This window comes from Pinus tabuliformis, chromosome 6 (genome assembly GCF_031772625.1).
Source record: "Pinus tabuliformis cultivar Carrire ecotype Pingquan chromosome 6, CPIR1, whole genome shotgun sequence".
NCBI lineage: Eukaryota > Viridiplantae > Streptophyta > Pinopsida > Pinales > Pinaceae > Pinus > Pinus tabuliformis.
This window is the reverse complement of record NC_142292.1, coordinates 2,004,021,940-2,004,166,118: the sequence shown is the minus strand read 5'-3', so window position 1 is coordinate 2,004,166,118 and position 144,179 is coordinate 2,004,021,940.

Here is a 144,179-nt window from a genome sequence, read left to right as displayed (position 1 = left end):
CTGCTATTTCTTTGTATTTGATGGTGAATATGATTGGTTCATGGATAATGGCCGTTGAAACATGACTTTGAAAACCTCCTTTTGCAAACAAGGAAACTTGTTGTAGGGTTTGAACACTATTTTGTCACCAAGGTTTTTTCCTTTCCCCATTTCTCTTTGTTCCTCATTTCCAAATCTTGCTCATCAATACTACACTACAATCCTTAAACTCTTAATCCCTTATCCCTATAAAAACTCCTTAACCCTATTCAATATCCCAAACCCTAAAACCCTATTCCCATATATACATTTCCCCTCCTCTCCCTAATTACATTTTATTTCAAAATTCCCTAATTCCCTGATATTTTCCCCTTCCTAATATTCCCTTGTTAAATTTGTTTTCCCCTTGGTAACAACATTGTTTAGATTGGAAGAGTAGTTCACATTCAGTTGTATACAGCAGTTTCACATATCAGCATTCATCCAAGGCAGTCGTGCAACAACAGTTATGTCATCCGGTCATTCATCTGATTATGAAGTGGAAACCCAAAGTGACTCACACTTGGAAGGACATGCACTCATGAGGCTTCATAGAGGTGGCAGACATATCATTACGTGTCTCGGAATTTGGTGTACAAAGCGAGAATCGGGAGTTTGAAAGCAAAGGTAAAGAGAGCTTCAAGGAGGCAAAAAGTGGATGAAGGACTCTAGATATTGGATGAGGCATCCTTGGCTCATCATTTCCCTTGATGAAGAACCTACAGCCCAAATTTCAAGAGATTTGGGGCATTTTTGGTCATTTTGAAATTTTTGCACTTAAAAAACAGTTTTTTTCCCTATATGCGCCGCGGACCTTGCGCGACCCATAGGATTGGGAGCTCCAAATCACAAATGGCTTGTAGTTTTAGATTTTTCATGAAAAATCATGAATTTTGGTACTTGGACAAGAAGTTTGGGAAAGTTTTTGGTCCCCAAAAGGTCAAACAACATGCAAAAAATGACCTCACTGCCCCTATTTTGACACACAAGAAGCAGTCTTGGGAGAACGCACTTTTGGAGGGGAAAATGGACACCAAATTGGAAAATTCCACTTGGGTTGGAAAGTAGATAGGTAGGGCTTTCCAACAAGCTAACCTGAGCTCAATTTTTACTTCCGAAAGTGCCTCAAAATCAGCAGTAAAGTAGCATGGCGCATATAGAGGTTTTGCCCAATTTTTCATTTTCCAGCTCAGAAATTCGGCCAGTTTGACTAGTTTTGCTTTGGGATGTAATTTTTGACTTCTCTTGATGTAATTGAGTGAACATGATGTAATTTTGGCACTTAGTTACTTGTTCTAGAATATTCATTCACCAAAGAGTGAAAATTTAATGAATGAATCAATTTCCTACCTTATAGAGGCAAGTTGTTTTGACTGCCTAGATTGTAGTGCTTTGTTTAGAATTGGTTGAAACAACTCCTAGAATGATGAGCTCGACCCCTAGAGGCAAGGGAATAGGTAGGCTTGCCTATATTATGTAATTTCTAAGTCATTTTCATGGTTGGACTCTTGGGAAAAGCTTGACACTCTATTGTACATTCACTTCTGCATTTTTGGCAAAGGAAAGACTAGGGTTTTGCAGCACTGTTTGGGATCCTTGTGGCTTTATGTGTTGATGGTGTGCTTATTTTACTAATTTCAAGTTGTTAATGTGTATAATTTTCCTTATTTCATTTTCTGCAATTGAACAAATGAAGTGTTAAGGTAGAATCCATAGATTGTTATGCTCTGCCTTTAAGTTTGTTTGATTTTCCATGTTTTCATCTGTTTAAGGAGAATCCTTGAAAGCTTATTTATCTCCTTAGCTTCTCATTAGTCAAATCTAGCCATTCATTATCTTTAAAAGCATCAAGACAATCGCCTACCTTGCCCCAAGTAGACCTCTGCAAAAACTGTGTCTCATCCCCGCACCAAAAACTGCCTTTTCCTTTGATTCAACAAAAACCCAAAAAATCAACCTCAAACTCCTTGTACTTCATACCTAGCCTAAGATCAATTGCAAATTTAGTCATCTCAAGTCTCATCGATTACGTTTTGCCGAGATTGACCAGGAGAGAGCCCTCTCCTGTCCTCATAGGGCTAGCTACGAGGCTAAGCGTGGTTTGACGTGGACCTAGAACATTGTCTTTTCAGCTTGAGACAAATCTAGGATCTAACAGGTTTGATTCGAGTTTTTGGGGGTTTTGTGTTGGAAACAGGGAAAGGAAAATTGGGCTCGGGGATGAGGCATAGTTTCTGCAGAGTTCTGATTGGGGCAAGGAAGGCAATCATTTTGATCCTTTAAATTGAGTGAATGAAAAGATCAGACTGGTGAGGAGCTAAGCAGAGAAAGAGAGTTTCAATAATTCTCCTTAAACAGATGAAAACATGGAAATTTAAACAAATTCAAAGGCAGAGAATAACAGTTAATGGATTCCACCTTAATCACTCATTTGTTCAAATTCAGAAGAAAAGAGAGGAAAATGATACACATAACACTAATAAGCTTACAATTACTCAGAGAAGCACACCATCAAAACATAAAGCCACATGGATCCCAAACAGTGCTGCAAAACCCTGGTCTTTCCTTAGCCAAAAATGCAGAGATAGAATGTACAATGATATGCCAAAGCAATCCCAAGTGTCCAACCCTGAGAATGACTTAGAAATTACATAATATAGACAAGCCAAACCTATTCCCTTGTCTCTACGGGTCGAGCTCATCATTCTAGGAGTTGTTTGAAACAATTCTAAACAAGGAACTGAAAACTAGGTAGTCAAACAACTTACCCCTATATGATAGGAAACTGATTCATTCACTCACATTTCACCTTTTGGTGAATGAATCTTCTAGAAAAAGTAAAAATGTGCCAATATCACATCATGGTTGTCAAATTACATCATGAAAAGTCAAGAATAGCTTCAAGAAGCAAAACTGGTCAAAACTGGGCGAATTGCTGAGCTGAACAGTGAAAAACAAGCCAAAATTCAAGGTGAAATGTGAGTGAATGAATCAGTTTCGTGGCATATAGGGGTAAGTTGTTTGACTACCTAGTTTTCAGTTCCTTGTTTAGAATTGGTTCAAACAACTCCTAGAATGATGAGCTTGACCCCTAGAGGCAAGGGAATAGGTTTGGCTTGTCTATATTATGTAATTTCTAAGTCATTCTCAGGGTTGGACACTTGGGATTGCTTTGGCATATCATTGTACATTCTATCTCTGCATTTTTGGCTAAGGAAAGACCAGGGTTTTGTAGCATTGTTTGGGATCCATGTGGCTTTATGTTTTGATGGTGTGATTCTCTGAGTAATTGTAAGTTCATTAGTGTTATTTGTATCATTTTCATCTAATTTCTTTTGAATTTGAACAAATGAGTGATTAAGGTGGAATCCATTAACTGTTATGCTTTGCCTTTGACTTTGTTTAAATTTCCATGTTTTCATCTGTTTAAGGAGAATTCTTGAGACTCTCTTGCTCTCCTTAGCTCCTCACCATTCCGATCTATTCATTCACTTACTGTAAAGCATCAAAATGATTTCCTTCCTTGCCCCAATCAGAACTCTGCAGAAATTGTGCCTCATCCACGAGCCAATTTTCCTTTCCCTGTTTCCAACACAAAACCCCCCAAAACTCAAATCAAACCATTGTACTTAATACCTAGCCTAAGATTAGCTTTTATTACAGCCATCTCGAGCCCCATCGATTATCTTTTGTCGAGATCAACCCGGAGAGAGCCCTCTCCTGTCCTTGTAGGGCTAGCTATGAGGCTGAGCATGGTTTCATGTGGACCTACAACCTTGTCTTTTCAACCTGAGGCAAATCTAGGCTCTAACATAGTGGCGACCATACTGGGGGAGAAAATGGTTTGCTTGTTGATGTCATTTGTTTTATAGCTATAGACATAGCCTGAAGTTATGCCAGGTAGCCTTCAAAACACTTTTTCTTTGCATTAGTGGAACTAGATAAACGTTGCTTCAGTCAATCTCCGGTCTAGCTTGTAAACGTGACATCTAACTTGTTAATTGCCCCAGTACATGTATCAAGTTTAGATCTGATTGTTGATGGTGGACAACGATCAGGCACTGGAAAGGCTAAAATCATTCACCTGGCGATTCCAAATCATTTTCGAGATTGGATCTAAAGACTCCACTGGAGGATGATCCTGACCAGCAGAAACATGAAAGGACAATGTGGACAGATCAGGTATTCAAGTTGGAATTTCATCCAAGACATTTTGTTCTTTGTTGTAAATTATTTCTTCTCTTTTCCTGAGAATGTTAACAAGGCTTTGCAAAGTATACTGTATTTGAGAAGAGATCCTCGGCCTGCAGTTGATTCTTTCCCTTTGAAGATTGTGAATACCAAAGATTTGCATGCCTTTGAGCTTGATCAAGACCCTTCCTATGAATCTTGTGATGACCCTCTTTAGAGTGATGAACCTAACGAAAATAAAACTGATCCTGTAGCTCTTGTATATACTCCTACACCTTTTATAGTCCCAGATAGGTATAAACCTCTTGTTTTACCTTCTGTTCTCCATGCTTTCCCCAAAAATTATGATCTATACTTGCCAAGGTTTGACGGTGAATGTAATAATGTCAATGATGAGCAACATGTGTAGAATGTTGAGTCTTTTCTAGACCTTTTTGAGGTTGATGACGAAGATGTTAGTATTAGGCTTTTTGCTCTTTCTTTGCAAGGCAAAGTCAAGAGTTGGTTCAAAACCCTGCCTGATGCGAGCATCTCAGATTTCCGGCAGTTCGTCAAAGTTTTTCTCGACAGGTGGATGATCGGACAAAACCTTTTCCTTATTATAGAAGAGTATAACCAACTGAAAAGATTGCCAGGGGAGACAGTACAACAGTTTTCAGCCAGATTTAATCAAGTTTATTATTCAATGCCAGTTGATATAAGACCTCCTCCCAGATCTACTCTCTTGCACTATCCGGGTGCCTTTGATCCGGAAATGGAGTTTCAACTGAGAGAAAGGAATCTTGCAAAACTTGAGGAGATGCAGAATAGTGAAGTAGACGTAGAGGCTCACTTGTTGATCCGAAGGGCAAGGTTGAAAGAAGAAGAGATGAAAAACATAGATTTGGACCAATCGACATCTCTAGAGGTAAAGCTTGACATTTTGGTAAGTGCAGTAGAAGAGATGATGCAAAAGATCACCACGAGGAATGATTATGATGTTCAAGCCCATGGCTTGCTGATTGAAGAAGAACAAGTTGCTGATCCAAAACATTTTCATTGTTATCCCAGTTGTCATAGATCTGATAATTATTGTCTTATAGATCATCTTGGAGAAGAGAGATCTGTTGGTATGACATGCATGCTTGATGATGTGTTGTATACTGATGATTTGCCTCAGTTTGATCAGTACGATGATGATTATGTTCTCCAAACAAAAGCTAATCTTGCAGAGAAATTAGCAGCTAGTTTGTGGGAAGAGGAAGTTCATTTTTAGTAGCTCGAGTACAGTGATCAACCGATGCATATCAGCTATGACAATGACGAGGAAAGTTCAGCAAATTTTGAAGTAAGTGAAGGATCTTTGCCTTTTTGTTTTGATTCATTTCAGTTCATCAGAGACAACTTCCATGCAATCCGAAATCAATTGTCGATAAGTTTTGATTCGGACCATCTTGAGAGCAATGAAAACCTTGTTCAAGACATTTCATATTCAGATTTGCAGTCCCCGAATGCCATTGATTGTCAAGTTGCAGATGAGGACATGGAAGCTGGCACATATGATCAAATAATACAGGATGACTCCCTACCTTTCTGTTTTGAATCATTTCAATTTTTGAAGGGTAAAATGCACAGTAAATCTTCGAATGGGCAACCTGTAGAAAATCAACAATCTCTCAGTTTTCATGTTGAAGATGAAGGTCAGATTACAGATGAAGGTGTGGCAGCCGAAATACATGATCTAATGATGCAAGAGGATTTTGTACCCTTTTGTTTCGAAGCATTTCAGTTTATAAGGCAGAATCTTCGTAATATCTCTAAAGAAAAAGATGAACAGCCAGTAGGATGTCATACAGTTTTAATGGATACATCGCAGCAGTCTTTTCAAGTTTTTGATGATCCTATTGCTCGTGTGTTGGATGATGTTTGCTATAAAAGTTCTTCCCCATTGGCTAATCATGTGCCAGAAAATAATGTTGATAATAATCTGATTCAAAAGTCGACTTCATTGTCTTGTTTAACAGATTTTTCATTACAAAGCTCACACCAAGGTTTGTAGTCATATGAGGAGATGGATAAAGGAGACTTTTGTTCTGTTTGGAATCAGCAACAGAGCTTGGTTATTCACGAAATTCAGGATCCTTTTGGCAGCTTGCTACAATCACCAAAGAAAGACAACACAGATGTGAGGAAAATTTTAAAATTTAGCTATGATGGTTACTTGGACCAGAGCAGTAATGTGTTAATGGAAATCAATAGCTATTCTTATGAAGATCCTTTTGCAGTATTCTTGAAGTCATCCAGCCAATTCATATTCTGCAAGTTTATCACCAGTCAACTTGATTCCAAGTTTCCATGGGAGTTGCCTTTCGATTCTTCCCTTTTCGTGTGCATCAGAACGCATTTCGGAAGCAATCCAATATCAGCCATGAATCTCACATGGTTGCATTGCCTATTTCATTTCACTTGATCTGGTAGTGAAATAGAACAGTTAGAGTAGGTTGTATTGAATAAGCTCCATATTGAGCACTATTTTCAAGATTGTCGGTTGTGTTTAAGTATCGAGTCAGTTTTTAGTTGAGTGAGAGTCAGTTTGTGTTTTCAATTCGTCAGTTTTCAGTCATGCCTTTCAGCTTGAGTTTTTGACTCCATTGCCCAATGGACGAAGGCATTAGTCTACTCTCCCAAAGATCTGTCGTTCTTGGCACCTTCAAGGAGATACCATCCCCATTAGAGCCAATGTTAGTGTCAGTCTTTCCAGCTTTCCTGCAGTGATCAAACATGCTCTTACAAAGTGATTTTAAGTGTCAAGGTCAAATTTTGTCATTTCAGTGAGTCTTCAAGCAAAATTTGGTCACTAGGCATTAGGTCTAGGGTTTGCTTTTACTCCTGTCAAAGTTGTCCAAATGTCAGTCCTTGTCACCATTCAGTTGAGTGTACCATCATTCAGAGGGTTTTCATCATCATATAAAGTTCCACTGGGTCATTTTACAGCTTACTCATGCTTCAGTTGCGCCTAGGTAAGGTTCATTTCCCTCTCGTAGAGTTTTGAAGGCAATTTCTCTTGAATGGTCATATCATCAGCAAAACTTGTATCCGGATGTTCATACACCTTCCCTTATCCTTAATGTACCTTATTAAACACTTTCCATCACTGAGATCCCCGGAATTCCTCATTTTTTCACAAACCCTAGTTTCTTGCTACAACTGGGAAATTTTCTAGGTTAGGCATGTGTTTCGCCCTTTTGGACCCCTTCCCCTTACTCAATTTCTGGGATTCCACTTTCCCCTACTCCTTAACATCCCTCCCTACTTACCAAAATTTTCTCAAGAATTTAGAAGCCCCTTATCCCCTTCATTTCGCTTTATTTCGACAAATCCCTTATTCCACACATCGGGATAGGTTTTTCTCAAATGATTTTTTTGAGCAAGAAAAGATCAATTTGGGAAAAATGAGAGAGTTTTTTTTCCACAGCAGGCCAAGGAAGAAAAACCTCCTTCACTTTTTACACAGGTGTCATGGTTTTGGAGAAATGTCAAAAATACAGTTGCCTCGGGAGAATTGATGCACCTCTGAAGTGACCTTGGGAAACTCAAGTTTTATCCTTACTTGGTTGGCCAAATGACTTTATGGATGAGTCAAATGATAACTAGACACAAATATATTTCTAATGAGCTATCATGAGGTCAATTTCTAGTTGAGGAACGCATTCAAAAATTGACTGTAACAGAACTCTGCCTTTAGGCAGCCTCATTTGGCACATTTTTACCAGTCTTGGGAGATTTGATTTTTGACAGGGAAAATGAACTCCAAATTGAAACATTATAGTTGGGTTGGAAAAAAGACTAAAATAAATTTCCAATGAGCTATCCTATGCCCACTTTGGACACCGGGAAGACCTTCAATAGTCTCCTGCAAAAATCACTACGCACAGGCTCTATGTGCCGCGCCTCAAGCCCAATGCGCCATGCCTTCATTGTGCGCTGCGCCACCTGGCGCGCGCTTTTGCTAGGGAGCTCCAAATTGCAAAAAATTTTCATTTTTGGATTTTTCATGAAAAATCATGACTTCTGGTGCATGGCCAAGAATTTTGGGCAAGTTTTGAGTCCCCAGGAGGTCAAAAACACTCAAAAAATGACCTCACTGCTCCTATTTTGATACACAGGAAGCAGTCTTGGGAGATTGAAGTTTTTGTCAAACACACATGGATAGGAAAACAATAGGAAAGATAAAATCAGTGAGTGCATTTTTTATGAACAAAAGATGTACATTTATAGTACAATACGTGACTCTTGGGATTCAAATCCCAAGGTCTCTTGGACTGCTTTGTCCATTCAACTTCCACGCTAACCCTTTAGGATTAGGTGTCCAACATTCCCCCCCTTAATCCGAAGGGTTATGTATGAGTCCAAGAAAAGAGCTGTAATACAAAATGTGAAAAAAATACATGGCAGCACTAGGCTGAATTTGCTCTATGAAATGTTGGTATAAAAGGGCGGTGGTTTAAGGATGACCACCAACACTGGAACGCTTAGTGCAGTTCCCGGAACTCTTCCAAGACTGGCAAGAAACTGAAGTTTTCTGCTAGAGGAAGTGATCCTATTGTTTTAAAGAGGGAAACCTTCAACCATAAAAGGGAGGTCTCACCCCGCATAAAAGGCAAAACTTCAACCTGAAAAGGGAAGTCTCAACCTGTGATGGTTTAAGGATAACCAACAACTCTGGAATGCTTAATGCAATTCCTGAACTCTTCCAAAGCTGGCAAGAAGCTGGAGTCTTTTGCTAGACGAAGTGTTCTCAATCTGTGTTCACGGGCATCTTTGTCTCTGGCTGCAACTCTGAAACTAGTGTGGCAGGTTGTGGCTCAGGCTCGCTTGATGTGACTTTGAAGCTTGTAGATGACCATCATTTTCCCCCCTGTCAGGTACAAGGTGAGAAGATGGAGAAAACTCAACTGCAAGACTGTTCAATACTCTGGAACAAGTTCTGACATGTGTTTGGAATATCTTCTTGGCTGTTGATGCCCATTTCCAAGAAGCGATCCATCCAAGATGAATCTTTGTTCTTACAGGACGTTTGTTTCTGAAGCATCTGTGTGAAGGATGGCTAGTTTTATGACAGTGCTCACATGGATGAAGATCAAAACAGTGATCTTTCAGATGGCCAACTCGATCACAGTGTTGGCATTTTACAATCTGTTGTTTTTGTTGTTGTTGTTGTTGCTGTAGAAGAGGGGCAGAGTCTGGAACAGCTGAAGCTGAACTGTCATGAGAAGCAGGTGAACTGTCATGAATGAATCCAGCACTCTGAAACTGAATGGGCTTGGCATAGTTTGGAATATGAAAGGACAAGTCCTTGTCATATCCAAGACCAGTTCTGTGCTTGTTGTGAACAAGTTGTTCCCAAGGTCTGATGATGGGCTTGGGAAGTGCAGATTGAGTTTCTGCATCTGCATGTACAGCTGCTGCTTTATTGGGCATTGGATCTGAAACATTATTGACTTGCTGTTGATAGGTGGTTGTTTCAATGTTATGAACAAAAACAGGTTCAGAATGATGTCTTCTTTTATGTAGCTCTTCTTGCTGTAGCTGTGATTCAAGCTGCAAAAATTCGATCTTTTCTTGTACATTTTGCAAACAACTATGAATATCGGTGAGAAAATCCTTGCTGATTTTGACTGTATTATTCATACTAGAGAGTATTAGATTGTCCACTAACTCTAATATTGCACCGATTGGAGCCATTTCTAACCTCAAAAGATAGTAAAACAATGAGGAAAAGATGGACACCAAATAAACTTATGGCAACAACTTCAAATCAGCTTGCAATAGATTCAACATACAGAGAATGGTGATATCCAGAAAACAGACTCCTCATTCAAAAAATGAATTTTCTTCAATTCACCTGAGAACAAAGCATGCTCCACTCTTCAGCAGGATCCAACTACATTCACAAAACGCATCATCACTAGTTCCTTCCTCTCAAGTATTTTGTTACAAGGTACAGCTGTTCAAGGACAGGCAGTCTAGCTGAATGTTTTAATAATTATAAGATTCCCAACTGTACAATTACCACCATAAATTTGAACTGAATTCTGTTCTTACTTTCAAGTTCTGACAAAAATCACTCTTAAGAAATATCTATGCCCACACTACTCCCAGTGCTCACAAATTAAATCCTGTGTACAAGAATACTCTCCAGCAAGTGTATGAAAGCCTCCTCATTGGCACGTGAAATTCACAAAATCTATAAGAGTCTCATAAAATTCTACAAATGTCAGCATAACACGAAAATCAACATCCCCGGGGAGAACTTGTTGCAGAACATGTGGTGTGAGCCACGTAATGTTTTGACCTTCGACTTCTGCCTGATAGTAGATGCCCTTAACAGATACAAATGTCTTACGCAAAGAATGTGTTCTGGAAATGTAGGCCTGCCACTCCAGATTTAATCTTCGACAGCTGTGGACGCGCTCAGCAGGAATGTCATGTGTCTTGTCTTCAATAAGTTTACCGGTTTTGTATTTGAATAGTCATGTCGTCACTTACTACAGAATGGCTTGACAGTTATCGGCCTTCAATAAAAATTCAACGCACATTCAATATTAAAACTGCGCACTGTATATAACCATTTTAAAACAGCGCACTGTATATAACCATTTTAAAACAGCGCACAGTGCATAATATATATCATGCTACCAATATATATATCACGGTATATATATATCACTTCAAAACATCGCACAGCGCATAAACTCCACAAAACAACTGATAAACATGCATTCGTCCGCATACAATACCATACCATACGATCTACTCCCAATATGCAAAAGAGATGAAGCCACGTGTCTATCTATGTCGGAAGCATTGGTGTGTCAAGGCCTTTTATTCTCCAGGTTTTTATGTACTCTCAGACATTAATGCTTGATATATCAAATCCTACATAAAATCTCTGAACAGTCCCATAAATATCATAATGCTGACTTATGAAAAAAAATCGAACTTCATTTTCCGCTGCAATAATATCACTTTGACTTCAAACCATAATCGGAAACCGTTATTGCTGTTCTAATAATACCAGTCTTATTTATAAAAGGCTTAAACTTGAAAGGTTTAGTGCTTGTTTATAAAGAATAATGTCGGAGAGTAGAACGTGAAGGATGAGGGCAACGACAGCAAAACAGGTGAAGGAATCGAACTGTTACCAGAAGGCCAACCAGCTGGCATCGGTATTTCCGGCCTTTTCCACCAGATACACTATTCTGCTGCGAATGCCTCCGCTGTCACAAGTGCCACCATTACCATATCCATTATGTTAAAAAACACTCTGTTACCTGGGTAAGCATTCGGTCTCAGATAGAAACATGCAATTTTATTTATAAATCGAATTACAATCTAATGATTTATAAAGCAATGGTAAGTGGTAACGCCATTTTGAAGGCGATAGTGTGGACGTTGCTCGAGCTCCGCCGACGTGACTGCAATCAGAATGCAAACTAGAAAGATACCAGCCAATGCAATGGCGGTATTGCGCCTCCGGTACTTGGGTCTACTGAACCATCCTTCCTGCGTGGAGGCACCAGCGAAGCACGCTGCCTGACACCTTGCTCTCAATATACATATAAATCCAGTGCAGTGTATAATATACCAGACGCAGATTTTAATAAATATGGAATGGTTAACGCATAAAAATGAACACAATGGTTAACGTATAAAACTTATATGCATTCAAGATCTCTGTAACGCGCACACATACCCAAACACTAGTATGGATTTCGCACTTGATCAACCTCGGCCAACTGGTTATGATCAAGCCAGCAACGATGGTGGGGCTCTCTCTTGGTGAGAAAAACTTTATACAGGGCGCACAATCTGGACTCCACCACAGCGTCTTCTCTCGCCAAGCGTTGCAGCAAACTTCTTTGTTATCTCTCGGCTGAGCAAAACACGTTCAGATGCATCTAACCCGAAAATAGTGTCAAAACGCTTCAACGGATGTATAGTGCGCAGTCTTCATGACACCTCTGTCGCAGCAGAAAACGGATGCGCAGAGATTCAATGAGGTGCAGAGAATCAGGCAGAGGACAGAGCGCTAGGAGGTGCAGAGGTGTGTCAGGCAGCGTTACCGTTTCAGCTCTGACATCATTTTGTATGCAGCTTCAGAAGAGCAGGGCGCAGGTACAGCGCAGGGATGGCAGAATTAATGGAGCGTTACAGAAGACTAGGCCAGCTCTAGTCAGCACTATTCAAGGCAACTCAGACCAGTTTCTCTATTCAAGGCAACTCAGACCAGTTGCTCAGGGAAAACAGGCCACTCATCATGGCTCTGATACCATGTCAAACACACATGGATAGGAAAACAATAGGAAAGATAAAATCAGTGAGTGCATTTTTTATTAACAAAAGATGTACATTTATAGTACAATACGTGACTCTTGGGATTCAGATCCCAAGGTCTCTTGGACTGCTTTGTCCACTCAACTTCCACGCTAACCCTTTAGGATTAGGTGTCCAACAGTTTTGGAGGGGAAAATGACATCCAAATTCAAAACTTCCACCTGGTTTGGAAAGTAGACAGGTAGGGATTTCCAAAAAGCACACTTGGGATCAATTTCAACTTTAGGAAGTGCCTCAAACTCAGCCTCAAAGTGGCGCGATGCATATAGATTTTGGCACGGCGCATAGAGAATTTTGGCTTGTTTTTCACTGTTCAGCTCATCAATTCACCCAGTTTTGACCCGTTTTGCTTCTTGAAGTTATTCTTGAATATTCATGATGTAATTTGACAACCATTATGTAATATTGGCACATTTTTACTTGTTCTAGAAGATTCATTCACCAAAAGCTGAATTGTGAGTGAATGAATCAGTTTCCTAGCATATAGGGGTAAGTTGTTTGACCACCTAGTTTTCAGTTCCTTGTTTAGAATTGGTTCAAAAAAATCCTAGAATGATGAACTCGACCCCTAGAGGCAAGGGAATAGGTTTGGATTGTCTATATTATGTAATTTCTAAGTCATTCTCAGGGTTGGACACTTGGAATTGCTTTGGCATATCATTGTACATTCTATCTCTGCATTTTTGGCTAAGGAAAGACTAGGGTTTTGCAACACTGTTTGGGATCCATGTGGATTTATGTTTTGATGGTGTGCTTCTCTGAGTAATTGTAAGTTAATTAGTGTTATGTGTATCATTTTCCTCTCATTTCTTCTGAATTTGAACAAATGAGTGATTAAGGTGGAATCCGTTAACTGTTATGCTCCGCCTTTGAATTTGTTTAAATTTCCATGTTTTCATCTGTTTAAGGAGAATTATTGAGACGTTATTGCTCTCCTCGGCTCCTCACCAGTCTGATCTATTCATTCACTTAATTTAAAGCATCAAAAAGATTTCCTTCCTTGCCCTAATCAGAACTCTGCAGAAATTGTGCCTCATCCTCGAGCCCAATTTTCCTTTCCCTATTTCCAACACAAAACCCCCAAAAACTCAAATCAAACCCTTGTACTTAATACCTAGCCTAATATTAGATTTTATTACAGTCATCTCGAGCCCCATCGATTATCTTTTTCCAAGATCGACCCGTAGAGAGCCCTCTCCTGTCCTCATAGGGCTAGTTATGAGGCTGAGCGTGGTTTGATGTGGACCTAGAACCTTGTCTTTTCAGCTTGAGGCAAATCTAGGCTCTAACATCGTGTACCACAATACTAGGGTCAATATTGGGCATTTCCTCATATGACCAAGCGAACACGTTGCGAAATTCTCTAAAAATATCAATATAAAGTTGAATCTCCTCTGGAGCATAGGTAACTTCAATGTGGATATTCTCAACAACCCCTAGTTTGACAAAGATGTCGATGGGCATAGTTTGTGTAATATTCCCCATATTGCCTTCAGAGAAAACTTCATGAATCTAAATAGGTGTCTGAAGTGGCTGAGAGGGGATACAGGAAGCAAACTTCTCTAGACAGGTAGTCATGGCCCCATGGCTTGGGAGAAACGAGGAGCGATGGTGATGATCAAACCAAGGAGGCTCCTCAAAAGACATAGTCTCTAAAATCGCTTCATCGGAAGGAAATATCTCCTTTAACGAATCCGAAGAAACAATATCTCCGAGCCAAGGGGATTGTACATACGTGTCGAGAGGCCTGCTCGATGGAGCAGGATCAGAGGATGAAGCCGATGCAGAAACAATTTCTACATAGTTGAGCTCGACAGGACTCAATGGCATGACATCACCCCAGGAGTCTACCTGATCGACAGGAGGGACTACCCAAGGATCAAAATGGATAGAAATCATGTTAACGGGAGCAACGTTGGGAGGTGGGAATGAAAAGACACCCATAAGGGTAGGATCTTTGAAAATTCTAGTGCCCACACTTTTATAGGGAACAGAGGTATGTTCCACAAATGGAACGTTGTCATCTGAAGAAGAAAAAGTGAAGAAGGACAGTTGATCAACCGTGACGATTTTCCCTTGATGGGGAAAACGAAGGACATGGAATAGAGATGAGGCCATAGCACACATGGCATATGTCCAACTTCGACCTAATAGAAGGTTGTAAGTCAAATTTGTGTCAACAACTTCGACTTCAAACTCAATTATCTTCCCCTCCAGAGTGATGGGCAAGCACGGGAGGATACCGAATGGATGGGAATCTCTTCCATCGAAGGCTTCCAAAGTATTAGGAGATTGACTCAACGTTGAGGAACCGATGGCCTTCCAACAAGTAACATACATGATGCAAGTCGAGGCACCCTCATCAATAACAGTACGATGAATGTTTTTTGAATTAATGATGACTTGAATGAGGAAAGCAATCTGATGAGGCAATCGCAGTACATGATTGTCAAGATCGAAGGTAATTAAATCTGAATCAGTCGGGTCAATGCCACCAATGGTGGATAACAGAGACTTCCTTTGGGAGGGACAACTCTGGAGGACTTCCAAAGTAGACATAGCCAAAGGGGCTTGGGCTAAGTCTTCAATAATGCTATAGTGTTGTGCAGCACGAGCATTGGGGTTATAAGAAGATTTCAGGAGCAAGCCCTTGGTAGGAAGTCGAATGACTGACTCAGTACTAAGTTGTTCAATGTGGAGAGTGCCAGTACTGGACGAAGGAACTTTGAAGGGACTTCAGGTTGCTTTCCAGTGGGTGGAGGATATTCTTTCGATCGAGTACTAAAATGGATGGGAATAGTCCCAGCAATGAAAACTTGAGAGACAAAAGTGGAAGAGGACTGAGGTTGATCGACCACCATTTGGGTTTGTTGAAAGGGAAAAGGCTCTTTAAGCACAACAGGAGTTCCAAAAGTCCCCTTAAGCAAACGACTAACCTCAGACCATCTAGGATAGTCTTTAGTGTAGTGATTCTCGTCACAAATGAGACAAGGGTACTTTGGTTTGCACTTAATAGCATCATCGACTGGATGCTTAGGAGGGTCCTGCTTCGGTGGATCACCTTTATCTTTTCCTTTCCCTTTTTTATTACCTTTCGAAGCTTTATTTGTCGCAGTGGACTGGATGGCATTGACTTCAGAATTTTTAATAGCATTAGACGGGGCCTGAGAATCATTTTCATTTGCAGTAGTAGAATTTTTCTTTGCAGGGGTCACAAAATACTTTCGGGAGAATGATGTAATGAAACCAATGACACCATTGACGGATGGCGTGGACGCAGCCTTAGTAGTTCTGGGTCGCGGAGCATCAGGCAAGTAATCATACAGTGTACTGGACTGAGAATAAACCAAATTGAGACACTGAGCATGCACGATAGCTTGCTCTTCAATAATACATGCCCCCATGGAAATATCTCGGGCTATCGGACCGACAAACGAGGTTTTAAACCAGTCAGTTAGAAGTTGATCAGGGATCCAGAACTTAATCAAACAAAGCTACCTTCTCCATTCACGAATATGATCAGAGATGTGTGTCGCTATGTTATGTTTCAAAGATGTAAGGAGGTGTGTACCCATTTCATAATGAATCGGTAACTGAAACTGAGTAATAAATGCCATTGCAAGCGAATTAAAGTCCTGGAAAGTTCCACAAGCAAGCTCAATATACCATTTTGCAGCGGAACCAATGACAATTCATTGGAAAAGAAAAAGGCGGATAGAATCATCAAGCCATGAGTTAGATGAACACTAGAGGTGATAAGTCATGACATGCCCTTGAGGGTCCTCTCCAGATTTACCGTCAAATTTAGGACAATCACCGGTAATTTTGGTCAGAACTGGTGGCCAATACGAATTATGAATGATTGGATCGTTTGTGAGTTTGGACACATCAGGCAGTTCCATGGTTGCTAGGAAAGGCAATTGTGGATTAAAGGACATCATAGGCTTCTGATAAGAGCTAGCATTAGGGTTCCATCCAACCCCTTTTTGCCCCCATGGATTTTGGCTAGAAGGATTTTTCCCATAAGGGTTTTGTCCGTAAGGGTTCTATCCATAGGGATTATAAGTATAACCAGACGGTTGACCCGGGTTTTGACTACTAGCAACCCATTGGTTACCAACTTGACCAATAGGAACAACATAAGGCTATTGAAAATTTTGATAGGGATTGACCTGTGGTTGTTGATAATTTTGATACAGAGTAGCCTGAGGTTGCCCTTGGGGTTGCTGAAGTTCTTGGAGACTGTATTGCGGTTGGGCTCCAAACTGTGCCTAAGGACTAAGTTGCATTTGATAAATAGGTTAGGCTTGAAATCCAACATGAGTTTGGAGACTAGGTTGGGACTGGAGTCTAGCCTGAGTCTGGAAACCAGGTGGGGCTTGAGAAACAATGAGTGCTTGAGCTCCCGGTTGACTAGGAGATGGATTGATTTGACCGGACTACTGTCCTTATTGAAACTGGGGTTGACCCATCTGGCTAGAAGGCTGGCCTTGTTGGTATTGAGGTTGACCTATTTTCCCAGAAGGTTGAACTTGCTGGGTAGCAGATTGACCTTTACTGAAATTGAAGCTAGCCCATTTGACTAGAGGGTTGAGCTGGTTGAACGGTAGGTTGGCCTTGCTGAATCTGAGGTTGACCTACTTGCCCAGAGGGAGGACCTGGCTAGACAGTAGGTTGGCCTTGCTAGAGTTGAGCCTAACCTACTCGTCTAGAGGGTGGACCTTGTTGAGCGACGGTTCGGCTTGGCTAGAATTGAGGCTGACCCGGTTGACCAGAAGGTTGCCCTAAGAAAACAAAAGAGAAACCTGTAAGGGCTAAAGGTTTTCCCTGTAAGGGTTGTCCTTATAGGCCTACAAGTTTCCCTTGATATGGTTGCCCTTGATACGGCTATCCTTGATACAGCTACCATTGATAGGGCTGCCCTTGATATGGTGGCCCTTGGAAATCAGAAGGCTACCCTTGGACACCATGGTAAGTAATATGAGACTAGGCAATGGATAATGGAATGGAAACTTCAACCATGGGTTGAAGAGGGAGGGACCTAGTATGATAAATATGAGCTCCTCGAGGATCATAATAATGCAATGGATTATGTGGATTTGGGTTTTGAAGATCAAACATGTATATCTCATATGACCACCCAGTCAGAATGAAACTAGAAGAGATCAGAAGATTACCTGTAGGATTTACGACTCTGGATGCCAAGGCTGAAGGACCACCACTAGTGGGTTCAATTGAAAGCCCAGAAACGGTGGTAACCATCGAAGATGCAATAACGACGCTAACAACAGGAGTTGTAAAGGCCACATAGACAGTAGGAATTTGATGAGCCTCATAAATTGGTAATTATATGTGCTCATTTTACCTCCTAACCTAGTCAAACCAACCATTCTCTTAGCTTATTACATGATTTTCTGATTATATTTATGCTTATAGAGTGAGTTGAGTTAGTATTGTGCCATGTGGTCTAATGTGTATTGATGCATATTATTGAAGATTTTCGAAGTCAAAGTCAAGGATCTAATGGAAAAATGGCAGAAATAACTCAAAGTGGACATAGGAGATGACTTATAGGAGTGAATCCCCCTCATTTATTACTCCTCACTTTGAATTCCCCTTCATTCAACTCGGAGTATAAGCAGTCAAATCATCCACTAGGAGGCAACCGAGCAAGTGGAGGATGACTGATGATTATCTCGAGTTTTGGAAGCCAAGCCTCCCTGATTTTAAGGAATCTATTGGTAGCTTCATTGGTATAAGTAGAGAGGCCTAGGGCCTCACTAGGGTCAGATTTTTGTTGGATTTTTTCTTATGTAAACTCTGCTCAAACTTCGAGCTTATTTTTGTGACAGTTTCATGCAATATTGCTATTGTTTTGAAAATAAAGATGGAATCCTTTTTGAAAAGGCTAGCAACAGTGCCTTGGCCTCTCTTCCTCCCTTTGGGACCATGATTTGATGCAAAGACCCTCTTGCTGCCCCAAAAACACAGATTTTACTCCTTCATAGGACTTCTAGTGTTTGCAGCTTTTTAGTAGGTTAATAATCCAACTTTTCTTTGCTTTAGATCTTCTTCATCATGCTTACTTCCTGATTTTCAATAGTATTCTTTCATGCTTTACTTTCCTACATTATTTCTCAGCATTTCCTTTCATAGATCATAGTTTAGACACTTTCTATGCAAAACTCTATTTTTCCTCAATACATGCATTTCACTAGTTGCTTGATTTCGTGGGTTGGTTGTTAGTTTCTATGCAGCAGATCTCTTCCAGCAGTAGTCCATCATATCGAAAATCACACCCTCCATCTAATCCATGCCCTATTGGTCTCCCAAACCTCACCTCAATTCTGCCTTAGTTTCCTGCATTTTCCTAGGACTTCTTCCTCTCTCCTCGAGAAAATCCAATCATCTTTCTCTCTTCTTGTGGTTCATGGTAGACCATAGGCACCCTAACACCTCATTCCAACCTTCATCCATATTTTTCACCCACTCTCACACCCTCAAAACAGTGAAAAATTCTCTTGGCCTCCTCCGTTAGGCCTCCTGTAGAACGTTGTTTGTACTCCTGTAGATTTTCTTGTAGGATTTCTTTTGAAGGCCAAGTGTGGGAAAAGCCTCTAGAAGGCCACCTGAGACCTCCTAGAACCTATCCACACCATCCTACATCCTCTCAAGTACCAAAACTACCCTCCAATGCCACCTATTCTCTGCCACACTCACACATAATAAATTACATGCATGTCGATTTCACATAAAAAAATACATAAAAATCCAAAAATATGTTCTTTGCTTATTTACTTCCAAACATAACATAGTTAGATGTTGTTTACTATCTTGAGTAGGTAATGGCATTCCTTTCATTGTTTTCATACTGCTTTGTGAAAAAGTAGAATTAGTTGGTTAATTAGGGTTTACTATGTTTGCTTTACATTTCAATCTTTCTCTTTTCTGCAATTAGAATAGCATCTGTAGAGTAATCTTTCTTTCCTTCCATCACATATAGAGCTTCTTCTAGAATCCGTAGAAGTTGGCTTGAGATCCTAGTGATCTCACGTTGGCTAACCAAGTGACAACCTACAGTGAGAACTAGTACTTGTGTATACAACACTGATGCTTCCAAGTTTATTACGAACTACCGGGTTGATAAGAGTAAAGTAGGAAGCCTAGGAGTTCTAGCATTATTGCTGCAATACTGGTGCTCACCACTTTTTGGTGTCATTTTTAGGGAAGTGTCCGAGTATTCTGTGATTACTGCTTTCTTCTATTTCCTATTGCAACATTATGCTAATAGTTCATTTCAGAAAACATAGACTAGTCATTTGTTTTCCTTTCAAGTTCTGCATTTCCTTGCTTTCCTTTTCAATTCTGCAAATTTCCATTTCAGCGAGTTCATTTCAGTTAGTTGCAATTTGTTTTTTTTCAATCAATTTCAGTTTTGCAAGTACTATCAGTGTGGGGAAAAAAGAAATAAAAACCAACCAAAAAGATTTCCTTTCATGCCTCGTAGGAATAGAGATAACTCAGGAAAAATTTTTCCCAACACCCCCACTGCTTCACACAGCCATCCTTCTCTCTTCTTCAGTGGTTGTGATGAAGACAAACCCTTAGATGAATAGCTATAAATATTTGAAGAACCTATAGGGGAAGAAGAAGAAGAAGAAGAAAGCATTCCTCTGGAGACAATGGCCGAAAACAGAAATGCTAGGCGGAATGGAGAGAGAATAGAGGGTACCTTTCCCATTCGGGTGACCAATGGGAACACCAAAATGAAGAATATAGGCCCTCCCACCCTACCACATTTCCATGGTCTGACTACAGAAGATCCTGACACCTTCTTGTTCGAGTTTGTTGTCATCTATCGAACTTATGACTATGTAGAAGATGAGAAAAAAGTTGAAACTGTTCCCTTCTACTCTCAAGTATGCAGCACTACGCTGGTTCACAGGACTACTTGGCAATAGCATCATAACTTGGGCTCAGATGCAGTAGGCCTTTAACAACAAGTATCGAGACTATTGTAGGTCAAAATATGCTAAAGAATAAATCTTCCGAATGACCATAGGAAGTGATGAGTCCCTGGAAGACTATGAAGAGAGGTTCTAGCTCAGTTACAAAAGGGACGGGTGTACACTTGACCCTGAGTCTCTAAAGTTGGTCCTGCTTAGGAGAATCCGGGAAGATCTTCTAGACACCCTCCATCTGCTGGCTAGGGGAAACATCTACCAACTACCCTATGAGGACATAAAGACTGTTTTTAGAAATCATTCTAGGGCAGCCAGAAAGAAAGGTAGTGGGAGTCACCCCATAGCTAGTACCTCTTCCTCCAACTCATCCCTTAAAGGATAAATTGGAAACATGCTACAAGGCTTCAAGAGTGAGATGTTGTAGACACTTTCCATGCAAATGGACACCTTACATATCAAAAGAAAATAAGAGGAAGCAAAGAGGGATTTGGCTATTTTTTGCCCTAGATGCACCAAGAGGCATCCTAGGAATGAATGCCCATCGAACTCTATAGAGGTTTTTCCAGTCTATGAAGAAAATCATTCTACAGATAAGTGCCCTTCCTTGCTTGAACTTAAAGATGTATATCAAGGGGCTGAGGGAATCACTGAACAACTCTACTACATAAACCAAAGAAGGCCGCCTCGACTTAGAACATACCAGCAGGGGACGTAAGGGACATCTTAGGCATACTAAAACCCCAACCAAGTGCCCTCCTGTTATAGACATTTTTGTGCCTTGTAGCATTGAGCATGAAATTTCCATAATCCAAGGGATCCAAAGTCCCTAAATGAGTTGTTCCTACCCCTAAAGGAACAAGGTCAACCAAAGACAGCTTCTCCCAGAAGTTCTCCACCAAAAACCACTCAGAAACAGTCAATTCAGGATCAATTCAGAGGCTCCACTAGTTGTCTGCGCTGAAATGCAGATATTACACTGGCTAGGTTCACTGAAACGTAGGTAGAAGCACTACCAGGGTGCGCTGAGCGGGAAATGACAAATGGCAAGTTCATTCAACGAGGTGGAAAGACCATGGAAGCTTCCAGAATCTTCCTCAATGACACTTGCCTCAATGAATTCGACTAGTGATGAGTAAGAGGTTCTCAACCTCCAAGTGGAAACAAGAACTGACAGAGAGAAGCCACAAGTCAAAACATGAGCTGACTCATCCTCTCTGCTCACATCTATATATGGATCTCTCACCCAGAGGTTCAGGAGGCTGGAATTTTGTACTTTGCAGAGAATTGTTGTTGGTTTGAGATTGACATTAGCACATTGGGTGATTTATGCTTTGTTGGAGGAGAGGAAGGGATTCCATCGCTGGGAGGTAGATGCTGGATCAGAACTCACTTGGTTGTATCTATTCTCAGACTTTATTATCTTATCAATAAACTATTTGAGTTTCTCCTACATGTTGTATACCAATGATGTTTTGTTATGCTTACATGTTTAGCTTAATCTGATCTTGAGCTTTTTATGAATGTATATCTGTATCTTTGTGTAGTTTCTCTCTCTTGTGATCTTGCAGGAATTCGGTGAAGCTGGGCCGGTGAAGGAGCAAGAAGCTGGGAGCTACCGAAGAGAGGAGTGATTGGGATCGACAAACTAGCGGAAGATACATGTTAGTTAGATCCTTCTTCCTTACTTGCATTTCATAAAGAAGAATACTCGAATAAGTTTACCTGTTTGTTGCTAAGGCACTATCACCTCTTAGAGTGGGATAGGGGCATTCCGTATTGGATACTTTTCCCAACAACAAATTGGCGACTCCGCTGGGGATCGTATCTTGTTGGTTTATTTGTGTTTCTGGTGTTGTTCTTCTCATAAACTCAGGAGTGCCGAATCGAAATGCACTTGCCATTTTCAAGTGCAAAGTATAGATCTGCCTCTCTAGTCCAGTCACTGGACATGTTTTTATGATCTAAACAAATTGATCCACAAGTGCTCTAACAGCCCTTTGTGATAGATCTTAGTCCTCCTATAAATCATCCTCCTAATTGTACCTAATTGATAGCTTTGATTTGGCCAAAAACTGTTGATTTAACTGCAAACCGTAACCCAGAACCCAGAAACAACTCTCGTTTCTGCTTCAACGCAGACTCTGTGAAGAGGTTCTGCATTTCAATGCAGGTCCCGTGAAGGCTACCTGCGCTCAATGTCAAAACCTCTGTGTTGGGAGTGCGCTGATCAATCTTTGCCTTGTGCAGCTGTGGTTCCCTGATTCCTTTTGCTCAGTTTTGTCTCTGTTTTTTGCAGCCTGTTATCAGTCAGTGTACCTATCTGAAACTCCTTTTCTTTGCCTCAATTCCGCCTCAGTTGTATAAAGAAACTGTATTTGTTCTTTGTGTATTTGTTACATCATTTGCAGTTTCCCATTACAAAAGTAAACTAGTCATACTGTCGCCCTTAGATCTAGACCTGTCATAAGTGTCGTTTTGATCTTAGGAGTGAGTTTGTTTGCTGTTCACAGTTGATTTAGTTTTTACTTTTGTCGTTTGGTTTGAATTTATGCATTTCTAGTGTCGAAACAAGTAAATCATAAGGTGTTTATGTTTTCACTTGAAATCGAATTCAAATTTATACAACAGCTTTCTTTTTAGGCATCAATATTAAGGAATCGAAAACAAATACATGCATTTTTGCATTTGCATTTTGATAGTTTGCATGCTTTGATTTAGGGAAAAGTGCATTACAGTGTGCTCTATGCTCTTTGAGAAAAGTTGTATCTTCCTTTTCCCCTTGTAGCTAGGATTTTCATTGTTGAAAAGATATGAAAGCTTGCTTATCATCTTTAGACTGCATTTAGGAATTGTATCATACATCTCGTGGTGATCCAAAAAGGCAAACTTCTAAGAAAGATCAACCTAAAATAAATTGAAGGAACTCAACAACGCTTTGTAACTTAACGCACAACATAGAGGTCTAGGCTAGAGACGTGTTCCGCCGTCGTAAAACCTGGTGACTGTCGATCTCGCTGATGGTTGGGTGATTCCTCCTGAGGGACGATAGCGCCAGTACGGATTGTGCTCCCACGTACCATCGAGTATATATTGGGAGACCCCTATAGGCATAAAACCTTTATCCTTAGGAAGCCATGTCGACCGTCCTACTGATCGCAATGCACTGAACACAACATTCGGGAAGATTGACCGCCTGTACCTTAAAAAGTATTCTGCGGTTTTGAGAAAAGTTTGGCACACCCTCTACCTAGAACTCCAGAGCAGTTCCTTTTGGCCTTTTTCAGACTCTATAACGGAAAAAGTCCATCCGAGCATTTGTCACTTCGGGCTCGTTAAAACATCGAAGGAGACTAGAGTCATCTTTAGCTTTTTCTCGACTCTTTAAAACTGAAAAAGCAAGTTGTGTCTAAAGCGTCGTTAAAATTTATTTTAAACGGAACAATCACCCCGTTTTCCTGCATTGATCTTTAGGTTGAGAAAATGGAGCCCACCAACCAAGGAATTCCCCTTGGTGGAAATCCTAGTACCTTCTCCTCTTGGGGAGATGTTGGTGCGCCCCATATGGCCACATTGTCGCTTCCAGGACTGACAATTGGCTTGCTGGTTTGGCTCTTCTCAACCAATGTCGTTCAGAACACCACTATTCCTGAACAGTCGAATCAACAGTTAGACCAGTCCAGAGTTGCCCACCAGCCTTCTACATCCTCTAATTGTTCCTCTCCTCCTTCCTCTTCGCTTGACGGAGGTGGTAAAACAAAAAAACAAGTTCCTAAGGAGAAGAAGGAAAAGAAGAAGAAAGAGAAGAAGAAGAAGGAGCCAAAAGTGACTGGCGGCAAACAAGTGTCGTCTAACAAAAATCCACACACAGCACTGACTAGGCCTAAATCGCCATGTGTCATATGCAAGGGAGACCACTTCCACAGAGATTGTCCCTGCATCCCTCGGATACTAAGAGACTGGTCTCCCCGTTTGCACAATCCGGTAGCATCAACCTCTGATAGCCATGTTGAATGCATACTGTCAACTAGCGAGAGTGAAGTCCTTGGACAAAAAGGGAGAGCTAGATCTCCTTGTAGACTGTGCGAAGGCAACCACGCCATCCACTGTTGTCCCTTCTTAGACGAAGCAAAAATAGTTTTGGATGATCGTCCGGTTTCACCGTTACGACTTCCTCCTGGATATAAAAAACTCTTGCCAAGTCCTTTGTTAGTTGAAAATCTAGCTGGCCCGCTCAAGTGGTCAGCTGAAGCGCCGGTCATTAAAGATGAACCAGCTGAATCCATACCCGACGAAAGTCAAAAGGTCGAGGCGGCAGTTGATCCGGTCTTACCTTCAGAGGATTTATCTTTGAATGATACAGTCACTGAAGAGGATAAGGATGACACCATCCAAATTCTCTTCATCAACACAGACTCCGACAAGCACGGGGGCACTCCCCCCATTCCTATATTGCAGGAAGGAAGTTCGTTAGAGCGATACCCGGTCGTTTACTCGGTCCCACCACCAAGCAACCTAGTTGTTTCCTTCGACTGGAACCAACTAGGCAGACCCCGTTTGCCAGCAAGCATACCATTCAGAATTATCGTCCAAATATACAGAATGGTCATGGCTGGCACCATCATTGATGAAGGGGCATCTGTGAGTATCCTTTCCTCCACTGCTTGGAAAGCGCTTGGTTCGCCGGCACTTTTGCCTGAAATGAGAAATCCGACAGGCTTTGATAAAGGAACCAGTCGACCTTTAGGGATCCTCCCCAATGTGCCCATAACATTGAAAGGGAAGACCGTTCAAATGAACGTGATGGTCATTCAAGGACCCTTGGATTATAACCTACTCCTTGGACGAGACTATATATATTGCATGGGAGCCATCGTCTCCTCACTCTTTAGAGTAATGTGTTTTCCGCACGAAGGAAGAGTGGTCAAGCTCGTGGACCAGCTTTCATTTTCCGGATCACGCATCGCAAATAGTCATATACCATCCCTAAATGGTCTCTTCACGCTAGAAATTTCTCAACCCACGGTCCGTCCTCCCGATGAGCGCGAGTAATTTGGAAGGATATGACTGGAACCCAGGGGGCATGCGTCCTGGTCTGCTTCGGCAGGAAAACTTTGGGTATAAGGTAGGTTTCCGCGGGAGAATATGACTAGTCCGTACCCCGTCCGTGGTTGGAAGTGGGGTTGTTCTGGAATAAGATTCTTTTGTTAAAGTTATGTGTTTGGCGCTCGTTGTCACTCACCTTTGTCTATCTCGGTAGATATCGCCGAAGAAGTGTTTTGTTTGAAAGATTAACAGGACAATCTTTGGGTAACCTGAAAGAGGTAGGTCTCTCTCGGTAAAACAATTGTTTTAGCGGAAGTGAAGTAGAGGTAACCTTGAAACTCTGTCTTATACCTAGGGGCATGCAAACCTTTCGGAGTGCAAGCAAAGAGTGGTTATTTATCTGTTTTTTGGGTTAATCGTTTCTTAACTTGCATAAAGAAAGGATGCGGGGCATAGCTTTGGTAAGGCGCAAGCTCCATAAAAAATGGAATCTTACATGGGACATTCTTATCATATGACTGGATTTATCGAGCAGTTTTAGCACACAGTTCATGCTCGTTAAAAAATAAACATAAAATTGAGCAGTGTTTTTCCGCGTTTAAGCTCGTTAAAAAATGAACTATCTTCCGGTAAATAACCACTGTGAATGTAACATTATCAGCCATTAAAGCCTTGGTCGTGTTTGCACCGTCACCTCCACTTTTCCATTGGCCGATCGTTCACCTCCATATGATTGTTTACCCATTTTGAGGAACAGCTGCGAAGAGTGATTTCACTAGCCATCCTTGTGACACTGCCATGCTTGGAAAATTCCAACCCTTACCTGGAATAAGCTGCTAACCCGTTTTATCACTCGTTCCTCAAAAGACGAGTCTTCTTTAAGCTCTTTTCATCTGACTCGTAAAATATGAAAAGATTGCCGAGTTTTGGCCTTCCAGCTCGTTAAAGCGACCGGAAGTGTTATCCCTCCTCTAGATTTTAATCTTTTTGGACCTAAGGGATTATTGCACAAAAAGATCGAGCGCTTGTTTTGTTCGGCTCGTTAAAACTATCGAAAACTCATCCCTTCTGTATTGTTTTATACTTTTTCGGACTTAAGGGATTAGATGACGAAAAAGGACTTTCGGAGTTGACTTTACGTACCTTTTCAGACTCTCTAAAAATGAAAAGGACCGAGTTATCTTTGTCGTTAGACTCGTTAAAAACATTAAATATCGACAAACTTGTCTTTAGACGAGAACGAGTTTCACTATCGCTAGGCTCGTTAAAACATAGCGATGGGTTTGCCCGAAGGGAAAATTATAGAACAAGCATATGTTATCCTCCTCAAGCTTGACAAAAATAAAGAGGTACTGGTCAGCAATGACTGGGGAAAAATTGGGAGAAACTCAAAGAACTTTATTGGTAGCAAGTCGCTCTTGAACATGACACTTCCACTCCGTGCCTGAGTCGGGTTGGGTTGTTTCATTCACCGGTCACATCACCATGGTCTCGCCAATACCATCCATCTTTGGGGTAAATGCTACCAATCCATCACATAAGTGTCGCCGATATGTTCAAGAGAAGTCATCCAGAGAAGTCAACTGTGTCCCATCCACTACCGTACATTATCCTTCATCCTTTCATGACCGCCACCCTGAACCATATATCATCAGATCGTTTTCACCTCCATCAAAATAATTTGCTCCGTTCCATGTCACTGATATGGGATACTTTAAGGCCCTCCTTTAACGGATCGCTTCTTGTCGACATCAGCTCATTATCCAAGAAGTTGATCTAGGAACAAACCCTTCAGTACTTTGAAGCTTTCATGCCTCAATGGAAAGTTTCTCACTTCCGGCGACAGGTATACATCAATGACCTTCGACCGAAAGATTTTTCGTGGTGTTCGACGCCAAGTCCTTTATTCACACCACGTGAATTGTACTGCAGTACCTTGAGGGTCATTATCATTATTGGTGATTCCTCTCGCGCTTGTTAACGGTTTACCTCATTGACCGGTAATCAAGCGATGTCTTTCCATGTTCGACTTCAGAACATTTCTCACATGGATCGACTTGTACTTAGAGTGAAGATCAGACGAGATTGAAGACCTCGGATCTAGTTTCATCCATTCGGGCTGCGATATATATTCAAGAAAAATAAAGACATTGACATGTACAGCATTACAGCAGTAATCATCCTACCAAAAGGATGATGATTTCATCAAAATCATCAGTCTACCATCAGACGATTGTCTGTTCTATGTACAGAAAAATGAATTTATAAAGCTGAGCATGGGAATGCCCGCCTCAACTAGATCATGAAAGCAGTATGAAGAATAATGTATTGTATTGTATCTTATTACAGGTCTCCTCCCAGCATTGGAAGAACTTCGGATCCTCTTAATAAAGCATTTCACCCGATAAACGACCTCATACTTTAGGGGGCAACTGTTATAGACATTTATGTGCCTTGCAGCATTGAGCATCAAATGTCCATAATCCAAGGGATCCAAAGTCCCTAAATGAGTTGTTCCTACCCCTAAAGGAACAAGGTCAACCAAAGACAGCTTCTCCCAGAAGTTCTCCACCAAAAACCACTCAAAAATAGTCAATTCAGGATCAATTCAGAGGCTCCACTAGCTGTCTGCGCTGAAATGCAGAGATTACACTGGCTAGGTGCACTGCAACGCAGGTAGAAGCACTACCAGGGTGCGCTGAGCGGGAAATGACAAATGGCAAGTTCATTCAACGAGGTGGAAAGACCATGGAAGCTTCCAGAATCTTCCTCAATGACACTTGCCTCAATGAATTCGACTAGTGATGAGTAAGAGGTTCTCAACCTCCAAGTGGAAGCAACAACTGACAGAGAGAAGACACAAGTCAAAACATGAGCTGACTCATCCTCTCTGCTCACATCTATATATGGATCTCTCACCCATAGGTTCAGGAGGTTGGAATTTTGTACTCTGTAGAGAATTGTTGTTGGTTTGAGATTGACATTAGCACATTGGGTGATTTATGCTTTGTTGGAGGAGAGGAAGGGATTCCATCGCTGGGAGGTAGATGCTGGATCAGAACTCACTTGGTTGTATCTCCTCTCAGACTTTATTATCTTATCAATAAACTATTTGAGTTTCTCCTACATGTTGTATACCAATGATGTTTTGTTATGCTTACATGTTTAGCTTAATCTGATCTTGAGCTTTTTATGAATGTATATCTGTATCTTTGTGTAGTTTCTCTCTCTTGTGATCTTGCAGGAATTCGGTGAAGCTGGGCCGGTGAAGGAGCAAGAAGCTAGGAGCTACCGAAGAGAGGATTGATTGGGATCGACAAACTAGCGGAAGATACAGGTTAGTTAGACCCTTCTTCCTTACTTGCATTTCATAAAGAAGAATACTCGAATAAGTTTACCTGTTTGTTGCTAAGGCACTATCACCTCTTAGAGTGGGATAGGGGCATTCCATATTGGATAATTTTCCCAACAACACCTCCATACCTTCTTGGGGTCCCCCTGCTCATCCTTCCTAGTCCAGACCACCTCCTTGGTCCTTCACATCTCAATATCATGCCCAACCAGCCACCCATTCTTTTCAATCCTATGCCCAGTCGCAACCTCAGTGGAATGCATCTCATCAGGGGTGGAGGCCCCAATACAACTCTCTTCCCACTCTATGCCTCCACCACCTGCCCAACCATAACCGTTACCTTCTGCTCCACCAAGGCAACCCCAAATTCCTGCCCAGCCAAATCCGAACCTGAACAATAAACAGGCTCAGCAAGTGTATAGTGGGGAACCATCATGCCCAACTTATGTTGTGGAGATTCAAGAAATCAACTTGCGAACTGGCAAGGTTCTCCAACATAGCCAGCCTCCACCTAGGGAGGTTGAGGAAGATAAAGAGGAAAGCGGACCTAAAGCAAATCCACCCTTTCCTGAGAGACTATCCATAACAGTCCAGCCTACCCCAGAAGAGACTGAACTCTTGGGAGAATTGAAACATTTATGTGTAAAGATACCACTTCTCCAAGCCATAAAAGATGTACCTATCTACAATAGGTTGATCAAAGAGAAGTGCTTTATGCATCCAGGAAGGCGCAAGAGAGATTCCCCAACCATCAATGTCATAGGACAACTGTCTGACCTGATGTTGGGGCAGGTAATCTGTCCAAAATATTTGGACCCTGGAAGCCTAGTAGTTGATGTCCACATCAATGGCACAATGATCCCGCATACCTTGATTGATATGGGAGCTGCCATTAATGTGATGACAAAGGACACAATGCTCAAACTCAACCTCCAAGGCTCCTTGAGGAAGACCACGACAGTGCTACAACTAGCAGACCACTCCATAGTGACCTATAAGGGGATTGTGGAAGATGTGATGGTATCCATTGATTCTTGGGAGTACCTTGCTGATTTCTTAGTTCTCCAGCCAAAGGAAGAGTTCACTGTGTATCCTCTCATTCTGGGGAGACCCTATTTGGCTACAATCGATGCCTACATTAGTTGTCGAGCTAGGAACATGACCATAAAGAATGGGCACATGTCCAAGTAGTTAATCCTATACCCTCCTGCCCAACCCTTGCTAGAACATGATGTACCTATCTGGTTGGAAGAGGAAGATGAGGATGAAGTTTATTCCACACCACTTTGTACATTAGAAATTGCCATGGGGGGAAAACCACAAGATGAGGATGATATGATCGAAAATTTGATTCAGAATCCACCTCCCCGTGTATCACCATTAGAATACATAGTAAGAGAAACCCAAAACAACCCCTCAACTGATCTCTGTGTGGCCAATCCTACTCCTCCCTGTGTCAAAAATATAGAGTTCGGCCCAGAAAGAACATTGAAAATCAATCCATCCCTATCTACCTCCTAGGAGAAGGAGCTATGCAGCCTGCTGAGAAAACATCTAGATGCCTTCGCCTGGAGTTATAAGGAAATGAAGGGAGTGCACCCTTCAGTATGTACTCATCATATCTACATCAAGGAAGATTGCAAGCCAGTCAAGCTGCCTCAAAGGACGATGAATCCATCACTTAAAGATATTGTTAAGGAAGAACTATAGAAATTGCTTGATGCAGGATTCATCTATCCCATATCTAATAGTGAATGGGTCTCTCCTTTGGTGCTAGTGCCAAAGAAAAATATTAAGTGGAGAATCTATGTTGACTATCGGGAATTGAACAAAGCCACTAAAAAGGACCATTTTCCTTTACCTTTCATAGATCAAGTGTTAGACGGTCTGGCAGGGAAAAAGTTTTTCTCTTTCCTAGATGGGTTTATTGGGTACAACCAGATATAAATCCACCCGGAAGACCAAGATAAGACCACTTTCACTTGTCCTTGGGGTACCTTTGCATATCGGGTCCTTCATTTTGGTTTGTGCAACGCTCTAGCCACTTTCGAAAGAGCGGTAATGAGTATATTTTCTAAACTGGTTCATGATGCAATAGAAATATACATGGATTATTTTATTCCTTATGGTTCTGACTTTCAGGAAGCTTTATCTAACCTAGGAAAAGTTATAGATAAGTGTATTGAGATGAACCTATTTCTTAGTCCAAGAAAATGTGAGTTTTTGATGACTGAAGGGACTGTGTTAGGTGATGCAATATCTCAGCAAGGACTATAGGTGGACCCCAACAAAATCACGATCATCCAAAGGGTCCCACCTCCTCAAAAGGTGAGATGTCAGAAATTTCCTAGGCTTAGCTGGATATTACAGAAGATTCGTTAAAGATTTCAGCAAGCTAGCCTCTCCTTTGTTTGGCCTCTTAGGCAAAGATGTTGAGTTCATAGGGTCGGAAAACTGTCAAGAAGCCTTAGATACCTTGAAGAGCAAGCTAGTGAATGCCCCAATTCTCAGAGGCCCAAACTAGGCCCTACCTTTCCACATTTGCACAGATGCCTCGAACAAAGATAGGAGCATCCTTAGGACAAATTGATGAAAAGCCACCTTATGCCATATATTTTATAAGAAAAAACTTGTCAAAGGCAGAGTTAAAATATATAGTGACTGAGAAGGAACTCCTAGCTGTCATGCATTCCTTAAGCAAATTCAGACATTATATCACAGGCTATCAAACCTTTGTGCACACTGATCATGCTGCAATTAGATATTTAATGAACAAACTAGATGTAAATGCTCACATTATTAGATGTTTGCTTTTACTACAACAGTTTGATTTGACCATTATTGATAAGCCTGGTAAAGAAAATGTTGTTGCTGACTTTTTGTCTAGAGTAAATTTGCCTGCAAGTGAAGAAAAAATGGTGGATGACCAAATGCTAGATGAGAACCTATTTTCTATATCAGTACTCACTCCTTGGTTTGCTGCTATAGAAAACTACTTGGTTTCAGCACAGTTCCCGCCACATCTGTCCTCAAAGGAGAAGAGCAAGATAGTAAGGAAAAGCACCCCTTTCACCTGGATTGGGGGAAATCTCTTCAAACTTGGCCCAGATCGGGTCTTGAGAAGATGTGTCAGGGAGGAGGAAGTCTTTCACATCCTCCTGACTTGTCATGATGGGCCTTGTGGAGGTCATTTTGCAGCAAAAAGAACTGCCTTCAAGATATTGCAAGTAGGCTACTATTGGCCCACTCTTCATTAGGATGTGAGGAGATATACAAGCCAATGTGATTGGTGTCAGAGGATGGGGAAACCTACTCCAAAGGATGAGATGCGCATGCAACCTCAAGTGACCTTTGAGCAATTTGAGAAGTGGGGCATGGACTTTGTGGAGCCTATCAATCCTCCTTCAAAGCAGAAACAATACATCATTGTGTGCACCGACTACCTGACAAAGTGGGCAGAGACAAAAGAAATCAAAGCAGCGACATAGGAAAAAGTAGCTGAGTTTATCAGATAAAACATATTCTATAAGTTTGGGTATCCGAGGGAGTTGGTCACAGATCAAGGCAACCAATTCACTTCCAACTTGATTGAAGACCTACTCACACATCATAAGATCAAGCACAAGACTTCCACCCCTTACCATCCACAATCCATAGTGCAAGTGGAGGTCACTAACAGGCCATTGGAAGGGATACTAACCAAAGTAGTTAGCAGCAGTAGAAAAGACTGGGCTGACAGATTAGTTGAGGCCACTTGGGCCTACAACACCACATGGAAGACCACCACCGGGTTCACACCCTATGAACTTGTCTATGGGAAGAAGGCTTTGTTGTCAGTAGAACTTGAGTTCAAGTACACTAAGGATGGCAGCTCAGCTAGACCTAGACCTCAGCCATGCACAGAAGGAGAGATTACTTCAGCTCAATGGATTGGATGAATACAAATTGCAGGCCCTTCTCCACACAGAGGTAGTTCAACTTCAAAGAAAAATATGGCATGACAAAAATATCAAGGAGAAGCAATTCCAAGAAGGAGATTGGGCACTACTCTATGATTCAAGATACAAAGATTCCAAAGGCAAGCTGAGGACAAGATGGCTAGGACCATACATTATGGAGAAATTTAATGACAATGGTTCAATTTTGATCAGAACCATTGATGATGAATACATCCTCATGCTTGTAAATGGACATCGGTTGAAGGTCTACAAGAAACCCCTCCCCAAGCAAGAGTTTATTGAAGGTCTAAATAAAACAGTGATGGTAGTGGAGCATGTCTTGGCTTCCACTTCACCTACTCATTGAAGAAAAATAAAAAATAATGACTCAAGTGAAAACCTCCATGAGGTGCCTGAGTCCCATCATTGGGTTGAAAACCTCTTCTAAGGCAGCCTAGTGATGTCAAAAGAAAAAATAAAAAATAAAAAACAAAAAAACAAAAAGAGAGAAAAGAATAAGATCCCTGGGTGAAAACCTCCCTTGGAGGTGCCCAGGGTAGGCAATTACGGTGAAAACCTCTCTGAGGTGCCCTAGTTGTTTTTCAAAAAAAAAAAAAACAAGATAAAGAGAAAAAAGAAATGAATTTTTGTTGCATTGTAGGTTTGCAGGAGGACTACAGTGAACAGAAGAAGGTGCCAAGGGGACCCTGCCATTCATAACAGCACCCATCTCACCTTCTCCACACTTTTCTCCATAGTTTCTAACATTTGTTTCACCCCATTGTGCTTCTTTTTCAAAAACTGTGTTTTTTACAGGAGGCTCCTGTAGGAATTCTAGAGAGCCAGAAAGGGATACAAAAGGAAGTTTGAGGGATAGGGAAGCTTCATGAAGAACATATAAACCATCCTACAGTCTTCAAACCTCCTTGCCATCATTTCCAAGCCTGCATCACACCCCAAGCATCATCTTTTTTCCAATCCAAGAAAAACAAAGAAAGAAACAGTTTTTTAGTAAAAGAAAAAAAACAAAAAATAAGAGAGGAAGCAGCACCATCCACCTCACCTGAAGCCTACCTACTACCTCTCCATCTTTGTCTATACATATTGCATCATCCTCAAGCTCTAGGAATAGGAATAAGCTGAAGTTTCAAGGGGAGAAGCAGCTACAATATCTCCTATAGGAGTTCCTGTAGCAGCTAATCCCATCAAAACCCAGCACCAGCAGCAGGAGAATGCACACATGAAGGTTGAGAAGAAACCTAAAGCTCAGACCCAACCAGAGAAGAACCTGCACTAGTCACAAGCCACACATCAGCAAGCAGACATCATGCATCAAAAGAAATAAAGGCATGCAGTAGAGAGAGAGCCACAACACCTCACAACAAATACATTCGATTCATAGGTAAGTAACTAAATCGTTCCTCTGTTTACATTTGTGTAATTAGAAGTCATGCAAAAGCAATGAGATGCTTGAGGTTGAATGAGGGAAAGGTGGTTAGTTAAATTTGCCACCTTCATTTAGTTCACTCCACTCATCCGAGATGCCGCCCACACGTGGGCACAATCAACTCCAACACAAGATGCCAAGGACAGGTAGTAGAGGAAGTGTGAAATCCAATGCAATGATGGGAGATGATTACGAGGAGAAGCCATGATGACCAAGTAGGTGGTGACCAACGGTCTGAATATGGCCAACATATACCTTGCCAGCTCACCCCTCATCACTGGAAATATCCATAAATGGTAATAAGTACTCCTCCCCGAGCACTCTCACCACCTTTTCCTTCATTCTCTCCTTGTAACTTAGCTACAACAGTCTCCTTGGGCCCCAAAAACCTCGTAACCATCATCCTCCATCGATCTCTCCCATATTCTTGATCTCGACATTTTCTACAAGAGCACCTACAAGTTCTACAGGAGCACCTACAGGGATTCTACAGGAGGGACAACAGGCTTCTACAGGAGGGGCAATGAGTTGGTTTGAACAGAGAAAACTCGATTTTTTGCACGATTCTCAGTCTGAAGAGGTGGGGTTCATGCATGCCCCCTATTGAATATCAATATATCGAAGTAACGATTTCAACTTGAGGAGGAAATCAATCCTTAGGAGAGGAGAAAATACATAAAAAAAATTCTGCTTATTTAAAAAAAAAAAAAACACACAGTCTCCTTTGTTTCTCTGTTTTTCTCAAAAAAATTTGTCTTCATCTCCACATTTGGTTTCCCAAAAGAGCATAAACAAAATGACAGGAGGGTTTATGAGAAAGGATCCCACTAACTCCACTAGGTTCCACACACATCCACAAGTGGTGGACATCTTCACAAGGGAAAATTGGATGAATTTCTTCGAGAGATTCCAAGGGTTTGATGAGGAAATTTCCCAAGAGTTTGCTCTATCTCTGGTACCTCACACAAGAACTCATGCCACTGTCACATTTAGAGGTCTTTCCATGGAGATAACCCCTGAATTTATCAGTAGGGACACTACCCTTCCTCTTGGGCTACCTTGGAGTAAGGATGAAAAACCAATTGGCCAGGCTGCCAAGAAAAACTTTCCAAAACAATGAAACCCCTGTAGAGGATAAAAATGGCATTAGAAGGGCTAGCATACCATATCCTTGGGATGAGATTAGCTATCAAATAATAAAATACATTTCCTGTGAGGGGAGGTACAACATTGTCTATGGTTATCACTTTAGAATCCTCCACGAATTAAGGTATGGCATGGATACTCCAGCACCTCAGAAGCTCAGTATCCCCTACTTCTTCTTGTAGTTCCTCATTGACTCCAGCACTAAGGTTCAAGTAGGAAATTCAAAGCAGCTAGCTCACCATGGGTTAATCAAAATCCTAGTGGAGGAAGCCCTCCATACATTTACACTCCCTATAGCATGGAAAGTCTTCCGAAACATGACAGCTGAGGATGAAATAAAGGCCTTAACCTATGATGTCAATCCTATTGGCAGTGAGGAGGAAGAGCAGTGGGGGGGGAAGGTGAAACCACTGGTGACTTAGCAGAACAAGAAAGGATGGAGGAAGAAATTGAAATAGAGGAGGAGAAAGCTGAAGAAATAGAGCAAGAAGAGACAAAAAAAGAGACAGAGAAAGAGACAGAAGGAGGAGAAAAAGAGGCAGAAAAGGCAGAACAAGGAGAAGAGTCCCTTGAGACTCTAGAAAGGGAGGCAACAGCTACCCTTACTACCCTTAGTACACCAATCAAGCCAAAGAAAAATAGGAAAAGACATGCCTCCATGTATTTCAAGGCTAGGAAGAGCACGAGAATCAAAACAGGCAAACCTTAGCCCTCTTCAAAGTGCCAATTACAATTGAAGATTCACCCTCTACCAAGGGGAAAGAATCCCCTTCCAAGAAACCTATCACATATGAAAGGGGGACTCCTAGATCTTCCACATGGAAGGAAAAGGTAGTACTGCAGGACCCAAAGAAAGTCCTACAGGAGGCTCAGACAGTTCTACATGAGACACTGTCAAAACTACAGGAGACCCAACAACTCGAGAAAAGGATAGAAGAATAGCCACAGCTGAAGGAGGAAGAACTAGAGATACAAGAACCCGATCCCCAGGCTAGTCTAGCTTCCTATTACAATCTGCTTGAGGGAGGAAGGATAATCCCATAAAAGTTTTCAATTCCATTATTCTTTGAATTAGAGAAAGAGAGAATAAGAACACATAGGTGGATGTAAATAGCCAAATCCAAAGGAGTTGAGGATGTTGGCCATATGGAAAAAAAACTCAGAGAAATGGGCAGAGAGTTGAGTGCTATTAGAGATAGGGAAACAATTACAAGAAGCCACCTTGAAACCGAAAATGAATTGTTAAGGAGGCAGCTGCAAGAGAAGGAGACTCAGCTGGCATGCATGGCCAGCTTATCCATGGAGGCATTGCAATGTAGAACACTAGCAAAATCCTACGACCTCTAACTCAAGGACCAATGGTTACAATTCTAGATAAATACTTTAGCACAAAAAGGCACAATGCCTTTCCAAGATTACTAGCAGTTTATGGATCTGTGTGACCAAAGAACATCAGAGGATAAGGAAAAGATGGCAGAATTCTACCTACATAACATGGCCCTCACAGACATGAATGTGTGGGACCCCAATGCTAAGCTAGGGGACCTACAATTAATGGCCATGGCCTCATGGATGAACCATGAAGAAATGAGGGTAGAAGAAATAAAAATATTGATGGTAAAGAAGCAGAATGAGCCACTAATGATAAGAGTTGAGCCATCATATCCTATGGCACTCATCAATACACACAACCTACTTGCCAATGACCCTCAGATTGCCCCTAGATATCTCATCAATCAGGCACAAGCCATTGCACACTTTCAGGATATGCAAAGGCTACTTGGGGATGACTGTGTCCATGCATGCATGAGGAGATGGAACACCTTATGACACAGTTTGCAGATCAGGGAATATCATTCCCCCATGAGATTGAAGGAGGCATTAATAAGAGTGCCAATGTACAAGCACTCCATGCAGAGGCTGAAGGTGAACTGGATTGGCCTCAAACTGAGTCCCCCACTACTATTAGGCATGCTGGAAGGAAGAAAGGAGGAATAAGAGGAAGAGCAGCGGAAGGAGATAGACAGGAAGGTAGGATTCTATGGCAAAGAAGAGTAGACCACATCAGAAGCCTGGGATGCTAGGGAGGCCACCAAGGCCATGAAAGATGAGGAGATTGACAATGAGCAACACTTTCAGTAGGGGGGTGATGATGAGCCTCATAAATGGGTAATTATATGGGCTCATTTTACATCCTAAACTAATCAAACCAACCATTCTATTAGCTTATTACATGATTTTTTGGTTATATTTATGCTTATAGAGTGAGTTGAGTTAGTTATTGTGTTATGTGGTATAATGTATATTTAATGCAGATTATTCATGATTTTCAAAGTCAAAGTCAAGGATCTAGTGGAAAAATGGTAGCAATAACTCAAAGTGGAAAGAGGAGAGGACTTATAGGATGGAATCCCCCTCATTTATTACTCCTCACATCGAATTCCCCTTCATTCAGCTCAGAGTACAAGCAGCCGAATCATGCACTAGGAGGCAGCCGAGCAAGTGGACGACGATTGCTGATTATCTCGAGTTTTGGGAGCCAAGCCTCCTTGATTTTAAAGAAGTTGTTGGTAGCTTCATTGGTATAAGTAGAGAGGCCTAGGGCCTCGCTAGGGTCATATTTTTGTTGGATTTTTTCTTATGTAAACTCTGCTCAAACTTCGAGCTTATTTTTGTGACAATTTCATGTAATCTTGCTATTTTTTTTGAAAATAAAGATGGAATCCTTTTTCAGCTAGAACTAAATGACCTCAGAGGGCTGAAGCCCTTGAGTTAGGGCCCAACTCAAGCAGCCAAGCTCCTCTTTACTTCTATTTATATTCTTTGTTTCAGTTTGTAGATTAGTTTGCTGTTAGATGTATTTCTTTTATGATTAAGAATAGGTTTCTTTTGATGATTTAGTAGTTTGCTTCCATTTTTTCTTTCTATAGCAGGTTAAACAGTGATAAAGAAAGATTCAAAAGGCTAGCAACATTTCCTTGGCCTCTTTTCCTCCCTTTGGGACCATGATTTGAGGCAAAGACCCTCTTGCTGCCCTAAAAACACAGATTTTCCTCCTTCATAGGACTTCTAGTGTTTGCAGCTTTTTAGTAGGTTCATAATCCAACTTTGCTTTGCTTTAGATCTTATTTTTCATGCTTACCTCATGATTTTCAATAGTCTTCTTTCATGCTTTCCTCTCCTACAATATTTCTTAGCATTTCCTTTCATAGATCATAGTTTAGACACTTTTTATGCAAAAGTCTGTTTTTCCTCAATACATTCATTTCACTTGTTGCTTGATTTCTTGGGTTGACTGTCAGTTTCTATGCAGCAGATCTCTTCCAGAAGTAGTCTAGCTTATCAGCAATCACACCCTCCATCTAATCCATGCCCTATTGGTCTCCCAAACCTCACCTCAATTCTGCCTTAGTTTCCTGCATTTTTCCTAGGACTTCTTCCTCTCTCCTTGAGCAAATCCAATCATCTTTCTCTCTCCTGGTGGTTCAAGGTAGACTATAGGTGCCCTAAAACCTCATTCCAACCTTCATCCATATTTTTCACCCATTCTCACACCCTCAAAACAGTGAAAACTGCTCTCGACCTCTTCCTGTAGGCCTCATGTAGAACGTTGTTTGTCCTCCTGTAGATTTTCTTGTAGGCTTTATTTTGAAGGTTGAGTGTGGAAAAAGCCTTTAGAAGGCCACCTAAGGCCTTCTAGGACCCATCCACACCATCCTACATTCTCTCAAGTACCAAAACAGCCCTCCAATTCCACCTATTCGCTGCCACACTCACACACAATAAATTACATGCATGTCAATTTCACATAAAAATACATAAAAATCCAAAAATATGTTCTTTTCTTATTTACTTCCAGAAATAGCATAGTTAGATGTTGTTTACTACCTTCAGTAGGTAATGGCATTCCTTTCATGGTTTTCATAGTGCTTTTCGCAAAAGTAGAATTAGTTGCTTAATTAGGGTTTACTAGGTTTGCTTTACATTTCAGTCTTTCTCCTTTCTGCAGTTAGAATAGAATCTGTAGAGTAATATTTATTTCCTTCCATCACATATAGAGCTTCTTCTCAAATCCATAGAAGTTGGCTTGAGCTCCTAGTGATCTCGCGCCGGCTGACCAAGTGACAACCTGCAGTGAGAACTAGTACTTGTGCATACAGTACCAACGCTTCCAAGTTTGTTAGGACCTACCAGGTTGATAAGAGTAAAGTAGGCAGCCCATGAGTTGCAGTATTATTGCTGCAATACTGGTGCTCACCAACATTGATGGAACAAACGTGACCGATACATTATGAATTTGCGGTATGAAAGGTTCTGAGGTTGGGGCTGTGGTACGAGACCACACAGAACTCCACTTTAGAGACATAGAACTCATGATGTTGGACAAGGTGCGATAGCGTAGGGGAAATGTGACGCCAAGACCCGAGTGAAGGGGGAACCCACTTGACACAAGGTTCTCTTCACTGGTAATGGGGCTTGTCTCATCCATGTCGGAAGAAGACATTGCAACTGAAACACTAGGCCTGTTCTAAAGGTTCCCAAAGAGGATTCCAATTGATATCGTAAGGTTCCCCTCCCTGACCTCGAGAGTCAAGAGGTTGAATACTCGAGATAATAGGAAGGGTATCACTAATAGTCGATACCTCAGAAGAGATAGGGGATGCAGAGTCTTGGTCGCTTGGTAAAGGGGACGTGATCGGTGAGTCCGCTGGGATGACTTAACTCAAAATTAGAGGAAAAGAGATAATCGAGTAGGGTCACAACTCTATGCAAACCAAAACAATGTCAAGATTAACAGGGAAAAATGTGAGCGCGGTCAAATAAAATTTTTTAAGACATAGGAACAAAACTTGACCTTTTCATATTTAAAGAGTCCAAAAAAAGGACAAAATATGACTCTAGTCACCTTCGAATGTTTAATGAGCCTGAAAGGATGAGTGCTCAGATGATCCTTTTAATTTAAGGAGTTGAAAAGGAATGAAAGTGACTACTCTAGGGTACTAGACAAGACGTTTACCAAACAAACCACAAAACTGCATATACACCTTGGTGATCAAATGAAAGAGAAATGACCAAGGACTTTCCGTATGGCAGACAATCTTCCCGAATGTTGTGTTCGGTGCAGTATGGTTTATAAGGCGGCAGACTCAGGTTCCTATGGATAATAGGATGATAACCTAGTGGAGTGTCCCAATATATACTCGACGGTACAGGGAGCACAAGTCCGTACTAGTGGCTATTGAATCACAGAAGGAGGAATCACCCAACCTTAGTGAAAACAATAGTGACTAGGTTTAACGACACCAGAGCATATCTCTAGCCTAGACCTCTAGATAAATGTGTGTTAATTTCAAATGCGTTGTTAGGTTCATTCAATATATTTTAAGATTTAATCTTGGAATAAGTTTCAGTTTTTAGGCCCTACAAAATGTATTTCAACAATCCCTAGGATGCAGCTACAATGAGTAAAATACCATCCTTTCGATCACCAACTACCTAGATGAGGGTAAGAAGTTCATTTCCAAGCGAATGCAAACCAAGAAAACAAAATGCAATCACTAAGAAACACAATGCATCAATACATTTATCTCACAACTACTAATGAAAGATTTGAACTTCGCTTTCTAATTTCTCAATCATGAAAATTCAGTCATGCAAATGCGCTTTCACGTTCGTATGCTGTATGAATGCAATATTTTGATTTTTGGAATTTTAATGACAAACAAGCAAGTGTAAACCTGACTAATCCAAACAAGTGTGATCTATCTTTGATAGTGTGGAAATCAAATCAATATGAAGAACTCGTTCAATAACTGAACACTAAAGACCAATCAGAAAGAAAACAAGCAATAAAATAGCCTCAAACAAATCAATTAGCTGTTTGTTGACGAATCTTGGATTGATGAGTAACCCAAACAAATGACTTCTTGAAGAAACCTTGAAGAGAGCTAGGTCACACGGTCTGAAAATACAAGACTCACTTAAGTGAAACCAAGGAGAAAGTGCCTTAACCAAATATAGCCAAAAAAAGTTGATAAGGGACAAGAGACAGCAGGGGACAAGCGACACTAGTTGATTCAGGATGTAAAGTTGTAAAAAACAACTTTTACAGGAATCATCGTAGGGCTCTAACTAGCAACGTGAGACGAAAAGAAAATCATCGCAAGCACAAAGCTAGCAACTGGGTGACGTTGTCGCAGGTGCACACATGTCTTCTGTGATGGTCTGACTTTAGGAATCATCGCAAATATATGACGGGATATCCGCGACATGCAGATTAACCAAAGAGGACAGGTGTGACGTCGTCACAGATGTTAAGCTATAAACAGCGACGATCTCAATTAAGAGAAAAACAAAGCAAAAAAACACCTGAAGGACACCAGGCTAATCTCTCAGATAGTGAGAGGGACTACCAGATTGACTCAAGTAACCCAGAACACTGATGGCTTAGCCCAAAAATCAAGAGACACTAAATCGAAAACAAATCAAGAGCAAACAAGAGACAACATACAAAGGACTCCCTAGCGGAGTCACTAACTTGTGATGTAGGAAATGTTCCCTCTACGGATACAGGCAACCCCTCTAGCCCTAGAGTGGGTCTAGTCACAACAAGACAAAAACAATAGATAATTTCCTTAAACAGTCATTGTTGAAAGAGCCTACCTCAAACCAGTGTTCGATGAAGCTTTCATTGCACCACTTTAGCTATCGTTTCCTTCTCGTCGATGAGCAATACACTTGAAACAACAAAAGAGAACAACAAAACACGTAACAGAGTATAGCAATTTTCTATTTACTTATAGAGTCAAGGAACCATAAGCTATCAATTATGTTTTACATGAGACATAGGAAATCACCATTGATTGTATTAAAATGAATAAAAGCAAAGCTTACAACCGAGCCTTGATGTCACAAGCTTTCTCAAAGGGTCCAGCTGATATGTTTCTTCAAACCTTCACTCTCAAAAGGATCTCCCAAATAGATGATAATTCTCTCTCTCTCTCTCACAAGCACTAATACAAGTCTAAGGCAATCCCTAACCAATTGCTAAACTATCGGCAATTCACATTGCAAACTATCAAACTCACACCAAAGCTATCTAATTTGCTCAATACCAAAAACTAGCTGATCATAGCAATGGGGAGTGCTTTCTATAAGAGGAGGAGCCTCCGTAAATGAGGGAGAGGGAGCCTATCCTCAAGGGAGGTTTCTCAAAAGGCGAGAACACCATCCTAGAGGATGAAAGGTGAACTTCCTTGACCCAACAACTAGTTCCAGAACCACCCAGAAGCATTTTTTTCAAACTAATTTGCCATATCTGGATCGTCGCAAGTCATACACTAGGACTTAGCAACGACGTTGCAAGGAGACAGTGTATTCAGAGCCATCGTCGCAAGAAAGATCTTGAGGACTTGCGTCGAGCCCTAAAATTTGACCGTTGCAAGGAACAGATGTACCCCTACAACGATGTTGCGACGTTCTAGTTCATTACAGAGAATCGTCACAGGCAGAATGAGGTTCACTTGCAACGATCTTGAAACATGGGTAAAAAGGGTCATTCTTTAGGATTAAAAAGCACTTGTTAATCTTCATGAATGATTGGGAAGATGTGGACACATTTATTTGATGTTTGACCCCACGAAGATGTTGCTCAGAAACTGACCTTACCTGAGATCAACGGATATGAGGCCAGTGACAAATTACTATGTAACAACTAGTTAGGGCCCTGTGTCATTAAGGAAATTATTGATGGAGGAGGGGTACATCTAGTCAAATTAAATGGAGAACCCTTCCCATGAAAGTTTGATGGCAGTAACTTGAAGCCATACACTGGTGGTCCAGCCATGTGACTAGATGAAGGTGGCACCGTCTTAGTACTTTAGGTAGCTGAAAGGAGATGAATGACTATAAACTACACTGCCCGGGTTAGGGATCTGCAATATTGGAAGATGGTGCGAAGCAAGGAATTATCACTGGGTCCACAACAGTGCAGAGGGAGATGTGCTACCCAGGAAGAAACCACACAGGTTAGCTAGAAAGTGACCATTACGGTCACTATTCATGAAAAGACGATAGAAGTGAGGCCAAATGGAGTGGACGACCGACATTTAAGATGAAATTTATGGCTCAGATCCTTCAAAATCTGCTGCCAATTTGGAATTAAAGAACCGATTTTGAGGGGAATGGTCAGATTTGAATTCAAAATGCCCTACAAATTAAAATTGGCTATCCAGTAAGAAACATTTGGCAGTTTGAGTATTCAGTTGTTGAGCTGTCAGACGCCTATGGACCCAGAGTTCTTCGAGGCTCTCAAAAAAACTTATGCATTTATGAACTTGCCCAAGACATCGCAAACACTGATAGAGAGTGTCATGTCAGCACCCCTAGAAGTTATCAATACAGATAAAGTAGTAGAAGAGTCGGTACAAGAAATGGAAAAACAAGCGAAAGTACCTGCCCCAAAAGTAGATGCTCTAGAAGTAGTCGTAGTATTAGCAAAGGTCCCTATGTCACCAAGAACGTCGAGACCGAAGCCAACCCCAACAAAGGAAACTGGAAAGCATAAGAAGGGAAAGTAGCCTACCATATCGGTGTGCGCATCGCCAAGAAGAAACCCACAAAATTCCACTGCATAAGAGAAAGGCAAGGCTATAAACTTAAATGTAGAGGAGGGAGATATCAAAGACATCTTGATGGACGATGAGGATGTGGGAATGGAAGTGGAGGAGGTTGAAGCCTAGGGTGCGGACCCTATTACACGGTTGCTGAAGTATGTCCCTCCATACAAGCCTAAGTCCAAGGTCCCAAAATACATTGACAAGAGTAAGACTCCCTTGCAAACCCCTTTGCTACCAGATTAAATTGTTTTCCACGGTTTGTGCCTAGCACGAGTGCCGATACTGAAGCTAGAAGACTGGGACTTCATGGACCACGAAAATTTCCCACATGTCCCAACTAAGTAGCTGATGCACTGCATCATAGATACAAATATGGGAATGACAGTGTTGGAGCCGCAGAAGTGGCTTAGGGGAGTAGAGAAGGTAGGGTTGCTGAACCTGCTCTGGGTGCCACACTATAACCACACCCTGGTGACAGTTTTGGTCATCAAGTAGCTGTTGTGCTTGGTGCATGATGGGTGTTTGTGGCTAGAGGATTCGATACCCATCACAGATATGTTGATTCACAGAATAATGCATCTTCCATATACCAGTGAGAATCTGCTAATGATCTTTGGTGGCAAGGGTGGCGAGTATGCTCTCACAGAATAAATGAAGGAGAAATTCAAGCTAGTGAAGAAGTCGCACAGGTACGCTATCTCCAACAGTTGTGACCCCATTGTGAAGGTAGAAACGTAGATCATTGCAGGGAAGGTGATGTGGAAGTGTTGCTCCAATGAGGTTCCGACGCCTGTCGTCACGCTCTCATAGTAGTGCATGGAAGGAGTCTAGTTTAACTGGTCAGACTACCTTCGTGGAGATTTCTTGGCAAACTGTTGTGAAGTGCAAGAACTCAAAAAGATATTCCACTACTCGTGGTTCTTGCTGTCAATTGTGCTGGTAGCGTGGGAGCTACCAGGGGACAACCAGTTCCCTTCGGTCATGCCAGACCTCCCTAAAGCAGTGAAGTACGCTTTGTTGTGGGAAACCAAGGATGCACAGCGAGTTCAAGACCAACAAGATCTTCTGGATCTTGATGGGAATGAATATCAGGATGGCCATCAATCGCAAGCCACGATTGTCGCCCATGGTTTATGCTAACCTATAGATCTATGCCGAGTTCAAAGCCGATTTCCATCGAGTATCAATCAGGGTGCGGAAGGACCCCATGCAGAAGTGGTACGACTTGTCATATCTGGCCACAGATGATGCCATTGATGCAGTGCTTGATCAATGGTCGGCAAAGTGGCACACTACGATAGACTTAGCGATGGGTGGAAGCAAGTGCGCTACACAGAAGAAGAAGGAGGAGGCCAAGCTGAAGATGGCACAACTTGTGGAGAGAAGGAAAAAGGTAGGCCACTAAAAAGGCCCAGGCAAAGCAGGTAGGAAAGGAGACAGGAAAACAGGTAGGTGGCATGGAGTGGGGCTCTGATAAAGGCACGCGGTTGCCTTCACCTAAGACCGAAGAGGAAAAAATAGAGCAGCATGGTGCAAACCCTCAGGAGACATCAGCCTGCAATAAGTGCCCAAGAGAGCTAGAGAAGGGAGGGTCCAGAAAGAAATACAAGGTGACCAAGACCTCGCTGGACCCTATCACATTGATAGAGGGTGACTTACATGATATCAGTGACACTGTTAAAGATGTCACTGAGGAGGCCCTGCAACAGTTTGAACATCATCAGCAGATTATCCTAGGGGCCATCTAGACTGGGCTACAAGAGTTGCAGACTCGTGCGTCGCAAGATGGTACAGTGTCTACCAGCTTAGCTATTGCCACTTCATAGGCTGCCGATATGCAGTGCACGAAGGATTTAAGTGTGATAGTCCTGCCTTATGGCACACTAACCACGGAAAATGACGTTGACAGGCCCACTGTTAGCGCCTTGAAGGGAGTTGGGCTGAACCTGGCAGCACTTTCGCGTGAAGCAATCCACCTCTTGCTGGATGGCGTAATTGCAAAGTTGAGGGCCTATGAGCACCACGCCCTCTAGGTAATTAGAAAATAGTGGATTAACAACGAACAAATGGCCCTACAGACAAATTTTACCATCGCGGCTGAGACCGAGGTGATCAACAAGAGCAAGAAGATCATGACAGTCATTGAGGAGGCATGCAAAATGGTCCCAGAGTTGGCCATTCCAGAGGAGGAGCCAGTCCAGGCCCGTATCTGCAAGCTTGCCATAGGGGTGTGTGACACTTGGACTGAGATGGTGCAGTTTCAGCTGAAGTTGAACCTCCAAATTATAGAGCTTCAGTTGAGGGCCCAGCCTTCAACACCACTAGAGGTAAAGGAACAATGGGCAACCGCTATCATAGAAGCAGTTGCAGTGGTGGAGAGTGCAGTAGCAGACTGCACAAAGTTGTTCGAGCAATCATTTGAGCTGTGTGGTAGTGTGTTCCATCTCCTTAAACAGTCATGTATAATATCATCTCTTAACAGCCTAAACGTATCGTCATAATGTGAAATTTCTTGCTCTTGGGCAGCAAGTTATATAGGTGCCAGCTGAGGATCATTTGAAATTAGATTATGGGTGTTGATTAGGGCCATGGGATTTTATTATTTAGCTATTATGCAAAGAGGTTCATTTTTCTCTCTGGCCAATATTCTTTTCATCTCTCCAGCCCTTGACTCCTCATGGTTCATCCATGATGCCAAAGCCATTAATTTTAGATCTCCTAGCTTGGCATTAGGATCCCAAACATTCATGTATGTGAGGGCCATGCTGTGTAAGTAAAACTCAGCCATTTTTCCCTATCCTTTAGTGTACTTTGATCACAAAGATCAATAAACTATCTGTAGTCCTGAAATGGCATGGTGCCCCTTTGTGCTAGTGTTTTAATCTAAAATTGTAGCCATTTTTCTCTGAGTTAAAGAGCATAGGATTTAGCTGGCATCATACACTGGATGGCCTCCAAGGAGAGGTTGGCCATACATGCTAGTTTTTTTTCCCTTTCCTATAGCTATCCTCTCAGCCATGCATTTTCCCTCTCATGTTGATCTCTCATTATTGCTTCTCTGTCCCTTGGTGTAGGGGATTCTTCAATCTTAGTAGGGATTTCTGTTGATATTTGTGGCTTTCCCTATTTGATTCTTATGCTCTTTCTTGTTCTAAAATATAGAGGGGTTTGCCTCCTTCTTTTACTTTTTCCTGTTTGTGTCTTCCCCTTCTATTTCAATGCCTTCTTCCTTTATGCTTTTCTTATCTTCTTCCTCTTGATGTTCTTTCTCATCTCCATTAACTTCTTCCTTCGTTTCCTCCTCTGTTCCAGCATCATCCTCCTTCTCTTCTCTTCCTTATTCTTCTGCTTCATCATGTTTCTCTGTAATAGTTTTTTCTTTATTCATCTCATACCTATCTATCTTTCTATCTTCTTCTTCTTGTTTTGCCTTCCCCTCACTAATAGAAGGACTAACATCATAGGTGAGGGTTTTCATGTCATCCTCTACTGGTAAGTCTGTAAAGACTGACCATGTTCTAGGGATCCTGAGGTGTTGGAGGGAATCTTCAATGAGGATCCTGATCAACCCATGGTGAGACAATTGTTGGGAATTCCCTTCCTTTACTTTTTTGTTGTAGTCTATGAGTGATTGCATCAAGAAATAGGGTATGTTGAGTCTTTGGTGAACTGGTGTTTTTACCCAAATCTTAATTTTTCAAGCATCCTAAAATGGTAGCCATAAAAAACATTGTATCTACCCTCACATGAGATATATTTGATGAGTTGGTAACCTACCTCATTCCATGGGTATGGCAGACTATCCCTCCTTACTCCATTTTTATCCTCTGTGGGTTTTTCACCTTCTAAACAGAATTTCCTTTTTGCCACTTGACTGTCTGCTTTTTCTTCTTTTCTACATGGAATTCCTAGGGGAAGTGTGGTGACACTATTGATCAGCTCTCAGGTGAGATCTAGAGTGAGCCCTATAACTATAACAGTGGCATGGATTCTGCTGTGTGGAGTGAAGGAATTAGAAAATTCTTGAGCCACCTCATCATTGTACCCTGTAAATTTTTCGAAAAACCCCATCCATTGATGTCTTATAAAGATTTAAAGCACTTGGGGGTGTTGTTGTATCCTCATAGTGTTTGTGGGTTTCCTCCTATTAATCCCTCCTATCATCTTGCTTATGAGGCTTGAGGAGGAAATGAGAGGTTTGACACAATAGTTTTTAAATTCAGGAGAAAACAGAGTTTCCTTGTGTATGTAATTCATCTCCCACAATTGTTATATCCACTAGTTTTTAGAGCATTTCTAGTTCATTCGCTTGCAAATGGGGATGGATTTTTAGATCCTACCTCTTCAGAAGGGTGGCAGTGGACAATTCTTGTGATATTCCCTCTTGAACCCATCTCTGCCTATCCTATAGACTACCTCTATGTGTCCTGTAGGCTGCTCCTGTAGACTATTTCTATACGAATTCCTGTGCATCCTGCTGTAGAAATTCTCTTGCAGAACGATGGATCCTTGCCTCCGGTGGGTGGCCAGAGTTATGAGAGTGACTTTAGTGAGGGAGTTTTGAGGAGGTGGAATGCATGAATGCATGCAAACGATGTTTTGTTTCCCACTCCTCATAATCAACTCCCACCTTGTAGATCTGTAGTTAACCACTTCTTGTCCTACTCCTCCTCTGTCTTTGAGTTGACTGCAACCACGTGTGAGAGGACACCCAGTTTTGTATGTGATGATTGAACGAAGGTTGCCAAGTTAATTGGCCACCTTTTCACTTATAAATCAAATAACTCATAACCCTTACAACTTTTGAGTACATGTTGCATATGAGTGAGTGAGCGGGATACTTACCTGTGGTCTCGATGCCATGTTGTAGTTATCGAAGGTTAGAGGTGCTACGTTGTTTATTTGTTGCATGGTCATTCTTCTTCATCCTCTACTGTCTATTATTTGTTGTCTATTGTCTATTGTCTATTGTCTGGAGCTCCTCGATTATCCTAGTGAAGACCTATAGATGATGATTGATATTCTGTGGAATAGGCTGCTACAAGACCTAACCAACCTACCATTCACCCTTGGATTGCTTCCTGTAGGTTTGCGGGGATCCTGTATAAAACACACTGTTCACCTAAATAGAAGCAACGAAGTGAAAAAAATGGAATTGATGGTGGGATGCATGGTAAGGAGTGGAGGAAATGAATATATGTGAGGATGGGTTCCCTTTGGATCTTCTCTTTGCTCCTTGATTGTCTTTCTCATCCACCTGCAAATAGCAATTATGTCTTTTTTTTCTCCTCTTTTTTTTTTTTTGAAAAAAACCTAGGCTGCCTCAGAGAGGTTTTCACCTTAGATGTTTGCCCTAGCCGCATCAAGGAAGGTTTTCACCCAGGGATATTCTTATTCTACTTTCTATTTTTTCTCATCCTTGGGCCGTCTCACGAAGTTTTCAACCCAGAGATGGGACTCAGGTACCTCATGGAGGTTTTCACCTAAGTCCTTTTTTTTCAGTGACCTGAGGAGGGAGGACCTACAACCTGCTCCACCATCATCACCGTTTTATTGATATTTTCAATGAAATCTTGCTTTGATAAAGGCATGTTGTACATTTTCAATCGGTGTCCATTAACAAGCAACGGAATGGCTTCTTCATCTATAGTTTTGATTTGTGCTGAACCATTATCATGGCATATTTCCACCACATAAGGTCCAAGCCATATTTTCCTTAGCTTTCCCTTGAAGTCTTTATACCTAGAATCATATAACAATGCCCAATCGCCCTCTTGAAATTGCTTCTCCTTAATATGTTTATCATGCCAGATCTTCCTCTAAAGCTGAACTATCTCTGTATGTAGGAGGGCCTGCAGTTTGAATTCATCCAAGCCATTCAAATGGAACAACCTTTCTTTTTTTGCATGACTAAGATCCAAATCTAGTTGGGTTTCCATCCTCAATGTGTTATATTCAAACTCAATGGACATCAAAGCCTTTTTCCCATAGACCAGCTCATAGTGTGTAAATCCAATGGTGGTCTTCCATTTTGTATTATAGGCCCAGGTGGCCTCAACTAGACTCTCTGCCCAATCCTTCCTGCTTCTACTCACTAACTTGGTTAAGATTCTCTCCAGTGCCCTGTTGGTCACCTCCACTTGGCCATTAGCTTGTGGATGATAAGGAGTGGAGGTCCTATGCTTGATTTTGTGATGACTAAGTAGTTATTCAATCTGTTGGAGGTAAACTGGCTACCTTGGTCTGTGACTAGCTCTCTAGGGTACCGAAATATCTAGAATACATTGTCCCTTAGTAACTCAGCCACCTTCTCTGTTGTTTCTTCCTTAATTGCCTTGGTTTTAGCCCACTTAGTCAAATAATCAATGCACACAATAATGTATTGTTTTTTCTTTGAAGGAGGGTTGATAGGCCCAATGAAGTCCATGCCCCACTTGTCAAATGGATTGAAAGTCACTTGAGGTTGTAGGGGCATTTCATCTCTTGGAGTAGGCTTTCCCATCCTCTGGCACCAATCACACTGACTAATGTACTTTTTCACATCTTGGTGAAGAGTGGGCCAATAATAGTTTGCTTCGAACACTTTGAATACTATCCTCTTTGTTGCAAAGTGGCCTCCACAAGGCCCATCATGGCAAGTTAGAAGGATGTCAAAAACTTCCTCTTCCCTTACACACCTTCTCAAAATTTGATCTAGGGAAAGTTTGAAAAGATTGCCCCCAATCCAAGTGAAGGGGGTGCTTTTCCTGACTATCTTGCTCTTTTCTTTGGAGGGAGTTTGGTGGGAACTGTGCTGACAACAAATAGTTTTCTATATCAGCAAACCATGGGGAGAGAAATGAAATAGTAAACAAATTATCGTCTGGTAACTGGTCATCTACCATTCCTTCTTCACTTGCAGGCAGATTCATCCTAGATAGAAAGTCTACAACAAAATTTTCCTTACGAGGCTTATCAACAATAGTTAGATCAAACTACTGTAATAAAATCAACCATCTTATAATTCTAGCATTCACATCTGGTTTGTTCATTAAATATTCGATTGTAGCATGGTTAGTATGCACAAATGTTTGATAGCCTGTAATGTAATGCCTAAATTTTTTTAATAAATGCACAATAGCTAAGAGTTCCTTTTTGGTCACAGTATAATTTAGCTTAGCCTTTGACAAGTTCTTACTAATAAAATAGACGACATAGGGCAATTTCTCCTCTACCTGACCTAAGGCTGCTCCTATGGCTTTGTGTGAGGCATCAACATGAATATGAAAAGGGAGGGCCTAGTTTGGGCCTCAAAGAATTGGTGTAGTGGTTAGCTTACCCTTTAAAATGACTAAGGCATCTTGACAACTTTTTGACCATATAAACTCTTAATCTTTGGCAAACAACCCAAATAAAGGATAAGCCAACTTGCTGAAGTCCTTTATGAACCTTCGGTAGTATCCAGGTAACCCCAAGAAACTCTTGACATCCCTCTACTTTTGTGGAGGTGGGACCCTTTGGATGATTGATATTTTGTTCAAGTCCACCTGCAGCCCTTGTTGAGATATTGAATGACTTAGCATGGTCCCCTCAGTCATTAAGAATTCACATTCTTTCGAACTTAGTGATAGGTTCATTTCAATGCATTTGTGCAATAATTTGCCTAGGTTAGTCAGGGCTTCTTGAAAATCACAGCCATAAGGTGTAAAATCATCCATATAAATTTCCACTGCATCATGTACTAATTCAGCAAAAATACTCAAGACTGTTCTCTGGAAAGTGGCAGGAGCATTGCATAGGCCAAAAGGAAGGACCCTATAGGCAAAAGTACCCCAAGGACAGGTGAATATGGTCTTATCCTGGTCTTCTGGGAAGATTTGGATCTGGTTGTACCCACTAAATCCATCTAGGAAAGAAAAAAACTTCTTCCTTGCTGGGCCGTCTAACACTTGGTCACATTCTACTCTGATACCTCCCTAGCAACGACACCAAAAAGTGATGAGCGCCAGTATTGCAGTAAGGATGTTGCAACTCTTGGGCTACCAACTTTACTTATCAACCCGGGGTTCGTACAAACTTGGAGGTGGCATTGCTATATGCACAAGTAGAAGTGAAGGTCCTGCCTGTTGTCACCGTTCATATAGCGAGAGACCCCAGGGGTTCCAAGCCAGAATTCTATAGGGTCAGAAGAGGCTTGATTCTTTGATGGAAGAAGCGAAAACCTATTCTAAGAGAGCTACTCTACTACAGTAATGAAGAAAACAACATGTAATGCTAAATCACACCATATCCTAATTAACCATTTAAACAGATATGCTAAACAGAATTGCTAAATCAACACTAACCTAATGTTGCTATCTAAGTTACAGAAGTAAAGAGCATCAAACCAAACAAATGAGTAAGCAAGGAAACTAAACTAAATCTATTTTCGCGTTTTTGGTTTTTTGGTAAAATCAAGCATGCAAGGAGTCAAGCAGAAGAGCAAGCGAAGATCGAAATCAGTGAAAGGAGGACGTAATGATGCAGCAGTGCACAGGAACCGTTGGATCAGTCGGGAACAATATTAACGGAAGATGAGCGGAGGAGATCTTACCATGGGAGATTACGTGAGTAGATGGATGAACAGGGTTAACGGGAGATGAATGGCGACGATCTTATCGTAGGGTATTAAGTGAATATATCGATGAACAAGATGAATGAAAGATGAGCAGCGGAGATCATCTTGCGGAGATTAAGTGAACAGATGGATGAATAGGGTTAACAAGAGATGAATGGCAGAGATCTCATCGCAGGGGATTAAGTGAATATATCAATGAACATAATGAAAGAAAGTTGAGCAGCATGGACCTTATCACGGAGATTAAGTGAATAGATGGATGGATCACGTCAAGTCACATGTCGGCAGAAGGGTGGAAAATCTATGGAATAATGGAGCAGGTTTCGTAGGTGGTAAGCAATTTCTCACACGCCTTCAAAGATGTAAGTGGAATTCGTAAATTTTGCATGATTAGCCTAAGTGAAGGACACGTAGCACGGCAAAACCACTTTTCTTGCATGCTCTTGGGTGGATATCGACTGTGCAAGAATTCGTGCGAGATGACGCAATAGCTGCTGGATCAAGCGAGGCAGATCGATGGTGGATATCAGCCAAGCTAGTTAGCGAGTGTGTGACGTGATATCCATTGGATCAGGCGAGGCAGATCGATGGTGGAGATTCGAAGCAACTAAAGTCAAACATTGAAATGAATACACATGCAGTTGATGGTGATTGGCCAAGTTTGTTGTGGATCGGACGGTAAGGAGATCTACGAATATAATCCAATTAAGACGTGATTTATTGGCTCCCGCTTAAGCATTTCGTGCTGAAGGAAACAAGAATATGAGTGAGATCTATTACAGAGAGAGAGTGATTGAAGATGATGACGATGAAATGAACCAAGAACCGAATCAAGACAAAAAACTCCAAAGCTCACACGATAACTAGAAATATAAAACACAACCAATCTACTATACATTGTTGTAATGGAAATGAAACTACTTAAGAAAACGAACGATTAAATCATGAATCTACGCTAGCATACATGTAAAATAAAGAGGAGCCTTAGCTAATAGGGTTGGGCCCTAACCCAAGAGTGCCCTCTGAGATAACGCAGTGCTGGCTCAAAACAAAACTCATTCGTATTATCAAAATAATGGATTACGTAAAAAACTGTCACAAGTCTTGCAGCTCGAAAATAGAGTAAATTTTTACAATCAAAAGTCTGAATCCTATTAAGGTCCTAGGCCTCTCTACTTATACGTCTGAAGTCTCCAATGACTTCCTTAAAATGAGGGAGTCTCGGCTCCCAAACTTGAGATAAATTGGTGCTTTGACTTTCACTTGCTTGGCTGCCTTCTAGTCCTCACGATTTGGCTGTTTGCACTTCGAGCTGATGGAGGAATATTTGAAGGGAGGGGTAGTAAATGAGGAGTATTTACCTCCTATAATTCCTATCCCTTGTCCCATTCGAGTTTTGACCAAGGTCTTTGCTAAAATTCCTTACTTTTATGCTTTAAACCTGCATTAAATGCACATAAGACCACAAAGAAAAATATCCAAGTCTAACTCATCTCATAAACAAAATATAATCAAAAGTATGCAATAATTTGTGAGAATAGTTGGCTTGACAAAGATAGGAGGTGAATTAAGTCCCATATAGTTACCCAATGATGAGGCTCATCACCTATTTAAGTTCATATCATAGTGTGATTTTTCTTCCTACAAAATTGGTGTCCTAAGGTTCCATTAGCCTTTGAAAAATGATAGCAGAGAACAAACACATAAGGAGGTGTTGTCTGTTCTACAACACCCTTCGAAATCTGGAGCCTCCCTTTGATCATGTAAATTTTTGTCTCTAGTTATTAGATTCATCCCATGCTTTGTTCCTAAGTTCCTAAGTCCCTTTTTGAAGGAATTCCAAATGTTGTCTTCGTTAAGGGAAGTGTAATTCTTTGTGAAATATAGTTATGACACATATTTAAGAAGTAGCTCTAGTGTTTTCTCCTGCATTAATGGGTTATATCTATCATTGTTACATGCATTGGACTCATTCTCAAGGTATTATGCACTTTCTTATTGTAACTGACACTTGTGTCGAAAGGTATATCTTAAGTGTTGCACTTGAAGGTAAGTTTCGTATTTTTGTCGTTTCGATTGATAAACATTTATTTTGGGTGTTGAGTGTTTCATTTTCATGTGTTTGTGTTGGGTGTGGAGCCTGATTATCTTCTTTATTTAGAGGTATCACCGCATTGGACCCTAGTTCATAATGTGTTGTCAACGCCACCCATAAATGTGCGCTGCCAGGGTCGTCTAGGGGGGGTTAATTTGGGCTGTTCATTAGGCAGAAATCTGACAGTAGAAGTTATGTTTAATTTAGGGTTTTTTTTCCCTCTAAGGCAACCCCACACTATATATGAGGGAATTCTATTACGTCTATGTAGATTTCTATTATGAGTGAGGAAGAGAGAGGATATTGAGAGCGAATAGGGAATTACAACGGATCTATTGTACGCTGTATCTCTTCATTTTGCTGGATAGTATAAAAGGAAGGACTTACTATTTCTCCATGGACATAGCCCAAATTGGGTGAACCACATATATTTGTGTCTCTCTTGTTTTTTGGGTTTTCTGTGTTTATATTTCTACAATATTTTATTTGTTCCATTGCTTTTTAATATATAATTTTCTAACAGCTTGGTCATTTATGAGTGTTTGATCATGTTCAAGTCTTGTTACATGCTTAGACTCTTACCTTTCTACCTTACTGGTCCCACACTTATTCAATTTTGGAGTTTTCTTGTCTTCACAACTTACCAGACCAAGAACCCATATTTTATCCTCCTGGAACTATGCACTTCAATGTCACAAGTGTCACTAAATCATCCTCCACCTCCTAGAATTACACATTGTGTAGTCACAAAGAACTACCTCCATCAACTGTGCACTGCAAAATCTCAATTCCTAATCACTATAAAATGCACTTACCCATTGTGCAATCCTTTTATAGCCTTTCCTTCATTGTGGACTGTGCATGTTTAGTCATTATTCAAGTCCTGTCTCAGCGTCTACAACACTCAACTATGGAGTGAATTTACCCTCTCCTTCTAGAGCTGAACACTACATAGTCATAGTGAGCAAGCCTTTCTTCTCTTCCTCCCTAACTTCCCCAAAAACATAGTCATATCTCCATCTCTCTCGACAATTGCGTACTATGTAGTCACAGAGTATAGACTTTCACTCCCTATCTATTTTTACTACATACTACACAAGTCTTGGGCCCCCTCCTCAGTCTTGCACATTTTCCCACCTCAGTCAGTATGGTGCACTAAGAATAATTTTGGTTGAGCCTATTATCCGAATGGGGCTCCTAATCCAAACTGTGTGAAGTCTAGTTGGGACTTCATACCAGGGATACCCCCTTTGTTGGTGGACTTCCAACACCATCAACATGTTGGAAATAATACTGAGAGAGGGGAGGGGGGTGAATCAGTATTATCAAATCAATATAAATTTTTCATTTCCATACTCAGATTCATATACACTACTTCAGTTAAGGGAACCTGCGTGTACAGGCAACTATGTCTAATGCAACTAGCGTATATCCAGTAAACTTATGATTCAGTTAAGCCATTAAATGTTGATCTTTAATTAGTGCATCAGAACTTTATTAACCATATGAACAGTAAAACAGAACAGATCATCACACACAAGAAGCACACATGAACACCATGATGTAAGGTGGAAACGCAATGTGGGTGAAAAACACCTGCTGCAAGTTATCTCTATCTTCTTTTAATACAAAACTTCTTTTTACAATATTTCTTTATTGGTGCAGTCTTATACGAGTACACAGGTGTTATAGACATTTTTGTGCCTTACAGCTCTAAGCATGAAATGTCCATAAACCAAGGGATCCTAAGTCCCTAAAAGTGTTGTTCCGGCCCCTAAAGGAACAAGGTCAACAAATTACAACTTCTCCCAGAAGTTCTCCACCAGAAACTGCTCAGAATTAGTCAAATTAGGATCATTTCAGCTGCTCCACTAGCTAGCTGCGTTGCATAGCACCCAAGTACACTAGCTAGGTTCGTTGAGCAGGAAATGACAAATGGCAGTGTCATTGCGTGAGGTGGACAGACAATGGAAGCTTCCAGAATCTTCCCCAATGACACTTGCCTCACTGAGTTCGACCAAGGATGAGTAAGAGGCTCTCAGTCTCCAAGTGGAAGCAAGAACTGATAGAGAGAAGCCACTAGTCAGATCATAAGCTGACTCATCCTCTTTGCATACATCTATATATGGATCCCTCATCCCAGAGATCCAGAGGCTGGAATTTTGTACATTGCAGAGAATTGTTGTTGGTTTTGAGATAGATATCAGAGTATTGGGTGATTTATGCTTTGTTGGAGGTGAAGAGGGGATTCCTTTGCTGGGAGGTTGATGTTGGATCAGGAATCATCGGTTGTAACTCCTCCTGGATCTTCTTGTTATATCAATAAAACTATTTGAGTTTCTCCTACATGCTTGTGTTTCATTGATGTTTATTACATTTGTATGTTTAGCTTAAATCTGATCCTAAGCTATTTATGAATATAAATCCATGTCTTTGTGTAGTTTTCTTCTTCTGTGATCTTACAGGAACTTGGTGAAGCTGGCCAAGTAAGGGAGCAGGTAGCTGGAAGCTATCAAAGAGGAGAGAGATTGGATCAAAGGACTAGCGCAAGACACAGGTTGGTTCATCCTATTCCTCTTTGTTTATAGTTCATAAAGAAGAATACGAAAGTAGTTTTCCTTGTTTGTTTCTAAGGTCACTGTCACACCTTAGTGGGATAGGGTCATTCTGAGTAGACACTTTTCCCGTTAACAAAATGGCGACTCCACTGGGGATCGTGTCTAATTAGTTTGTTTGTGTTTCTCTTTTTGTTTGTTTCATAAACATAGAAGTAGCAATCGAACTGCATTTGCCATTAACAAATGCAAAGTAGACATTTGCTACTTCAATCCATTCACTGGATCTGTTTATGATTTGAACAGCTGATTCACAAATGATCTGATTGCCCTTTGTGATAGCTCTTAGACCTCTTTTAAATCTACCCTCTGATTGTGCATTACTGATTGCTTTTACTCGGCCAAAAACCATAGATTAAACTGCAAACCATGACCCAGAACCCGGACAGAATTCTCGTTTCTGCCCCAGTGCAGGCTCTGTGAAGAGATTCTGCATTTCAACGCAGTTCCCGAGAGGGCTACCTGCACTGCAATCCAGTTTCTCTGTGTAACAGGTGCGCTGATCAGCCTAGCCTTGTGCAGCTGAGGTTCTTTGCTTCATTTTTTCAGTTTTGTCTCTGATTTTTGCAGCCTGTGATCAGTGTATGTGTCTGTTTAAAAACCCCTTTTCTTTGCCTTAATTCCGCCTCTTTTGTACAAAAAGATTGTAGATGTTTTTGTGTGTTTGTTACATCATTTACAGTTTTCCATTGAAAAAGTAGAATAGTCATACTGTCGTCCTTTGATTTAGATCTGTCGTAAGTGTCGATTTTGATCTTAGGAGAAAGTTTATTTGTTGTTGACAGTCGATTATGCTTTTACTTTTGCCTTTGGTTTGAATTTGTCACTTTCTAGTGTCAAAACGAGTATTTATTTCAAAATCATAAAGTGTCGTAATCTTCTCTACCTTTTGATTTTGAAAAGAAGCTTGTTTGTGTTTGTCACTTGAAATCAAATTCAGATTTGTACATCAACTTTCTTTTTAGGCATCAATATTAAGAAAGTGGAAAACAAATACATGCACATGTGCATTTGCATATTGACAGTCTGTTTGGCTTGATTTAGGAAAAGTGCATTTACAGTGTGCTCTTTGCTCTTTGAGAAAAGATTGTGTCTTGCTTTTCCCTTTGTAGCTAGGAGTTTCATTGCTGAAAAGAGATAAAAGTTTGCTTATCATCTTTAGATTGCATTTTAGGAATTACATCTACATCTCGTGGTGAACCCAAAAGGCAAACTTTATAAGAAAGATCAACTTAAAATAAATTGAATGAATCTAACAATGCTTTGGAACTTAACGCACAACATTTAGAGGTCTAGGCTAGAGACGTATTCCGGCGTCGTAAAGCCTGGTAACTGTTGTCCTCAATGATGGTTGGGTGATTCCTCCACTTTGAGACGATAAGTGCCAGTACGGACTTGTGCTCCCACGTACCATCGAGTATATATTGGGACACCCCTATAGGCTTAAAACCTTTTATCCACAGGAAGCCGTGTCGGCCGCCCTACTGATCGCAATGCACCGAACACAGCATTCGGGAAGATTGACTGCCGTACCGTAAAAAGTATTCTGCAGTTTTGCGATTGGTTTGGTACTCCCTCTACCTAGATCTCCAGAGCAGTCCCTTTCATTCCTTTTCAGACTCCTTAACGGAAAAGGTCCATCTGAGCACTTGTCACTTCAGGCTCATTAAAAATCGAAGGAGACTAGAGTCATCTTTTGTTTTTTCTCGACTCTTAAAAATTGAAAAAACAAGTTGTGTCAAAGCGTCTAAAAATTTATTTTAAACGGAATATTCATACCCTTTTCCTACATTGATCTTAGGTTGAGAAAATGGAGTCTACCAACCAAGGAATTCCCCTTGGTGGAAATCCTAGTCCCTTCTCCTCTTGGGGAGATGTTGGTGCACCCCATATGGCCACATTGTCGCTTCCAGGACTGACAATTGGCTTGCCAGTCTGGCTCTTCTCAACCAATGTCGTTCAGAACACCACCATTCTTGAACAATCGAATCAGCAATTAGACGAGTCTAGAGTTGCCCACCAACCTTCTACTTCCTCTAATTCTTCCTCTCCTCCTTCCTCTTCGCTTGATGGGGCTGGCAAAGCCAAAAGTCAAGTTCCTAAGGAGAAGAAGGAGAAGAAGAAGAAAGAGAAGAAGAAGAAGGAGCCAAAGGAGAATGGGGGAAAATGAGTGTCGTCTAACGAAAATCCACACACTGCACCAACCAGGCCTAAATCGTCATGTGTCATTTGCAAAGGAGACCACTTTCACAGAGATTGTCCTTGCATCCCTTGGATACTAAGGGACTGGTCTCCTCGTTTGCACAATCCGGTGTCATCAACCTCTGATGATCATGTTGAAAGCACACCGTCAACTAGCGAAAGTGAAGCCCCAGGACAAAAAAGGAAAGCTAGATTTCCTTGTAAACTGTGCGAAGGCAATCATGCCGTCCACCGTTGTCCCTTCTTAGACGAAGCGAAAAGAGTTTTGGATGATCGTCCGGTTTCACCGTTACGACTTCCTCCTGGATATAAAAAACTCTTGCTGAGTCCGTCGCTAGTTGAGAATCCAGCTGGCCCGCTCAAGTGGTTGGCTGAAGCGCCTATCATTGAAGATAAACAAACTGAATCCATACAGACGAAAGTCAAAAGGTTGAGGCGACAGTTGACCCGGTCTTGCCTTCAGAGGTTTTATCTTCGAATGATACAGTCACTGAAGAGAACAAGGATGACATCGTCCAAATTCTCTTCATCAACACAGACTCCAACGAACATGGGGGCAATCTACCCATTCCCTTACCGCAGGAGGGAAGTTCATTAGAGACATACCCGGCCGTCTACTCGGTCCCACCTCCAAGCAACCTAGTTGTCTCCTTTGACTGGAATCAACTAGGCAGACCCCGTTTACCAGAAAGCATACCATTCTGAATTATCGTTCAAATATATAGAATGGTCATGGCTGGTACCATCATAGATGAGGGGGATTCTGTGAGTATCCTTTCCTCTATTGCTTGGAAAGCGCTTGGTTCGCCATCGCTGTTGCCTGAGATGAGAAATATGACAGGCTTTGATAAAGGAACCAGTTGACCTTTAGGGATCCTTCCCGATGTGCCCATAACATTGAGAAGGAAGACAGTTCAAATGAACGTAATGGTCATCCAAGGACCCTTGGATTATAACCTACTCCTTGGACGAGATTATATTTATTGCATGGGAGCCATCGTCTCCTCACTCTTTAGAGTAATGTGTTTTCCGCACGAAGGAAGAGTGGTCAAGCTCGGGGACCAGCTTTCATTTCCCGGATCACGCATAGCAAATAGTCATATACCATCCCTAAATGGTCTTTTCACACAAGAAATGTCTCAATCTCCAGTCCGTCCCCCCGATGAGCGCGAGTAATTCGGAGGGATACGACTGAAACCTAGGGGGCATGCGTCCTGGTCTGCTTCGGCAGGAAAACTTCAGGTATAGGGTAGGTTTCCGCATGAGAATATGACTAGTCTGTACCCCGTCCGTGATTGGAAGAGGGGTTATTCTAGAATAAGATTATCTTGTCAAAGTTATGTGAGTTGGCGGATGTTGTCACTCACCTTTGTTTATCTTGCTAGACATCGCCGAAGAAGTGTTTTATTTACGCCGTAAATAGAACAATCTTTGGGTAACGTGTAAGAGGTAGTACCCTTCCTGATAAAACGAATGTTTTGTCAGCTCGAATAAAGGGTGACCCTTCCTGATAAAAGGAATGTTTTGTCAGCTCGAATAGAGGGAGACCTTGAAACTCTGTTTTATACCTGGGGGCATGCAAACCTTTTGGAGTGCAAGCGAGGGGCGACTATTTATTTTTTAAATTTTTAGGACCTCTAACCCTTTAAACTCGTAGGATTAGTCGTCACCTAACTTGCATAAAGAAAGGATGTAGGGCAAAACTCTAAAAATTGCCAATTTTATATGAGACATTCTTATCATATGACTGGATTAATCAAGCAGTTTTAGCGCATAGTTCAAGCTCGTTAAAAAATAAACATAAGACATGAGCAAATGTTTCCGCCCGCGTTTAAGCTCGTTAAAAAATGAACTATTCTCCGGTAAATAACCACAGTGAATGAAGCATTTCAGCCATTAAAGCCTTGGTCGTGTTTGCACTATCACCTCCACGTTTCCATTGGCCGATCATTCACCTCCATTTGATTGTTTACCCATTTTGAGGAACAACTGCGAAGAGTGATTTCACTAGCCATCCTTGTGACACTGCCGTGATTGGGAAATTCCAAACCTTACTTGGAATCAGCTGCTACCCATTTTATCACTCGTTCCTCAAAAGACGAGTCTTCTTTAAGCTCTTTTCAACTGACTCATAAAATATGAAAAGATTGCCGAGTTTTGGCCTTCCAGCTCGTTAAAGCGACAGGAAGTGCTATCCCTCCTCTAGATTTTAATCTTTTTGGACCTGAGGGATTATTGCACAAAAAGATCGAGCGCTTGTTTTGTTCGGCTCGTTAAAACTATCGAAAATTCATCCCTTCTGTATTGTTTTATACTTTTTCGGACTTAAGGGATTAGATGACGAAAAAGGAATTTTGGAGTTAACTTTACGTACCTTTTCAGACTCTCTAAAAATGAAAAGGACCGAGTTATCTTTGTCGTTAAACTCGTTAAAAAGATTAATAGCGACAAACTTGTCTTTAGACGAGAACGAGTTTCACTATCGCTAGGCTCGTTAAAACATAGCGATGGGTTTGCCTGAAGGGCAAATTATAGAACAAGCATATGTTATCCTCCTCAAGCTTGACAAAAATAAAGAGGTACTGGTCAGCAATGACTGGGGAAAAATTGGGAAGAAACTCAAAGAATCTTTATTGGTAGCAAGTCGCTCTTGAACATGACACTTCCACTCCGTGCCTGAGTCGGGTTGGGTTGTTTCATTCACCGGTCACATCACCATGGTCACGCCATACCATCCAATTTTGGGGTAAATGCTACCAATCCATCACATAAGTGTCGCCGACATGTTCAAGAGAAGTCATCCAGAGAAGTCACCCGTGTCCCATCCACTACCATACATTATACTTCATTCTTTCATGACCGCCATCCTGAACCATATATCATCAGATCGTTTTCACCTCCATCAAAATCATTTGCTCCATTCCGTGTCATTGATGTGGGATTCATTAAGGCCCTCCTTTGACGGATCGCTTCTTGTCGACACCAGCTCATTATCCAAGAAGTTGATCTAGGAACACCCCATTCAGTACTTTGAAGCTTGCATGCCTCAATGGCAAGTTTCTCACTTCCGGCGACAGGTATACATCAATGACCTTCGACCGAAAGATTTTGCGTGGTGTTCGACGCCAAGTCCTTTATTCACACCACATGAATTGTACTGCAGTACCTTGAGGATCATCATCATTATCGGTGATTCCTCTCGCGCTTGTTAATAGTTTACATCATTGACTGGTAATCAAGCGATGTCTTTCCATGTTCGACTTCAAAACATTTCTCACATGGATCGACTTGTACTTCGAGTGAAGATCGAACGAGATTGAAGACCCCGGATCTAGTTTCATCCATCCAGGCTGCGATATATATTCAGGAAAATAAAGACATTGAAATGTACAGCACTACAGCATAGATAATCATCCTACCAAAAGGATGATGGCTCTATCAAAATCATCAGTCTACCATCACACGATTGTCTGTCCTATGTACATGAAAATGAATTTATAAAGCTGAGCATGGGAATGCCCGCCTCAGCTAGATCATGGAAACAGTATGAAGATAATGTATTATATTGTATCTTATTACAGGTCTCCTCCCAGCATTGAAAGAACTTCGTATCCTCCTAATAAAGCATTTCACCCGATAAACGACCTCATACTTTAGGGGGCAACTGTTATAGACATTCTTGTGCCTTACAGCTCTAAGCATTAAATGTACATAAACCAAGGGATCCTAAGTCCCTAAAAGTGTTGTTCCGGCCCCTAAAGGAACAAGGTCAACAAATTACAGCTTCTCCCAGAAGTTCTCCACCAGAAACTGCTCAGAATCAGTCAAATCAAGATCATTTCAGTTGCTCCACTAGCTAGCTGTGTTGCATAGCACCCAAGTACACTAGCTAGGTGTGTTGCAACGCACCTAAATGCACTACCAGGGTGCATTGAGCAGGAAATGACAAATGGAAGTGTCATTCCGCAAGGTGGACAGACAATGGAAGCTTCCAGAATCTTCCCCAATGACACTTGCCTCACTGAGTTCGACCAAGGATGAGTAAGAGGCTCTCAGTCTCCAAGTGGAAGCAAGTGTTAGCACTCAGGTTGTTCCCTTTGACTCCCAACGGAATACGGCCGAGGTAACCACTAACCAATCTTTGGGTCACAGGTTCTAGCCTACCTATGACTAGAGAGGGCTCTCTCTTTATGATTTAGCTTTGTTTGTATAATATTTTAGGCTAGTTATGATGCTCAAGGTTTTGTTTTGGAGTTTGCTGGATGATGATTTCAGTCAAGATAGATATATGTTTATCAGGGTGTTCTAAGCCATTGGGCATGGAGTCAGTGATGTTTTAATTTCCTGATATGTCTGTGTTGATACAACAGTGGTGCTGCAGAGCCAGATAAGTGTCTAAGAAACAATTCTTTAAATCTGTGATTGGGTGTGATGTAATCAGGGTATGAAAGGCAATTAAGGATCTTTCAGTAAGCTGATATGGAGAACAGTGGGAATATTATTTAGGAGCACTGAAGAATTCCTATATAACATTCATATTTATAGAATTGATGTAAACATGAGCAATTAAGAATTCATGTTCATGATTAATTCTGAAGAAAACATTTTCAGCAACAGAGATTGAGCACAAGGTGTAATCAAACATTTCCTGTACTATTCTTTTTCTCTATTGTTAGATTGGTGAAGCATGTGTATGATTCAAACAAACATAAGAAGATAAAACATAGATTGAGAAAACTTATTGTTCCATTAGACAGCACAGGAATTCTGCAACAGCACGCAGAGCATCATCGAGAGATCAAACATCCAAGAAACACTGAGCCTTTCCAGCCTCTTGCATTAGATTATCTGAAAGTATACAATCCATTTGCCTTAGAGTGAAAATCACCAACCCCTAATACGTTGCCAGGGGAGGTATATATACAAAATTTACATCAGAAAATATCTAGCTAGTGAGTTAATGGCTCCTTAATATTGTGCCAACTCCTAGAGTTTTGTAGCTGAGAAAATAAATGTTGTAGTAACTTCTAAGTGTATTAGCTGTCCAAAATGGTCAGAGAATGTTGACTTTGTGACTGATGGAGTCGGATAAGGCCGTGTTGTCCAAAAGTTGCGCATTTCCTATGTTTTGGCTTGCTGTCGCTGTCTTTATGCTGAGTCACCCTTTTCGGCTGCCTTGTGTGCTGTCTTCATTCTGCTTTTTTCCTTTTGCTGAGTTGAAGCTGACTAGGATTGATCAACTGAGATCATTGAGGCAAAATTTGCAGCATTGCCTGCCACCAATCCTCTTTGGGCAGCTGGTGTCTTCGAATTTTCACCAAGGTTTCATCTGCCTCTGTATATCTATAAAAATTTGGAGGAACCTCAAATAGGTGATTGATCTCATGTTCAATGAAAAATAGATTTTCAAGTTTGTCATAGAGGCCCTGCCCTGTTGGAGGCCCTGTTTCCTCAGAAGTACTGGCAGATGCAGTAATTTGATTTTCAACAAAATTTGTCAACCTGGTAGCATATTGCTCACGAGGGAGCAGTCTTCCTGTGCTAGTTAGTAGGCTGGGCAATCCCTTTCCTTGCAGTGCTCCCATTTTGAGCTTGTATTCATCCACCTCAGCCTGTATTTCATGGCATTTCCTCTCTACAGTTTGTACAAAATTCCTGAGATTCAGCACCTTTTTAGCTGTAAGGACAGCATCTGTTCTGTTAACAATGTTGAGGGCTGCCAGCTCCTCCTTAGTCTGATTGTTCAGAAAATTTATCATTCTATTAGCCTGCTCAGGCCTGTTCCCCAGTACTGTTCTGGCTTTCTGGATCTCAATTTGTGCTTGGCCAATCAATTCCATTTTTTCATGCACAGTCTTGATTGACTTCCATTGTCTAGCAAGGGAGTGGTCAATACGGGCCCAAAAAATTCTCTTTATTTCTGCTAGAGCATTTTCAAGTTTGAGCTCCTTTTCTAAGGCCTTTATTTTGTCTTTGAGGGCCTTAATTTCTCTAGACTGCTCTGCTACAGTCATCTTTGATTTGTCATATTTGGCCTCTAGTTCTGCCAATTTTTCCTTGGCCTCCTTGATCTCGGTTGCCTGGAGCTCCAGCTCTTTGATAGCCTTTGTCAAATCATCCATTTTCAAGCTGGACCCAGGAGTTGTTGTTGTTGTTGCTGATGCTTCTGTTGTTGCTGTTGTAGTTGCAGGGGCTACTGCTGCCTCTGTAGTGGTGGCAGTGGTTGAGGTAGTTGGAGGAGGTTGGGATGTGGATTCTCCCTGTTTGTCCTGCAGTGCCCCTTCTAGCTCCTTCTCCAGATCAATAACCTTTTGATTGAGCTGCATTATTAGATCAAGTTGCTCATCAGCCTCCTTTTCCTTCTGCAACTCTGCTGTTTGGGGGTGCTCAGTGGGAAGCAGTTTCAGCCTTTTCTTTAATGCAGTAATATCATCTTCCTTCTTCTTCATGAGGGCCCTCACGCCCTTTGGGTCCTTAGGATCATGTCCTAGGTCTATGATGATGTCCTCTAGTGATTTAATCCTGTTGTCCTTGGCCATGGAGGACATTCTCTCGAAATCCAACTGAATTTTGGTATTCTTCAGTGATTCTTTCAATTCATGGGCCATTGTGGCCCTGTCTACAAAGGTGGCATAGACCATTTCCCCCGTTTGTTTGTGCAGCTCTATCTGGTCCATGGGGTGAATGTCCTTTGCCATGACTTCCACCCTTGTTCTTACAAAATCTGCAGCTGATTTAGGCTGCGGCACCTTGGGTTTGAAGTGACTGAGGATCATCTTCTCCTCTTGTATGTCATACACTGACATCAGCCTCTCTTGCTTAGCTGGTGTTGCTTTGAGGAATTGTTTGTATACTTCTATTCTCAACAGCTCATTTTGTGCTTTTATTTCTTTGAAGGAAGCCTTGGTACTTGAAGGCTTCTTGCTCTGTTGAGTGGAGGAGGACACCTCCATGCCAAGCTGTAATCCCTGCTCTTGCTGAAAAGAGCTTGTGGCCGTTTGTTGACTGTCTTCCCCTTCTTTCCTTGGGCTCTCAAGGACTTCCTCACTTATTTCTTCTATGACTGGGGAGTCAACCTTTTTCCTTTTGGCCTCAGGTTGCTGGGAGGATCCACTAGCAGGAGTGGACTCTTCTCTATCCCTTTTCTTGCCCCTCTCCTCCTGTGCAGGGGTCTGCAATATAGGTGCTGTTGGTGGTTCTGTTTGTGGTGGAGGTGTTTGCATTTGTTGCTGCCCAATTGAGGAGGCAGGCTTTTCTTTTACTATCTCTTCTTCAGCACCCATTATTCCCTTACCCTTATCTGTGCCTGATGCTACTGTAGATGGCGCCTGGGTGGCTGGTGCAGTTGTTGTAGTTGAAGTTCCTTCTCCCACTGGATGTGGTTGCTTGAAGACTACCTGCTGCACAGAATCCAAGTCAAGAGTTTTGTCCAAATCCTTGACATTTTTTTGCATTATTTCTTCTTCAGTTTGTTTCTCAATTAAAGTATCTTGCAACCATTCTTGTTGATTGGCATACTGCTCAATATGTGGAAATTTACAGTGCTCATAGCCTAGCAGCTTGTACTTGACCCTTCTAGCACAGATGAAGCCTTCGGGGTCATAAGGGACCCACTGGAAGCTTTTTTATAGCTTGTATTTCTCTTTGAGGATTTGCTCAGCCTCTTGCCATCCCTCTTTTTTGTTCTTGATGAAGGGGCCCAGGTGGTGTTTAGACTTGAGGTGGGCTTTCTTCTTAGCACTATGAAAGTGGGTGAGGTCAGAGTGAATAAGCTGCCTATAGTACTCCAAGGCAAACAGTCTCATTGGTACATATTTCGGCAACCTATATGGACAGAGCTCACAGCCATAAATTCTGATGACTGTATGATCTTGGTATAGGTACCAATCACCTATTTTATAATTTTTGGACAGCTGCAGAGTTTTCTGGATTTCAAATGACACTCTAGGAGGAGGGGACCTCATTAATAAGCAAGAGACTGGGTAGACAAATTGATCAATAAATTCACAGTATGAATATGGTGAATCTTGGACTTGGTGAAAAACTGATGTCCAGAAGATGACAGACCTTCTTTCTCCTCTAGAATCCAGCTTCTTGATAGGGCATTGAAAGGCCTCGGATTGATAATAGATGAACAAATGGTATATGTATGATGAATATTTGAATATGCCCTCCCTGTCCACTTTGAAAAGCTGGTCATGTATTTTGTTGGCTATGAATTTAGCAAAATTATACTTGTAGGCAGGAGGTTGGCCTGGGCTGTAAGCAGCTAATAACACCAGCACTGTCTCATCAACATACTCACTGGTTTTATAGCCCAACACATAAGAAATCATGTCAAGTAGAAGTTTGCCTACATCAGTAAAATGGACATACAAGAAGGGAGGTGGCCCTGTGGGCTGGCGGTCAGCTCTCATAAATGTCTGGGTGATCTTCTGAATGTCAGCAGTGGAAAGCTTGGCACCTGTATCCAGCAGATAGTTCATGGAGAAGGGATACAACAGCTGAGTTTGTTTGAAGTTGAGCATCTGGTTGATGGACTCAGCATTGATGTGAAAGAGTATGTTCCCAGATGGAGACTTGACAGCTCTGTGATTTGGATCATAATTCTCAACACACAAGCGGACAATTTCTGGAAAAATGTTGACAGATGGGAGAAAGTAATAAGGCAGATTGGATTCCCATATCCCATATGTGTCATTGTTGCTCAAATAGTTATCCCTCAACTCCTGGAAGGTCTGCAAATGGTTTCTTTCACCCACAAAGTCTTGGATGAGATAATCTCTATCAACAAGAGGCAGGGCCTCAAGCTCTTTGTTGGGTGGATTCATGGGGGCAACACTGAGAGCTGTGGGTGCAGGTGCAGCCATTGTATAGCTTTTGGGTGCTGTCTTTTAAAAATACAGTTTCTGAATGCAACAATGTGAGTGCAATAGCTTGCAAATCTTTTCAGAAGTCAGGTGGCAGATTGAATGTAGGTGATGCTAGATATATCTTCAAAGAGGAGTAGGTGGATTAAGCAGGCTTGCCTCTGTTCTGCTCTGGTGAATTCACAGGGATTGTGAATAATGAGGATGAATTGCAGAGGGAGGGCAGGACTATAAGTTGGCAAAATGCAGTTCTTCAAGTATGTACTCGGCAAAAGGGAACAATGCCGGGCAGTTTGGGGACCAATTGCAAATTAAGGCCACGAATGATTGTTTCAACAACGAATTTTGGAGCAGGGGGCAATGTAGGTTGTTTTAGTCCAGAATTGACCAAATGAAAATCTTTAATTTAGGATTTACCAGGCATTTAGTGGAGAATTTTGCAGAGAAATGGCATGAACACAGGAAAAATAGGTGAATTTCGGCAAATACCTGGATAAATGACGCCGAGAGTTGCCGGGTTGAACAATGGATGAGAAACGCAGTTGAATTGGTAAGTGATGGCGTACCAAACTTCGATTTCACGGTGTGGAGGCAATTTTTGTAGTAAACAGATAAAATGACTCCCTCTTTTTTCAAATGAAAATGACAAAAAATGGCTCAATTGCGCGTTTATAACGACAAATTTAGCAAATATGGGCTTTTGGCGCTTTTCCGCTGATGACATCAGCATGACGTTATGGCGGGCTTGGGTACGGATGATGACGTGGGTGCTGAGCTAGAGGCCAACATGGCAAGACACGGTGGCGGGAGGTGGGGACGACGAGATGATGCGGAGGGTGACGAGGCGCGGTAGCGGGGGCCGAGGGTATGACGTAATGGTGATGCGGGGGTGACGTCACAGGGGAGGCAGTTTGAGGGAGGGCGGTTTCCGGTTTCCCCGCACCGCCATTAGAGGAAAGTGGTAATGGGGAGGGGGGCTCCGAACAAGCCCGGAGGTTGCCACGCGTCCAACGTACGGGAGCAAAACCACCCGCTCCCCAGACGCTAAAGCGCGGCAGGTTCAGATCTAGAATTGACCGCCCACCGTTGGATCGGGGGCAGCAGAAGATGGACGGCTGGCAGGCGCCCCGACCCAGCGTGCAGCTTTGGGTGGGGACCCGCTTGATAATAAAATAATCATTTAAATTTTGTGGGTTTAGAACTTTGGTTACGGGGGTTTAATGGGTTTCGACTGCATATGGGTTAGAATGTCGGGGTCGAGCAAATATTTATCATTAGGTTTGAGCGGGGGGGAAGGGGTTATCATAGGTGTTTTAGGAAAAGAGGGTAGGAGAGGGTTTAGTGTAGGCTATTATTCTAACCAGGGGTTAGAGTAATCCCAAAGCAAGGGTTGACTATGGTCCCTCGTGGACTAATGTCTCCCATAGAAGTGCTATTTAGCTATAATGCTAAAAGGGGGGGGATATTTATACATTTTTTGGGTTGCTTGCATACAATGCTATAATAGTAGGGCGAGGGGTAGCACTTAGGGATTTATATAGTAAAATTAGAAATTAATATGAATTGGGGATATGAGAGAGGGGTAAAGAGCTAAGTTTAATGAGTAAACTTGGTTTTAGAAGCAGATGGGAATGAAGAAAGATTTTACACAAGAAATGTGGCTTATTTTCAAAGAGAGAAGTCACTTTTGACATGAAATTTTTACAAATGAGGAGTGTAAGGAGGACTGATCAGGCAGATCCTGCAGTGCTCATGGGGATGTTAGTAAGAAACTTTTTGAAGAGGATGAGGGAAGTTAGTGATGGTTTGGTAGTTTTTCCAAATAGGCCATTGCTCTTGCCTTTCTTCTGCTAGTGACATCATATGTGATTTTTCCCATGTCATATGCTTAGATCTTGCTTTCTGCAACCTTCAACTGCCTACCCTGCCTAATATGCCTAACATTTTTTCTTCCTTTGGATGGGTGCACTTAGCCTTGCAAACCCTGGCAATTCTCTTTTCTTTTTGCTGCCCTCCTATCTAAGTCTGCCCTTATAACTTCCAAGGGCCCAGATTAAGCAGTTGGGCTCCTTCCTTTCTCTATCCACCTAGTCATCTGTCAAGATTAAACTGTTTGAGCATGTACTTCCTTTCTAGTCTACAACATGCAATTTAAAACATGGTGAGGCCCGGCTTGAGCTGTTGGACCACCCATCACAGTAGCAGTGGCATTTGGATTAGTCACTTTCATGGTCTTTATTTGGGGTTCATTTCATTTATTTTTTCTTTGACCAATTCATTTTCTTGCCTTTTGAGTTTTCTTTTAAGGCATACCCTCTTTACATTTTTTAACTGTCTGCTTGCTTTCACAAAAATGGAACCTTAGTAGCATGGAAGGTGAACATTTTTGGCACTTCCACTGTCAATCATGAGAAATGAAAACCTATTGGTATAGGAGGCTAACAGTGGCTCCACTTGGGGATGGATTTTCCAGATGAAAAGCCAAGAACAGCAGGTCAGAATGCCTAATTTCTCCATTCTTGCTGCAGTCTGAATTTTCCTGTTGTTGGAGACTATTGACCAGGATCTTAGATACTTGCAGGCAGGACCCACTGAGCTGATTTGCTGTGAATTTGCAGATCTGTTTTTACCTGTTTCTCAGAATTTCTCCTCATCACTTGATAGTTACCCTGTGTTTTTCTTTGCTTTCTAATGCCAGGATCAAACATATTCCAAGAAGGAAAATAGTGCAACATCCTGGTCTTTCTCAAAATCTACTCTACTTGGTGCTTTATTTATCTGCTGTAACTGAAAATACTGGAAAATACAAATATTTATGTACAATATATGCATGTTCAGTGTTTGATCAAAGGGAGTCAAAATAATGCTTGAGCATTCTCCCATTGACTGGGCCTTCCTCAGTGTTTGAGCCATCCAGACTCCTTAGGAAATAGGTGTTGTTACCTTGTATAGCAATAATGACATAAGGTCCCTTCCATAAAAAATCAAACTTACCATGTTTGCCTTTGTCCTCCCTCCTGGAATCCCATCTTAACACTTTGTTTCCTATAAAGAAATCTTCAGCTTTGGTTCTTTTGTCAAATATTCTTTTGAGCTTTTCTTGTAGAACTTGGGTTCTTTGATAGACTTCCTCTCTCGTTTGCTGCAAATGAATTGTTTGATTGATTCTTCTTTGAATGTCATTGGGCTCATCTTGTATTTCTTGCAGCAACTTGATCACAGGAATTCCTAGAGAAGTAGGAAACTTTGCTTCTAGCCCATAGACCAGTTCATATGGACTCATGCCAATTGATCTCTTGGTGGTCAGCCTGTCTGCCCGCAATGCATTTACCAACTTCTTATGCCAATTCTTTTTGTTTTCTTCCAAAACTTTCTTAATGATATTGATGAGACTTTTATTGGAAGACTCAGCTAGACCATTACCTTGAGGATAGTAGGCAGTGGAATGTCCTAGGGTCATGTGATACTTGTGACAAAAGTTGATCATTTTTTTGGATTTGAAAGTAGCAGCATTGTCTGTAATAATTCTATCTGGACAGCCAAACCTGGACAAGATGTTGGTTTCTAGGAATTGTATGATAATGGAGTCATTGGCTTGCCTACAAGGGATGGCTTCTATCCATTTGGTAAAATAGTCTGTGGCAGTGAGAATCCACCTATGCTGGCCAGAGGATGGAGGTTGAATTTCACCAATGAAGTCTAGACCCCATTGCTGGAATGGTCTCTCAGTTGAAACTGGTTTGAGTGGTAAAGGCAGCAGCTTTCTCTTTCCCTCAAAAATTTGTCATTTGTGACAAGACATTACAAATTTCTTCACATCAGCAAACAAGGAGGGCCAATAAAATCCAGCCCTTAGCATTTTATCAGCTGTGGAATTCTAGTATAAGTGTCCTCCACAGTCACCTGCATGAAATTCCTTGAGGAAATTGTCAGTTTCTTCTAATGTTAAGCAATTGAGTAAGATCCCTTCATGATCTCTCCAAAATAAAACATTGTCAATAATACAAAACTTTGATGCTTTCATTTTCAAGAATCTTTTCTTGGTTCTGGACAACCCTGGAGGAGCTTGCAGGTTTAATAATACAAAACATATATCAGCATACCATGGAGATTGCATAAAGGCTTGATTGATCTGTGGAGTTGCCATCTCCTGTTCGTCGTCCAGTTCATTAATGTCAAGGGCTTGAAATTTGGTTTCAGTCATAAGTTTGGCTAGGCCTTGTCCTTTTATCAGTTTGGTAGGTTTGATATCAATGTCATATTCTAAGATATTTGCAATCCACTTGCCCCTCTTGCCTTCAATTCCTTCTTGGGTTAGAATGTCTTTGACCACTGCATTAGGAACATAGGCAATTATGTGAGAGTAAAGGATATAGATTCTGAATTCCTTGATGGATTTTACCAATGCATAGGCTTGTTTATCCATGATCTGATATTTCAAGGGAGCATCTCTAAGGGCTCTGCTAAAAAATGCAATGGGTTTTTCACAGCCCTGGTCATCTTTTTGTAGCAGAACAGCAGCAATTGTATGCTCAGAAGCGAAAGAAAAAATGATAGAATCTTGATCAAATCTAGGGCTTGTTAGGACTGGTGTGTTTGTCAACGCTCTTTTGATATCCTCAAAGGCTTGTCTAGCTTCCATGGTCCATTTGACCTTGGAATCATTTTTTAGCATATTATTTAACAGTCTTATGAGTTCATCCAGATTGGGAATGAACCTCCTCAAGAAGTTGATCTTTCCTAGAAAGCTTTGTAGTTCTTTGATGTTTCTTGGATGTGGTACTTGTAGGATAGCTTGAATTCTGTCTGGGTCAATCCTAATACCATCTTTTGAGATTATATGCCCCAAGAGTTTACCTTCCTCCAGCCCAAACAGTGATTTCTTTGGGTTCAAAGATATGCCATATTTTCTACAAATTGTGAAAACCTGCCTCAAGTGTTCTAAGTGTTCTTGATCTGATTTTGAAAAGGCAGTTAGATCATCAAGATAGATAACTAGGAAATCATGAATTTCTTTGGAAAAGGCAATATCCATTTCTCTTTGGAATGTGGCCCGTGCATTTTTGAGCCCAAAAGGCATTTTGAAATATTTGAATGTTCCCCAAGGTGTTGTGAAGGCAGGTTTGTCTTGATCATCCGGGTGTACTAGAATCTGATTGAATCCTGAGAAACCATCTAGTAAAGAGATCCTAGCGGCCCTCACTACTCTTTGCAAGATATGATCCATTTTAGGTAAGGGATAATGGTCTTTGAGAGATACTTTGTTCAGATTTCTTAGGTCAACACACAGTCTGATTTCCCCTGTCTTTTTCCTAGTAGGCACTAGGTTTGAGATCCACTCTGAGAATCTGATTGGGGCAATGATCCCAGCTTCATACATACGTTTAACCTCTTTTTCAATAAGGGGGAGGAGGACTGGATTGACTCTCCTGAGTTTTTGTTTGAAAGGCTTTTGATTTTCTTTTAAAGGTATAGTGTGCTGGATAACTGATGTATCATAAGATTTAAGGTCCTCATAGCTCCAGGCAAAAACATCTTGAAACTCTTTGAATAACTCAATGTATTTTAGTTTCTGCTCAGGTGGTAATGCTTTGGATAACTTAACCATTTTGGGATTTTCGGGAGTCCCAATGTTACAATCTTCTATTTCAGTATTCAATGGTTGCATTTTTGGTTTTCTTGAGATATCATTTGAATCAAACAGATCCTCCAAAGGGGTTAAACCTGTGGGCAGGAAATTATCCTTTAGCTCAATTACCTCATCTTCTGTTTCAGCCATTTCCTCTCCATCTGGTTGTTTCAACTCCCGTATAGTTTCGTTGTCAAAGGTGGTAGGATGTAAAACCAGATCAACTGTTTCAGCTGATATTTCCTGTGTAATTGTGCATACCTGTTGTGATCATCTCTAGTGCTAGTGTCAATGTTCATGCCAGAAAATTCTTCCTTTAAAGTGAGGAAGTTGTTTATCTGTGTGTTACTCTCGAAGACTTGCCAATTCTTGATGTTATCCGGAACTGAAGGTCTGTGTTTGATTTCAGCAGTAAATGTATGATTGGTTTTGAAAGGCAATTTACAAGTGCTGGCAAAGGTTGCTAAGCTGTGAGCATGTAGATTGAGCTCTCTGGAAATTTTAGTCAATTGTGATTGTGAGAAGCTCTCAAGGACTTGAATAGCTACTCCCTTATATGCTCTCAACCTTATATCGTTTGTGGTAAAGTTTCCTCTCTTTTGTTGTATAATCAGATCTGAATCTCCTAAAATTGAGACTTTGGTTGCACCTAGATTTTTTATGAGTTTCAGACCTAACAGGAGGGCTTCATATTCAACTATGTTGTTTGTGCATCGAAAGTTTAGTATGTATGCATGACCCTCAGCTTGGTCATTGTGCATATTGTGGATCCAGACTCCTGTCCCAGCTCCTAGCTTATTTACAGAGCCATCAAATTCTAAATACCATAAGGTTTCATGATCAAGATTTGAATTGGGATCACTAGAAAGTTGGATCATGGGTAGGTTGGTTTCTTGCAAGTAACTTGATACCTCATGTTCTTTTGTCTTCTTATCAGCTATACCCACAGTCCCTTGGTCTTTGAAAGCACATTGCTCATCTAACTTCTCGGTCTCTACTGTCATTAATAGTTCAGAATAAGCTTTGTGACAGATGTCAGCATTGTAGAGAATAAATGAATCCATGTCTGAGTGTATTGAATAGATTGGAAAGTTTTGGGGCTTCTCTTGACTGCTTACCACATATTTCATCAAAGTTTCACGGTATAATCTCTTTGGCTACCCAAAGACTGAGATAGTTGCATAGGACATATCCAATTGTAACGATCCTTGGAGTTTGGCCCCCCAGGATCTGAACAAGAGCATGCCATACTTAGGGGGTATGTCAGCTACCACTACATCCATCAAGATAGTTTTGGTTTGGTATTGGACCAGGGAGACACATAAATCTTTAATCAGGCCTAAGCACCTGACTTGGCTTGAATCAAATGAGAATAGATCTTTGTAAGGTCTTGTGATGTCTAAGTCAAGTTTTTCCATTACAAGTTTGGGCATTAAGTTGTGTGAAGCCCCAGAATCGAACATTGCATTATGTAGAACTTTGTCATGAATGTTCAGACTGACATAAAAGGGTGGAACCCCTCCATTTTATGTTTTTCCATTAACCTCAGGTCCGAACAACAACTCTGGTTGGTCATCTAGGACATTCACAACATCTTTATTGTCTGATACTTGGAGTGACTTATTGATCTGCTGTCTGTATATGTCATGTTTGGCTAATTCCGAAAGAGGAACTGATATCTTTAGCTTACTTATTTCTGTTTCCAAGTTAAAAGGTTTTTCCATTTGAATTTTGGCATTTAGTGCAATAGATTTTTCCCTTTCAGCTGGGTTGTCAGTTGTCTTTTGCTCATAGTTGGGTCGATTTTGAGTAAAACTGGTGCCATGTTTGCTTCCAAGGGTATTATCTGACTTTACTTTTGCTGGTTGGAGTAAGGTTGGCTGGCTTTTCGATGTCTGATGCTCTGAAATATCCTCCACAGTAACTTCTGTGGTGTTTGAGTTTGAATTGCCAGCTGATTGTGGGGGAGTACTCTTATCATTGACCTTTTTTGGTTGCTTATTGTCCTTTTTAAGAGGTTCAGGTACATCTATTGTTTTGGTTCTTAGTTTGTACTGTTTGTGTACCTCATAAACAGCTACATCATAACCTTTTCTGAAATCAAATGACTCTCCTGACTTAGTGTGGAATTGGTTGTCGTTGTAGACCTCTTGGTCTTCTTGTGTTAAAAAGACTTGATTTTCACTGTCCAAACCCATTAGGTTGATGTGAGGGTCCTCACTAGGTTCACTAGATGTTGAAGCCTCAGCATAATTCTCTTGGAAAGGGGGTCTGACATGCTGGTCAGGATCAGTCCTTCCAACATTAGGATTTTGATTCTTTCTGAAGTTTGGGTTTCTAATATTGCTTGTTTGACCTTCCCATGATGATTTTCTTTCTATGGTTTCCACTCTGTCTCCAAGTCTGTCCATCCCTTTGATGATTGCATCTAGCTTTTGTTCAAATGATGAGGGTTCCTCTTTGAAAGTAGTTCTCCTTTCAGTCCTTCCCCGGTTTCTCTTAGCAATCAGATTTTCCTCTACACTTACAGCTGTGTTTTGCATGTCTGCTAGGGTTGTAGGGGCTCTTTCTCTTAGTTGATATGTGTTGTGGGGAAAAATGCCTATGCAGGATGATCCTATCCACCTAAGGTGTGACAGTGCCTTAGCAACAAACAGATATAGCTATTCTGGTTTATTCCTTTATGAAATGTGAAAGAGGGGAGATCGATAGACTTACCGTTGTCTTCCGTTTGTCCCTCGATCTAGATCCTCTTCTCTTTGGGTGTTCACAGCTACTTGCCTCCTCGCTTGCTCAAGAGAACAGCTACTTGATTCCCACAAGATCACAAGAGAACAGCTACCTGTGACAAGAGAACAGTTACTTGCGACAAGAGAAGAACACAACACAAAGGCAGATATTCATATTCACAAATGATTCAGGATTAGAAGTAAATCAAATACACTAATGCAATCATACAAATACACCAGTATATAGGAGAAAACCAAGATAGCTTTATTGATTGATAACAAGGTTCAAGAAGAGATACAACCCAGAGGGCTCCAATCCAGCATCTCCTTCCCAGCAGAATGGAATTCCTTCTTCAGCTCCTTTCAAAGCATTAAGCACCCAATGTTTCCAGTCTCAAACCAACAACAATTCTTTGCAATAACAAAATTCCAGCCTCTAGATCTCATGGAGGAGAGATCTATATATAGTTATTTTGGAGAGAGGATGAGTCAGCTTGAGATCTGACTAGTTTCCTCTCCCTCTCTCAGTTCTTGAGTCCACTTGGAGGTTCTTGCTTCCACTTGGAGATTTGGAACCTCTTACTCATCACCAGTCGAATTCCCTGAGGCAAGTGTCATTTTGGAAGCTTCCTGAGCATTGACACATTGAGGAATGAGCCTGCCACTTGTCCAAACTCGCTCAGCGCAGGTAGCTAGTGTTGGAGTTGACATTCAACGTAGGTAGCCAGTGTAGCAGTTGACATTCAGCGCAGATGCTTAGTGGAGCAGTTGACATGATCCTGAATTGACTTATTTTTGAGTGGTTTCTGGTGGAGAACTTCTGTGAATTGCTGTGGTTAGTTAGCCTTGTTCCTCTAGGGGTAGGAACAACATGTTTAGGGACTTTGGATCCCTTAGATTATGGACATTTCATGCTCAATGCTGTAAGGCACAAAAATGTCTATAACAGTTGCCCCCTAAAGTATGAGGCCGTTTATCGGGTGAAATGCTTTATCCAGGAGGGTCCGAAGTTCATCCATTTGCTGGGAGGAGACCTGTAATAAGATAAAATACAATACATTATGATTCATACTGCTTTCATGATCTAGCTGAGGCGGGCATCCCCATGCTCAGCTTTATAAATTCATTTTTGTACATAGAACAGACGATCGTCTGATGGTAGACTGATAATTTTGGCGAAATTATCATCCTTTGAGTAGGATGATCATCTGCTGCAATGATGTACATGTCAAATGTCTTTATCTTTTCCTAAATATATATCGCAGCCCGGATGGATGAAACTAGATCCGGGGTCTTCAAACTCGTTCGATCTTCACTCTAAGTACAAGTCGATCCATGTGAGAATTGCGCTGAAGTCGAACATGGAAAGACATCGCTTGATTACCGGTCAATGATGTAAACCGTTAACAAGCGTGAGAGGAATCACCGATAATGATAATTACCCTCAAGGTACTGCAGTACAATTCACGTGGTGTGAATAAAGGACTTGGCGTCGAACACCACGCAAAATATTCTGGTCGAAGGTCATTGATGTATACCTGTCGCCGGAAGTGAGAAACTTGCCATTGAGGCATGCAAGCTTCAAAGTACTGAAGGGGTTGTTCCTAGATCAACTTCTTGGATAATGAGCTGATGTCGACAAGAAGCGATCCGTCAAAGGAGGGCCTTGATGAATCCCACATCAGTGACACGGAACGGAGCTAATGATTTTAATGGAGGTGAAAACGATCTGTGACATATGATTCAGGGTGGCGGTCATGAATGGATGAAGGATAATGTATGGCAGTGGATGGGACCCGGTTGACTCTTTCTGAATGACTTCTCTTGAACATATGGCGAAACTGATGCGATGGATCGGTAGCATTACCCCAAATATGGATGGTATGGCGAGACCATGGTGATGTGACCGGTGAATGAGACAACCCAACCCGATTGTGGTACGGAGGAAAAGTGTCATGTTCAAGGGCGACCTGCTACCATCAAAGTTTTCTCGATTTTCTCCCAATTTTTCCCCAGTCATTGCTGACCAGTACCTCTTTATTTTTGTCAAGCTTGAGGACGATAACATATGCTTGTTCTATAACCTGCCCTTCGGGCAAGCCCATCGCTATGTTTTAACGAGCCTAGCGATAGTGAAACTCGTTCTCATCTAAAGACAAGTTTGTCGCTATTTAATAATTTTAACGAGTCTAACGAGAAGGATAACTCGGTCCTTTTCATTTTTAGAGAGTCTAAAAAGGTACATAAAGTTAACTCCAAAATTCCCTTTTCGTCATCTAATCCCTTAAGTCCGAAAAAGTATAAAACAATACAGAAGGGATGAGTTTTCGATAATTTTAACGAGCCGAATAAAACAAGCGCTCGACCTTTTTGTGCAATAATCCCTCAGGTCCAAAAAGATTAAAATCTAGAGGGGGGATAGCTCTTCCTATCCTTTAACGAGCTGGAAGGCCAAAACTCGGCAATCTTTTCATATTTTACGAGTCAATTGAAAAGAGCTTAAAGAAGACTCATCTTTGGAGGAACGATTGATAAACAGGGTTAGCAACTGATTCTAGGTACAGGTTGGAATTTTCCAATCACGGCAGTGTCACAAGGATGGCTAGGTGAAGTCACTCTTTGCAGCTGTTCCTCAAAATGGGTAAACAATCATATGGAGGTGAACAATTGGCCAAATGAAAAGTGGAGGTGGCAGGTGCAAACACGACCAAGGCTTTAATGGCTGATGATATTACATTCACGGTGGTTATTTACCGGGTAGGTTCATTTTTATTTTAAAATGAGCTTAAACACTGGAGGAAACTCTTGCTCACTGCTTATATTTATTTTTTAACGAGCATGAAGTCCGCGTTAAAACTGCTCGGATCTTATGTTTATTTTTTAACGAGCATGAACTATGTGCTAAAACTGCTCGGATCTTCCGTTTATTTTTTAACGAGCATGAACTTTATGCTAAAATTGCTCGTATACCCAGTCATTTGATAAGAGTGTCTCATCAAGATTCTATTTTTTATGGAGCTTCATCTCACTAAGCTTTGCTCCTCATCCTCTCTTTATGCAAGTTAGGAAACGGCTAACCCAAAAAACAGATAAATAACGGCTCTTTGCTTGCACTCCAAAAGGTTTGCATGCCCCCAGGTATAAAGTACGATTTCAAAGTTACCTCTACTTCAATTCCATCGAAACTTTCGTTTCACCGGGAGAGGCATACCTCTTTCAGGTTACCCAAAGATTGTCTCGTTAATCTTTCAAACAAAACACTTCCTCGGCAATGTCTACCGAAATAGACAGAGGTGAGTGACGACCCCCGTCTCCTCACATAACTTTGACAAGAGAATCTTATTCCAGAACAACCCCTCTTCCAACCATGGACAGGGTACGGACTAGTCATATTCTCCCGCGGAAACCTACCCTATACCCAAAGTTTTCCTGCCGAAGCAGGCCAGGATGCATGCACCCTGGGTTCCAGTCATATCCTCCTGGATTACTCGCGCTCATCAGGAGGACGGACCGTGGGTTGAGACACTTCTTGCGTGTATAGACCATTTAGGGATGGTACATGACTATTTGCGATGCGTGATCTGGGAAATGAAAGTTGGTCCACGAGCTTGACCACTCTTCCTTCATGCGGAAAACACATTACTCTAAAGAGTGAGGAGACAATAGCTCCCATGCAATATATATAGTCTCGTCCAAGGAGTAGGTTATAATCCAAGGGTCCTTGAACGACCATCACGTTCATTTGAATGGTCTTCCCTTTCAATGTTACAGGCACATTGGGGAGGATCCCTAAAGGTCGACTGGTTCCTTTATCAACACCTGATAGATTTCTCATTTCAGGTAAAAGCGCTGGCGAACCAAGCGCTTTCCAAGAAATAGAGGAAAGGATACTCACAGATGCCCCTTCATCAATGATAGTGCCAGCCATTACCATTCTGTATATTTGAACGATAATTCTGAATGGTATGCTTGCTGGCAACCGCGGTCTGCCTAGTTGGTTCCAATCAAAGGACACAACCAGGTTGCTTGGTGGTGGGACCGAATATACGGCCGGATATCACTCTGACGAACTTCCTTCCTGCGATAAAGGAATGGGGGCATTGCCCCCTTGTTCATCAGAGTCAGTGTTAATGAAGAGAATTTGGACGGTGTCGTCTTTATTCTCCTCTGTGATGGTGTCATTCTAAGATAGATCCTCTGAAGGCAAAACCGGGGCAACTGCCGTTTCAACCTTTAGACTTTCGTCAAGTATGGATTCAGATGGTTCATCTTCAATGACAGGTGCTTCGGCTGACCACATGGGCGGGTCAGCCGGGTTTTCAACTAGTGAGGGACTTGGCAGGAGTCTTTGATATCCAGGAGGGAGATGCGCTCGTAAAAACGTGCGATCTTCCAGAACTCTTTTTGCCTCGTCTAAGAAGGGACAACGGTGGATGGCGTGATCGCCTTCACACAGTCTGCAGGGAAATTTAGCTTTCCCGCTCTGTCCTGGGGCTTCACTCCCACTAGTTGATGGTGAGCAGTCGACATGGCTATCAGAGGTCGATGCTACCGAATTGTGCAAACGGGGGGACCAGTCCCTTAGTATCCGAGGGATACAGGGACAATCTCTATGGAAGTGGTCTCCCTTGCATATGACGCATGGCGATTTAGGCCTTACGAGTGCTGTGTGTGGATTTTTGTTAGATGACACTTGTTTGCCCCCAGTCGCCTTAGGCTCCTTCTTCTTTTCTTTCTTCTTCTTCTCCTTCTTCTCCTTAGGAATCCGGTTTCTTGTTCGACCAGTTCCATCAAGCGAAGAGGAAGGAGGGGAGGAAGATGAAGTGGAAGGCTGGGAAGTAACTCTTGTCTGATCTAATTGTCGACTCGACTGTTCAGGAATGGTGGTATTCTGAACGACATTGGTTGAAAAGAGCCAAACTAGTAGGCCAATTGTCAGTCCTAGAAGCGACAATGTGGCCATGTGGGGCGCACCAACATCTCCCCTAGAGGAGAAGGGACTAGGATTTCCACCAAGGGGAACTCCTTGGTTGGTGTGCTCCATCTTTTCAACCTAAAGATCAACGCAGGATTAAAGGGTGATTGTTCTGTTTAAAATAAATTGTTAACGACGCTTTAGACACAACTTGCTTTTTCACTTTTAAAGAGTCGAGAAAAAGCTAAAGATGACTCTAGTCTCCTTCGATGTTTTAACGAGCCCGAAGTGACAAATGCTCGGATGGACTTTTTCTGTTATAGAGTCTGAAAAAGGCCAAAAGAATCTGCTCTGGAGTTCTAGGCAGAGGGTGTGCCAAACTTTTCGCAAAACCGCAGAATACTTTTTAGGGTACGGGCGGTTGATCTTCGTGAATGCTGTGTTCACTGCATTGCGATCAGTAGGGCGGCCGACATGGCTTCCTAAGGATAAAATATATATTCCTATAGGGGTCTCCCAATATATACGCGACGGTACGTGGGAGCACAATCCGTACTAGCGCTATCGTCCCTCAGGAGGAATCACCCACCTTCCACGAGATCGACAGTCACTAGGCTTAACGACGCCACAACACGTCTCTAGCCTAGACCTCTATGTTGTGCGTTATGTTACAAAGCGTTGTTAGGTTCATTCAGTTTATTTTAGGTTGATATTTTAAATTTTGCCTTTTAAGGTTCACCACGAGATGTATGATACAAATTCCTAAATGCAGTCTAAGATGATAAGCAAGCTTTATTATCTTTTCAACTTTGAAAATCCTAGCTACTAAGGGAAAAGAAAGACACCATCTTTTCTCAAAGAGCAATCAGCACACTCTAATGCACTTTTCCTAAATCCAACATGCAAACTATCAAATGCAAAATGCACAATGCAGGTGTTTGTTTTCCGCTTTCTTAGTATCAATGCCTACAAAGAAAGCTTTTTGTACAACTTTGAATTTGCTTTTAAATGATCAATACAAACAAGTTCACTTTTTCGAAATCAGAGAAGGTAGAAGAGATTACACTACTTAACGATTTTTGAAATAAAGACTCATTTTGACACTTAAAAGAGACAAATTCAAACCAATAAGCAAAATTAAATCTATAATCAATCTGCAAACAGCCAATGAACTCTCTTCTAAGATCACAATCAATCAGATCTGAATCAAAGGCTACAGGATGACTACTTTACTCATGCAAAGGAAAACTGTAAATGACGTAAAAACACATAAAAACATTCACAGTCTTTTTGTACAAAAGGAGGCGGAATCTAAGCAAAGAAAATGAGTTATCAGACTGGTACCTATGCTGGTTAAAGGCTGCAAAAAACAGAGATCAAAACAGGGCAACAGACAGCAGAGAACCCTAGCTGCACAAGGCTAAATTGGTTCAGCGCAAGTCCAACACTGTGGGTTTGACATTCAACGCAGGTAGCCTTCACGGGACCTGCGTTGAAATGCAAACTACCTTCACAGTGTCTGCGCTGAAGGAGAAACTCTCGTTTCCCCTGGGTTCTGGGTCATAAAATGCTCAAAGATCAACTGTTTCAGGCCAAATCAGAAGCACAAGCAAGGTATAATCAAAGGGATGCTTTGAAAGGGTACTAAAGACTATCAGAAGGATCATCAAATCAGTTGTGAATCCATTGTTCAGATCATAGACAAGTCCAGCAACTGGATCAAAGCAGCAACTTTCTACTTTGCATCCGGGAAAGATGCAGTTCGATTGTTGCTGTCAAGTCTATGAAGTAAAGAAATGACAGAAACACAAATGAAATGAATAAACAAATTCTCCCCAGTGGAGTCGCCAATTTGTTGTGGGGAAAAATGCCTATGCAGGACGATCCTATCCACCTAAGGTGTGACAGTGCCTTAGCAACAAACAGATACAGCTATTCTGGTTTCTTCCTTTATGAAATGTGAAAGAGGGGAGATCGATAGACTTACTGTTGTCTTCTGTTTGTCCCTCGATCTAGATCCTCTTCTCTTTGGGTGTTCACAGCTACTTGCCTCCTCGCTTGCTCAAGAGAACAGCTACTTGATTCCCACGAGATCACAAGATAACAGCTACCTGTGACAAGAGAACAACTACTTGTGACAAGAGAAGAACACAACACAAAGGCAGATATTCATATTCACAAATGATTCAGGATTAGAAGTAAATCAAATACACTAATGCAATCATACAAATACACCAGTATATAGGAGAAAACCAAGATAGCTTTATTGATTGATAACAAGGTTCAGGAAGAGATACAACCCAGAGGGCTCCAATCCAGCATCTCCTTCCCAGCAGAATGGAATTCCTTCTTCAGCTCCTTTCAAAGCATTAAGGACCCAATGTTTCCAGTCTCAAACCAACAGCAATTCTTTGCAATAACAAAATTCCAGCCTCTAGATCTCATGGAGGAGAGATCTATATATAGTTATTTTGGAGAGAGGATGAGTCAGCTTGAGATCTAACTAGTGTCCTTTCCCTCTCTCAGTTCTTGAGTCCACTTGGAGGTTCTTGCTTCCACTTGGAGATTTGGAACCTCTTACTCATCACCAGTCGAATTCCCTGAGGCAAGTGTCATTTTGGAAGCTTCTTGAGCATTGACACATTGAGGAATGAGCCTGCCACTTGTCCAAACTCGCTCAGCGCAGGTAGCTAGTGTTGGAGTTGACATTCAACGCAGGTAGCCAGTGTAGCAATTGACATTCAGCACAGATGCTTAGTGGAGCAGTTGACATGATCCTGAATTGACTTGTTTTTGAGTGGTTTCTGGTGGAGAACTTATGTGAATTGTTGTGTTTAGTTAGCCTTGTTCCTCTAGGGGTAGGAACAACATGTTTAGGGACTTTGGATCCCTTGGATTATGGACATTTCATGCTCAATGCTGTAAGGCACAAAAATGTCTATAACAATATGCCATATCAGCATCAAACCCATCCGGGAATTTAATCAATGCTAAATCAGGTGGAGGCCTAAGATTTTGAGGAATGGCATTATAAATAGTGTTGAATCTAGTGCAATAGTCCAAGACAATTTCTTGTGGGCCTCTCCTTATGGTGTCATATTCAGATAAAATGTGTAGGGGGTCCTTTTTCTTTTCCCACCTGTTCATGAAAGACTGATAAAGGGCACCCGAATCAGCTATAGAATATGCAGCCAGCGCCCTGAACCAAGTTCTCACTTGACCTGTTAAACTTTGGACAAAAATTTTCATCTTTACATCATCATCATCTATCTCATAGTTTTCAAAGTAGTCTTGCATTTTCTTGGTATGCTGTAAGGCAGTGTATGTATTGGTTCCATCAAAATAAGTAATCTTGCTTTGGTAGTCCTGAGGCATGGGCCCAAGATTTCCAAGTAACTGAAGGGGTGCATAATGATTCGCCATATTTGGGGGGATAAGTGGGACAACTAGTAGAAAGGGAACAACTGGGACAACAGGTACAGCAACATCAGTTTGTGTGTTGGGTGTAGACAATATGTTTTGTGAAGTGGATGATGAAGAGGGGGGAGAATGAGTTGTATGAAGGTGGATTGATGGTTTAGCAGGGGTTGGAATAGAACTTTGCTGAACTGCCTCAGGGCTAGATTCAGGAGATTGCTCTGGTTCCTTTTGGCTTCTAAGAGTCTTGGGAATCAAGTTGGAGTTATCGAAAACAGGTGGGGGATTTGGGTCAGGATTTGACCTGGTGTGCCTAGTTCTCTTTTTAGGAGCCAGCTTCTGCACTTGTTTTTTGGTATTTTTGATAATATTTTTAGAACTGTCTAAGGGACTGTTTAAGTTTTTGGAACCATTGTCTAAAAACAGACAGCAGCTGAAAAATACGCTCTGTTCCATAGTGGAGTCGCCAATTATGTTAGCACTCAGGTTGTTCCCTTTGACTCCCAAGGGAATACGGCCGAGGTAACCACTAACCAATCTTTGGGTCACAGGTTCTAGCCTACCTATGACCAGAGAGGGCTCTCTCTTTATGATTTAGCTTTGTTTGTATAATATTTTAGGCTAGTTATGATGCTCAAGGTTTTGTTTTGGAGTTTGCTGGATGATGATTTCAGTCAAGATAGATATATGTTTATCAGGGTGTTCTAGGCCATTGGGCATGGAGTCAGTGATGTTTTAATTGCCTGATATGTCTGTGTTGATACAACAGTGGTGCTGCAGAGCCAGATAAGTGTCTAAGAAACAATTCTTTAAATCTGTGATTGGGTGTGATGTAATCAGGGTATGAAAGGCAATTAAGGATCTTTCAGTAAGCTGATATGGAGAACAGTGGGAATATTATTTAGGAGCACTGAAGAATTCCTATATAACATTCATATTTATAGAATTGATGTAAACATGAGCAATTAAGAATTCATGTTCAAGATTAATTCCGAAGAAAACATTTTCAGCAACAGAGATTGAGCACAAGGTGTAATCAAACATTCCCTGTACTATTCTTTTTCTCTATTGTTAGATTGGTGAAGCAGGTGTATGATTCAAACAAACATAAGAAGATAAAACATAGATTGAGAAAACTTATTGTTCCATTAGATAGCACAGGAATTCTGCAACATCACGCAGAGCATCATCGAGAGATCAAACATCCAAGAAACACTGAGCTTTTCCAGCCTCTTGCATTAGATTATCTGAAAGTATACAATACATTTGCCTTAGAGTGAAAATCACCAACCCCTAATACGTTGCCAGGGGAGGTATATATACAAAATTTACATCAGAAAATATCTAACTAGTGAGTTAATGGCTCATTAATATTGTGCCAACTCCTGGAGCGTTGTAGCTGAGAAAATAAATGCTATAGTAACTTCTAAGTGTATTAGCTGTCCAAAATGGTCAGAGAATGTTGACTTTGTGACCGATGGAGTCGGCTAAGGCCGTGCTGTCCAAAAGTTGCGCATTTCCTATGTTTTGGCTTGTTGCCGCTGTCTTTATGCTGAGTCACCCTTTTCGGCTGCCTTGTGTGCTATCTTCATTCTTCTTTTTTGCCTTTTGCTGAGTTGAAGCTGACTAGGATTGATCAACTGAGATTACTGAGGCAAAATTTGTAGCATTGCCTGCCACCAATCCTCTTTGGGCAGCTGGTGTCTTCGAATTTTCACCAAGGTTTCATCTGCCTCTGTATATCTATAAAAATTTGGAGGAACCTCAAATAGGTGATTGATCTCATGTTCAATGAAAAATAGATTTTCAAGTTTGTCATAGAGGCCCTGCCCTGTTGGAGGCCTTGTTTCCTCTGAAGTACTGGAAGATGCAGTAATTTGATTTTCAACAAAAATTTTCAACCTGGTAGCATATAGTTCACGAGGGAGCAATCTTCCTGTGCTAGTTAATAGGCTTGGCAATCCCTTTCCTTGCAGTGCTCCCATTTTGAGCTTGTATTCATCCACCTCAGCCTGTATTTCATGGCATTTCCTCTCTACAGTTTGTACAAAATTCCTGAGAGTCAGCACCTTTTTAGCTGTAAGGACAACATCTGTTCTGTTAACAATGTTGAGGGCTGCCAGCTCCTCCTTAGTCTGATTGTTCAGAAAATTTATCATTCTATTGGCCTGCTCAGGCTTGTTCCCCAGTACTGTTCTGGCTTTCTGGATCTCAATTTGTGCTTGGCCAATCAATTCCATTTGTTCATGCACAATCTTGATTGACTTCCATTGTCTAGTAAGGGAGTGGTCAATCCGGGCCCACAAAATTCTCTTTATTTCTGCCAGAGCATTTTCAAGTTTGAGCTCCTTTTCTAAGGCCTTTATTTTGTCTTTGAGGGCCTTAATTTCTCTAGACTGCTCTGCTACAGTCATCTTTGATTTGTCATATTTGGCCTCTAGTTCTGCCAATTTTTCCTTGGCCTCCTTGATCTCGGTTGCCTGGAGCTCCAACTCTTTGATAGCCTTTGGCAAATCATCCATGTTCAAGCTGGACTTAGGAGCTGTTGTTGTTGTTGCTGCTGCTTCTGTTGTTGCTGTTGTAGTTGCAGGGGCTATTGCTGCTGGGGCTACTGCTACCTCTGTAGTGGTGGCAGTGGTTGAGGTAGTTGGAGGAGGTTGGGATGTGGATTCTCCCTGTTTGTCCTGCAGTGCCCCTTCTAGATCCTTCTCCAGATCAATAACCTTTTGATTGAGCTGAATTATTAGATCAAGTTGCTCATCAGCCTCCTTTTCCTTCTGCAACTCTGTTGTTTGGGGGTGCTCAGTGGGAAGCAGCTTCAGCCTTTTCTTTAATGCAGTAATATCATCTTCCTTCTTCTTCATGAGGGCCCTCACGCCCTTTGGGTCCTTAGGATCATGTCCTAGGTCTATGATGATGTCCTCTAGTGATTTAATCCTGCTGTCCTTGGCCATGGAGGACATTCTCTCGAAATCCAACTGAATGTTGGTATTCTTCAGTGATTCTTTCAATTCATGGGCCATTGTGGCCCTGTCTACCGAGGTGGCATAGACCATTTCCCCCGTTTGTTTATGCAGCTCTATCTGGTCCATGGGGTGAATGTCCTTTGCCATGACTTCCACCCTTGTTCTTACAAAATCTGCAGCTGATTTAGGCTGCGGCACCTTGGGTTTGAAGTGACTGAGGATCATCTTCTCCTCTTGTATGTCATACACTGACATCAGCCTCTCTTGCTTAGCTGGTGTTGCTTTGAGGAATTGTTTGTATACTTCTATTCTCAACAGCTCATTTTGTGCTTTTATTTCTTTGAAGGAAGCCTTGGTACTTGAAGGCTTCTTGCTCTGTTGAGTGGAGGAGGACACCTCCATGCCAAGCTGTAATCCCTGCTCTTGCTGAAAAGAGCTTGTGGCCGTTTGCTGACTGTCTTCCCCTTCTTTCCTTGGGCTCTCAAGGACTTCTTCACTTATTTCTTCTATGACTGGGGAGTCAACCTTTTGCCTTTTGGCCTCAGGTTGCTGGGAGGATCCACTAGTAGGAGTGGACTCTTCTCTATCCCTTTTCTTGCCCCTCTCCTCGTGTGCAGGGGTCTGCAATATAGGTGATGTTGGTGGTTCTGTTTGTGGTGGAGGTGTTTGCTCTTGTTGCTGCCCAATTGAGGAGGCAGGCTTTTCTTTTACTATCTCTTCTTCAGCACCCATTATTCCCTTACCCTTATCTGTGCCTGATGCTACTGTAGATGGCGCTTGGGTGGCTGGTGCAGTTGTTGTAGTTGAAGTTCCTTCTCCCACTGGATGCGGTTTCTTGAAGACTACCTGCTGCACAAAATCCAAGTCAAGAGTTTTTTCCAAATCCTTGACATTTTTTTGCATTATTTCTCCTTCAGTTAGTTTCTCAATTAAAGTATCTTACAACCATTCTTGTTGATTGGCATACTGCTCAATGTGTGGAAATTTACAGTGCTCATAGCCTAGCAGCCTGTACTTGACCTTTCTAGCACAGATGAAGCCTTCGGGGTCATAAGGGACCCACCGAAAGCTTTTTGATAGCTTGTATTTTTCTTTGAGGATTTGCTCAGCCTCTTGCCATCCCTGTTTTTTGTTCATGATGAAGGGGCCCAGGTGGTGTTTAAACTTGAGGTGGGCTTTCTTCTTAGCACTATGAAAGTGGGTGAGGTCAGAGTGAATAAGCTGCCTATAGTACTCCAAGGCAAACAGTCTCATTGGTACATATTTTGGCAGCCTATATGGACAGAGCTCACAGCCATAAATTCTGATGACTGTATGATCTTGGTATAGGTACCAATCACCTATTTTATAATTTTTGGACAGCTGCAGAGTTTTCTGGATTTCAAATGACACTCTAGGAGGAGGGGACCTCATTAATAAGCAAGAGACTGGGTAGACAAATTGATCAATAAATTCACAGTATGAATATGGTGAATCTTGGACTTGGTGAAAAACTGATGTCCAGAAGATGACAAACCTTCTTTCTCCTCTAGAATCCAGCTTCTTGATAGGGCATTGAAAGGCCTCGGATTAATAATAGATGAACAAATGGTATATGTATGATGAATATTTGAATATGCCCTCCCTGTCCACTTTGAAAAGTTGGTCATGTATTTCGTTGGCTATGAATTTAGCAAAATTATACTTGTAGGCAGGAGGTTGGCCTGGGCTATAAGCAGCTAATAACACCAGCACTGTCTCATCAACATACTCACTGGTTTTATAGCCCAACACATAAGAAATCATGTCAAGCAGAAGTTTGCCTACATCAGTAAAATGGACATACAAGAAGGGAGGTGGCCCTGTGGGCTGGCGATCAGCGCTCAGAAATGTCTGGGTGATCTTCTGAATGTCAGCAGTGGAAAGCTTGGCAGCTATATCCAGCAGATAGTTCATGGAGAAGGGATACAACAGCTGAGTTTGTTTGAAGTTGAGCATGTGGTTGATGGACTCAACATTGATGTGAAAGAGTATGTTCCCAGATGGAGACTTGACAGCTCTATGATTTGGATCATAATTCTCAGCACACAAGCGGACAATTTCTGGAAAAATGTTAGCAGATGGGAGAAAGTAATAAGGCAGATTGGATTCCCATATCCCATATGTGTCATTGTTGCTCAAATAGTTATCCCTCAACTCCCGGAAGGTCTGCAAATGGTTTCTGTCACCCACAAAGTCTTGGATGAGATAATCTCTGTCAGCAAGAGGCAGGGCCTCAAGCTCTTTGTTGGGTGGATTCATGGGGGCAACACTGAGAGCTGTGGGTGCAGGTGCAGCCATTGTATAGCTTTTGGGTGCTGTCTTTAAAAATGCAGTTTCTGAATGCAACAATGTGAGTGCAATAGCTTGCAAATCTTTTCAGAAGTCAGGTGGCAGACTGAATGTAGGTGATGCTAGATATATCTTCAAAGAGGAGTAGGTGGATTAAGCAGGCTTGCCTCTGTTCTGCTCTGGTGAATTCACAGGGATTGTGAATAATGAGGATGAATTGCAGAGGGAGGGCAGGACTATAAGTTGGCAAAATGCAGTTCTTCAAGTATGTACTCGGCAAAAGGGAACAATGCCGGGCAGTTTGGGGACCAATTGCAAATTAAGGCCGCGAATGATTGTTTCAACAGCGAATTTTGGAGCAGGGGGCAATGTAGGTTGTTTTGGTCCAGAATTGACTAAATGACAATCTTTAATTTAGGATTTACCAGGTATTTAGTGGAGAATTTTGCAGAGAAATGGCATGAACACGGGCAAAATAGGTGAATTTCGGCAAATACCTGGATAAATGACGCCGAGAGTTGCCGGGTTGAACAATGGATGAGAAACGCAGTTGAATTGGTAAGTGATGGCGTCCCAAACTTCGATTTCGCGGTGTGGAGGCAATTTTTGTAGTAAACAGATAAAACGGCTCCCTCTTTTTTCAAATGAAAATGACAAAAAACGGCTCAATTGCGCGTTTATAACGACAAATTTAGCAAATATGGGCTTTTGGCGCTTTTCCGCCGATGACGTCAGCATGACGTCATGGCGGGCTCAGGTACGGATGATGACGTGGGTGCTGAGCTGGAGGCCAACATGGCAGGACACGGTGGCGGGATGTGGGGGCGACGAGATGATGTGGAGGGTGACGAGGCGCGGTAGCGGGGGCCGAGGGTATGACGTAATGGTGATGCGGGGGTGACGTGACAGGGGAGGTGGTTTGAGGGAGGGTGGTTTCTGGTTTCCCCGCACCGCCATTGGAGGAAAGTGGTAATGGGGAGGGGGGCTCCGAACAACCCCGGAGGCTGCCACGCGTCCAGCGTACGGGAGCAAAACCACCCGCTCCCCGGACGCTAAAGCGCGGCAGGTTCAGATCTAGAATTGACCGCCCACCGTTGGATCGGGGGCAGCAGAAGATGGATGGCTGGCGGGCGCCCCGACCCAGCGTGCAACTTTGGGTGGGGACCCGCCCGATAATAAAATAATCATTTAAATTTTGTGGGTTTAGAACTTTGGTTACGGGGGTTTAATGGGTTTCGAATGCATATGGGTTAGAATGTCGGGGTCGAGCAAATATTTATCATTAGGTTTGAGCGGGGGGGAAGGGGTTATCATAGGTTTTTTAGGAAAAGAGGGTAGGAGAGGGTTTAGTGTAGGCTATTATTCTAACCAGGGGTTAGAGTAATCCCAAAGCAAGGGTTGACTATGGTCCCTGGTGGACTAATGTCTCCCATAGAAGTGCTATTTAGCTATAATGCTAAAAGGGGGGGGATATTTATACATTTTTTGGGTTGCTTGCATACAATGCTATAATAGTAGGGGGAGGGGTAGCACTTAGGGATTTATATAGTAAAATTAGAAATTAATATGAATTGGGGATATGAGAGAGGGGTAAAGAGCTAAGTTTAATGAGTAAACTTGGTTTTAGAAGCAGATGGGAATGAAGAAATATTTTACACAAGAAATGTGGCTTCTTTTCAAAAAGAGAAGTCACTTCTGACATGAAATTTTTACAAATGAGGAGTGTAAGGAGGAATGATCAGGCAGATCCTGCAGTGCTCATGGGGATGTTAGTAAGAAACTTTTTGAAGGGGATGAGGGAAGTTAGTGATGGTTTGTTAGTTTTGCCAAATAGGCCATTGCTCTTGCCTTTCTTTTGCTAGTGACATCATATATGATTTTTCCCATGTCATATGCTTAGATCTTGCTTTCTGCAACCTTCAACTGCCTACCCTGCCTAATATGCCTAACATTTTTTCTTCTTTTGGATGGGTGCACTTAGCCTTGCAAACCCTGGCAATTCTCTTTTCTTTTTGCTGCCCTCCTATCTAAGTCTGCCCTTATAACTTCCAAGGGCCCAGATTACGCAGTTGGGATCCTTCCTTTCTCTATCCACCTAGTCATCTGTCAAGATTAAACTGTTTGAGCAGGTACTTCCTTTCTAGTCTACAACATGCAATTTAAAACATGGTGAGGCCCAGCTTGAGCTGTTGGACCACCCATCACAGTAGCAGTGGCATTTGGATTAGTCACTTTCATGGTCTTTATTTGGGGTTCATTTCATTTATTTTTTCTTTGACCAATTCATTTTATTGCCTTTTGAGTTTTCTTTTAAGGCATACCCTCTTTACATTTTTTAACTGTGTGCTTGCTTTCACAAAAATGGAACCTTAGTAGCATGGAAGGTGAACATTTTTGGCACTTCCACTGTCAATCATGAGAAATGAAAACCTATTGGTATAGGAGGCTAACAGCAAGAACTGACAGAGAGACGCCACTAGTCAGATGATAAGCTGACTCATCCTCTTTGCATACATCTATATATGGATCCCTCATCGCAGAGATCCAGAGGCTGGAATTTTGTACATTGCAGAGAATTGTTGTTGGTTTTGAGATAGATATCAGAGTATTTTGTGATTTATGCTTTGTTGGAGGTGAAGAGGGGATTCCTTTGCTGGAAGGTTGATGTTGGATCAGGAATCATCGGTTGTAACTCCTCCTGGATCTTCTTGTTATATCAATAAAACTATTTGAGTTTCTCCTACATGCTTGTGTTTCATTGATGTTTGTTACATTTGTATGTTTAGCTTAAATCTGATCCTAAGCTATTTATGAATATAAATCCATGTCTTTGTGTAGTTTTCTTCTTCTGTGATCTTACAGGAACTTGGTGAAGTTGGGCAAGTAAGGGAGTAGGTAGCTGGAAGCTGTCAAAGAGGAGAGAGATTGGATCAAAGGACTAGCGCAAGACACAGGTTGGTTCATCCTATTCCTCTTCGTTTATAGTTCATAAAGAAGAATACGAAAGTAGTTTTCCTTGTTTGTTTGTAAGATCACTGTCACACCTTAGTGGGATAGGGTCGTTCTGAGTAGACACTTTTCCCGTTAACAATAAGCTTCTACCTGCAGAAGGCTACAACTTTCTCTCGTTCTCCAGCTTCTCCTGGAAGGGAGCTACAACCCCCTTAGCTCTTGTACTAGCCGATCCTTTTACTAGTACGTAGGTTCCGGCCTACTGAATGCTCCAACCTTCACTCATTTTCCAGATGCTACTGGAAGGGAGCTACCACCCCCTTAGCTCTTGTACTAGCTGATGTACTAGTACGTAGGTGTCGATCTACATGTTACAGGGAAAAGTGTCTACACGGAACTGCTTATCCCACTAAGGTGTGGTAGCTACCTTAGAAACAAACAAAGTAAAGCTACTTCCATTTTTTCCTTTATGAAATATAGATGAGAGAAGAACAAGGAAGACCAACCTCTGTCTTGCGCTAATCTCCTATTTTGATTCCTCTCTCTCTTGATAGTCTTTCGCTACTTGCTCCTATGTACGCCCAGCTTCATAGAGTACCTGTAGGATCACAGTAGCATAACACTATACAAGAACATGGATCTATAATCATAAACAATCTAGGATCAGATGTAAATTGACCATACAAATGCATAAAACATTAATGATACAAGAGTATGGAGGAAAACTTGAATAGCTTTTATTGATAACCAAGAAAGAGCCAAGGGAGTTACAACCAATTGTTCTGACCCAGCATCATCCTCTCAGCAAGTAAGCCCTTCTTCACCTCATACAAAACTTAGATCACCCAACACTATGATGTTGTCTCAAGAAACCAACATCAATTCCTTACAAGATGCAAAATTCCAGCCTCTGGATCTCTGGGATGAGGGATCCATATATAGATATCTATAAGGGAGATGAGTCAGCTTGTGATTTGATTAGTGTCTTCCCTCTGATAGTTCTTGCTTCCACTTGGAGATTGATGATCTCTTACTCATCCTTGGTCGAATTCAGAGAGGCAAGTGTCACAGGAGAAGTTTCTGGAAGATTCCATGCCTCTCCACCTCGCGGATTGACACTGCCATTTGTCACTTCTCCACCATCGCACCCCATAGAAGGGCTTTTTGAAATGCAACGCACCCACAAAGTGTATTTAGGTGAGACGCAACGCACTTTGCCTATGGAGCAGCTGCAATGATCCTATTTTGACCAGTTTTGAGCAGTTTTTCAGGGAGAACTTCTGGGAGAAGCTGTAATCAGTTGACCTTGTTCCTGTAGGGGTTAGAACAACACTTTTAGGGATTTAGGAGCCCTTGGTTTATGGCCATTTCATGCTTGGGGTTGCAGTGCCCAAAAATGTCTATAATAGTTGCCCCCTAAAGCATGAGGTCGTTAATCTTTTGATGTTGGGTGAAATGCTTTATTATGAGGATCCAAAGTTCTTTCAAGCTGGGAGGAGACCTGTAATAAGATACAATACAATACATTATCTTCATAATATTTTCATGATCTAGCTGAGGCGGGAATTCCCATGCTTGGCTTTATAAATTCATTTTCATGTACATAGGACAGACAATCGTCTGAGTGTAGACTGATGATTCTGGTAGAGTCATCATCCCTTTGATTGGATGATTATCTATTCGTCAATAATGTACATTTGATGTCTTTATTTCCCTGAATATATATCGCAGCCTGGATGGATGAAACTAGATCCGGGGTCTTCAATCTCGTTCGATCTTCACTCGAAGTACAAGTCTATCCATGTGAGAGATGTTCTGGAGTCAAACATGGAAAGGCATTGCCTGATTACCAGCCAATGATGTAAGCTGTTAACAGGCACGAGAGGAATCACCGATAATGATAATGACCATCAAGGTACTGCAGTACAATTCACGTGGTGTGAATAAAGGACTTGGCGTCGAACACCACAAAAAATCTTTCGGTCGAAGGCCATTGATGTAAACCTGTCACCGGAAGTGAGAAACTTTCCATTGAGGCATGCAAGCTTCAAAGTACTGAACGGGGTGTTCCTAGATCAATTTCTTGGGTAATGAGCTGATGTCGACAAGAAGCGATCCGTCACAGGAGGGCCTCAATGAATCCCACATCAATGACACGAAACAGAGTAAATGATTTTAATGGAGGTGAAAACGATCTGATGACATAAGGTTCAGGGTGGCGGTCATGAAAGAATGGAGTGTAAATGTATTGTAGCGGGTGAGACACAGGTGAATTCTCTGAATGACTTCTCTTGAACATATCGGGGTCACTGACGTGATGGATTGGTATCATTAACCCCAAATGTGGATGGTGTGATGGGACCATGGCGATGTGACCGGTGAATGAAACAACCCAACCTGACTTGGATGCGGAGTGAAAGTGTCATGTTCAAGAGCGACTTGCCACCAACAAAGTTTCTTCAAGTTTTCTTCCCAATTTTTCCCCAGTCACTCCTGACCAGTACCTCTTTATTTTTGTCAAGCTTGAGGAGGATAACATATGCTTTTTCTATACTTTTCCCTTCGGGCAAACCCATCGCTATGTTTTAACGAGCTTAGCGATAGTGAAACTCGTTCTTGTCTGCTATCGACAAGTATGTCGCTATTAAGTTTTAACGAGTTTAACGACAAAGATAACTCGGTCCTTTTCAATTTTAGAGAGTCTGAAAAGGGACGTAAAGGAAACTCCAAAATTCCTTTTTCGTCATCTAATCCCTTAAGTCTGAAAAAGTGTAAAACAATACAGAAGGGATCAATTTTCGATACTTTTAACGAGCCGAACAAAACAAGCGCTCGATCTTTTTGTGTAATAATCCTTCAGGTCCAAAAAGATTAAAATCTAGAGGAGGGATAGCACTTCCAGTCCCTTTAACGAGTTGGAGAGGCCAATGGCTCGGCAATCTTTTCATATTTTACGAGTCAGTTGAAAAGAGCTTAAAGGAGACTCGTCTTTTGAGGAACGAGTGATAAAATTGGGTAGCAGTTGATTCCAGGTAAGGTTTGGAATTTTCCAATCACGGCAGTGTTACAAGGATGGCTAGTGGGATCACTCTTCGCAGTTGTTCCTCAAAAGGGGTAAACAATCAAATGGAGGTGAATCATCGGCCAATACAGAGTGGAGGTGATGATGAGAACACGACCAAGGCTTTAAAGGCTGTAAGTACTACATTCACGATGGTTATTTATCGGGAAATAGTTCATTTTTTAATGAGCTTAAACGCGGGGAGAATCATTTGCTCATGACTTATGTTTATTTTTTAACGAGCTTGAACTATGTGCTAAAACTGCTCGATTAATCCAGTCGCATAATAAGAATGTCCCATTTAAAAATGGAAATTTTTAGAGTTTTGCCCCACATCCTTTCTTTATGCAAGTTAGGAAACGACCAATCCTACGAGTTTAAAGGGTTAGAGGACATACAAATTTAAAAAATAAATAGTCGGTCTTCGCTTGCACGCCAAAAGGTTTGCATGCCCCCAGGTATAAATCAGAGTTTCAAGGTCACCTTTCAAATCTCCAACAAAACATTTGTTTTATCAGGAAAGTTCTACCTCTTTCAGGTTACCAAAGATTGTTCTATTCACAGCGCAAACAAAACACTTCTTCGGCGATGTCTACCGAAATAGACAAAGGTGAGACAATCCACTCACATAAATTTGACGAGAGAATCTTATTCCAGTCTAACCCCCTCTTCCAATCACGGACGAGAGTACAGTCCAGTCATATATCTCTCGTGGAAACCTACCCTATACCCGAAGTTTTCCTGCCAAAGCAGACCAGGGTGCATGCCCCCTGGGTTTTAGTCATGTCCCCCGAATCACTCGTGCTCATCAGGTGGAAAGACTGGAGATTTATGAGACATTCCTTGTGTGAAAAGACCATTCAGGGATGGCATATGACTATTTGCTCTGTGTGATCCGGGAAATGAAAGCTGGTCTATGAGCTTGACCATTCTTCCTTCGTGCGGAAAACACATTACTCTAAAGAGTGATGAGACAATGGATCCCATGCAATAAATATAGTCTCGTCCAAGGAGTAGATTATAATCCAGGGGTCCTTGAACTACCATTACATTCATGTGAACAGTTTCCCCTCTCAATGTTATGGGCACATTGGGAAGGATCCCTACCGGTCGACTGGTTCCTTTGTCAAATCCTGTTAGATTTCTCATCTTAGGCAAAAGCGATGGCGAACCAAGCGCTTTCCAAGTAGTCGAGGAAAGGACACTCACAGAAGCCCCTTCATCTATGATGGTACCAGCCATAACCATTCTATATATTTGAGCAATAATTCAGAATGGTATAATAGCCGGTAAATGGGGTCTACCTAGTTGAATATAGTCGAAAGAAACAACTAGGTTTCTTGTAGGTGGGACTGAATAGACAGCCGGGTACGACTCTGACGAACTTCCTTCCTGCGGTAAAGGAATGGGTAAATTGCCCCCATGTTCATCGGATTTTGTGCTTATGAAAAGAATTTGGATGGTGTCACCCTTATTCTCTTCTGTGACTGTATCATCTGAAGATGGAACCTCTGAAGGCAAGACTGGGTCAACTGCCGCCTCGACCTTTTGACTTTCGTCTGGTATGGGTTCAGATGGTTTGTCTTCAATGATAGATGCTTCGGTTGACAACCTGGGCGGGTCAGCCAGATTTTCAACTAGTGACGGACTTGGCAAGAGTTTTTTTATATCCAGGAGGAAGTCGTAACGGTGAAACCGGATGATCGTCCAAAACTATGTTAGCCTCGTCTAAGAAGGGACAACTGTGGATGGCATGATCGCCTTCACACAGTTTAGAAGGAAATCTATATTTTCCTTTTTGTCCTGGGGCTTCACTTTCACTAGTCGACAATGTGTTTTCAACATGATCATCAAAGGTTGAAGACACTAGGTCGTGCAAATGAGGAGACCAGTCCCTTAATATCCGATGGATGCAGGGACAATCTCTATGATGGTGGTCTCCTTTGAAAATGACACATGGTGATTTAGGCCTCGTCGGTGCAGTGTGTGGATTTTCCCTAGACGATGCTTGGTTGCCCCCTTTCGCCTTTCACTCCTTCTTCTTCTTCTCTTTCTTCTTCTTTTCCTTCTTCTTCTCAGGTACTTGATTTTTGGCTTTACCAACCCCATTAAGCGAAGAGGAAGGAGGAGAGGAAGAATTGGAGGAAGTAGAAGGTTGGTGGGTAACTCTGGATTCGTCTAGTTGCTGACTCGATTGTTCAGGAATTGCGGTGTCCTGAACGAAAGAGGTTGAGAAGAGTCATACGGGCAAGCCGATTGTCAATCCTGGAAGCGACAATGTGGCCATATGGGGTGCACCAACATCTCCCCAAGAGGAGAAGGGACTAGGATTTCCTCCAAGGGGAATTCCTTGGTTGGTGGATTCCATTTTCTCAACCTAAGATCAACGTAGGAAAGGGTGATGATTATTCTGTTTAAAACAAATTTTAGACGCTTTGACACAACTTGTTTTTTCAATTTTAAAGAGTCGAGAAAAAACAAAAGATGACTCTAGTCGCCTTCGATTTTTAATGAGACTGAAGTGGCAAGTGCTCAGATGGACCTTTTCCGTTAAGGAGTCTGAAAAGGAATGAAAGGGACTACTCTGGAAATCTAAGTAGAGGGATTACCAAACCAATCTCAAAACTACAGAATACTTTTTACGGTACGGTAGTCAATCTTCCCGAGTGCTGTGTTCAGTGCATTGCGATCGATAGGGCGGCAGAAAAGACTTCCTCTAGATAAAGGATTAAGCCTATTGTGGTCTCCCAAAATATACTCAATGGTACGTGGGAGCACAAGTCTGTACTGGTACTTATCGTCTCAAAGTGGAGGAATCACCCAACCATCAGTGAGAACAACAGTTACCAGGCTTTACGACGCCAGAATCCATCTCTAGCCTAGACTTCTAGATGTTGTGCATTAGGTTCCAAAGCGTTGTTAGATTCATTAAATTTATTTTATAGTTGATCTTGCTTAAGAAATTTGCCTTTCAGGTTCACCACGAGATGTAGATGTATAATTCCTAAAATGCAATCTAAGATGATAAACAATCTTTTATCTTCTTTGTGCAATGAAAATCCTAGCTACTAAGAAAACAAAGACAATATTCTTTCACAAAGAGTAAAGAGCACACACTAAATGCACTGTCCTAAATCAAACCAATCAGACAGTCTAAATGCAAATGCACATGTATGTATTTGTTTTCGGCTTTCTTAGTATGTGAATGGTAAAAAGAAAGCTAATGCACAAATCTGAATTACTTTTCAAGCGACAATTACTAACAATTTTCTTTTCAAAATAAAAAATGGAGACAATCACAACATTTTACGATTTGGAAATGAATACTTGCTTTCGACACTAGAAAAACTACAAAATCAGACCAAATAGAATAGTAACAGGGTAATCGACTATCAATAGCAACCAAACTATTTCCTATGACTGAAAATGACACTTGCGACACTTTCAAATCAAGGGACGATAGTACAATTACGTTACTTTTTGCAAAGGAGAACTGAAAATGACTCAACAAATACACAAAAACATTTACAGTTCTTTTGCACAATGGAGGCGGAATAACAGCAAGGAAAAGGGGTTTCAAACAGAGATATACTGATTACAGGCAGCAAAATTCATGAATAGAACTGAAAAGAATGAATCACAGAAACCAAAACTGAACAATGCCTAGTCTGATCAGCGCACCTGTAACACAGTGAACTTGAAATGTAGCGCACCTACTACACTCAGGAAGTGCGCTGAATTTCATATTCACAGAACAAAACCTGCGTTGGGCCAGAGACGAGACTTTGCTTGGGTTCCAGGTCATAGTTTGCAGTTCAGTTCATGGGTTTTGGCCGAGCAAATGGTAATCAGTAAAGCAACAGTTAGGGGTAGATCTAAGGAGGTTCTAAGAGCTACCACGAGGGAAATTAGAGAGTTTGTGAATCAGTTGTTTAAGTCATAAACAAATCCCGGAGATTGACTGAAGCGACATTTATCTACTTTGCATTTGCATAGAAAATGCAGTTCGAAAGCTACCTGGCTCGACTTTAGGCTCCATTTGTAAGTTTATAAAATAAACAACAAAGAAGATAAACAAACAACCTAATTCGTCCCCAGCAGAGTCGCCATTTTGTTACAGGGAAAAGTGTCTACACAGAACTGCTTATCCCACTAAGGTGTGGTAGCTACCTTAGAAACAAACAAAGTAAAGCTACTTCCATTTTTTCCTTTATGAAATATAGATGAGAGAAGAACAAGGAAGACCAACCTCTGTCTTGCGCTAATCTCCTATTTCGATTCCTCTCTCTCTCTTGATAGTCTTTCGCTACTTGCTCCTTTGTATGCCCAGCTTCACAGAGTACCTGTAGGATCAAAGTAGCATAACATTATACAAGAACATGGATCTATAATCATAAACAATCTAGGATCAGATGTAAATTGACCATACAAATGCATAAAACATAAATGATACAAGAGTATGGAGGAAAACTTGAATAGCTTTTATTGATAACCAAGAAAGAGCCAAGGGAGTTACAACCAGTTGTTCTGACCCAACATCATCCTCTCAGCAAGTAAGCCCTTCTTCACCTCATACAAAGCTTAGATCACCCAACACTATGATGTTGTCTCAAGAAACCAATAGCAATTCCTTACAAGATGCAAAACTCTAGCCTCTGGATCTCTGGGATGAGGGATCCATATATAGATATCTGTAAGGGAGATGAGTCAGCTTGTGATTTGATTAGTGTCTTCCCTCTGATATTTCTTGCTTCCACTTGGAGATTGATGATCTCTTACTCATCCTTGGTCGAATTCAGAGAGGCAAGTGTCACATGAGAAGTTTCTGGAAGATTCCATGCCTCTCCACCTCGCAGATTGACACTTCCATTTGTCACTTCTCGCCCATCGCACCCCATAGAAGGGCTTTTTGAAATGCAACGCACTTTGCCTATGGAGTAGCAGAAATGATCCTGTTTTGACCAGTTTTGAGCGGTTTTTCACGGAGAACTTCTGGGAGAAGCTGTAATCAGTTGACCTTGTTCCTTTAGGGGTTAGAACAACACTTTTAGGGACTTAGGAACCCTTGTTTTATGGACATTTCATGCTTGGGGTTACAATGCCCAAAAATGTCTATAACACTACAAAAGGCTACAACCTTCTCTTTCTTCCTCCAGGTACCACGTTTCATAAATTTTCAGACTGAATACTCATGGATCATATCATCATAATCTGAAGGCCACGTTTCATCCAATTTTCATACTGGACCCATCAATATCATTTAAGCACACAATCAATCAACACTAGAATCATCAATCTCTGAAACACCCAATATTAAATCACTGAAACCCTGTCAACAAACTGCAGTCACCAGAATACCAAGCAAAACACAGAGCTCTGCAACAATGTTCAGATCTAACTGTATCATCAAAAATCATGCATTAGAATGCATACGCTACTTGGAAGTTTCAAACCAACATGTATACGCAACTTCACCAAGGCGAACCAACGTATATGTCATCAATTACTTACTTATAACTTCGCTGCACTTCTTGACTTCAGACATACCTAGATCATTACATATATAAGGATAATACATATGTTAGCAACTAGATCTAGTCCATCAGATCACATAAAGATAAGTTGTTATGATCCTGATCCATTATAGATCTCATCCATCAACACTAAAGCTAAACACAATCAACCAAACTGAATATGCAGAATACTGACACCAGTAAATAGTCATCAGAACTCATCAACAACCAGAACCACCTGTAACTTCAACCATCATAGCTCATATGGTATACGCTACTTAGATGTATCTAACCTACCTATGCACGCACTTTTATCATAGTCAACCAGCGTATACATCTGTAAATATTCATTCATGATTTGCAGCTATTCCAAACTTGAGTTATACTCAGATCATAATATTTACAGAACATTACATGCGCCAGTATACAGATCTATACTAAACAAGATCATACCATATAGATATGATTCATTCCAAGCCATTAGATCCTGATCTATCCTTAGATCTTGTTCTCCATCAACCGTTGAGATTCCTCCTTAGCTTAGATTAAGAAATGCATCATGAACCCATAACCTGCATACTGGATCTCATCCTTCATTAGATATTTAAGACTTTCTCAATACCTTTGCCTAATGATCTTCTTCTCCTTTTATAGTCTTAGGCCTTACTCAATACCATGGTCCAAAACCATTGAGAACCAATACTAGGGACCCAATGCCTGGGTTCAACACTTCGGATGCAATACCAAGGACCAGAATCATAGGTCTAAATACCACGGACCCAAAAATAAGCTTTCCCACATGTACGCGCTTTTCCATGCATGAAAGTGCGTGCATACGCATACGTGACTTTTGATCAGCAATCCCGTGTGTATACGTGTCTTTTTATATAGTGAACTTGCATGTATACCCTACTTGGTATATAGCGAACCTACGTATATATGCGACTTGGTATATAGTGAACCTGTGTATATACTCTTCTTTCTTCATTCTTTGTAGTTTGATCATCAACTCTTTGCTACTGACCTGCTGCACAATGATCTGTCATCTGTGTGAGTTGCCATCAAGGACAACACTTGTATCATAATGCCAACACAACATGAGGCTATACTATTCATCAAGAAGGAAGAGTAACATTGACCATCCACCATTGAACATTTATTTCAAATTTAGTTTTGATGCTTGCATGAATATCTCAAATAATCTTGGTTCTAGAGAAAATTCAAGCTCAACCCACACTCTTGGCTTTTCTTATAAAGAAAGCCCAAACTTTCTTGACACAAATTGAACCTCTATCAATTTTAATACACACTCAAGTAACATTTGAAGAATTCTCAAGAATGCAAGAATCAACATGAACAATGAAGCAAAATAAAGAAGCAACAATACAAATATTAACAACAGTGACAACTCTATTAGCATTATGGCACCAGTTCTACCTTAAATAATAGCAATACAAACCCAAAGAGTGATAGAAATGTGAACAACATTCTCGACACTAGAAACAATGCAAGCAAAAGAACAAACAATTAGGAAGCTTGGAAAATAGTGTTATCAACACTCTCAGCTCTAGAAATAATGTAAGCATTAACATGGAAAACTGAGATAACTTTCTCATCTCCATCCTTGGTGAAAATTTGAACATAGGAACTCATGTCTCTAGTAGCGACTCAACCCTAAGCAACAATGTTGAAAATCCAAACAATAATAGTATCCCTAAAAACAAAATATTAGGTGTAATCCATAACAAAAAGGTGATTAACGTATCCTCTTACCAATTAACAAGATAATAATACTATGTTTTAAACTAGGGCCTCAACCTTTCCATTGCACCCATTATGGTATCTTTCTAAAACATATTATCAAGTATAAAGAAAGGAATCAATGACTTGCGCATTGATGACAAAGATTCCATAAGATTATAATACACCTATATACTAAATAACTCCATACACAGAAAAACAATCTCAAGAAGAATGTATTTATAGCTATTAGGAACATTAAGAATGATCACAACATTGTCGTCCTTAAGGTTGATAAGGTCAAGACTACTATTGTTATGAAAAATGTGACTATATCAACAACATAAATGAAAATTTAGACTATAGTGGTAGCTAAATAGGATTCGAGAGTAATCCAATCTCCAAAATCATTAAGGAGGTCAAAAATATCATCAAGGAATCAAAATTTGTTGGATGTACAAAGAAGTGAGTGACCCTCAATTCAAAAATTGCACCAAGAATTTATGGCATCCCCAAAATTCATAAATATGAGGATCCCCTACATCCTATTTTAAACTCCATTGGCTCTCCCACTTATCAACTTGTAAAATTAATTTCTGGCATCCTTAAGAACGTTGTAGGTCATTTTGATTCATATATTAAGGACTCCAATGAATTTTTTTAAGACCATTGATGAAGAGAAAGTTGAAAAATATGACTTACTTATAAGTTTTGATGTTGTCTCTCTTCACCAAGATTCCCTTTAAATAATGCCCATCAAATAGTTGAACTTATCAAATTTTACCTACGCTTTACCTTATTCAACTTCCAACGAACGTATTATAAATAAATCATTGGTATGCCAATGGGATCCCATATTTCTCCCATTGCGAATAATATTTTCATGGAAAAATTCGAGAAGAGGGCCCAATACACTTACCCATTAAAACCTGCAAAGTAAAAAATAAATTTTGATGATGTTAACATCAAATGAACACATGGAAGTAAAGAAAAAAAAAACAATCTTAATTCCATATAAGATGAAATCAAATTTAACATGGAAACGAAAGAATATGACAACATCCCATTATTTGATGTGTTAGCCACCGAAAATTCCAATTCTACAGGAACAAAACACATATCAATAGTTATCTCCATGTGATTTCTCACCAGCACCCCTGTTAAAAAATTGGAGTTCTAAACACTTTAGCCATAATAGCCCTAAATTTTTTATATAATGAACACATTAATTAGGAAGAAAACCATTTTATCATGGTCTTCAACAAGTTTATCTCTAAAGAAAGGGAAATCAAGAAAGGTTTCAAAAAGGAAGAAAAAATAAGGCTCCATGCACCTAAACCCCAACCACCTAGAAAATGGATTTATATTCCATACATCGAACGAGTGACTGAAAAAATCAGTAAGGTCCTAAAAAACAAGAATTTATCCATTGCATTGAAGTCTATGAATACCATCAATTAGGAGATGAGGTATGTCAAGGATTACATAGACCCACAACAACATAAATAAATCTACAAAATAATTGTTCTCTTAGGAAATTCTATGTTGGGGAAACTAGTATATCATTTAAAAATAGGATGAAGGAAAACATTATTCATATAAAAAATGAGCACATATGCTCCTCCACCCTTTTTTATCACTCCGTCAAAACAAAGTGCCATAAAGGCCTTAAAAACACTGAAATTATTGCTAAACAATTCCATTATTTTAAGAGACATTTTAGTTAAGCTATAAATATTATCAAGGACCCTAACAATATAAATAAGGATGGTTTATTATAGGTTAGAAATAGTTAGATCATCCTTAAAATTCTCAGGAAATATTAATTTCTAATTCTTGTCTCTTTTAATTACCCTCTTATTCTACTTGGTGCCTTTCCTAGGCCGACCTCTTCTATCCTCTCCTCATACGTCCCCTAACTTTTGCCTTTTCCATGTTTACTTTTTTCTTTTTATTTCTCCTTCTTTCCTCTTCTATAACGCCCATTATTTCTTTCCCTATGTATTACTATTTTTTTTTCCCTCCCATCCCACTGACAACTCTTTTTTGCATCTTATTATTATTTCTTTCTTCCTTTTTGGCCTCACTTTTCTTATTTTGTTTTGAACTCTATACCTCTAAATTATATCTTTTCCTTTTCATTCATTTCCTTTTTTCATGCTTGTATGGTTTTTCCCTTGGTTTTCTAGTTTCTTCTCCTTTAATCTTGGTAGTATACCCTTAATTATCATTCCTCCTTAGCTATGAACTCAATCCTCTTTACTTTGTTAGTATGTTTATTTCCATATTAATATGATTGGTATTAATATTGATATAGATAATAATCATATTAATTTTATTATCCTAAACATTACTAATCATTGTTTCAAGAGGCGCTCTACAACCTAGTATGAGGGAGATGTTTTGTTGGGTAAAATTAATTGCTTAATAAATAAATAAAACAACTAATCACTTGGACATTAATTATCAACTCGAGGAGCGTATTTTTATTTCAAGGCAATCGAAAAAATATATGCATAACAATACCAACAACTAACACTGGTTCTATATGATTGTGTTCTATACTATCAAGCTCATTCAACAAGAAATAAAATGTAAGACTTGAATAATAAAACTAAAATTAAAAAGAAGAAAGTAAATGATAGGAAAAACAATTATGCTAATCACACAACTTGAATCATTGCTAGATTAAATCACAACCTGCTGAATTGGAAATTTAAGCTATTGCACTCAACAGAATTCAAATGCTAATCTAGAGTAGCAAATCAAATGAAATCTAGAAGTTGGATGAAATAAAAAATCTGGAAAATGCAACAAACAACAAATTAGTTAAAAGAAAGGAAATCTACTTTAAGGAATGACAATTGAAATTCAAATAAACAAACACATAACTACACTAATTTACATGTTCAAGGCAGCACCTCATCCAAGGTAGTGGGCCCAGCTGCCCAAGACTCAGTTCTGCCTTGAGAAATAATTCAGATTAGATTACAAGTAACAGATGTAGAACTCAATGGATAGCTTCCTTTATTAAAATCTATAAGATAAATAATTATAGCATAATGAAGCTCTTAGCTTTTCCTCAAATTCAATAATTGTTCATCTCCCATATTTCATCTCTTATCTCTTCTCCTACATCCTATCTAAGAATTGTCCATCTCCTATCTCCTAATTACCTTTCCATTATCCCCCCATTATCCCCCTTCATTTTTTATCTTTATTTTCATTTAAATACACAGAGAGCCAAGGGAGGTTACAACAAAGTTGATTACAAATTGATTTCCATTAAAAATTTAGATTGTACAAAACAAATTGACCAACAAGATAATATCTGAAAGATCTTTCCATAGCAAGAACAAGTCGAATTTAGTATTGCAATTGGAAGAATTTGGAAAATGGCCACAACAACAAATCAGATAAAATCATCTTCGAAGAACCTTCCATTTCGCTTAATACAGACTGAATTTTGGAAAATTTCTCATAGCAAAACTAATTTTGTCCGCTCTAGACAAAACCCATGTTTCGTATTTTCTATATTCTCCTTCATTTGTCTAAAATGTCCAATGCAAAATTGTCACTTCTTATTCCAGTGAATGTATGAGTTGGAATATTTAATTATGAGTTGGAGATCAAATATGCAATCTGGAAATAATTTTGGAGGCTAAAATCGTGAGTGATGTTACAACGAATTCATTAATAAACCATCATTGGTGAAATCATGCATAATAAACATCAATTTATAAAAAATAAAGGAGAAGAAATAATATTTATCCATAACAACATAAATAATTATAAAATGGAATTATATGATAAATTATGATAAATGACGTGATAAAGAAGGATATAAATGGATGAAACATGCGTTAAAAAATGATAATAATAATAACAAATTATTGGCCCAACATGTTTAAATTTAACTTTACATTTAAAAATAATAAAATAGTACTTACAATAATTTAAAAAAAAAATAATAATAACAAAAAAAAAATCAATATCGGCTAAATAAACTACCTCAATTTCCAGTTTCATTTTACATCCTATTTTCTGGGAGACCTTTTTGATTAGTATTAATTCTGTCTTTATGTTTTTCTTTTTACTTTCTCTTTCCCAAGGGCTACTGGTCATCAATTGACATGCTCTCTGTATAATGATTTTGGGTAGTCATTCAACTCTAATGTGACTCGATGCCCACTCGGCGTCATAATTGGCTTGGTTTACATGACATGCTTGTTTCATATATTCTTTCAACCGGCTTTCTAGGCTCGGATAACCATATCCACTTTGTTGGATCCACGTGGCTTTTTATATTAGATCCAACATGGAGGTCTCTATAATTAACATTTTGTGAGCATTATTCTCTTTTATTACCTTGTTTATTTCATTATTTTGTTGGGGAAACATGTATTATTGTTAATCTGGGTTGGTATGTTATGGGGATGGTTGGGAAATGTACAATAGGGACTGTTGGACTTGCCATTCAATATTCCAATTCCTTATATCTGGTGGTCTTAATCCATGTGACTTTAGTGGCAGAGGGCAATTTCGCATGGAATTTTCCTTGACACCTATCTTACGAGGAAGGAAAATTTTAAGAACCCCCTAAATTTACATGTATAATAAATGGGCGAATCTCCATGGTATATAGGAAAAATGGAAGGCGATTTTATTAATAATATGATATGTATATATAATTTTTTGGAGAATCGGCATGGTGAATATTTTACTCAATTATAAAATCTTGTGTTTATTGAATACACAAATGAAATCATTGCATTTCTTTAAAATATCTTTTGAAATCAAAATTACCGAAATTACATATCGATAACCTAGTGGGTGTAGGATAAAATTCACCCGTGCCATTCACAGAAAGCATGAGAAAAAACCTAATACTATATATAAAACCAAGAAAAATTCAAATTCATCACTTCTAGGGACTTTGTAACCACCCTGCCAATACACAAGTATGTTCCTGTTTGCAATTAAAAAAATTACCCAAATTACAATCTGTTTACTCCAGCATATGTTGGAAAGTTATAGAAGGATGACTAGTGCAATCAATCCATTCCTTTTAGCGCTAGATTTGTTTCAGTTTAAAACAGAAGTATACAAATATACTTGTCCAATGTCTATGCTTTAACCATTCACCTTAAGATGTTTTTACAATATAATTTCCTAAGTCTATTTAATATCTTCATTATCATAAACACCAACCTATATCCATCTTAACTCCACATCTACCACTCTTAGGGGGATGAAATCTATTTATCCCTCTGAGCACTTGGTAGACCCAGCATTAAGATGGATCTAAGATGATAGAATTTCCCCTTTAAATAGTCTATGCTCACATGAATACCATGGTATTACCATGGGGTATCATAAACCTAGAGCTTAAAAATTACTATTAGTAATTTATAAAAAATAATAAAATTAATAGTTGATTTTTATTTTATTTTTTATTTTAACCAAGCTAAAATGTTTAACATACATTAAATTACAACATCCATTTTTACTCTTGATCGGATCAAATTTTTTTTCACTCTATGCTAGTTTGCATATCATGATATTTGATACCTCTCGGGGGTTACTAGATCCAGAGTAAAGATGGATTTATGCTGGTTTAATTCCCCCATTTAGATAGGCTACATTCCAGGTGAATACCATGGGTTAATACCATGTTCCATTTTGGTGAATACCATGGGTCAATACCATGTGCCATTTTTATTTTTATTAATACTAATATTAGGGTTAATAATGTTTTTTTGCATGTTATTAATAACAATCTAGTCCATGGTATTTGTCCCATAGTATTTTGTCGGTACGTTTCACTTAAATATAACACATTTTTTGAGTGTTCTTAAATATAAGATGACTTATGGAGTAAATATAAAAAAATGTTTTATTTGTTTACCATACCTCTTGTTTATTTATATTTTTATTAATTTACCATACCTCTTTTACAAATATGGTATTTGGCTCATAGGATTCACTTAAATAAAACCTCTTTCTTGAACCTTCATAAATAGAACGAGGATTATGGACTAAATATAAAAAGAGGTTTTATTTATTTACCATGCATCTAGTTTATTTATATTTTTATTTATTTACCATACTTTTTGAGTAAGTATAAAAAAAAGTTTTATTTATTTACCATACCTCCAATTTACTTATATTTTTATTTGTTTACACCCTTGCATGTATATAAGGTGACTTAAGAAGTAAATATAAAAAATGTTTTATTTATTTACCATACCTCTTTTATAAATATGGTATTTGGCCTTTGGCCCATAGGATTCACTTAAATAAAACCTATTCTTGAAAATGGGCGAATGGATTCACTTAAATAAAACCTATTCTTGAAAATGGGCGAATGGATTCACTTAAATAAAACCTATTCTTGAAAATGGGTGAATGGAAGGTTGTAACTCCTAATTTCAAGGGCTAAATTTACCTTTTTTACCCTATCCCTTAAAACAAGGTGGGCTATTTGAGGTGATTTGTAAAAATGTACTATGATACAAAATATTCGCTCACTAAAAATTTAAACCCCTTAATTTTTCCAAAGGGAAAACATTCGCCCCTAAAATTTTCTATGCTTACGAGCTTCAATCTTGCTTTGGGAGCTCATCTTATGTTGCACATTAAAATTAAGGTTTGGTTGGTAAAAAATTTGCTAAGGCGAGTTCATATTCATATAATTCATCCTAGGATGCAAAATTAATATTGTCAAGCTTGCAAAAAGTGTCCAAAAACTTATATGTGGCTCAAATGTTTTTTGGGACCATGATTTGGGTTTGTAAGAACATGCTCTAGTCGACGTTGTAAGAACATGCTCTAGTCGACGTTGGTAATTTTTTAGGATGGATGGGTAGTATATGAGGGAATGGGTTAAATATTATTGGGTCCACAATGTCAATTACAGGCCAAATATTAGTTTGTTATTTAACAATTGGTTTTAATTCATTTTCTCCATGCATATGATGTGGCAAAAAAATTGTATTTTCCTTAGGTGTGTGGATGTAGTTTCTGGTCACTACAACATTGGTTTATATGTTTCAAAATTTTTAAGGAGATCCTGTGACAGAAATTGATCTAAGTAAAGTTCCCTAGACTACCCCTTGAAGTTTTGGTCTAAGTAAAGTTCCCTAGACTCCCCCTTGGAGTTTTGGTCTTGACAGGATTTGGTGGAGATGGTAATTTGATAGGGGATTTTTTTTTGGGAGGAGGAGAACTTAGGTGGCTTTGACAAAGATATTGTAAGAATTTTGGTTGAAGACTATTTCTTAGTTAGCCTTCCTACTGATTTGGACCTTATTTTGGGTGATATGATCTTTTTTTCATGGATTTATTATTTGTGTATCCCTCTTTGGTTTTTGGGGGTTCATTCGACAGGCCATTGATTAGCTAATTTCCCTTGGTAGTTTGGGGATGTTTGTCATGCAAATTTGAAGATGGGGTACTCATGCTAGAAGATTTAGGGTGGAACCTCATGACTTGATGTTTCAACTATCGATGGTCTTGATGATGTTCATAAATCTACTCCAAGTATTGATCAAAATATTCTTATGAAATTTCGCCAATCTATTACAATAGATGATGGTTCAAATTTGGATGGGGACTTTTCGGTTCATAATACTATGGATTGGGTGGATAACCATAACACAACATGTTTGAATCCCTATAATCAGGCATGTTCTTTAGGTGTTTCATCCATTTTTACTTAATTTCCTATTATGTTTTCATGTCCACCCATTTTCGTTCCTTCCTAATATGTGGATTCTAGCGTGGGTTATGGCCCTATTCATGTGATAAACACTTTCATTGTCCCTCTCTATTACCTCCCCTTATTATCCATTTCAACACATTTTTAGGGGGCTCACTCCTAAAAGTTATCTGGGGAGTGATATTGATTTCCTGAAAATAAAACTTAACTTTGGAAATGGAGTTATTAAGCATTCATTCATTGTTTTATCCATCAGATGGCTTGACCATTAGCCCAAATTTTGGGAAAAATGTTACCACTGGGAAGGAGCTGTGGGGAAAGCTAAAAAATGATTCGCCTAGGGTATAGTTTCTTATAGATTTTGAATTTTTTAGATGGTCTAAACCATCAGATTTCTTATCCTCTCACATTTTTTGCATCTTTGGCTCTTAGATATCTTTTTCCCACCTAAAATAACCCTACATGCAGATTTTTTTCATTGAACATCTAAGGCCTAGGGAATGCCTTAAAGTGGAAATTGATAAGGCCCATCAATAGGTACATTATAAGGGACATAATTCCATCATCTAGCTTTAGAGCTATTTATTTCTCACATTTATTTATAATTTTTGTTATATTATGCTTAGTGAGAGAGGTAAAATATGTTTTGCTATGTCATGTGGCCTAATATGGTTTAATCGCAAGAAATGGAGCATTTTTTTATATAATATCCATGTAGGGGCTCGAAGTAGAAATCAAGGAGAGATTCTAAGAGGTTTACCACCTCTTCAACTCCTTCAATCAGCCTAATATCACAACTCTCTCTCATCAGCTCAAGGTCATTGGCAGCCAAGCAACATGAGGTCATTGAAAACCAAGAAAGTGTAGAGATGGTTGCATGTGATGATTGCAGGAGTATTTAGATCTGTAGGCAAGGGCACCTTCCCCACCTCCATCTTGGACTTCCTCACCTTCCCTTATGAATCCCAAATTATGTCCATAATGTTCTGTGATAAAATCATTTTCCTAGACCGCTGTGAGCATCTCTCCTAGTGCAAAACATGCCCTCAAAAGACTCTGAGCTTGTCTAGGGTATTTGGCCACCCTTCATTCACTTACCTCAACCTCCATACACCTTTCCATCCCTTGAGACCATTATTTCCACCTCCTAAACCTTCTTGGAAGCCTTCCTATAACATTATAGGCCTTCTTGCAGCGATACATGCACCTGTATCAACCTCCTATAGCACACATGTAGAAACCTATTTCCCCGCCACTTTTAAACTTTGCTACAACTTGGACTTAGCTTAGAAGTACTCCATGATCAAGGGTAGCCCCTAGGAAACTCCAAACCCTCATTTTCCTTCACTGCAAAATCGAATAGTGTTAGTTTCCATGCATGTAGAGATCAAGATCCACCATTCTCGAGTTATGGGAGACAAACATTACTATTTTCGAAGGAGATATTAGTAGCTATCCTCTTATATAAATAAACATGTAAACGAGATCATTAGGATTCGAGTTTTATTTTTAGCTAGGCAGATATTGAGCTCAAGTACTTAACACTATTATTTTTTATTGTTATATGATGTATTATAGATTGATGCAATGATAATGAGAAGATTATTATTGGTTCATCACTGAGTTAGTTCCAAAGGACCAAGGCGCTTGGGTTTGGGCCCAGCCCTAGTGACTTAGGTCCCTCTTGTGTAATTGTACCTCCTTTTGGTTCATAGCGCTTATTATTTTCTTCCATGTCATTAGAAAATAACCCATCAAAATCCTATGATTGCAACCTCTACCTCATCTCTCCGATGGGAGCATGAATAGAAGGATCTACAATCACATCCCCAAAATATTATGTTTATGATTTCTTGGAAGGAGATTTATGTTAGTCATCTTGTTTTGCATGTGCTTATTGTAGCTTAGGATTTTATTTGTTGGTTAGAAAGTATTTTTAGCATAAGATTAAATAACATTTAAATTCAACTCATCTTTTCCACTAATTGATTGGTTCATTTTGTCAATGATAAATGGGTATATGCATGTGATGATTGCAGGAGTATTTAGATCTGTAGGCAAGGGCACCTTCCCCACCTCCATCTTGGACTTCCTCACCTTCCCTTATGAATCCCAAATTATGTCCATAATGTTCTGTGATAAAATCATTTTCCTAGACCGCTGTGAGCATCTATCCTAGTGCAAAACATGCCCTCAAAAGACTCTGAGCTTGTCTAGGGTATTTGGCCACCCTTCATTCACTTACCTCAACCTCCATACACCTTTCCATCCCTTGAGACCATTATTTCCACCTCCTAAACCTTCTTGGAAGCCTTCCTATAACATTATAGGCCTTCTTGCAGCGATACATGCACCTGTATCAACCTCCTATAGCACACATGTAGAAACCTATTTCCCCGCCACTTTTAAACTTTGCTACAACTTGGACTTAGCTTAGAAGTACTCCATGATCAAGGGTAGCCCCTAGGAAACTCCAAACCCTCATTTTCCTTCACTGCAAAATCGAATAGTGTTAGTTTCCTTATCACAGATTTGGCAAAAATAGAAGATTAATTTATATGAGAATGTGAGCGAGATAGATGATACATAGAATCTTGAGTTTTTATTTGGTAGGTTAGCTTCTTCTCTACAAGTAGATTTGGTAGCTAGATGGTTGACTGCAAGATAATGTATTTCCCTTTCTGCAAGTAGTGTAGCTCTTACATTTTCTTGAATTGATTCAATAACATTTACAAGTTGATGTTCAAAATAATTTTCCTTTCTGTAATTAGAGGTATCTTCTAAATTTCACCTTCATTAGTTACTTTTATTTCTAATTTAGTAGGAGGAATGGTCTTGGAGCACTATTGATCAAATTTCCTAGTTGAGGGTGTCATGAGCAGAATCCCATCTACTATGCATATAGAATTGTCACCTTGAAGTTTTTATGAACCCTCGGTTAATAAATAGAGTTGAGGATCCCTTGGGAGTTCAAACACTCTTAGTGCAATATCAGGGCTCACCATAATTCTCTGTGATAGTTGATTAATGCTCGACACTCGTTGCTCATCCTCATACATGAGACTATCGTGAATGGGGTAAAATTAGGCTATATCTTTTGAAATTATTCCCAGGTTGGAGGATTTATTCAACAAATTCCCTTGGTCATGAGAAGGCTTGGTTGCAATATGGGATCCTTTGGCCATTAATTTATTTTCTTATAAAACCTATGTTGGTATATTTTTTTTGGGGTTTTCTAGGGGTTCAAAGTTTTTATTCCATATTTTAAATGTCTATGCTCCTTATGAATGCAAAAATTTATTTTGGAATCGACAAGATTGTATTGGATCATTAAAGGTTGGCTCTCTTATTTTGGTTAGTGATTTAAATTTGGCTATGGTTTTGAATGCGATTTAGGGCTTGAAAATCAAATTGGAACTGCTAGGTTGTTTCATTAAGGAGCTTTTTAGATTGGATGATTTAGTGGATATTCTTTTAGCTCTTCTTGTACATACTTGGAGGAATCGTTGTACTAGTTCAGTTGGAATTTCAAAAAGATTGGATTGTTTCTTGGTCCATGAAAACCTACTAAAGTGGTTGGGTTCATTATGTTCTTGGGTTTCGCCAACAACATTATCCAATCATGATCCTATTATCCTCCATTCGTGTGGGGATTTAAATTGGAAAGGCCTTCCTTTTAATTTCAACTAGTCTTGGCTAAAAGACAATGAATTTGAGTACTTGGTTCGGGATTCTTAGGGAGTGGAAGTTTTCACAAGGGTACCTCTTGGATGAAAGTGTTTATTCATAAACTTATTGAATTAAAGAAGGTGGTGAGATGTTGGGAAAAATAAAAAAAAGAGGAATAATATTAAATAATTGATTGACATTGATAAAAAAACTTTTGGCATTATCTGACCCATATACTTTGGGTTTCTTCTCTAATGATAAAAATTATTTTTCCCTACATCTAGAATAGCATAAGAGAGAGATTTTAAAACTACAAGGGGAGGAATGCATGCTAAAAAATTGTGCCATTTGGCTTGCAGAGGGTGACAAAAACACTAAATTATTTCTCAATTTTTCCTCATTAAGGGGAATAAATAATACTATATGGGAATTTAAGGATGGCAAGGGTAGGAGAAATTCCTAACTAAGGAAACTTCATAAGGAGGTTGTTCATTATTTTGGTAGAAAATATCGCAACAGGGTTCGGTGGACATCTAAAATAAGTTAAGGGTCATACAATCATATTAGAATATGTTTGGTGAGGGAGCAAATAATTTTACTAGAATGCCTATATATTTTTATGAAATGGTATATTCTTTAAATTCTTTCACCAATGATAGAAGCACTAGTTTGTATGGGTGATCTATGGAATTATTTCTTCATTTCATGGGTATCATGGAGTCATATATTCTTCTTTTAGCAGAAGAGACGAGGACATTTTGTCATATCTTTGATGCATGTGATTCCACTTTTTTTGCATTGATCTCAAAAGATTCTAATGCTTCATATTTCATGGATTATAGGCCAATTTCTCTATGCAATATTGTCTATAAATTTAATTTGATGATAATTGCAAATAGGGTGAAAGACTCTCTTTCCAAATTTATTACGCTTGAGCAATTTGGGTTCTTAAAACATCTTTAGGAAAAGGATGCACTAGAAATAGCACAAGAATGCTTGATTCCATTAAGGTGAAAAATAATTTTTCTTTGTTAATGAAGTTATACTTTATCAAAGCTTATGACTGTGTCGATTGGGGCTTTTTGCATATTGTTTTATATAAGATTGGTCTCTATGTGATGGTTGTTGATTGGATCATTTCTTGTATCTCCTCTATAAATTTTGTTGTTTTAATTAATTGGGTGCCTTCTTGTTTCTTCTAAGCTTCAAGGAGTTTAAGGCATAAGTTCTCACTATCCCCTCTTTTATTTTTGCTAGACATTGATGGTATGTATAGATTGATTACAAAGGTGCACTCCAAAGGTACTTTCTTAGGGTATGGTATCACAAAAATATATTTCTATTGCATATATTATTTTTGTATATGATGTTCTTATCATTTGGAAATTTCAGTTGTTGAATGGAAATATTACACCATATCATTTTTTCCTTTGGTGATGGTTTTTGTCTATGTATGAATTAAAAAAAAAAAATGTGTTTATTGCCTCATCTTTGGAAGAGGTCAATGTTTCAAAGATTAAAAAAATATTCACTTATAATAAGTTTCCACTGGCTTCAGGTGCCTTGGTTTTATCCTAAAACCGAATAACTATGGTGTAAGAGACTAGTACTAGACGATTGCTAAATTTGAGCATAGGATGTCATCTTGGTCCCATAAATGGTTAACTCTTGGTGTTAGATTGGTTTAGGTGTAGTTAGTCCTGTAGAGTATTGAAGTGTATTAGATGCATATTTATATGATGCTTAAAAATGTCATTAGGTGGATACATTCAATTATTTCTACATTCATTTGGGTAGGATGTAAAGATGTATGTAAGATCCATCTTATTTTTCTAGAGGACATTTCAATAAGAAAGGAAGATAGTGGATGGGGTATAAAGAGTATTCATAAGTTGCGATGGGATTTTTTGGTCAAGAGTTTATGGTGTGCTTTGAATGGTATTTCCACTTTGCAAACTGTTGTGGGGAAAAATGCCTATGCAAGACAATCCTATCCACCTAAGGTGTGACAGTGCCTTAGCAACAAGCAGATATAGATATTCTGGTTTCTTCCTTTATGAAATGTGAAAGAGGGGAGATCGATAGACTTACCGTTGTCTTCCGTTTGTCCCTCGATCTAGATCCTCTTCTCTTTGGGTGTTCACAGCTACTTGCCTCCTCGCTTGCTCAAGAGAATAGCTACTTGATTCCCACGAGATCACAAGAGAACAACTACCTGTGACAAGAGAACAGCCACTTGCGACAAGAGAAGAACACAACACAAAGGCAGATATTCATATTCACAAATGATTCAGGATTAGAAGTAAATCAAATACACTAATGCAATCATACAAATACACCAGTATATAAGAGAAAACCAAGATAGCTTTATTGATTGATAACAAGGTTCAGGAAGAGATACAACCCAGAGGGCTCCAATCCAGCATCTCCTTCCCAGCAGAATGGAATTCCTTCTTCAGCTCCCTTCAAAGCATTAAGCACCCAATGTTTCCAGTCTCAAACCAACAGCAATTCTTTGCAATAACAAAATTCCAGCCTCTAGATCTCATGGAGGAGAGATCTATATATAGTTATTTTGGAGAGAGGATGAGTCAGCTTGAGATCTGACTAGTGTCCTCTCCCTCTCTCAGTTCTTGAGTCCACTTGGAGGTTCTTGCTTCCACTTGGAGATTTGGAACCTCTTACTCATCACCAGTCGAATTCCCTGAGGCAAGTGTCATTTTTGAAGCTTCCTAAGCATTGACACATTGAGGAATGAGCCTGCCACTTGTCCAAACTCGCTCAGCGCAGGTAGCTAGTGTTGGAGTTGACATTCAATGCAGGTAGCCAGTGTAGCAGTTGACATTCAGCGCAGATGCTTAGTGGAGCAGTTGACATGATCCTGAATTGACTTGTTTTTGAGTGGTTTCTGGTGGAGAACTTCTGTGAATTGCTGTGGTTAGTTAGCCTTGTTCCTCTAGGGGTAGGAACAACATGTTTAGGGAATTTGGATCCCTTAGATTATGGACATTTCATGCTCGATGCTATAAGGCACAAAAATGTCTATAACAGTTGCCCCCTAAAGTATGAGGTTGTTTATCGGGTGAAATGCTTTATCGAGGAGGGTCCGAAGTTCATCCATTTGCTGGGAGGAGACCTGTAATAAGATACAATACAATACATTATGATTCATACTGCTTTCATGATCTAGCTGAGGCGGTCATTCCCATGCTCAGCTTTATAAATTCATTTTTGTACATAGAACAGACAATCGTCTGATGGTAGACTGATAATTTTGGCGAAATTATCATCCATTGAGTAGGATGATCATCTGCTGCAATGATGTACATGTCAAATGTCTTTATCTTTTCCTGAATATATATCGCAGCCCGGATGGATGAAACTAGATCCGGGGTCTTCAAACTCGTTCGATCTTCACTCTAAGTACACGTCGATCCATGTGATAATTGTGCTGAAGTCGAACATGGAAAGACATCGTTTGATTACCGGTCAATTTACCGGTCAATGATATAAACCGTTAACAAGCGCGAGAGGAATCACCGATAATGATAATGACCCTCAAGGTACTGTAGTACAATTCACGTGGTGTGAATAAAGGACTTGGCGTCGAACACCACGCAAAATCTTCTGGTCGAAGGTCATTGATGTATACCCGTCGCCGGAAGTCAGAAACTTGCCATTGAGGCATGCAACCTTCAAAGTACTGAAGGGGTTGTTCCTAGATCAACTTCTTGGATAATGAGCTGATGTCAACAAGAAGCGATCCGTCAAAGGAGGGCCTTGATGAATCCCACATCAGTGACACGGAACGGAGCTAATGATTTTAATGGAGGTGAAAACGATCTGTGACATATGATTCAGGGTGGCGGTCATGAATGGATGAAGGATAATGTATGGCAGTGGATGGGACCCAGTTGACTCTTTCTGAACGACTTCTCTTGAACATATGGCGACACTGATGCGATGGATTGGTATCATTACCCCAAATATGGATGGTATGGCGAGACCATGGTGATGTGACCGGTGAATGAGACGACCCAACCCGATTGTGGTACGGAGGAAAAGTGTTATGTTCAATAGCGACCTGCTACCATCAAAGTTTTCTCGATTTTCTCCCAATTTTTCCCCAGTCATTGCTGACCAGTACCTCTTTATTTTTGTCAAGCTTGAGGAGGATAACATATGCTTGGTCTATAACCTGTGCTTCGGGCAAGCCCATAGCTATGTTTTAACGAGTCTAGCGATAGTGAAACTCGTTCTCGTCTAAAGACAAGTTTGTCGCTATTTAGTGGTTTAACGAGTCTAACGACAAGGATAACTCGGTCCTTTTCATTTTTAGAGAGTCTGAAAAGGTACGTAAAGTTAACTCCAAAAGTCCTTTTTCTTCATCTAATCCCTTAAGTCTGAAAAAGTATAAAACAATACAGAAGGGATGAGTTTTCGATAGTTTTAACGAGCCGAACAAAACAAGCGCTCGATCTTTTTGTGCAATAATCCCTCAGGTCCAAAAAGATTAAAATCAAGAGGAAGGATAGCACTTCCGGTCGCTTTAACGAGCTGGAAGGCCAAAAATTGGCAATCTTTTCATATTTTACGAGTCAGTTGAAAAGAGCTTAAAGAAGACTCGTCTTTTGAGGAACGAGTGATAAACAGGGTTAGCAGCTGATTCCAGGTACAGGTTGGAATTTCCAATCACGGCAGTGTCACAAGGATGGCTAGGTGAAGTCACTCTTCGCAGCTGTTCCTCAAAATGGGTAAACAATCATATGGAGGTGAACGATCGGCCAAATGAAAAGTGGAGGTGGCAGGTGCAAACACGACCAAGGCTTTAATGGCTGATGATATTACATTCACAGTGGTTATTTACCGGGATAGTTCATTTTTTAACGAGCTTAAACGCGGTTGGAAACATTTGCTCGGTCTTATGTTTATTTTTTAACGAGCATGAACTATGTGCTAAAACTGCTCGGATCTTATGTTTATTTTTTAACGAGCATGAACTATGTGCTAAAACTGCTCGGATCTTGCGTTTATTTTTTAACGAGCATGAAATTTATGCTAAAACTGCTCGTATACCCAGTCATTTGGTAAGAGTGTCTCATCAAGATTCTATTTTTTATGGAGCTTCATCTCACTAAGCTTTGCTCCTCATCCTCTCTTTATGCAAGTTAGGAAATGGCTAACCCAAAAAACAGATAAATAACCGCTCTTTGCTTGCACTCCAAAAGGTTTGCATGCCCCCAGGTATAAAGTACGATTTCAAAGTTACCTCTACTTCAATTCCATCGAAACTTTCGTTTCACCGGGAGAGGCCTACCTCTTTCAGGTTACCCAAAGATTGTCTCGTTAATCTTTCAAACAAAACACTTCCTCGGCAATGTCTACCGAAATAGATAGAGGTGAGTGACGACCCCCATCTCCTCACATAACTTTGACAAGAGAATCTTATTCCAGAACAACCCCTCTTCCAACCACGGATGGGGTACGGACTAGTCATATTCTCCCGCGGAAACCTACCCTATACCCAAATTTTTCCTGCTGAAGCAGGCCAGGATGCATGCACCCTGGGTTCCAGTCATATCCTCCCAGATTACTCGCGCTCATCAGGAGGACGGACAGTGGGTTGAGACACTTCTTGCATGTATAGACCATTTAGGGATGGTACATGACTATTTGCGATGCGTGATCCGGGAAATGAAAGTTGGTCCACGAGCTTGACCACTCTTCCTTCATGCGGAAAACACATTACTCTAAAGAGCGAGGAGACAATAGCTCCCATGCAATATATATAGTCTCGTCCAAGGAGTAGGTTATAATCCAAGGTTCCTTGAACGACCATCACGTTCTTTTGAACGGTCTTCCCTTTCAATGTTACAGGCACATTGGGGAGGATCCCTAAAGGTCGACTGGTTCCTTTATCAAAACCTGATAGATTTCTCATTTCAGGTAAAAGCGCTGGCGAACCAAGTGCTTTCCAAGCAATAGAGGAAAGGATACTCACAGATGCCCCTTCATCAATGATAGTGCCAGCCATTACCATTCTGTATATTTGAATGATAATTCTGAATGGTATGCTTGCTGGCAACCGGGGTCTGCCTAGTTGGTTCCAATCAAAGGACACAACCAGGTTGCTTGGTGGTGGGACCGAATATACGGTCGGATATCGCTCTGACGAACTTCCTTCCTGCGATAAAGGAATGGGGGCATTGCCCCCTTGTTCATCAGAGTCAGTGTTAATGAAGAGAATTTCGACGGTGTCGTCTTTATTCTCCTCTGTGATGGTGTCATTCGAAGATAGATCCTCTGAAGGCAAAACCGGGTCAACTGCCGTTTCAACCTTTAGACTTTCGTCATGTATGGATTCAGATGGTTCATCTTCAATGACATGTGCTTCGGCTGACCACCTGGGCGGGTCAGCCGGGTTTTCAACTAGTGAGGGACTTGGCAGGAGTCTTTGATATCCAGGAGGGAGATGTGCTCGTAAAATCGGGCGATCTTCCAGAACTCTTTTTGCCTCGTCTAAGAAGGGACAACGGTGGATGGCGTGATCGCCTTCACACAGTCTACAGGGAAATTTAGCTTTCCCGCTCTGTCCTGGGGCTTCACTCCCACTAGTTGATGGTGAGCAGTCGACATGGCTATCAGAGGTCGATGCTACCGAATTGTGCAAACGGGGGGACCAGTCCCTTAGTATCCGGGGGATACAGGGACAATCTCTATGGAAGTGGTCTCCCTTGCATATGACGCATGGCGATTTAGGCCTTACGAGTGCTGTGTGTGGATTTTTGTTAGATGACACTTGTTTGCCCCCAGTCGCCTTAGGCTCCTTCTTCTTCTTTTCTTTCTTCTTCTTCTCCTTCTTCTCCTTAGGAATCTGGTTTCTTGTTCGACCAGTTCCGTCAAGCGAAGAGGAAGGAGGGGAGGAAGATGAAGTGGAAGGCTGGGAGGTAACTCTTTTCTGATCTAACTGTTGACTCGACTGTTCAGGAATGGTGGTATTCTGAACGACATTGGTTGAAAAGAGCCAGACTGGTAGGCCAATTGTCAGTCCTGGAAGCGACAATGTGGCCATGTGGGGCGCACCAACATCTCCCCTAGAGGAGAAGGGACTAGGATTTCCACCAAGGGGACCTCCTTGGTTGGTGTGCTCCATCTTTTCAACCTAAAGATCAACGCAGGATTAAAGGGTGATTGTTCCATTTAAAATAAATTGTTAATGACGCTTTAGACACAACTTGCTTTTTCACTTTTAAAGAGTCGAGAAAAGGCTAAAGATGACTCTAGTCTCCTTTGATGTTTTAACGAGCCCGAAGTGACAAATGCTCGGATGGAATTTTTCTGTTATAGAGTCTGAAAAAGGCCAAAAGAAACTGCTCTGGAGTTCTAGGCAGAGGGTGTGCCAAACTTTTCGCAAAACCGCAGAATACTTTTAGGGTACGGGTGGTCGATCTTCGTGAATGATGTGTTCACTACATTGCGATCAGTAGGGCGGCCGACACGGCTTCCTAAGGATAAACGATATATGCCTATAGGGGTCTCCCAATATATACGCGACGGTACGTGGGAGCACAATCCGTACTAGCGCTATCATCCCTCAGGAGGAATCACCCACCTTCCACGAGATCGACAGTCACTAGGCTTAACGACGCCGGAACACGTCTCTAGCCTAGACCTCTATGTTGTGCGTTATGTTACAAAGCGTTGTTAGGTTCATTCAGTTTATTTTAGGTTGATCTTTTTAAAGTTTGCCTTTTGAGGTTCACCACGAGATGTATGATACAAATTCCTAAATGCAGTCTAAGATGATAAGCAAGCTTTATTATCTTTTCAACTTTGAAAATCCTAGCTACTAAGGGAAAAGAAAGACACCATCTTTTCTCAAAGAGCAATCAGCACACTCTAATGCACTTTTCCTAAATCCAACATGCAAACTATCAAATGCAAAATGCACAATGCAGGTGTTTGTTTTCCGCTTTCTTAGTATTAATGCCTACAAAGAAAGCTTTTTGTACAACTTTGAATTTGCTTTTAAATGATCAATACAAACAAGTTCACTTTTTCGAAATCAGTGAAGGTAGAAGAGATTACACTACTTAACGATTTTCGAAATAAAGACTCGTTTTGACACTTAAAAGAGACAAATTCAAACCAATAAGCAAAAGTAAATCTATAATCAATCTGCAAACAACCAATGAACTCTCTTCTAAGATCACAATCAATCAGATCGGAATCAAAGGCTACAGGATGACTACTTTACTCATGCAAAGGAAAACTGTAAATGATGTCACAAACACATAAAAACATTCACAGTCTTTTTGTACAAAACGGAGGCGGAATCTAAGAAAAGAAAAGGAGTTATCAGACTGGTACCTATGCTGGTTAAAGGCTACAAAAAACAGAGATCAAAACAGGGCAACAGACAGCAGAGAACCCCAGCTGCACAAGGCTAAACTGGTTCAGCGCAAGTCCAACACTGTGGGTTTGACATTCAGCGCAGGTACCCTTCACGGGACCTGCGTTGAAATGCAAACTGCCTTCACAGTGTCTGCGCTGAAGGAGAAACTCTCGTTTCCCCTGGGTTCTGGGTCACAAAATGCTCAAAAATCAATTGTTTTAGGCCAAATCAGAAACACAAGCAAGGTATAATCAAAGGTACGCTTTGAGAGGGTACTAAAGACTATCACAAAGGATCATCAAGTCATTTGTGAGTCCATTGTTCAGATCATAGACAAAATCCAGTGAAGGATCAAGGCAGCAACAGTCTACTTTGCAGAAGCAGTTCGATTGTTGTTGTTGAGTCTATGAAGCAAACAATGATGTAAACACAAATAAAACGACTAAAGCAATTTCCCCAGTGGAGTCGCCAATTTGTTGTGGGGAAAAATGCCTATGCAGGACGATCCTATCCACCTAAGGTGTGACAGTGCCTTAGCAACAAACAGATATAGCTATTCTGGTTTCTTCCTTTATGAAATGTGAAAGAGGGGAGATCGATAGACTTACCGTTGTCTTCCGTTTGTCCCTCGATCTAGATCCTCTTCTCTTTGGGTGTTCACAGCTACTTGCCTCCTCGCTTGTTCAAGAGAACAACTACTTGATTCCCACGAGATCACAAGAGAACAACTACCTGTGACAAGAGAACAGCTACTTGCGACAAGAGAAGAACACAACACAAAGGCAGATATTCATATTCACAAATGATTCAGGATTAGAAGTAAATCAAATACACTAATGCAATCATACAAATACACCAGTATATAGGAGAAAACCAAGATAGCTTTATTGATTGATAACAAGGTTCAGGAAGAGATACAACCCAGAGGGCTCCAATCCAGCATCTCCTTCCCAGCAGAATGGAATTCCTTCTTCAGCTCCCTTCAAAGCATTAACCACCCAATGTTTCCAGTCTCAAACCAACAACAATTCTTTGTAATAACAAAATTCTAGCCTCTAGATCTCATGGAGGAGAGATCTATATATAGTTATTTTGGAGAGAGGATGAGTCAGCTTGAGATCTGACTAGTGTCCTCTCCCTCTCTCAGTTCTTGAGTCCACTTGGAGGTTCTTGCTTCCACTTGGAGATTTGGAACCTCTTACTCATCACCAGACGAATTCCCTGAGGCAAGTGTCATTTTGGAAGCTTCCCTGAGCATTGACACATTGAGGAATGAGCCTGCCACTTGTCCAAACTCGCTCAGCGCACGTAGCTAGTGTTGGAGTTGACATTCAACGCAGGTAGCCAGTGTAGCAGTTGACATTCAGCGCAGATGCTTAGTGGAGCAGTTGACATGATCCTGAATTGACTTGTTTTTGAGTGGTTTCTGGTGGAGAACTTCTGTGAATTGTTGTGGTTAGTTAGCCTTGTTCCTCTAGGGGTAGGAACAACATGTTTAGGGACTTTGGATCACTTAGATTATGGACATTTCGTGCTCAATGCTGTAAGGCACAAAAATGTCTATAACACAAACAATTATTAAGTAAAAGTACCTGAGAAATTAAACTATTATGGCATGGATAAAGGATGAGGCTCGATTTACATACTCAATTTCTTATAGTTGGAATAGTTTGATGAAAGTTAAACACTGGCTAATTAGGAATTTGAAATGGGAGATTGGATCAGGTGCATTGGTGGATATGAATCAGGATCCCATCAAAGGGTTTACTGGAAATCAAACATTGCTTATCCCTCTGATCATATATATATATAATCTAGGTATTTATTTCTTAAATTAAATTAAATTAAATTTGATCCATTTTCTTATATGCTACATGGACAAGTTCTAAATATCTTTGTTTATTTTATGTTTTTGAAGAGTCTTGGGACAATTACACGATAAACTGATGCCTGGTTGGAATCTCACTGACAGAAAACATAGATAACTATTCATGGGATGCAAAATATGTCCACGGTCAGATCTTACTTAAGGAAGTTTACCGGTATATCTCTCCTACTCTCCAATGCTCTGTGGATAGAAGGTGGTTCATTAAAATTAAGGGCTGAAACCTTCCCCTTAAGCTTAAATTCTTTTGGTGTTTAGTGTGGAAAAAATATATTAATTTGGGATAAATTATGTAGGAGGGGTTTCATCGGCCAGGATAACTGCATATTGTGTAAGTCATAACTGGAGGATGTGGTTTACCTTTTCCTAAAGTGGCCATTTTCATATTCTATTTGGAATGGAATGTTGAGCATATTAAAAATATTTTTCAATTGGAATTATACTTCCATGAAAGCTTGGTTGTAGGATTAGACGTCAGACTACAAGGAATATCGTACTCTTCCTCTTTACATTCTCTAGTGCATTTGAGGAGTACAAATGCAATTTTAATTGAGGATTTTTCTCTAAACAACGAATGTACTTGCTTGAATATTTTTGCAATACTTCAAATAAATTATGCCTCTCATTGATAAGAGAACAACGAGGTACATTCAACCCTTGAGTGTATGGAGAATAATTCTAGTGGGGTTCCTTAATGGGTTGGAGATTAATAATATCTATGTTACTGGGGCATACCTATTCATAAATTTTGGGAATTATTTTCATTTAAATTGGAACAACAGAATGTATTCCAATACAAGAGATCATTAATTTAGGTGGGATATTATATTGTGCAAAGTGGTTATCTATAATGACAATGGATGTCTTCGAAGATTCTAAAGAAGTGATTGACTAGGCATTGAATAAATCTTCATTCGATCCCCATGCTCACAAACTAGTTGAAAAGAATTCAGAGATTGAATTATTTTTTTCCATGGGGTGTCCTTATCCCATAAATATAAGGAGAAAAATGGTACTACTCATGAGCTACAAAGGTGGGGCACATCTATCTTCCTGAGGAGATTATATACACTACCTTCTACAATGATACCGTTTAGGAGATGGGGAAAATCCTCTTCACATAAGGGCTCCCTCCATTAACATGAATTTGTTTCTTTTCCCTATTGTCAATATGTGATGGTTTTTGTAATGGAGCAAAACATAATATGGTTTATCTTTATTGATATTTTGCAGAGCCAATGTTGCAAATATGGAATTGTAATACCATTTTGTGTTTTTATATTGTTCATTAGCTATGGTGGATATATTGGAACTTGCTACATGTAAACAACTTAATATAAGCTTGGGTTTTTGTTCAAAAATAAAATGAAAGTAAATAAAAAAAATGAATTTACTTTTTAATATTTATAGATATGTAATTAATTCACTACTTAATATGAAGTTAAAAATTCCATGTGAAAATAATATCATTTTTAGTATATGATATGTAATTCATTCTATGTTTAGTTGGCATGTAATATTAAAATCAAAATACACTAAATAACAAAAAGAACTATATATTATTAACAATACATAAATTATTTGAATATAAATATTAGATTACATAATTTATATAAAGAAAAACAAATTAACTAAAATTAAAATGTTTCTTATATTTTCACTTTTAATTATAACAGATATGTGTAATTTAGTGCATTTTTAATATCTAGTTGATATATGAAATTTAAAACATAGTAATTAAAAAATATTTAATATTAATTATATATAAAATATTAATTAAAAGGTTTGTTTGGGGTAGCTCAATTGCAAATGGCCATCAAAATGATGTCTCACCAACCGAAAGTCTTGGGTTCAAATCTTGTATTATCCCCCAATCGGGATGAGAAGTTGGACATGATGAATGCCTTGAATGTGAATTATAGATAAAATAATTCAATGTTAACTATGTGTGTGTGTGTGTGTGTGTGTGTGTGTGTGTGTGTGTGTGTGTGTGAGAGAGAGAGAGAGAGAGAGAATTCTTATTCCATTAATATATTTTTTAATAACATTTGTAATTCATTCGCTTTTTAATATAGAGTTGACATGTAGACTTCATTATATATATAATAACAAAAACAATTATACATTAATAGAGATTTATGATATATGTTTTCTATATTCAAATAGAATTGGAGCATGTATTAACATTTTAATATGGGAAATCATAAATAAAATATTTCAATGTCAACTATGTGTGTTAAAAGGTTTAATATGGATTATATATTTATAAAGAGAGAGAATTTTTGTTCCATTAACCTAGGTTTTATAGGGAGTTTTCTAATTAATTTATTTTATTATAAGAAGTTGACATGTAACATTTCAAAAATATTTATAACAAAAATAATTATATAGACAGATTTTCCTATAGATATATGTTTTAGACTTCCAAATATAATTGGGTTATGTATTAACATTTTAATGTAACATTTAAATCATAAAATAAAATATTTCAATATCAACTACCAATATATTGTATAAAACAAAACATATGTGTGTGTGTGTGTGCGTGCGGAATACTTAATCTATTAATAGGATTTTGGAGAGATTTTTAATTTATTTGTTTTTTAATATATAGCTATCATCTAATATTTTAAATTTTGACAATAAAATTATAATTATATGTGTGTGTGTATAACGAAAATAATTTTATGCATAGAGAGAGTTCTATGGATATATGTTTTTTTATTTCCAAATATGATTGGTATGAATCAACATTTTAAGTGTAAAATGTGAATAATAAATAAAATATTTAAATGTCAACTATGTATGCTTTATATAAAACAAAGCTATATATATTTATATATATATATATATATATATTTATATATTATTCACAATCTACACCTAAATCATTTTATTAATGTGTTGTTCATTATCAATATAGATATATCTTAACTTGGAATATACCAAGAATCAAGAGGAATCAAATATTTCAACTTGCAATTCTTTCTTTAAATTCTGAATTCAAAAAAAGGGTTAGATTTTGAGATATTTTATCACATTAGGCCCTTGGTAGATCCATATTTAAAATAGATCTATGGTGGTTTGCATTATTATATTGTTTACCTTGAGATTGTCACTATGATAATTTTAAAAATATTATATAATTTTATATTATATTAATATTATATTATATCGTTATTAAGATAATATTAACATTATTATTGGTGTTATTATTACAATTTTAATAAAATTATTATGATAAATATGATTATTACCTTAGTATTGACTACATTAATGATGATGATGATGATAATAATAATAATATATTTATTACATTATAATTATATTAATATTAATAGAAATAATACTTATAATTATTATATTATCTTAATAGTATTCTACTATTAATGTAAATCATCTCATTCATTTATATGGAGTTTTCTACTTCATTTATTTTTTAATATGAAGTTGACATGTACCATTTAAAAAAATATTTACAATAAAAATAATTATATACAGATAAAGTCCTATAAATATATGTTTTCTACTTCCAAATATAACTAGACTATGTATTAACCTTTTAATGTAAGATTTAAATCACAAATAAAATATTTCAATATCAACTACCTATATATTGTATAAAACAAAACATATATATGTGTATACAAGATTCATGATATATATATATATATATATATATATATATATATATATATATATATATATATATATATATATATTATTCACAATCTAGACTTAAATCATTTTATTAATGTGTTGTTCATAATCAATATAGATATATTTTAACTTGGAATATACGCTGACTAAAAGGAAAAAAATATTTAAACTTGCAAATCTTTATATAAATTATGAATTCAAAAAAAGGGTTGGATTTTCTGAGCTTTTATCACATTAGACCCTTGGTAAATCCATAGTTAAAAAAGATCTATGTTGGTTTCTATTATTATATTGCTCCCTTTAAATTGGTAATATGACAATTTTATATTATATTAATATAATACTATATCATTATTAAGATAATATTATCCTTAATATTGGTGTTATTATTATTATTTTACTAAAATTGATAAGATAAATATGATTATTACCTTATTATTAGCTACATTAATATTGATGATGATAATAATAATAATAATAATAATAAATTTATTGCATTATAATTATATTAATAGAAATAGAAATAATACTTATAATTATTATATTATCCTAATAATATTCTACTATTTATGTAAATAATGCCATTAATTACTATTATTACTATATTTATGGACTATGATATCATGCTTATTATTTTATTTTAGGTTTTCCCATCATATGTTGTTAGGTTTTATCCATTTTAGGTTTTTGTTTGAGGTTGACACTCTCTCTTTATTTTTTTCACGGAGCTAGTTATATATATATATATATATATATATATATATATATATATATATATATATGTAAGGTGTTCTCTCAATACTCCTCCTCTCTAGTTCTTCAGTTTTGATGATGGATTCATTTTTGGATCCAAACTATAAATAATCAAACATGACTCCTATAAAAAATATGAGCTTCCTATCTACTAATTCCAACCACAAAAATTTGGAAACCATGGTTATGAGGTCATATTTAAAGACTCTGCATGCAAAATATTATATAATTCACCTTGTATAAGACTTATTGAAAATGTCTATATGACCAATAATAAAATGATTTCATTAAATTTGAGAAGATTAAATATGTCATAGTCCTATGCATAAAATATCTCAATGATATATGAGACTTGGTTCTGAGTCGGGAAAATTTTAAGAACCCCCCAAATCTACATGTATTAAAAATGGGCGATTCTCCATGGTATATAGGAAAAATGAAAGGCGATTTTATCAATAATATGATATGTATATATAATTTTTTGGCGAATCTCTCACCAAGCATGGCGAATATTCTACTCAATTATAAAATCTTATGTTTATTGAATACACGAACGAAATCATTGCATTTATTTAAAATATCTTTTGAAATCAAAATGATCGAAATTACATATCGATAACCTAGTGGGTGTAGGATAAAATTCACCCATGCCATTCACAGAAAGCATGAGAAAAAACCTAATACTATATATAAAACCAAGAAAAATTCAAACTCATCACTTCTAGGGACCTCGTAACCACCTTGTCAATACACAAGTATGTTCTTGTTTGCAATTATAAAAATTATCCAAATTACAATCTGTTTACTCCATCATATGTTGGAAAGTTATAGAAGGATGACTAGTGCAATCAATCCATTCCTTTTAGCCCTGGATTTGTTTCAGTTTAAAACAGAAGTATACAAATATACTTGTCCAATGTCTATGCTTTAACCATTCACCTTAAGAGTTTTTACAATATAATTTCCTAAGTCTATTTAATATCTTCATTATCATAAAAACCAACCTATATCCATCTTAACTCCACATCTACCACTCTTAGGGGCATGAAATCTATTTATCCCTACACTTGGTAGACCCAGAATTAAGATGGATCTAAGATGATAGAATTTCCCCTTTAAATAGTCTATGGTCACATGAATACCATGGTATTACCATGGGTCAATACCATGGGTTATCATAAACCTGGAGCTTAAAAATTACTATTAGTAATTTATAAAATTAATAAAATTAATAGTTGATTTTTATTTTATTTTTTATTTTAACCAAGCTAAAATGTTTAACATACATTAAATTACAACATCCATTTTTACTCTTGATCGGATCAAATATTTTTTCACTCTTTGCTAGTTTGCATGCTGGTTTAATTCACTATATTTGATACCTCTCGGGGGTTAGTAGATCCAGAGTAAAGATGGATCTATGCTGGTTTAATTCCCACATTTAAATAGGCTACATTCTAGGTGAATACCATGGGTCAATACCATGTGCCATTTTGGTGAATACCATGGGTCAATACCATGTGCCATTTTTATTTTTATTAATACTAATATTAGGGTTAATAATGTTTTTTTGCACGGTATTAATAACAATCTGGTCCATGGTATTTGTCCCATAGTATTTTTCCCATAGGTTTCACCTAAATATAACGCATTTTTTGAGTGTTCGTAAATATAAGGTGACTTATGGAGTAAATATGAAAAAATGTTTGGTTATGGACTAAATATAAAAAAAGGTTTTATTTATTTACCATGCGTCTAGTTTATTTATATTTTTATTTTTTTACCATACCTTTTGAGTAAGTATAAAAAGACGTTTTATTTATTTACCATACCTCCACTTTACTTCTATTTTTATTTGTTTACACCCTTGCATGTATATAAGGTGACTTACGGAGTAAATATAAAAAATATTTTATTTATTTACCATACCTCTCATTTATTTATATTTTTATTAATTTACCATACCTCTTTTATAAATATGGTATTTGGGCCTTTGGCCCATAGGATTCACTTAAATAAAACCTATTCTTGAAAATGGGCGAATGGAAGGTTGTAACTCCTAATTTCAAGGGCTAAATTTACCTTTTTTACCCTCTCCCTTAAAATAAGGTGGGCTGTTTTAGGTGATTTGTAAAAATGTACTATGATACAAAATATTCGCCCACTAAAAACTTAAAACCCCTTAATTTCGCCAAAGGGCGAACATTCGCCCCTAGAATTTTCTATGGTTCCGAGATCTCAGATATAGTGACCTACATGTTACGAGTGTTATGTTATTGCAGAAGAAGTTAATGCTTAAGGGATTTCTCATATTGAATGAGAAAAGTAGCACTTGTGAAGGTTGCATTCTTGGGAATCATCAAAGAGACAACATTCTAGAAGCCTCCCATAGAGCCACGAAGCCCTTAGCAATTTTTCATGCAAATATTTGTCGACCTATGCAAACTCAAATTATTGGTGGAAGTTTTTATATTCTAACATCTATTAATGATTTTAGTTTGAAATTTTGGGTATATTGTCTAAAAAAGTGCTAAATTTTCAGATTGGTCTATGTTGTATAAATTATTTTAGCCCAATTCAATGCTTCAATTCACAATCTTTCCAATAAAAAATAGTATTTCCAATCATAAACGGTAATTTAAGATAGAACAATAAATTAAATGACAAAGGAGACAATCAACACATCAACAAGAGAAACCAGGATTGGTTAAAGACTAGTAGAAAACCTCACAAGGGGGAAAACACTTTGAAATTATTATTCTATTAGATTGGCATATAATGTTCAACAAAGAGTACAATGAGCCCAATACAATATCATCCGGCAAAACAGCCCAATAAAATTCAGAAATATGTTTCTAGCATGAGAATATATCAGAGACAACTTTTCGTGTGCAGTCAACTTCAGTCAAATTTAGTCGCATTGAGGAGGAGATATGTGATTGACTAAAGGCTTCCTGTCGCTCCCTTGAGCCTCCAAGTTAGGGATTATGGTCTAATTTTTCTTGTGACAAGCTAGTACTGTTACCCAAAAACCCTAAAACAAATGTGAGCCTCATACCATGTAATTTCACACCTTTGCAAACTTCTTTTTCAGTCTGAGCCTCAGACCTGTGTGAACCGATCAATGAAGAAGAGAATAAGAAGATGTTTGGTGATGTTTGAATGAGCTTGAGGTCACCTGTATTTATATGCTTCCATGGGAGTCCAATTTTCTTTAGGATTGACTTGTCCAGATGTGCATATGTGGGCCTTTCTTCATAAGTACATTTTCACTTGTCCAAATTTGATGATATTTAGGTCAATTTTGGTCCTCTCAAAAATTTAAACTCAATGCAATTATAATATCCATAAAATTAGCATTCCAATGTAGAATTTGATTATAGTTTCATACTTTAATGCTCCCTCTCAACTAGGGAAAATTCCGCCTGTCAATATCTGACCAATGATCAACATGCCATGTATATCCTACTGTCATATCACGTTCCATCTCTGCTCAACTATATATGTTGAAATACTCTTGAATTTAAAGAAGAAGAATCATCGAGGAGCTAAAGATACCACCCTCTGCATCATTGGAGAGCATATCTTAATCTGAAACCACATCGGGGAGCACATCTCAACCTAAAATCTCATGGGGTAGCTAAATATCTCTGACCTCATATCGAGAAATAGGTGATATAAGGGAACACATCTCAACCCATTCTATTGCTTATAAATATTCCCAACAATTACCTGTAGAATTTTGTAGAATTTTTCCTACAAATTAGCTAGCTTTGATATCATGTAGAAATTTTTCTACAAATCAGTTAGCTCTGATACCATGTAGAAATTTCCCACTTGTAGATCAGCCTGGTAATGTAATGTACTAAAGAAAAAACTTGATCTACTTCCACAAACAATTTAGCGGAAGCTTAATAAACCATTAGAAACATCAATAAGAACACATATAACTAACAAGAAGGAATCAATCACACATAACACAGAAGAATTTACCCAGGGAAAGCACCTGCCTAAAACCCCATCTCTATAATATCATACAAGTGGAAATATAATCTGGATTACACATAGCCTTAACTCGGAAGCTATCCAACTCTTGGTACAATCCCTCTGTTACTCATAAACAGTCAAAGGCTTCTCACAAACCTTCTCCTCTGCCCTCCAAACCCCCTATTTCCTTTTACAGTTTCCTTGAGGTCCAGTGCTGTCACATTTGTGAATTGGCCTCTTCACACACTCACTAACCTCTGATCTAACTGCACAAACCTGAAGGAGATAAATCCTCATCATGGATGAGCTTCATTTATAGGAAAAATATTCATCCAACTAATAATACGTTGTCCCTTCTCTAATCTCAACTGGGTCTCTGTCTGAATTGGCATGCATCAGTTATCCATGAGGGAATGCTCATTTATCTGAAATAATAGTTGTCACATGCATGCAAGCATTAACAAACTATATTTTATTATTTTAACAACTTGTTAAAATAATCTAACTAGACTTGACTAAGTTAAACTAAGTCAACTGATCCTCTCAATATAGAACTCATCCTTAATTCCTCAACCAGTGGAGCAAATCAAGGACACATTCCCCAATGAGTGGAGAAATTATTGCATGTTCTCACAAATACTTCAAGTTTGATTTTCCTTAACTAATTAACTCATGGAGAATTGATTAATTAATATTCAAACTACTGGTAAGACCAAATTCGAATTTTACTTCCTATTTTAGACCAGGGACTGTCTAAAAATAGGAATCCAACTTGAACTACTAAAAATAGAACTTCTATTTTTTTAGCACTTCCATTTTTCATTCCCTGTTGCCCAATCTAGCACTAATGCCCAAACTGTTATTTTTAGCACTTCTATTTTTAGCAATTTCTTGTTTCCAATTTTCAACACTCCCTCTCAACAAGAAAGGCTTCCTCTCAAACCCGATCATGTACCTCTAGAATGTCCTACATGCAACACATCTACTAAGTGTGGTTTCTCCAGCAACTCTCGGAACAAAAAAAACTCCCAACTGACCACTATGTTGGGCTAGAAACATACTCTGATGTTGAAGCTCTACCTACTGCTGACAAGTGCTCCCTCTCTGAGCTCTATGCTACTACAACATCTCCATGCATCTCACATCGTTGCACCCTTCTTTGTGCTACCCTGCACTGTGCAACACACTTGTGCCTCTCACATTGCTACAGCCCGCATGCTCTGTGCTATCCTCAGATTCCCTGCACTGTAGCTCTCTTTACCACTCCATCTGGATTTGTCTCTACCCAATCAGTCAGTTCCTGCTACTCCACATCGGGGCTCCCGTAGCAAAGTCAAATCAAAGAGGTTGGATACCTCAAGGATCCTGCCCCTCCTCCTTGGGACGATCACTCTACATCGCCCCACCTCCTACCTGGAGGTATGCATGCATGTGATCCCTCTGCCCACCTGGCTCGAAGCTTCACCCTACTATAAGTCTCTGCATGAGTAGATGTCTCTACTTGATCTCCTCTCAGCTTCCCCTATTGTGGCTGCTTCACAACCTCTTGAAGCTGCTGCACCAATTGTGGCTCCTCCACAATCGTGTGAGGCTTCTTCTGGCGCTATATGTTGAGAGGTAGCCTACCCTCTCTCTCAGCCGCCAAGTATCTAACATTTTCCTTGCTCCTCACGGCTTTGCATGCATCTTGTACCTCAACTGCATACGAGTTCTTGGATAGCACACGAAATTTTCTAGAAAAAGAGTTGATTTTAAATCAGCGATATCGCCCTCATCCAAACTCCGATTCAGCTAAATTTTTTTTTATTATTTTGGGTATTTTTCTGCAAGGAATCCAAATATTCTATTTATTTCTAAAAATTTCGTACAAAAATTTGCATATCTTCTCTGCAAGTTCTCGGCCCAAAACTCAAAACTTTGAAATCTCCTCTCAGTAAAATGTTCTCTCCTTGATCACTTGTGCTCTGATAACATGTAGAATTTTGTAGAATTTTTCCTACAAATCAGCTAGCTTGGATACCATGTAGAACTTTTTCTACAAATCAGTTAGCTCTGATACATGTAGAAATTTCCCACGTGTAGATCAAATTGTTAATGCAATGTACTAAATCAAAACACGATCTACTTCTACAAACAATTTAGCGGAAGCTTAATCAACCATGAGCAACATCAATAAGAACACATATAACTGATAAGAAGGAATCAATCACACATAACACAGAATAATTTACCCAGGGAAAGAACTTGCCTAAAACCCCATCTCTGTATTATCCTACAAGTGGAAATATACTCTGGATTACACAAAGCCTTAGCTCGGAAGCTGTCCAGCTCTCTGTACAATCCCTCTGCTGCTCATAGATAGTCAAAGGCTTCTCAAAAACCTTATCCTCTGCCCTCCAAGCCTCCTATTTCCTTTTGCAGTTTCCTTGAGGTCCAGTGTTGTCACATGTTTGAATTGGCCTCTTAACACACTCATTAACCTCTGATCTAACTGCACAAACCTGAAGGAGATAAATCCTCATCATGGATGAGCTTTCTTTATAGGAAAAATATTCATCCAACTGATAGTACACTGTCCCTTCTCTGATCTCAACTGGGTCTCTTTCTGAACTGACATGCATCAGTTATCAATGAGGGAATGCTCAGTTATCTGAAATAATAGTTGTCACATGCATGCAAGCATTAACAAACTATATTTCATTATTTTCACAACCTGTTAAAATAATCTAACTGGACTTGACTAAGTTAAACTAAGTCAACTAATCCTCTCAATATAGAACTCATCATTAATTCCTCAATCAGTGGAGCAAATCAAGGACACATTCCCCAATCAGTGGAGAAATTATTGCATGTTCTCACAAAGACTTCAAGTTTGATTTTCATTAACTAATTAACTCATGGAGAATTAATTAATTAATATTCAAACTACTGGTAAGACCAAATTTGAATTTTACTTCCTATTTTAGACCAGTGACTATCTAAAAATAGGAATCCAGCTTGAACTACTAAAAATAGAACTTCTATTTTTTGCAATTCCATTTTTGATTCCCTGTTGCCCAATCCAGCACTAATGCCCAAACTGCTATTTTTAGCACTTCCATTTTTAGCAAATTATTCTTTCCAATTTTCAACGCTCCCTCTCAACAAGAAAGGTTTCCTCTCGAACCTGATCCTGTACCTCTGGAATGTTCTACATGCAACACATCTACCAAGTGTGGTTGCTCCAGCAACTCTCGGAACAAAAAAAACTCATAACTGACCACTCTGTTGGGCTAGAAACATACTTTGATGCTGAAGCTCTACCTATTGCTGACAAGTGCTACCTCTCTGACCTCTACGCCACTACAACATGTCCATGCATATCACACCGTTGCACCCTTCTTTGTGCTACCCTGCACTGTGAAACACACTTGTGCCTCTCACATTGCTACAACTTGCATGCTCTATGTTATCCTGGGATTCCCTGCACTGTAGCTCTCTCTACCGCTCCATCAGTATCTGTCTCTACCCAATCAGGCAGTTCCTGCTACTCCACATCGGGGCTCCCGTAGCAAATTCGAATCAAATAGGTTGGGTACCTCAAGGATCTTGCCCCTCTTCCTTGGGACGATCACTCTGCATCACCCCACCTCCTACCTGGATGTATGCCTGCATGTGACCCCTCTGTCCACCTGGCTCCAAGTTTCCCCCTACTAGAGGTCTCTACATGAGTAGATGTCTCTACTTGATCTCCTCTCAGCTTCCCCTATTATGGCTACTCCACAACCTCCTGAAGCTGTTGCACCAATCGTGGCTCCTCCATAATCGTCTGAGACTTCTTCTAGCGCTGCATGTTGAGAGGTAGCATACCCTCCCTCTCAACCACCAAGTATCTAGCCTTGATCCTCAAGGCTTTGCATGCATCTTGTACCTCAAGTGCATACAGGTTCTTGGTTAGCACACCAATCTATTTCCACTTTTCCGCCGTCACGAAATTTTCTAGAAAAAGAGTTGATTTTAAATCAGCAATATCTCCATCATCTGAACTCTGATTTAGCCGATTTTTTCTTCCTTTTTTTTTTCTTTTTTTTTTTCTTTTTTTGGGTATTTTTCCGCAAGGAATCAAAATATGCTATTTATTTCCGAAAATTTCGTATAGAAATTTCCAGATCTTCTTTGCAAATTCTTGGCCCAAAACTCAAAACTTTGAAATCTCCTCTCAGTATACTGTTCTCTTCTTGATCACCTGTGCTCTAATACCATGTAAAATTTTGTAGAATTTTTCCTACAAATTAGCTAGCTTTGATACCATGTAGAACTTTTTCTACAAATCAGTTAGCTCTGATACCATGTAGAAATTTCCCACCTGTAGATCAACCTTGTAATGCAATGTACTAAAGCAAAACACTTGATCTACTTCTACAAACAATTTAGCAGAAGCTTAATCAACCATGAGCAACATCAATAAGAACACATATAACTGATAAGAAGGAATCAATCACACATAACATAGAAGAATTTACCCGGGGAAAGCACCTACCTAAAACCCCATCTCTATATTATAATACAAGTGGAAACATAGTCTGGATTACACAAAGCCTTAGCTCGGAATCTCTCCAGCTCTCAGTACAATCCCTCTGCTACTCATAGACAGTCAAAGGCTTCTCCTCTGCCCTCCAAGCCTCCTATTTCCTTGTGCAGTTTCCTTGAGGTCCAGTGTTGTCACATGTGTGAATTGGCCTCTTAACACACTCACTAACCTCTCATCTAACTACACAAACCTGAAAGAGATAAATCCTCATCATGGATGAGCTTCCTTTATAGCAAAAATATTCATCCAACTGATAGTACACTGCCCCTTCCCTGATCTCAACTGGGTCTCTTTCTAAACTGACATGCATCAGCTATCCATGAGGGAATGCTCAATTATCTGAAATAATAGTTGTCACATGCATGCAAGCATTAACAAACTATATTTCATTATTTTAACAACTTGTTAAAATAATCTAACTGGACTTGACTAAGTTAAACTAAGTCAACTGATCCTCTCAATATAGAACTCATCCTTAATTCCTCAATCAATGGAGCAAATCAAGGACACATTCCCAAATTAGTGGAGAAATTATTGCATGTTCTCACAAAGACTTCAAGTTTGATTTTCCTTAACTAATTAACTCACGGAGAATTAATTAATTAATATTCAACCTGTTGGTAAGACCAAATTCGAATTTTACTTCCTATTTTAGACCAGGGACTGTCTAAAAATAGGAATCCAACTTGAACTGCTAAAAATAGAACTTCTATTTTTTTGGCACTTCCATTTTTCATTCCCTATTACCTAATCCAACATTGATGCCCAAACTGCTATTTTTAGCACTTCTATTTTTAGCAATTTCTTGGTGCCAATTTTCAAAATTATCCTCAAGATTCATGTGGTAGAACACTTGCATCAAGTCCAGTTGAGGATCATATGCCCTAAGCCTCCTCAACCTGTTTGCTAGACGGGGAGGGACAATCCCAACAAGCTTGAATTGTGCATATGGTTCCAACTAGAGTATATTATGCAAAGAAAAAAATAGGGGAGAAACATCTCCAACCCTATGGGTAATAGATAGGGATGATTCCCTATTATCCAGAGATCCCTCAACCCTAGGAGCCATCCATATCAATTCCTCACCCTGGGATCTCAAACAGGGAGGAAGAGTTGGCTTAGTGTCATCGATCAATGATTCCCCTTATCAAGAGGGGTTACATCCATTAGTCCAAGATTCTCTGTGAAGAAAAAAAACCTCCCTTTCGGCAAAGCCTTGGTGAGAATATCTGCAATCTTCTCATTTGTCGATATTTGGTGGAGTCTAACGACTCCTCTCTACAGCATGCCTCGAATGAAGTGATATCAAATCTCTATGTGCTTGGACTTGTGATGAAATATAGGATTCACTTCCAATAGTATCCCACTCTTGTTATCATAATATATCACTATAGTGTCTAAGACCTGCTGAAATATCTCTTCAATTAGATTCCTCAACCAAATTTCTTTGCATTTATCTATGCTAATGGGAATATATTCTACCTTGGTGATACTCAATGCTACATACTTCTACTTCCTATTAATCTAAGATATCATGGCCGATCCAAGCCTAAACAACGTCTAAACGTATTCTTCCTGTCAAAAACATTTTATGCCCAATCAACATCAGTGTATCCATAAGGTCAAACATCTCCAACATAATATATTACACCAAGTGTGATCATCCCATGAAAATATCTCAAAATGTGTTGGGAAGAAATCTAATGTGCATGGAGAGGTTCAGCCATGAATTTATTCAACGTATTCACTGCATAGCATATCTCTGGATAAATGCTCACTAGGAACATCAGAGCCCAAATCAACTGTCTATACTCGGATGGATTCACCAAATCGGGTCTTTATGCTTCTCCACATAACTTTTTGAAGTTCAATTTCCATCGGTGTCAGTAGGTACTTGCATTTTTCATTCCAAATTTTTGAACATATTAACAACATATTTTCCTTGTGAAAGGAAAATCTCACTAGGCCTTTTCCACACTTCAAGGCCTACAAAGTAGTGCATAAGTCCAAGGTCCTTTGTCTCGAATTTATAGGCTAGCTCCCTCCTACATTTGATCATCACGAGATCACTACCTATCAAGAATAGATTGTCAATATACAAAACCAAAATCAATGGCATACCTTCGACTACATTGAATTTTAGGTTGGGATAAGCATTGCTTCTTGTGAATCCCAAATGGTCTTTACTCAATCAACCTATGACATATCACGTGTGTTCGTAGCATACTAACCAATACCCTTAATTTGACTACATATTGGAAAACACCTCTAAAAATCATAATATTTAACCCCCTACCAATACAAACCCAATACACCTTCCCAACTTAAAAAACCCCTACTTACACTAGATATTGTAGGTATCTAGTTTTTCATTCACATTTTTTATACCCCTTTATATTTTTTCATTAAATTTTAGCTCCATTTTTTATACTTTCTAATATAAAAATCTTTTACCCCGTATTATGTGCTCAATATATTATGTCATTTTTTCCTCAATATATCCCCAAATATGAATGCACATGGTATGGTATTTCTCCACCAATGAATCCCCCATTGTGAATCCCAACTTCACTAAATAACTATCTATGTAGGCGTACCATGATTTGATGTTTTCATCAAACCATACAATTCTTTCTTCAACCTGCAAGCATGTGTCTTTCGATCATGTACTTCAAATCCCTATGGCTTCAAAATGTACACTCCTTCTTGTAACATGACAAGAAGTAATGTAGTCTTCACATCCATCTAATGAAGTGTCCATCCTTGACTTGCAGCAAGGGAAATTATCAAATGAATGGTTTTATATCAAACCATAGGCACAAATATTTCATCATAATCTTCTCCTTCTTTCTGGGAGAATCCTCAGGCCACGAACCTTGCCTTTTATTTCTCAATTCTACCATCAACTCCATACTTGATCTTGAATAACCACTTTTAATTCACCACAGATTTCCCCTTTGGTCTCGTCACAACATCCCATTCGTCATTCTTTATAATCACTTCATATTCTTTAGCCATGAAACCTTTCCAAATTTGTTCTTTTAAGGCTTCCTCAAATGTGGGAGGTTCATCTTGAATCATAGTTCTCATGGCTACAACATATACCTGGTACTTTCATGGAAAAATGCAAACCAATAGACACACATTTTGCAACAAGAACACAATTAAGAAAGCAAGATTATGGACAAGTAGTAGATTCAACATTGTATAAGAGGCTTGTAGGCATCCTCATGTACCTTAATACAACTATACTTAATGTTATGTAAGTTGATATTTATCATTGGTACATGCATTGGAATCATTCTCAAGGTATTACACACTTTCTTGTTGCAGTCGACACTTGTGTCTAAAGGTATATCTTAAGTGTCACACTTGGAGGTAAGTTTCGTATTGTTATCATTTCAATTTATAGATGTTTACTTTGGATTTTCAATGTTTCATTTTCATGTGTTTGGTCATTTATGAGTGTTTGATCATGTTCAAGTTGTGTTACATGCTTCTACTCTTATCTTTTTTCCTTACTGGTCCCACACTTAGTCAATTTTGGAGTTTTCTTGTCTTCACAACATACCAGACCAAGAAACCATATTTCAACCTCCTCGAACTATGCACTACAAATTCACAAGTGTCACTAAATCATCCTCTACCTCCTATAACTACACATTATGTAGTCATAGAGAACTACCTCCATCAATTGTGCACTGCACAATCTCAGTGCTTAATCACTATCCAATGCACTTGACTATTGTCCAATCCTTTCCTAGACTTTCATTCATTGTGCATTGCACACTTTTAGTTATTATTCAGGTCATGTCTTAGCCTCTATAATGCTCAACTATGGAGTTCCTTTACCCTCTCCTTCTAGAACTGCACACTGCACAGTCATAGTGAGCAAGCTTTTCTTCTCTTCCTCCCTAACTTCCCCAACTACACAGTCATGTCTCCATCTCTCTCAACCATTGTGTACCATGTATTCATAGAGCTTATACTGTTACTCCCTACCTCTTGCTACTACACTACACAATTCTTGGGCCTCCTCCTCAATCTTGCACATTGTCCTACCTTAGTTAGTATGTTGCATGAGAAACATGATAGACTAGGAGATGTTGGTACTAATGACATATTATTATGAGTGAACTCTATTTTCAAGTTTTATTAGCTTAACATGTTATCATGATTCTAAATGAAGATACCAAGGATATGCTACAATATGACACTTGTGAAATTTAATACCTAAGTAGATTATCAAGAGAAGAGACAAAAGGGGCACTAGATCATGACAGGAGAAGGAAGATCAAGATCACATGGAAGACTCCATATCCTAACTAACCCCTTGGAGGAGGATGATGAAGTACAACCAATGCCAATCATTTATGTGTGAACATAGTAGCAATAAGAAAATTTTGGCATTGATACACCACAAGCAAGTTCCATGTCACCATTGCCAAGTCATGGCTTCCCAAAGTGCCGCTATAAAACTCATATGTTTTCAATGTATTTGCCAAATATTTGAGGAAATATAATATTGTATTTTTGAAAAATGAGAAAAATGTGTGGAAGCCCAAGGGTCAAAGGTATCTTAGTAATTTGAAGCTCAAGGTCTCTTAGGAATTTGAAAATTCACATGGGAGCTCAAGATTCACAATGGAGGTGAAGAGTCACCTCATTTGTTATATATACACCATCATAGCTCTAGCACGAGAATTTTCTCCCCGAATTCTCTACCCTGGCATAGTAGAGAAGATATTTCTTCGGAGTAGCAAGTGGTGACTTAATGTTCCACTATTGGGGCTAGTGTTGGAACATTGTAATCATGTATCATGGGAGTTTCAATTAATATATGAAGCTCTCGGAGTTAGCATACCTTCACGCATATGTTGTGAATGATTGTGAGACTATTTTTTCATTATTTGTAGTGTATGCTTATGTTAACACATACTAATAAAAAAGAACTATTTCATTGGATTTGTTACGAGTATTGTTTAATGTGCATTGTTACATGCTTTTATGATCATTTTTATCTTTTGAACTTTTATGCAAGTTAATCAAATATTGTTTTTGTGATCTTATGTGTCTCTTTTAGGATAGTACTATTACTTTTCTTCTAGAGGCTCACTCTCTCTTGTAGCTTTTGTGAAAGTACCTTATATACATTGCAATTGCATGCCTCACAATGTCAACTTATTTACTTATTTCAAAGATTTTTTTCATACTCTCTTATGTTGATAATTGCAACCAAGTAAAATACATAAGAATAATGGTGGTCGGTCCTATTATTTGAATCAATCTCCTACTCCAAACGGTGTGAAGTCTAGTTGGGACTTCATACCAGGGACACCTCCTTTGTTGGTGGACTTCTAGCACCATCAACATGAGGCTAGAATATTTATCAAGAAAGAAGAATAAAATTGACCATCCACAATTGAAAATTAATTTCAACTTTAGTTTTTATGCTTTCTTGAATAGCTCAAATGATCTTGGTCCTAGTGAAAATTCAAGATAAGCCCGCACTCTTGGCTATTATTATGAAGAAAACCCTAACTTTCTTGACACCAATTGATCCTCTATCAATTTTAATACACACTCAAGTAACATTTGAAGCATTCTCAGTAACGCAAGAATCAACATGAACAATGAAGCAAAATAAGGAAGAAACGATAAAAATATGAACAACATAGACAACTCTATTAGCATTCTTGCACTAGTTCTACCTTAAATAATAGCAATACAAACCCAAAGAGTGATAAAAACGTGAAAAAAAATCTCGACACTGGAAATAATGCAAGCAAAAGAACAAAGAATTAGGAAGCTTAGACAATAGTGTTATTAAAACTCTC